The sequence below is a fragment of the Schistocerca americana genome, chromosome 5 (genome assembly GCF_021461395.2).
Source record: "Schistocerca americana isolate TAMUIC-IGC-003095 chromosome 5, iqSchAmer2.1, whole genome shotgun sequence".
Classification (NCBI taxonomy): domain Eukaryota; kingdom Metazoa; phylum Arthropoda; class Insecta; order Orthoptera; family Acrididae; genus Schistocerca; species Schistocerca americana.
In genome coordinates, this window is record NC_060123.1 from 182,966,920 (window position 1) to 183,088,815 (window position 121,896).

The following is a 121,896-nucleotide window of genomic DNA, read 5'->3' on the forward strand; positions in this document are numbered from 1 at the left end:
TTACAACTGTTAAACCAATGGTTCCTGTATCTACATTCTTCCTGTGTTCAGCTTGCACCCTTTGTGACTGAAGCCCTTCTTGTGTTTTCCCGAGACCCTCTAAACTAAAAAACCGCCCAGCCCCTGCTACCCGTGTAGCCGCCTCCTGCGTATAGTGGACTCCTGACCTCTTCAACGGAACCCGAAACCCAACCACCCATTGGCGCAAGTCGAGGAATCTGCAGCCTACACAGCCTGTGCCTCTGATTAGACTCCCCACTCGGCTCTGTACCAGAGGTCCGCAATCGGTCCTGTCGACTGTGCTGCAAATGGTCAGCTCTGTATCCCTGAATTTCCATGTACACTTTTGTACTTCCTTTTTTTATCGATCAGTTGAAGTAGTTCTGTTGTTGACTATGGTTCCTTCGCAAATATCTTCTTTGCACTCATGTTTTTCTTTCCAACTTCTGTGATTACCGTTTTAGAGATGTCCATTCCTCTCCAACTGAACTGCTTAGTGACCTATTCCTTATTGCAGTATCTATAGCCTCAGAGAACTGCAAGCATGTCTCTTCATTCCTTAGTATTTCTGTGTCCCATTTCTTTGTGCATTGATTCTTGCTGACTAATCTTTTAAGCTTCAGCCTAGTCTTTCATCACTACTAAACTGTGATCTGAGTCTGTATCTGCTCCTGGGTACGCCTTACAATCCAATATGTGATTTCTAAGTTTCTGCTTGACCATGATGTAATCTAATTGTAATCTTCCCGTATCTTCCGGCCTTTTGCAAGTATACTCATCGTGTTGTGATTCTTTAACAGAGTATTCGCTATTACTAGCTGAAATTTATTGCAGAACTCGATTAGTATTTCTTCTGCTTCGTTCTTAGTGCCAAGCCCACAGTCTCTTGTAACCCCTTCTTGTGCTCCTCCACCTACAGCCACATTCCAATCCACCCTGACTGCGAGTGTTGGAACTTTAATAGTGGCAACTATTTATTTACAGCTCGTACAAAATAGATACGTGTTGGAAAGTTTTACTGACCTTCATAGTAGTCACCAGCATTGTGTATAACCCGTTGCCAGCGATGCGGAAGCTGTAAGATACTCTTAGCAGTGTCAGTTGTGTTGACAGTTCGAGCGGTGCGATCTATTGCCCAACGAATTTGTAGCAGTTCTGAATCAAATGCCGTGAAGTGTTTCCTCCAGTTTAGAAATCGAGTTGAACTCACGAGGGCTTAAGTCAGGGGAGCGCAGTAGGTGGTATTGCACTTAGCAGCCCCATCAGTCAAACAAATCAGTAACAGCTTGCACTGTACGTGCTTGAGCATTGTCCTGCATGCTGGTCATGGGTTGTGTTCCAAAAATGAACAGCATAGAGACAAAAGTGATGACACTTTCTGCTGGACCTGATCATTTTGCAGGACAATGCTCAAGCCCATACAGCTCAAACTGTTACTGATTTGTTTGACTGAATGGGCTGCGAAGTGCTATACTACCTACTGCACTCCCCTGACTTAAGCCGTCGTGAGTTCCACTCGATTTCTAAAATAAAGGAAACACTTCACGACATTCGCTTCAGAACTACTACAAATTCGTCGGGCAATAACCGCGCAGCTGGAACTGTCAACACAACTGACACTGCTATGAGTTTCCGACGACTTCCGCATCGCTGGCAACGGGTTATACGCAATGCTGGTGACTACTTTGAAGGTCAGTAAGACTTTGAAACACGTATCTATTTTATACGAGCTGTAAATAAATAGTTGCCACTATTAAAGTTCCAACCCTCGTATTAGCTTTTCATGTCCCTTTACGTACTGAATTACCCGTCCAATATCCTCATTTATTTTCTCTATCCCTTCATCTCCTTGCGACGGCATGTGTACCTGAACTATCATTGACGGAGTTGATTTGCGGTTGATTCTGAAGACAACAACTGTATCGGTAAACTGTACACAGTAAAACGCTCTCTGCCCTACCTTCCTATTCATAACGAATCCTATTCCCATTATACCTTTTTCTGCTGTTGTTGGTATTACCCTGAACTCGTCTGACCAGAAATCGTTCACTTCACTGACCCTCCTTATATCTACACTCCTGGAAATGGAAAAAAGAACACATTGACACCGGTGTGTCAGACCCACCATACTTGCTCCGGACACTGCGAGAGGGCTGTACAGGCAATGATCACACGCACGGCACAGCGGACACACCAGGAACCGCGGTGTTGGCCGTCGAATGGCGCAAGCTGCGCAGCATTTGTGCACCGCCGCCGTCAGTTGTCAGCCAGTTTGCCGTGGCATACGGAGCTCCATCGCAGTCTTTAACACTGGTAGCATGCCGCGACAGCGTGGACGTGAACCGTATGTGCAGTTGACGGACTTTGAGCGAGGGCGTATAGTGGGCATGCGGGAGGCCGGGTGGACGTACCGCCGAATTGCTCAACACGTGGGGCGTGAGGTCTCCACAGTACATCGATGTTGTCGCCAGTGGTCGGCGGAAGGTGCACGTGCCCGTCGACCTGGGACCGGACCGCAGCGACGCACGGATGCACGCCAAGACCGTAGGATCCTACGCAGTGCCGTAGGGGACCGCACCGCCACTTCCCAGCAAATTAGGGACACTGTTGCTCCTGGGGTATCGGCGAGGACCATTCGCAACCGTCTCCATGAAGCTGGGCTACGGTCCCGCACACCGTTAGGCCGTCTTCCGCTCACGCCCCAACATCGTGCAGCCCGCCTCCAGTGGTGTCGCGACAGGCGTGAATGGAGGGACGAATGGAGACGTGTCGTCTTCAGCGATGAGAGTCGCTTCTGCCTTGGTGCCAATGATGGTCGTATGCGTGTTTGGCGCCGTGCAGGTGAGCGCCACAATCAGGACTGCATACGACCGAGGCACACAGGGCCAACACCCGGCATCATGGTGTGGGGAGCGATCTCCTACACTGGCCGTCCACCACTGGTGATCGTCGAGGGGACACTGAATAGTGCACGGTACATCCAAACCGTCATCGAACCCATCGTTCTACCATTCCTAGACCGGCAAGGGAATTTGCTGTTCCAACAGGACAATGCACGTCCGCATGTATCCCGTGCCACCCAACGTGCTCTAGAAGGTGTAAGTCAACTACCCTGGCCAGCAAGATCTCCGGATCTGTCCCCCATTGAGCATGTTTGGGACTGGATGAAGCGTCGTCTCACGCGGTCTGCACGTCCAGCACGAACGCTGGTCCAACTGAGGCGCCAGGTGGAAATGGCATGGCAAGCCGTTCCACAGGACTACATCCAGCATCTCTACGATCGTCTCCATGGGAGAATAGCAGCCTGCATTGCTGCGAAAGGTGGATATACACTGTACTAGTGCCGACATTGTGCATGCTCTGTTGCCTGTGTCTATGTGCCTGTGGTTCTGTCAGTGTGATCATGTGATGTATCTGACCCCAGGAATGTGTCAATAAAGTTTCCCCTTCCTGGGACAATGAATTCACGGTGTTCTTATTTCAATTTCCAGGAGTGTAGATTGGACCTTAGCATTTCCTCTTTACGATTTTCTAGCTTCCCCGACACGTTCAGACTTCTGACATTCCACGCCCTGACTGTCTTTAATGCAGTGACTTCCATTGCTTCAGCATCCTCATGCCACTGATCGTTGCTGATTCTTCCGCCTTTAGCGGCAGTTACCCACCCCAACGGCAAGAGAGTGCTGGCCGCGCCTGCGCCCTCTCTGACAAGGCCCTTCGCTGAATAAGGATAACGTCTTATCCTGGAACTGTTCGATCACCACTGCAGATGATTTGTATTCAAAATTTAAGCAGTGGCACGGTTCGAATCTGGGGCGAGAACGTTTTAATCACTAATCAAAGATACTACTCCTAAACCTCGGGTTCCACAAAATGATAGGTTTTATCGAGGTTGCAGTCAACAAATTAAACACAGCAGGAGTATATGAATTGCACTGCGAGAGCGGAGCTTCCCACAGAGGGGAGACAGAGTGGCGAGTTAGCATACGAGTAGCAGAACATAACCGCTAAGAATAAATCGGCGACAGCGGAACTCTACGGTGACTGTGGGCAACCCATCTTATTCTAGGAAGGCCGTCTGGTCGAGCCAACGCAAAGTTCGAGAGGCGATTGAAATTATTAAGCAGCCGGACAACATGAATAGAGAGGTAGGCTACAAACTTCGGCGTCCTGGCTGCCGGCTACTCTGTTGGACGGGGTCCGAGCGGTCGCGGGGCAGATGCCTCACCGGGCACCGAGGCGACAGCCTGATCAAACAGCTGCAGGGGAACTGTCAGTGCATTTCCGCGCACACCAGGCAGCAGACGTGCCCACCGCAACCCGTGTACTGATCTGCAGATGGTCGCCAATCACTATCAAGTCGGCTAGCCCACAAATAGCTTCTTTCCCACCCTCTCCCTTTCCTTATGACTAGTCTTTTATATTTTTTGACCAGGAAAGTTTCACAAATATGATCGTCGGCAATAAACAGAGCCACCCGCCCTCCACCAAAATAAGTCTTTCCGTAAGAAAGGGCATTGTAATACGCTCGAAACTTTGGTCTTACAGCTTATAGTTAAAGTATTTTATACAATGAAGAGGTACTACACACAGGAGAATTTTAATCATCATGACACCAGCCGCAGAAGAGTACGTAGTTAGGTTTTAATACTCTTTCCGATATAGAGCCAATGTATTTAATCTAATTTTGCCAGTAATTTCACTTTCGACTTCGTCATGTGCCAAGAGGCGTCTTTTGAACGTCTTGCGTTCATAAATGCTCTAAAGAGACAAAGGAACTGGTACACATGCCTAACATCGTGTAGGACCCCGGCGAGCACGCAGAAGTGCCACCAGACGACGTGACATGGACTTGACTAAAGTCTGAAGTAGTGTTGGAGAGAATTGACACCATGAACCGTGCAGGGCTGTCCATAAATCCGTTATAGTACGAGGGGGTCGAGATCTCTTCTGAACAGCACGTCACAAGGCATCCCAGATATGCTCAATAATGTTTTTGTTTGGGGAATTTGGTGGGCAGCGGAAGTGTTTAAACTCAGAAGAGTGTTTCTGGAGCCTCTCTGTAGCAATTCTGCAAGTGTGGGGTGTCGAATTGTCCTACTGGAATTGCCCAAGTCCATCGGAACGCACAATGGACATGAATGGATGCAGGTGACCAGACAGGATGCTTACGTACGTGTCACTTGCCAGAGTCGTATCTAGACGTATCAGGGGTCCCATATCACTCCAACTGCACACGCCCCACACCATTACAGAGCCTACACTAGCTACAATAGTCCCCTGCTTATATGTAGGATCCATGGTTGGTTGGTTGGTTTGGGGAAGGAGACCAGACAGCGTGGTCATCGGTCTCATCGGATTAGGGAAGGATGGGGAAGCAAGTCGGCCGTGCCATTTTAGAGGAACCAACCCGGAATTTGCCTGGAGTGATTTAGGGAAATCACGGAAAACCTAAATCAGGGCGGCCGGACGCGGGATTGAACCGTCGTCCTCCCGAATGCGAGTCCAGTGCCTAACCACTGCGCCACCTCGCTCGGTGTGTAGGATCCATGGATTCTTGAAGTTGTCTCCATACCCGTACGCGTCCATCCGCTCGATACAATTTGAAACGAGACTAGTCCGACCACGCAACATGTTTCCAGTCATCAGCAGTTCAATGTCGGTGTTGATGGGCCCAGGCGAGGTGTAAAGCTTTGTGTGGTGCAGTCATCAAGGGTACACGAGTGGGTCTTCGGCTCCGAAAGCCCATATCAATGATGTATCGTTGAATGGTTCGCACGCTGACACTCTTTGATGGCTCAACACTGAAATCTGCAGCAATCTCCTGTCACGTTGAACGATTCTCTTCAGTCGTTGTTGGTCCCGTTCTTGCAAGATATATTTCCGGCCGCAGCGATGTCGGAGATTTGATGTTTTACCCGATTCCTGATATTCACGGTACACTCGTGAAATGGTCGCACGGGAAAATCCCCACTTCATCGCTACCTCGGACATACTGTATCCCACCACTTGTGCGCCGACTATAGCCCCGCGTTCAAACTTACTTAAATTCTGATAGCCTGCCATTGTAGCAGCAGTAACCGATCTAACAATTGCGCCAGACACTAGTTGTCTTATATAGGCATTACCGACCGCAGTGCCATATTCCGCCTGTTTACATACCTCTGTATTTGAATATGCATGCCTATACAAGTTTCTTTGGCGCTTCAGTGCACGTCTGATTAGTGTTTATTCTCTCTTAAATATGTCGCAAAAGTGTGATAATATTCTTTCCAATACATCGCTTGTTTAATTAACTGTACCTGGTCAATGTTTTCGTTACCTACCTGGACACGTAATGGCAGGTGATTATAGTGGGACACGTGTACCTGTATGTGCTAGCTTTGGGCTGTCACATGAGGTGAGAACAGGTCACTAGCTACTCTTGCGTGTGTAATACCTTCAGTTCTCTCCATCATGTTTGCCATCCGTATAGGACATAATAAGTCATTTCTCCGCGAACGTGTGAGGTAATTAAGTAATGCGTCTGTCCCTCATTATATTCTTTCTCGTGTCCACACATGGGATGTTTGGTCACTTCCTGATAATAATATTGTGTTCTCTGCTGTTTAATTAATCATTTTAAGACTAATAATTACGATGGAAATTTGATGGCGCCGCACAAGAGGCGCAACAATAATGAGTTCGCTCGGGAGCGTGTATCTCAGCTAATCAACGTACAGCGACGCGCGCTCCAGACAGTCAGGCTTATGGTTTTTCGTTTGCACGAATAATCTGTAACATATAATACTGGATTATTAGATGATAGTTCTTCGAGCCTTGAAGTTGTTTACCTCCTCTTCTTCTTTGAAGACAATTTTACGGCGTCCTGCTTGTTCTGCTAAAATTTATTGCTTCTCCGAAGTATTACAGATACCGGTGATACAGACAGATAGATCAGGTGAAATAAGGAACTAGTAAATGAAGTTGAGTTCGTACTATAAGAATTAATGTATTTCATGTTATTAGTGAACTAAACAGGAATCCACGACCTCTCTCTATCTTCGACAGGAAAAGACAGACGGTACAAGATCGATGAAATAACAGATAGGAGTTTTTGCAAAACGTAAGATAATTAATGTTCTTCTTCTTTTCTCGCTAGCTCCGCAGGCTTGATGCTGCAGGTATACCGCGTTTTAATCTTTGTCGTATACTACTTAGGCGAATAAATGGATGAAAATAGATAGAAAAAATAAAACATATACTCATAAAGGTGAACCAGCATAAGTTCCAACAAAGTTCCTTTCCAATATGTCGCTAACTGATGAATCAATTTCCTGTATGTCTCTATGTCGCGTTTGAATTACAGTTCATGTAAATCGAATTATAGTGCCGAAGTGTGCATCATCAGTTAAAATAAATGTTACTATGAATTCATCCCTGTTTTATTGCGAATTCTAACAACAACATTCCCCTTCTTCATCGTCTTTGAGTCCGGCCCCGGTAGCTGAGTGGTCAGCGTGACGGAATGTCAATCCCCAGGTCCCGGGTTCGATTCCCGGCTGGGTCGGAGATTTTCTCTGCTCAGGGACTGGCTGTTGTGTTGTCCTAATCATCATCATTTCATCCCCATCGACGGGCAGGTCGCCGAAATGGCGTCAAATCGAAAGACCTGCACCAGGCGAACGGTCTACCCGACGGGAGGCCTTAGCCACACGACGTTTCATTTCATCGACTTTGGGAATAAGACTACTGTGGTTTGCTTCCTACTGGCGCAAGTCAGGGCTTCTAATTAAAACAAACAGCAAGCGGGCTGCTTGCAAATTATAACAAGAGTTCATGCTACTGCGCATTATTAATGAGTTGTCACGAAGCTCGAAAATAGAGCAGTTCTCGATCATTGTTGCCATCAGCCAAACCTCCCCATAAGATTACGATTTTTGACGAGGCCAGCCAGCATCATGAGACTGTAAGATTTATACTTGAAGTGATCAGTGACTTAAATTGTAAACCACAATGACTGTTGAAAACAATAATTTACCTATACAATACTGTTTTTTATCAGTGCAGACTGTATGAAATATTATTGACCTACATCATTATTACTTGGGATATAATCCTGATTCCATGATTTCTAGTTGACATGGCTGAGTATCATAAATAGTAACAAAATTTAATTGAATTTTTCAAATCTTGTTCCGTTGAAAAATTCATGAATAAGTGAGGCCCAGATTTTAATGCCCTAAATACAACGAAATATGTAAGCATTTATGACGTAATACGCACATAAAATGTGATTTTACATATTTTTAAAAAACATTCTTGTTAATTTTTTATGTATATGTAGTGCAAAATTCACTTCTGAACAAATTCTGAGTGTAGTTCTTACTTTTGGCAGTTTTTAAAACTAACTAACTACCACTTATTTTTTTAATGATTTTTCAAACGTCTGCATGTGTCTCAAATTAACACGAATTACAATGAAAACAATAACACCTATAAAAACAATAAAACCATATTTTTACTACTGCTCTCCACTTGTTTAAGGTATTCCAGATCAGTTAACATGTCCTGGCAGTCTTTAGTTTCTTCAGAGTTGCATTGAGTCACAAGGTATATTTTCAGGGTTTCCGTCTTCAAATTCTACGATTGTCTCTGAGGATAGTTTTGTGCCTGGAAAAGCTCCTTTCCAAGTCACAGGAACATATTTGAAGGTGGCGAGGCCTCTGCATGCCAGCACTGGTTGTCTTCAAGTGTTGTGGCATTCCCAGAATGACTGTCACTAACTTTGCACATTGTAGAATATCCAGGATTCCGCTGGAGAACACTTTGCACTTTGTTGTTCACTTTCTCGGATATATGACAACGAGCTCGAGATAACTCACTCTACGCATATTGCACAGTATTCAGGGCATCACACAGTTGAGTTCCAGCAGCTTCTAGTTCTGTGGTGGCTTTTAATACCAGTGAAAAGCTGGCGTTGATGTACACCAAGTTTCCAGAGAAGGTGTCTGTAATGACTTCTTTCAAGGGGTTAGCACACTGGACTCGCATTCGGGAGGACGACGGTTCAATCCCGCGTCCGGCCATCCTGATTTAGGTTTTCCGTGATTTCCCTAAATCGCTCCAGGCAAATGCCGGGATGGCTCCTTTGAAAGGGCACGGCCGACTTCCTTCCCCGTCCTTCCCTAAGCCAGTGAGACCGGTGACCTCGCTGTTTGGTCTCTTCCCCCACACAACCCAACCCCCGATTTCTTTCATAGTTTTGATAGCATTTGATTCATCGCTTTCAAGTTCACAAAAGATTGCCTTGATTTTGGTTTAGTTGATGCAGTAATACTCAGTAGCATTAAGCTAAGAAACCCATCATGTAAGAAATGTAAGAACAGGCTGAGGAGAGGAGAGAGAGACAGAGAACATGCTTGTTTGCTGAACTACTGTACACGTAGCGGAGGTTTCACGTAGATGCTCTTGCCACAGGAAATTAATTTTTCCACGTCAGTGTAGTCTGATTGTACCTCTTCTGCAACTCAATGTAACGCATGTGCAAGCGAGTGACGTACACCATAGTGGGGTAGAGAGTCTAATTTAGCCATGTGTGAGCACCATTTGTTACTTCCAGAAAAACGTTATCTCCATTCACAGCATCTCGCCACAGTAGCTTCATAGAGTTGTGAAACAAAATGACAGTTGTCGAGTTGTTTACTCTCTCGAAAACTTCACACGTAAGGAGGAACGTTTCTCCAGTTCCGTCTACTTTTAGAACACCAACAACATTTGCAATATGATGCCCATCCACATCGTCGGTTTCATCTATGGACACCCAGACATTATGGTCAGCAACACCAATTCGTATTTTGTTGAGCACCTCCTCGTAGGATGAATATTTCTTTCTCAATGTAGATTCTTCATGCAACTGGTTGTGTCGTGTTGTGTCCTCCAAGAACAGTCTTAAGTGTGGATTCTTCTGCTTCTCCAACGTGGTGCTGCGAGACACCACCGTCTCACACAACTCCTCGAAGGATGATTGCATAGTTGAAGAGGGACGTATCTGCTCAAATAACAGCCTTTGTCGGCTGTAATTTTCAGCACTTCTCTTCACACAGTTGCTGTGTTTCGGTATTACAGTGTTATTGCATATTAAAGCGCTTTCTTGCACTAACTTCAAAAAACACATAGTTCACAAAATAATATTTACCCGTCTGCGAACTGCTCTGCAAAATCATGATTAATGATGATGCTGTTGGAGCACTTTGCTTTCGGAATATTGAACCAGTTTGTATTAAAACTGAACAGTATGACGACTTATGCGATGTTTATTGCGTTGGAAGCTGCCTTTATTGGCTTTGAGAGCGTTTCCTCGACACCGCACAACATTGTCTTACGTCATGGAAACGACTATTGTGTTATTCTGCTTGTCTACTGTAGGTCTGATAAATAAAGCTTTGCAGTAATTGTTGTGTTTATTTGGGACAATCTCATTAGAGACAGTGTCGTGTGAGCAACATTCTCGCGTTTTTATTCTTGTGTCCTTAAAGATGAGGCAAATACGTGCATTTCTGTCAAAAGTTGCCTGAAATATGACTTATTCGTAAAAATATATAAATATGACTTTATATGCACAAAAAAATACTTTTTCTACATTACAATACCTAGATTTGTGCATAAATTGTCGTAATATTCCCCCTGACGCTCAAGAGAGAAATATGAGTTGTTAAAACCTGGGCGCTAGTAATAAGTTAACTAACAGCCAGATTGCTAGTAACAAGACTTTATCCGAATATTATTTTATTTGAAAGTAATTACTCGTATTTTATTTTATTTGAATTGTGCCACTAGATAAGTTAAATATTAAAAGAAGGTTGCATTTGCTCCTGTATCATTATGTGTTGATTGCTTTGTGTACAGTATTTCAGCAATGTTTCAACTGTTGCTATTTCATAGCTATTTTCAGTGCTTTGAGAGTTTTATTTTTCTTTTCTGCTTAATTCATCCAAAATAAATTTGTCACATTACGTGCCAGTATAGTGTAGTGTATATGTGTTGTAGTGTTCAAGGGCATTTCGATGTTCCAGTTCTCAGTATGTTTTGTGTTTCGGAATGTTCTGTCAAAATAATTGAACAGAGTGATTCAGGCATACTAAATTCGTTAATCTCAGAAAATATTTGCATCAGCAATTTTGATATGAAGTCATGCAATCGAATTATAGCAAAATCTTAGATTACACACGCCACTGCAGTAATGAACAGAATTTGCAATGAAGTTTGCTCATGTGGACTGGCAATCATATTATTTCAAAATTATCCAAGTTCATCTCAAACAATGAAATTATTCAGCCACCGCAAATATTTATTTCCATGAAATATCAGTACCAACGTTAACTGTTTTATTCATTAATAATTCCTCAACAAAAGCTTTGTAGGTGGGTGAGCTGTTAATGCCATTCTCATCAGTGAGTTGCATATATTTCACCATTTCGATCTGACGTTGTTCAGAAGCAACAGTGGTTCTAAAACTGTTTGTACGCGATCACATGGCAAGTGGTTTAACCGATCAGAATGTGGGGATATTACAGTTCTTTTCCAAGACTAACAATTATGCAAAGAGGAATTGCAGTTGAATTTAACAGTATGAGCACTGCAATAATACGTTTCTTCCAAATCACGTTTTCATCAGCACGTACACCAAAAAACTGTGAGCATTCTACCCTGTTTTCTGACTCTCGTTTAGGTGCTACGTCAATATTGTTGATGTGACTATATTCCTCGTACTGAACTGAAGCTAGTTTGTTTTTCTTAAAATTTAGGGTGAGTCAATTTTCAGGGAAGCACTTAATAATTCTTCGATAAATATCATTAACTATATTCTTCCTTTGATTCATCGCTAAAAGGGTTTATTATAACGCTGGTTTCATCTGCAAAAAGTACCGATTCTGCTGGATGAGTGGAAATTCATTCGCATAAATTTGTGGCTTAATGCAACAACAACGAATGTCAGTTTTCATGAATTTGAGGTACATTATGTAATCGTCTAAGAAAGTTATCAAGTTTTAGGTCTAATTGTAGGAATAACCAAAATATAACATGGCTTCCAGAAAACCAATGTCACATCATAATCGCGGAAGTACTCATGCAATAATAACGAATGTATACGTTGGTGAAGGTTTCTTCTATGTTTTTCACTGTCAACTTTTCTTAATGTAACTCTACAATGCCCTCAGTGATGAGGTTTTGACTTGCCATTGCTTATACTTTGACTTCAGCTTGTCATTGTTTAGTCCCTGACTGACAGTACAATAATGGTACAGTTTTATTTAGAGGAAGACATATTGCAGAGGTTATCAGACATTCTTTAAGTAAACAACGTGGTAAGGGCATAATTTTCAATCTTGTATGAGGTAAATTATCGGTGTTATGAGTTAGATTGTAATAACCTCATTAACTATGAGTCTCTTCAGTTCTGTTTTACTATATGTTGGACATCTGGTTTGAAAATGACTTATTACTTTAAAGGTTTTGATATTCCTGGTGATTTTTTCTATAAGCACTCCTTACAGCAAATTACCACTGTTGATACGAATTACCCTCTATGTCTGAAAATGATGCAACTAATCTAACAAAAGAAAAAGAATTAAAGCCCAAGTCAAATGCAAAACAATTGCACAACACAACTTCATCAGAAGCTGCTAGTTCTGCTTGTTCACTGTCAACAGACATTGTGTCTGAATATAGTCCAACAGCAAGTTCTGATCCTCCTGATTTTGCGATTTTAGCATGCAGCAGTAAATAACGTAAGAGAAATTGATGTATACCGAAACTAATGGCAATGCTGAGGGTACGTTACCAGCTGATGGAACAGCAGGGTAAAATCTTCAAGTTTACAGGGAAGAGAGCGTCTAAATCAGCAAAATGGGCCTCTACTATTCAAGAAACGCCCAGAGTATAAGGAAAGAAATACATTTCGACAGCAGGAGTACAACAGCCAGATAAGGGATAGAAGCTACTGTGTAAATGTTGAAGACAATGCTTTGAGAAATTTTATGAACAAGAACAGGAAAACATTTTTATGGAATTGTATAAAGCACCAAGCGGGGAGCCAATTCAACAAATAACATGATCCACAGAAGAATACTCTAAGAGAACTGTTTGGTTAAGAGAAAGGAATACAGCATGTACCAGTAGAACCCACTTTCCAAGTAAATACTTGTTGCAAAAATATAGCATGGAAACAATATATTAAAACACATAAGCATTGACCTTTACATAAGTTCATTGTTGAATACAAGTGCAGTAGTAATTGTGATATTCCTCATGAAGACACTAGAGGCAGACATGGAAAACAAATATGTATGTCAAGGAAGGAAAACAAAGAATTGTGAATCACATAGCCATGTTTCCTGTTTGCTGTAATTATTATTCAGAATCACATGTAGAAAAGAAATACTTAAATTGTGACTTATCTTAATCTAAGAACTTGTTATCAGTCAATTCAGGTTGCAACGGTACTTTCGCGTTCTCGTCAATACGGTACCAGAACGTTTAAGTTCTACCATTGTAAAGACGGAAGATCCGCGATTCGGAATGTCAGAACTATGCAGTAAGTAGTGGCAGGAACACCACCACAAAATCACGCAGAGCTAACACTCCAAACCATCGACTCTCGGAGAGAGATTTTAACCGTGTTCAACCTAATGGTAAAGTATCGAACAATTTTTCTCCGAATCATACAGTTTGGGGAAAAGCAATGAGAATAACTGCTTTTGGAAACCTTTTATCGTTTTTAATAAAACGGCCGCCAGAGCAAATCGGGCACAGTGTCTACACGAAAAGATGAAGTCAATTATCGACACTGAATAAATAACTACTTTCACTTACTATGGTCACTTGGGAGTAAGTAATATTAATCCCACTTTCTGTTACTTATGGAATTTATCACTACACTTCAGTAACTATTTAAAGAAGACACACATATGTTTCAACAAGAATACAAAAAAATATTAAACTTATAGCTATGATTCATATGACCAAAACTATTATTTAACTAGACTAAATTTCATTTATTCAGGACTGTTATTTGTTAACGTTTTACTAACACCAATATTTCTCTGGGTTTCTTTGAAATGGAGAAGCAACATGAACAGTTACTGTTAAGATTGTTTTAGTTAAACAATTATGTTACTTTACTTTCAGAAATACTATTGAAAACTTATCCTCATGGCCACGCAAAGGGCAGTGGGCGAACAAGCGTACTGTAACCTACTTCCTTTGTTTTCGGATTGCATTTCGTTAGGATTCTTCCAATGAATCTCAGTCTGGCATCTGCTTTACCAACGATCAACTTTATATGATCATTCCATTTTAAATCACCCCTAATGCGTACTCCCAGATAATTTATGGAATTAACTGCTTCCAGTTGCTGACCTGCTATTTTGTAGCTAAATGATAAGGGATCTATCTTTCTATGTATTCGCAGCACATTACACTTGTCTACATTGAGATTCAGTTGCCATTCCCTGCACCATGCGTCAACTCGTTGTAGATCCTCCTGCATTTCAGTACAATTTTCCATTGTTACAACCTCTCGATATACCACAACATCATCCGCAAAAAGCCTCAGTGAACTTCCGACGTCATCCACCAGGTCATTTATGTATATTGTGAATAGCAACGGTCCTACGACACTCCCCTGCGGGACACCTGAAATCACTCTTACTTCGGAAGACTTCTCTCCATTGAGAATGACGAGCTGCGTTCTGTTATCTAGGAACTCTTCAATCCAATCACACAATTGGTCTGATAGTACATATGCTCTTACTTTGTTCATTAAACGACTGTAAGGAACTGTATCGAACGCCTTGCGGAAGTCAAGAAACGCGGCATCTACCTGTGAACCCGTGTCTATGGCCCTCTGAGTGTCGTGGACGAATAGCGAGCACGAGCTGGGTTTCACACGACCGTCTTTTTCGAAACCCATGCTGATTCCTACAGAGTAGATTTCTAGTCTCCAGAAAAGTTATTATACTCGAACATAATACGTGTTCCAAAATTCTGCAACTGATCGACGTTAGAGATATACGTCTATAGTTCTGCACATCTGTTCGACGTCCCTTCTTGAAAACGGGGATGACCTGTGCCCTTTTCCAATCCTTTGGAACGCTACGCTCTTCTAGAGACCTACGGTACACCGCTGCAAGAAGGGGGGCAAGTTCCTTCGCGTACTCGGTGTAAAATCGAACTGGTATCCCATTAGGTCCAGCAGCCTTTCCTCTTTTGAGCGATTTTAATTGTTTCTCTATCCCTCTGTCGTCTATTTCGATATCTACCGTTTTGTCATCTGTGCGACAATCTAGAGAAGGAACTATAGTGTAGTCTTCATCTGTGAAACAGCTTTGGGAAAAGACATTTAGTATTCCGGCCTTTAGTCTGTCATCCTCTGTTTCAGTACCATTTTGGTCACAGAGTGTCTGGACATTTTGTTTTGATCCACCTACCGCTTTGACATAAGACCAACATTTCTTAGGATTTTCTGCCAAGTCAGGGTGCGCCGGAAAGACTTGGAAGCAGCGCCGGCTCGCCGCACTGCTGTCAGTTGGTTGTCGGCTGCCAACTCAAGTGGTGACGTCGTGTTTCTGCGTGCATGGCCAAACCTGTAGGATACCACCACACGCGATATACGCCTTCCTTTCAAAGCAAATACATGACAGGGAATCGATCCTCAAATACTGCTGATGTTAATAAATAATTAATTTCCAGTCATGTTATTGTGATGTAGGGAATATAAGGTGGATGAGGTAGCTATTTCACACACTTACAAATTGACGATGTCACAAAACTAATTGTAGGTTGAATCGAAATATACTTTAAAGAGGATCACTGCATGCAAAGAAAGAGAGAGAGAGTGGGTGCGGGAGCTATAGTTTGCTTTGTAGATGACACAGGAACTAGCATGGGATATTTCATTAGGTCATGAACTCTAAACTGCCCTAGACTTCCTGATACACTTTCTTGAGGTACACTTCACGAACTACATCAGGAGTTATTAAATCTGGTGTGGAATATCGCATCTTGAAGATGTCACAAATGTTGCTTCAGGAGATGTGCCACAGGAAATATTAATAAAATCGTTAATATAGGCGTTTAAACAATTTGCTTGACACAGTTTAAAACTACTCGAAATAAAAAAGATTGACACAGCATTAACAACAGTGTTATGTTTTTGACGAGAAATTTCACTCAATAATCCAAACATAATATTATTCGACGTCACGAGTGGAAGCAGAGATGTGTGTAATGATATTTGGAATTCCAAATTTCGACATGAATTTATACCGTCATGGTTATGGAAATTCCGACCACTGTAAGTCAGCTAAGAGTATTTTCTTTTTTTTAAGCGCCATAGAATTTATAATTGGTTCTCTCCGCTGTATCAGGAAGAAGAAGGAGGGAAGGAAGGGTCCATCGCATGACAGGATAGTAACAATACAACGACAAATACCTCTGCAAGTCAGAGCCCACTGTAATGTATTGAAGAGCACTAAACACGACGCACTTAAATCGTGGTCCAGTCCGTAGTACACTACTGGCCATTAAAATTGCCACAACACGAAGATGACGTGCTACAGACGCGAAATTTAACCGACAGGAAGAAGATGCTGTGACATGCAAATGATTAGCTTTTCAGAGCATTCACACTAGGCTGGCGCCGGTGGCGACACCTAAAACGTGCTGACATGAGGAAAGTTTCCAACCGATTTCTCATACACAAACAGCAGTTGACCGGCGTTGCCTGGTGAAACGTTGTTGTTTTGCCTCGTGTAAGGAGGAGAAATGTGTACCATCACGTTTCCGACTTTGATAAATTTTTTTGGGTTGTTTGGGGAAGGAGACCAGACAGCGAGGTCATCGGTCTCATCGAATTAGGGAAGGATGGGGAAGGAAGTCGGCCGTGCCCTTTCAAAGGAACCATCCCAGCATTTGCCTGGAGCGATTTAGGGAAATCACGGAAAACCTAAATCAGGATGGCCGGACGCGGGATTGAACCGTCGTCCTCCCGAATGCGAGTCCAGTGTCTAACCACTGCACCACCCCGCTCGGTGATTTTGATAAAGGTCGGATTGTAGCCTATCGCGATTGCGGTTTATCGTATCGCGACATTGCTGCTCGCGTTGGTCGAGATCCAATGACTGTCAGTAGAATATGGAATCGGTGGGTTCAGGAGGGTAATACGAAAAGCCATGCTGGATCCCAACGGCCTCGTATCACTAGCAGTCGAGATGACAGGCATCTTATCCGCATGGCTGTTACGGATCGTGCAGCCACGTCTCGACCCCTGAGTTTGCAAGACAACAACCATCTGCACGAACAGTTCGACGACGTTTGCAGCAGCATGGACTATCAGCTCGGAGACCATGGCTGCGGTTACCCTTGACGCTGCATCACAGACAAGAGCGCCTGCGATGGTGTACTCAACAACGAACCTGGGTGCACGAATGGCAAAACATCACTTTTTCGGATGAATCCAGGTTCTGTTTACAGCATCATGATGGTCGCATCTGTGTTTGGCGACATCGCAGTGAACGCACATTGGAAGCGTGTATTCGTCATCGCCATACTGGTTTATCACCTGGCGTAATGGTATGGGGTGCCATTGGTTACACGTCTCCGTCACCTCTTGTTCGCATTGACGGCACTTTGAACAGTGGACGTTACATTTTAGATGTGTTACGACCCGTGACTCTACACTTCATTCGATCCCTGCGAAACCCTACATTTCAGCAGGATAATGCACGACTGCATGATGCAGGTCCTGTACGGGCCTTTCTGGATACAGAAAATGTTCGACTGCTGCCCTGTCCAGCACATTCTCCAGATCTCTCACCAATTGAAAACGTCTGGTCAATGGCGGCCGAGCAACTGGCTCGTCACAATGCGCCAGTCACTACTCTTGATGAACTGTGGTATCGTGTTGAAGCTGCATGGGCGGCTGTACCTGTACACGCCATCCAAGCTCTGTTTGACTCAATGCCCAGGCGTATCAAGGCCGTTATTACGGCCAGAGGTGGTTGTTGTGGGTACTGATATCTCAGGATCTATGCACCCAAATTGCGTGAAAATGTAATCACATGTCAGTTCTAGTACACTATATTTATCGAACGAATACCCGTTTATCATCTGTATTTCTTCTTGGTGTAGCAATTTTAATGGCCAGTAGTGTAATAAGTTGTCATGGCTACATGTCAGAGGTCTCTATCAATGGAGAATTTGACGTTGCGATTGAGTTTTTAAAGCACTATAGGCTTCCTAAATTGCTTCTCTCCACTACATTCGGAAGGAGGAAGGCATGTTGCATGATGGGATAGAGATAACAGCATATACCACTGCAAGACAGAGTCCTCTGTGATGTATTGAGAAGCACTAATCGCCACACACTTTAACCACGATCCAGCCCACAGCAGTAGTTGCCAACGTCGGAGAAACAATCGCACATCCCACTCACTTATGTCCCGAGGTCAACTTGCAGTGCACCAACCACCTCATACGCCGCCAGGGCCAACGCTCAGAGATGGGTGAAAACTACTGCCATGACCACAGCCGCACGGTTGGACGCACATGTATGCCAGAGTGCCCACCTGCAGCCATGGAGGGGATCCAGAGAAGATTGGGGTGGTAGGAATTCGGATGTTATCAATATGTCCAGCGCAACCACTCAACATTTTGAATTTTCTCTCAGATGACACATACGTCACTTCTGTCGCACTCGCCCAGGACATTGGTCACTCCGATAGCCCCTGCTGCCATGGGCAAGATCAGACAGGTGAGTACATTCTTTGTACCTAACCGTCTGCCACAGACAGAGCTAATACAGCAACTGTTGGTTAGCTGACACCGCAAGGATGCGGTTGGCAGAGAATACAGAGAAGTACATTGTAAATACCGTTTGTTACGGTTTAAAACACCTAAACTGTCCTGCACAGTTTCAAACAAGCGATCCATTCTGTAGTTGTATACTGCAGTCACCCCAGCTAGTAATACAATGCTCTTTAGCTAAGGACACTTTATAAAAATTTGTAAGGCGATTACCGATAGCTTCGGGGGTTACTCTTGGGCCTGTGATCCGACATATACAGGGTGTATCATAATTAATGACGTGAACGCATACAGTTCAAAGTACCCGATACTAGAAGCAAAAAAGTCTCAGTAAACATAGGGTCGAAAATGCAGAGCTACGAGCGATTTTTGATATTCGATACTGTGAAACAGATCTCTTCTACTGCAAGCTCTTCGCTTTCCATATTTTGTGAAGTGGCAGTATGGACCAAAACAAGAAAAAAATGTTCAGTTAACATGTACTCTAAAATCATACCTTAAAAGTTATGAGCATTTGTTCATTAGAAGAGTTATGTTTCAAAGTAGCGAAGATAAAAAAGTGCTCATAGCTCGTAACCTATGCATTTAGAGCACATGTTTACTGGACATTTTTTCTTTTTTTGGTCCATACTGCCACTTCCCAAAATATGGAAAGCAAAGAGCTTTCAGTAGAAGAGATTTGTTTCACAATGTTGAAGATGAAAAATTGCTTGTAGCTCTTAAGGTACGCATTCTCGAGCCTTTGTTTACTGAGATTTTTTTGCTTCTAATGTTTTTGTACTTTCAACTGCATGCGTTTACGCCATTAATTATGATACATACTGTATAAATTTATTACTCTACATTTGGTGGTCATCCACGTTAAACATTGCTGTTGACAAAAAAAAATTGTTTCCCTGGTTCCCAGTGCTTCCATGTCAACTTTTTCTTATATTCCTCTTGCTGTCATATACTCGTTCCCATTTACAAGAACTGTCCTGCACCAGGCAGAAGACCTATAATGACTCCCTCAATTTCCCCGCATTTCTGCGTATTTTCCCTCAACTTAAACGTATTTTCTGTCATTTTTCGTAATTTTGTTGATTTTATGTTACTTTTGCCCATGCGATCATGACACCGCTTATTCTAAAATTGCTTGTACTAAATCTAGTACAGTTGCCAACACCTAGCGAAAATCCACTATTTTCCTGGTTGGACGGCAGAGTATAGAATTCTACTCGAATGCATCCAGTCACCTCCAACCACATGTTCTACAGTTGCAGTGCAACTGTGGATGTGAACTTAGTGTTCAGGTATGAATCTGCCATGCATTATATCTGGAAAGATGTTGGGATGCGGATCCACAAAATACCACAAGCAGGATAGGGTTCGAAAGGGGATCAACAATGCATTACGTCCAGAGATGTGTTCTGTGATCGAGCTGGATCCGCCAGTGGGAAGACTGGGTTATGGGAGCAGTCCGAAACAACATTTTACTGTATGTCTACTGAGGTAATAGTGATACATGCAATTAGACTGCTGCCTTTGATGCTTTCCTGGAAAAGAGAGCCATCTGCCTCTAAACTTAAGATGATCAGCGTTAAAGGACGATAGAAAGTAACTCGAGTGATCGGTTGAGATGGAGAGAGGGGGAGATGATGCTGCAGGTCATTTATCATACATTTAAGCATTTTTTTAACATTGTTCTCTCGGGTTATATCAGTTTCGCAGTATAACCTGCGATCAAGTAGTACACAACTGGTTGTTCTGTGTGTGACTTAGAGCAATGCCATATACACACCTTAAGAGTAGGCGAAATAGCAATACTATCCCGCACATGAGCAGTACAGCCTAATATCAGACCATGACTTCTGTGTGCAAGAGAAAGGTTGCCAGAGTAAGCTATGGTAAAATCCTTACATCTCCTTTGGCCACTGATCGTGGTGTTTATTTCCTTGTAAGATATTGCTGTTTCTTTGTATGCACTTTCATCTGTCGACGATCATTTTATGGGGCTGTTGTGAACATATCATAATTTACGAACCGTAATCGGGCTTGAACTTCGTAAACAGCAGGCGTCATGCACCTCTGGAAGCCTATGTAGTGCTTGTGTTACAAAGAATCGACGTTTCCTTTCGTGTGCAAGGTAGAATTTTTATCACTTTACAGTTTGTGACCACAGTTTATCATAGAGAAACTTGCATGGAGAATGTATGTCATGCGCTGGGAATATGTTTCTTAGAATGGAATATTAGAACCATGTAGCCTTAGGAATGCATGTGTTCATGTTCCACGATCATTTCTCTCTTACTATTACCTTCTTGGTTCTGACCCGAGGCACTAGACCAACACTTCTGAATTGAAAACGCAGTTGATTTTCGTAAAATGCTTCAAACTGCGTCTGTCTGGATTTCCATCATGCATAAACCACACTTTCTTCTTCATAACCGCCTGTTACATGATCACAACACTCTCATGTCTACTATACACCGATGAGGGGTGTTACCTCCTTAAGATGCGCACAACCGGAGAGAACTTGTGTACCTAGATGGGCGCCGTGAGTAAGACTGGTGCAGAACCGTTGTAGCTGAACACCAGTTATGGACTCGGCTCGCTCTGTTCCTTCATGAGATATCGAATGTAGCACGTATAGTAGCCTCCTACTTGTGATCAGTTGCAAATTAAATCGATAACGGTGTTGTGGGAAGAGTTGGTAAAAGACAAGGCGATCTTTCAGTCTCCAACTTCATCCTAAGAATGCGAGAATGCTCTGTGACTCCCATCCGCATAGGGAAAGATGGGCAATCCTAATCGTAAATTACGCACTAAGATCGAAGTCCTAGAAATATGTAGATCAGTATGCTGCCTGATATACTTTGGTGTACATATATGTTCGATAAATAACCATGAATTGTTGTACTGCACAGTCATCTACATTCGCAATTTAGTACACGGTACTCGCAAAGTAGTGGAGGGAGTACGTATGTGTTTGGATAGGGTCCGCCTTTGGCAAAACACAATTTTGTTTTTTAACCCAAACATGTTTCACTGCAGTTGCAGCATCTTCAGTGGGTTTTTATTTTATGGCTGTTAAAGAAAAACAATGTTCTTTACTGTTTGTATACATCTAACTATTAGTTTTTAAATCGTAATTACAGATATTTGAAAAAAAACACATAAAATTATGAATTCATACCTTTTTCCCACAGGGTGTGGTTTTTCTGATGTGTTGTGTTTCTACAGTGACTGTTTTGTTCCACAGTTTGGGTTAAAAAACAAAATTGTATTTTGCTAAAGGCGGACCCTATCCAAAAACATACGTATTGTTAAAACAAACACGGAAAAAAAGAGCTTCAACCCCAAGATGATTAGTGGAGGGACGTTTAGCGGTGATACAGAAATTGGCAATCATGCTGCCGCATCATTTGTTGGTGTTGAATTTACGGAAAAACTAGTAAAATTTCTAAAATTGACCACATTGTCAATTTTGGTGCTTATTACGGTACATCAGTGGTGTCTTTTCCATCTCATCCGTCCATTGGTACACTGTTGATTACCACATAATGATCGGACTGACATCACTTGTTTGAGATGGAGAGATAGTCTTAGTGGGAGCAAAACCCTCCTGGGATGGCCTGCATCGAAACAGCGATTTGTGCATGACTGCAGTTGACGGATCAATCGAAATGAGATACCTAGACAGAATACCTAGACACCGGCTACCACGTCACTGTGAAAGATGGCTTTAAATGTAGAGGTCATCAATCATACTCGGACAGCTTTTTGGAAATGCCCTACAACGCCGCAAACCTCTTCCAGTTTCCATATGTCGCGAAATCTTCCAAATCTTTTATCAATGAGAAATACCGCCTCTGTCTTTTATTTTAATCGTCCTGCGTGTTGTGGAAGCAGTAGTAGCATTATTTACACCATGCAATGTCTAGTTTTCTGTGAGAGCCCATGGGTCGAGATGTGTTAATGTCGATTTAGCAGCTTGACACAGACCTCGAAGTCGTGGTGGAAAAAACAAAATGATGGCAGTGTATGCAGCTGCAGTCATACACCGCTTGAATGTCTTACAACAGAAAAAACGATGTATCCAGCAACAACACAGGGACTCTCTCTTGCGATTGATAGGCTATGGGATATGGTCCTCCTACAGTAAAGGTGATGAAATTTTACACTGGTCTGTGGAAACGACTTTGATCATGAGCCACCTGCTCCAATGAAGCACTTACCTGTATATTTAGTAGGATCACCACATATAGTCAATGCCGACACGCAGCCGGTATTTGTTTTCGACATTTCGGAAGACAGGGACATGGTAATATCTTATGAAATTCTCTACCAGATAATTTTTGTGGAGTTTTTATAGTTCGCAGTTTTTATCTTTTGGATGACACACTTACTTTACTTTTGCGTGTCCGCATGGTTTCCAGTGGTGGAAGATTTGGCCGTTGTCCGATTGGGCAACGTTTCCGGCAATCGCCGGCATTTTACTTTCTTCTATGTAGCATGTAAGTAAAATACACACGTGGAGGCACAAAATAACGAGGGAGGAGATAATGTCTGGGTGACAGACATGAATGCACCATGAGAGACGCACATCTCCTCCGGCCGGAGTGGCCGAGCGGTTCTAGGCACTACAGTCTGGGACCGCGCGACCGCTACGGTCGCAGGTTCGAATCCTGCCTCGGGCATGGATGCGTGTGGTGTCCTTAGGTTAGTAATGTTTAAGTAGTTCTAAGTTCTAGGGGACTGATGACCTCAGAAGTTAAGTCCCATAGTACTCAGAGCCAGTACCTGGATATAGTTCGGAAATGGACCGCAATGCACTAGCAAAATCCTCGTCCTTCTTCGAGATCCTGTATGATATGCAGTCCTCCTGATTTTCCCAATAAGAAACACCACCATAACTGCTCATAATATCTTTTCTATTACTTCGTGTTGCAGGAGAAAGCCTCATTTGGCGTGGGATTACACTTTGTACACAGTTGGCAGAGCTACAACATGTTCCCATTTCCACCAAGTGGTCAAAACAAGGTCATGTCGCATTGATTCAGCTCACCCTGTTTCTCCACAGAATGTAGAAGGTCTTAGATACAGCGCTCTCTGCCTTCCGTTCAGTTCCGACTTAAACTGAGATGATCACATGGTCGAAGCTGCAGGGAGGGTAGGCTAGAGACTGAGGAGCAGTTATAAGATACAGGGGGACTGTCTAAACAGCTGCGCTGCAGTTTTTGCTGTGTGGGATCCACGTTCGAGAAAGGAGACTCGTTTCGAGATATGAGAGCGGTGCAAAAGTAATTCACCAGTGGCTCTAATCATTAAAAGACACCTCCATAGGATCCAATGCAAATATGTGGTTCAATGGATAGATTTGATTCCAAATCGCAGACAGCATTTCTACCAAAAAGCGTAACGCTATCAGTGACTCTTGTGTGTGCCTGTAGAACCAAGACCGCCTTTTGTGCATGGTAACGTTAACATAATCGTTGTGATTGTGTTTTTAATAGCCACTGTCCTTACGCAAAATGCATGTTGCCAGCGGTAGAAACCTTCTGTGGTCAGCTTCAAATGTCGGTTCTCAATAGCGTTCCTTGAAAAGAACATTGTCTACCCCCAGGGATTCCGATTTGAGCTATCTGCTGAGTGTAACCCGACTGCTGGAAAAAATTACTCGCCACGCAAAGGGTCTCTCGTGATCAATTTAATTAATTAGTAGTCTATTAATTTGATATCAATAATGTGCTGCCTGGCGGGTGGAAGTGATGGCTAGGGTACAACAGAAATGATTCTTGACTGGGATTCGTAATCAGGCGCTGTTTTTTTTTTTTTTTTTTTTTCGTTGCAGCGATATCTTTTGACGAAATTTCAATCTCTCGCCTACGCAGGGGAGACGACGATCGTAATAAAATCAGATGTATTACCGAATTCATAAAGTGATATGTAGTATAAACCTGATATTTGCAACTGCTCTGTACTGTTACCTTAAGGGACTTCGTATATGACGAGACATTTGATTACCTTAAGGGAGTTCGAAAGCACTCCGTCATGAGCCAAAAATGAGTTTAACATTCTAGTCCTGTGATGCAGGACATAATAGATATTAAGCTGATTAGAACATAATTTTTTACATGATGAGAAAATACTTAGAGGAAATGTAGCCTGTATCATATTGTTACAGGATTTTCACAAAAAATGAGTTCAAATGTGCGTGAAATCCTATGGGACTTAACTGTTAAGGTTATCAGTCCCTAAGCTTACTCACTACTTAACCCTAAATTATCCTAAAGACAAACACACACACCCATGCCCGAGGGAGGACTCGAACCTCCGCCGGGACCAGCCGCACAGTCCATGACTGCAGCGCCTTAGACCGCTCGGCTGTTGTACGGAAAGAATAGTCTAAGGGACAATCGAAGAATGTCCTTTGTTTTCGGATTGCATTTCCTTAGGACTCTTCCAATGAATCTCAGTCTGGCATCTGCTTTACCGACGATCAACTTTATATGATCATTCCATTTTAAATCACTCCTAATGCGTACTGCCAGACAATTTATGGAATTAACTGCTTCCAGCTGCTGACCTGCTACTTTGTAGCTAAATGATAAGGGATCTATCTTTCTATGTATTCGCAGCACATTACACTTGTCTACATTGCGATTCAATTGCCATTCCCTGCACCATGCGTCAATTCGATGCAGATCCTCCTGCATTTCAGTACAATTTTCCATTGTTACAACCTCTCGATACACCACAGCATCATCTGCAAAAAGCCTCAGTGAACTTCCGATGTCATCCACCAGGTCATTTATGTATATTGTGAATAGCAACGGTCCTACGACACTCCCCTGCGGGACACCTGAAATCACTCTTACTTCGGAAGACTTCTCTCCATTGAGAATGACATGCTGCGTTCTGTTATCTATGAACTCCTCAATCCAATCACACAATTGGTCTGATAGTCCATATGCTCTTACTTTGTTCATTAAACGACTGTAAGGAACTGTATCGAACGCCTTGCGGAAGTCAAGAAACACGGCATCTACCTGTGAACCCGTGTCTATGGCCCTCTGAGTCTCGTGGACGAATAGCGCGAGCTGGGTTTCACACGAGCGTCTTTTTCGTAACCCATGCTGATTCCTACAGAGTAGATTTCTAGTCTCCAGAAAAGTCATTATACTCGAACATAATACATGTTCCAAAATTCTACAACTGATCGACGTTAGAGATATACGTCTATAGTTCTGCATATCTGTTCGACGTCCCTTATTGAAACGGGGATGATCTGTGCACTTTTCCAATCCTTTGGAACGCTACGCTCTTCTAGAGACCTACGGTACACCGCTGCAAGAAGGGGGGCAAGTTCCTTCGCGTACTCGGTGTAAAATCGAACTGGTATCCCATCAGGTCCAGCAGCCTTTCCTCTTTTGAGCGATTTTTATTGTTTCTCTATCCCTCTGTCGTCTATTTCGATATCTACCATTTTGTCGTCTGTGCGACAATCTAGAGAAGGAACTACAGTGCAGTCTTCCTCTGTGAAACAGCTTTAGAAAAAGACATTCAGTATTTCGGCCTTTAGTTTGTCATCCTCTGTTTCAGTACCATTTTGGTCACAGAGTGTCTGGACATTTTGTTTTGATCCACCTACCGCTTTGACATAAGACCAAAATTTCTTAGGATTTTCTGCCAAGTCAGTACATAGAACTTTACTTTCGAATTCATTGAACGCCTCTCGCATGGCCCTCCTCACACTACATTTCGCTTCGCGTAGTTTTTGTTTATCTGCAAGTCTTTGGCTATGTTTATGTTTGCTGTGAAGTTCCCTTTGCTTCCGCAGCAGTTTTCTAACTCAGTTGTTGTACCATGGTGGCTCTTTTCCATATCTTACGATCTTGCTTGGCACATACTCATCTAACGCATATTGTACGATGGTTTTGAACTTTGTCCACTGATCCTCAAAACTATCTGTACTTGAGACAAAACTTTTGTGTTGAGCCGTCAGGTACTCTGTAATCTACTTTTTGTCACTTTTGCTAAACAGAAAAATCTTCCTACCTTTTTTAATATTTCTATTTACTGCTGAAATCATCGATGCAGTAACCGCTTCATGATCGCTGATTCCCTGTTCTGCGTTAACTGTTTCAAACAGTTCAGGTCTGTTTGTCACCAGAAGGTCTAATATGTTATCGCCACGAGTCGGTTCTCTGTTTAACTGCTCAAGGTAGTTTTCAGATAAAGCACTTAAATAAATTTCACTGGATTCTTTGTCCCTGCCACCCATTATGAACGTTTGAGTCTCCCAGTCTATATCCGGCAAATTAAAATCTCCAACCAGAACTATAACATGGTGGGGAAATCTACTCGAAATATTTTCCGAATTATGCTTCAGTTGCTCAGCCACAACTGCTGCTGAGCCAGGGGGCCTATAGAGACATCTAATTACCATGTCTGAGCCTTCTTTAACCGTGACCTTCACCCAAATCATTTCACATTTCGGATCTCCGTCAATTTCCTTCGATACTATTGCACTTCTTATCGCTATAAACACACCTCCCCCTTCACTGTCCAGCCTGTCTCTGCGGTATACATTCCAATCTGAGTTTAGGATTTCATTACGTTTACGTCTGGTTTTAGCCAACTTTCTGTCCCTAGTACTGTATGGGCGTTGTGACCGTTTATTAATGAGAGCAGTTCTGGGACCTTTCTATAGACGCTCCTGCAGTTTACTATTAGCACATTAATATTGTTATTCCCTGTTGCATTTTGCTTACTCCTACCTTGCCGCGTCTCAGGAGGCGTCTTGTCGGGCCTAGGGAGGGAATTCTCTAACCTAAAAAACCCCCATGTGCACTCCACACGTACTCCGCTACCCTTGTAGCCGCTTCCGGCGTGTAGTGCGCGCCTGACCTATTCAGGGGGACCCTACATTTCTCCACCCGATAGCGGAGGTCGAGAAATTTGCACCCCAGATCTCTGCAGAATCGTCTGAGCCTCTGGTTTAAGCCTTCCACTCGGCTCCAAACCAGAGGACCGCGATCGGTTCTGGGAACGATACTACAAATAGTTAGCTCTGATTCCACCCCGCGAGCGAGGCTTTTCGCCTTCACCAATTCCGCCAACCGCCTGTACGAACTGAGGATGACCTCTGAACCCAGACGGCAGGAGTCATTGGTGCCGACATGAGCAACAATTTGCAGTCGGGTGCACCCAGTGCTCTCCATCGCCGTCTGTAGGGCCTCCTCCACATCTCGGATGAGACCCCCCCGGCAAGCAGACAGAGTGAACACTGGCCTTCTTCCCCGACCTTTCCGCTATTTCCCTAAGGGGCTCCATCTCCCGCCTAACGTTGGAGCTCCCAATAACTAATAAACCCCTCCCCCCGTGTGCCTGCTCGGACTTTGCTGAAGGAGCAGCCACATGTCCACTCACAGGCAGAGCGGGCGATGCCACACGGCCAGCCTCCACATTTACCCTCCGCCTCGTGCGCCGCGAACGCCGCTGAACCCGCCACTTCCCTTGGGGAGAGGGTGGCCCAACCGCGGCCGGTACCCGCGAAGATGTCTCGACAGCAGGGACAGTGGGTGAAGCATGTAACACCTGGGATGTACCTTACGACGCACCAGACCCCCCACTGCCGCTACACTCCGAGGCAGCAGCCTTAAGACGGCTGACCGCGGCCATCAACACGTTCAGCTGTTCGCGAACAGTGGCCAGCTCCTCCTGCGTCCGTACACAGCAGTCACACATCCTATCCATCCTAAGGAATCAATTTACTGAACAGAGTTAATCAACTTTTAACTAGACTGCTAATTCACTAAAGGCGGCTGATTATTGACTAAAGTGCGATTGCTAGCCACTTCTTGTAGAAAACAATGAAAATAGCACTACCTGTCTCTGGACTGTATTGAAAACAAACACTAGCACTACTGGCACTATGGTTGACTAAAGGGACTCTCTCTGACTGTATTCAAAACAAACACGAAATCTATGGAACACTATTAATAGCACTCGACAATTAAAGCTTCCTAAAAGCAAAAACACACGGAAGAAGAAGTGACAAGTAAGAAAAATACAGTTAATACTTAAATTAAGGTAGCTCGCTGCACAGCAGACGTGAAGCAGACGGCGGTTAGGACGACACTGACACTTGAAATACCTACATCTCGTAATTATAAAACTCACCATCATTATTATGAATAATGCACATCTTCTTGTATCTAATTACATGTTGGATGCTAAATTCCTGTTTCCATTTCAAATACAAATTCTTAATTATCCATGTTGTATGAAAGCTGTTTAATCTAAGGAAACATAACAATTTAATTTTTGAGGCAAAAATGAAAAAACAAATCCTCTTTGTCTGGACTATTTCCATCGTCTTATACCAAAGAGGTAGATAAATATCGTAGAAACATGGAAAACAATCATTTTCACTGCATCGAGCACATCATGCAAATGCTACATTTTTACATTTGCTACTGTACCATTATAATATGAACCCAACAGAACTGCTCTGGAGCCAAGCTACTGGATTTGGCCCGAGAAGTAAACAGACTTACACTGCCAGGCGTACTGGATATAACGCACGCAACTTTTTCACACGTCACTGCCGAAAGCTGGCGGCATATAGAATGGCTCGTCATAAAAGAAGAGAAAATGCTGCGCCTGGTTGGCTTCATGGATTCTCTTGTTGATAGGCTCGTTATCAACGTAGCAGGTGACACTTCCAGAGCTGCAATGTATTTCTCGGATTCGGATAAGGAAGGAGCTAAGAGATTACCAGACGACTGACTGAAAATAATACCTTCAGTGGGTTCAATAGTTAACTATTCGGTGAAATCCTTGAATACTCTCTTACGTAACACACGGCTTATGCAGAAAAATTACACTGAGGTTAAGTCAGGAATTTTCATCGTTCTTGTTTTTAGTCACCATAGTACGTTAGCTAAAACCGATAACGTGTTGCGGTTTTCGTCTAGTCGTCTAAGGAGCGTATTGTGGGAGATTTGCCGTGTATTATTTCATGCTGCTTAAAAATTAAATGATATTCGAAGCTGTATTGCTCCTCTGTTCGTCTCGTTTTTCGTGTGAACTGCAGCTGGCCACGCCATTGAGGGTAGCTATATCAGCTAACCGGCCAGTGCTAAGTTAAATGCGCCGGAAATGCTGTATCCCTTATTATCGCTAAGTCGATGTGCTCGTAACGCACTGCACAAAACGTACCATTATTATCGTACTTGACTATACATGCGACAGATTTGCTGCAGTCCCACTTGAATATGAAATCCAATGAGGATCCAGCAAACGCTGAAGAATACACAGTGCAATGTTTACATCAGGTTTATTCTTATGATGAACGGATTATAGTCAGAAGACGGATGCAAACTAATAATGATATTACCCAGGCCTTTACCTCATCGTCTGAAGCACGGCCACGAACATCGTAGTGCCATGCTCTTCAGGGCGATTTGCAAGTATGCAGATGTCGATGTAAACGGTGTCTATAAAATATGTCATTACTTTCTACCTTCTTCGGAGGGATGTAGTTAATGCAGATTGCTTTCGTGTAGGGCTAATATTGTTCCAGATTCTTCCTTAAGCACATGTTGGTATTGCTTTCACAAGGGGGGCATTCTTCCCTCAACAGTAATACTGTAAAATACAGAAAAATTTGTACTTCTAATAATTAGAAACACTCATATGCACCAAAGGCGTCCCCTCTTTACTGGCCTCAGGAAGTGATAATTGTATTGTCTGTGATTCTGTACCAAGACCTTCCCCAAGAAACCTGCAGTCAGGGAGCAAATTCAGTTCTAGATGCAGGAAAGTTTAGATATCTTAAAATAAAGACTATCTAGCAAGAACGAAACTCAGTTAAAGTGATCCTCTTCAGTTTTTTAAATTCTTTGCGTTGTTCACACTGTTAAAAAAACGTTAATAGTAAAGCTCTACAACCAAGCTTAAAACTAAAACCACACACTCAATGTTGATATCTGTTGCAAAGATTCTGGTAGTACGTGTCCTCCATGGAGTTGTAATAGTATTTTCTTGGTTACTTTAACGCTAATTATCGCTGACGAAGCCTACTTTATTGTAAGTAACCGGTGGTGTACAAAGACACTTTATTCTCGACTGCTGGCACAGAACCGTAGGCTTGACTCATGAGAGACCTTCTGCTGGCTCTAGTTTGACAAACTATATCATGAGTGACAATGTCCTGCTGTCGCATACGTGAAGGCTCCTTTAAAAGTTACTACACACGTAACTGCAGACTTGACAAGCACGAATGATCTAACGTTTTACGCCAAGTCTGCTTGAGCATGTAGACGATAAATTTGCGCAAATTCAGACCTTGTAGATGTTTGGTGGTAGGTTTGACTCGTAGTAGATATTAAATAATCACGTAAAGCAAGGGTCGTTTTTATTACTTTGTCAATGTGCCCTAGTTCCAAATGTAGAGCGATCTGAAAAATCCTAAAGATAATTGTAAATATCCCAAAAACCTTCTCAATAATAAGCCTCAAATGAAAAGCATCATCTCCTATGCCTACACAGTTTTCGTGACCTTTGGACGACTTCTGTCTCTCTGAAATGTTCAATGACACAAATGTCACCTAAAAAATTCTGTATTCTAAAAAGCACGTCCAACCGGTATCCTGTCATTTATACCGAAATCGAAAACAATAAATCTATCATGTACGTCTACAATTACTAGTAGAACCGTACTGCAACACGTGTGTAATTAAAATAAAATGAGCCACTAGCAGCTGGAGGAACTCATCATCATCATCATTAATCGATTTATCAGGGCCGAATGACGTCATCTCATTTCTTCATTTATTTCTTAACTAACTGAACCTTCGAACAGACGTCTCCATCCACAGGGATCTTCAGTTCATCTACTTGCTGCTCTTCCTTGTGGCCTTCTGTTTTCAACTTCATCTTACAAGTTGATGTTTTCTAAACTATCCCCTTCTCTTCTCAAAATGTGCCCAAGTTACTGGAAGTAGCTTTGACTGACACGGGAAGATAAATTGTTGTGGTGCTACGTTATTCTACAACTGAAACATTGGTTCTTCTTGCTGACCACGGTAAACGTAACATCTTCCTCCAAGACCACATCTCAATGACATCAATTCTGCTCTTGTCAATGGCTTTCATCGTCCAGGTCTCGCTGCCATATAAGCACACCGGGAACACCAATGACTTCACCAAGCGCGTCATCTGTCATTTTGGCTATTGCCCACTTCTGCCAAATCTTACTGAGCTTAACCATTGCAACTCGGCCAAGGACGATTCGTCGTTTGTTTTATATTATTTATCGCAATGCCCTTTTTCAATGATCAGAGAGCCTAGATAGGGCTATACACAATCATTCACTACCTTCAGATCCTTTAAGCAATTTGTAAGTTGGATTTCAACTAAACCTTGTCAATCAATAGCCATTAGTTTGGTCGTTCTTTTTCATGCTTATACCTAGACCGACATTGAAACTAATAATTGTTCACTCCAGAGAACGCATTACTAAGTTCGCTCTCAATTCTTGCAATGGGAGAGGTATCATCAGCAAAGCGTAAACTGCTGATTTTCCTGCCGTCGATTGAATTTCTACCATTCCAACAGTTCAATGTGGCATTATGAGATACTACGCATAGATGTTACAGACCTGATGTGACAGTGTATTGACTCCATTTGTCACATCGGAAACTCCTAGCATTCATCATCCATCTTTACGGTTGCAATATGACTGTTTTTAAGACCGTTTAGTAATGATGCTAGGTGTTTCGGAACGCAGACACATTGACCACAAGACACAGTCAAAGGACATTTCATAATATAGGAAACAAATGAAGGCACGGACACAGATTTTACGATCTTTTTCAGACATCTACCTCAAATTCATGATTGTTTCTCGAGTATCTTTACCTACCACAAAACCTGTCTGTTCCATAGAAATCGCAGAATACAGGAATTTCTTTAGGCGTTGATTAATTATGTGCAGGAGAACTTCGCTTGCATGCGATACTAATGCTGTAGTCCGATAACTGGAGCAGTTCCTAATTGACCGTTTTTTGTGATGAAGAATTAGAAAATATGCATCTCTTACATATTAAATGTAAAGCGCGCGTACGTTCCTCTCCCATCACAGTCAGCATTTCTATGGAAATATCATCTATAGCTGGGGCTTCGTTGTTTTTCAAATTCTTGATGACATTCTCTTGAGGGACTCTCTATGTATATCTTCGCAAAATCTATAGCTATCTTAGATCAGTAATGTGAACGCATTGTGGTATGAACTGCACATATTTCAGGTACGTACTGATGCTTGTAGAAGCATACTTGAGCTATGTGGAGGCATGAAGGATTCGTGCATGCTTGTGCAAAACGCTTGCTCATGCCTGCTTGTCAAGCATGGAGTTACGTGAATAGCCACCTTAACGCATAGTAGTGCTGGAAGCAACTGTCCGGAAGAAGCTACTCTGCACGCAGTACTACAATTTCCGAGTAAAAGACGAAACCGTTTCAACTAACACAGTGACACTTCTAAGTTTGTGGCGCCTTTTTCTGTTGTGTGCGGTCAACCAGTACTAATCGAGAGCTACTAGGCAATGGGCACTGCAACTGTAATTTTTCCCATGGAGAGAAATCACTATTCAATCAGCGGACACGGAATTTTGTGTTTCTTCGTGTGAACTTAAAATCGGAAATCAATGCCCCAATATGCACTATATATCAGAAGTTTGTGGCCTGCTCGACTTCACCCGCTCTTGGAGGCAACATTTCTGACAGGGGCATCCCCTTAAACGTACTTTTCTAGCCGGTTTCCATTCGTCTGTCCTTATGAAATAAACACTGAATTAATAGTTTAAAACAGTAAAGAAAAATACAGTAAAATGTCTTCAAAGACCTAAAATGGCGCTGAAATGCTCTTTCATTGTATCTGTGTTTGTAGGAAGCAGATAAAACGGGAGAGCCGACATACATGTTTGCATAAAAAAATTCTATTTGGTAGTGTGATTATAGTGTAGTAAATGCCAAGAAGGGGACAGATGTCTCGCAAAATAAAAACAAAACTAAGAATTCGTAGCTTGAATGTTCCTTCGCTGCATATTTTTATAAAAAACTAATGTAAAAAATCACAAAAAGTTAGAAAGCTGTGTTCCTGATTTTAGATTCTTCTTAGATGGATATTCTTTGCTTTTTCAACAAAGCATCAAATAAACCTTATTTAACCGCGTTTTATAGCTACAGAAAGTAGTTCCGATACCATTTAGGTAAATAAACGTCAGTTGCGGCTTTGTAATGGTAAAATGACAGTCGACGCTTTCAGAACAGGATAAAGTACGTTCTGGCGGTATAATTTCCGCAAGAAAAGTTTTTAACTTCATATCGGATTTTCCTGTTTACTAACTATTCCGCAGTCTATTGTTGTAACACGCACATTTCTAAATTTCGCACAGCAGTCAACGCATACTCCAACGCTAAAAGATAGGGAATGCGAGTGGTTTGCGATAGCAAGTGGTAATTTAAGACCGATTAAATATGCGCGAGATAGCACATATTCAAGCTGGACAATGTGGAAATCAAATAGGGGCGAAGGTATTCAAGTAGTTTTATTGCAAGTTATCTCACAAGCTTCGTACTTTAGTGATACAAATAATAATATTCTTTTTTCAGTTCTGGGAGGTAATTTCCGATGAACATGGCATAGATCCGACTGGAACGTACCATGGAGATTCTGATTTACAACTGGAGCGCATAAATGTGTACTACAACGAAGCAACAGGTAATTCACTGTAAATTATAGTTATTTGTGACACTTTACTTGTAGTATCTCTTATTAATTACTGAAAATTTTACATCGATGAATATATGGCTATTTACGCAGATAACATACCTCATTTGAGATTGACTATCACTTTGGAATGAGACTGTTTCATTTCTTTTGTTGTTTCTACTTGCTTATAAATTTGTTCTGTGAACTGTGGGAAACAGTTGCTCTAAATATTTAAATAAATCGTTTTATCGAATTTTGAGCGTAACACATAACATGACTTTGGTGAGATTCAGGATCTGGGGTAAATTTATTTAGGTTTTATTCGACTGATTTTTGTGGAGGGAGATACATAATCCTTTGCGACAAAATTCATAGTTCGAAAAGCCATCAGAATATCTTGATTTAGAGTTTTAAAATTGTGGCAAGCTAAATTCATGATATTTCCTTCCAAAGGCATTTCTTTCCACAGTACTGTAGAGAACATTGCATTTAATGGTCATTCCGGCTGTCTTCTGACATAAAATAAACATACATGTGATTAAGATCTCATACTTCAAATATAATTATACTTGACCGTTTCGGTTTTAGTTACTGACAGCTATGTTTCCAATTCTGAATACCAACAGACAATTTCTTTCTCATAGGAGGGAAATATGTGCCACGAGCCATTCTCGTGGACCTGGAGCCTGGTACTATGGACTCAGTCAGGTCTGGGCCGTTTGGACAACTGTTTCGCCCCGATAATTTCGTTTTTGGGCAGAGTGGAGCAGGCAACAATTGGGCGAAGGGACACTACACGGAAGGAGCTGAATTGATGGATTCGGTGCTTGACGTTGTGAGGAAAGAAGCAGAAAGTTGTGACTGTCTTCAGGGATTCCAGCTAACTCACTCGCTGGGCGGTGGAACTGGTTCTGGCATGGGAACGCTGCTGATATCGAAAATAAGGGAGGAGTACCCTGACCGCATTATGAACACCTTCAGTGTTGTGCCATCACCTAAGGTAAGGGCGGAAGTTGTATTAATGTAGACATGTACTGAGTTGAATACGCTTCAAGCAATGGAGATGTGTGTCAATTAAAGTTTGTGCCAGGCTAGGGGGCGTGCTCACGTAACCTAGTGGTTAAGACGATTGCTCGTAATAAGCAGGAATTCCCGGTTCGAGTCAGTCTGGCACAACCTTTCAGTTGTCACTAGATATCCTTTAACATGTATTGTTGTACCATTCAGTGATTGACGATATTATTTCACAGGTCTCTGACACAGTTGTTGAACCATATAATGCCACTCTCTCCGTCCATCAGCTAGTTGAGAACTCCGACGAGACATACTGCATCGACAATGAAGCCCTGTATGATATCTGCTTCCGCACGTTAAAACTCACTACTCCAACTTATGGAGATCTGAATCACCTAGTGTCTGCAGCAATGTCTGGAGTAACAACATGTCTCAGGTACGTGTTCTATTGAAGGAAATGAATGCCGTTAACGCCAACAGCAGTTGCCTAAATTGCAAGGCTTGTGTTATGCTTAGGCCGTTCAAATGTAAATATGGACGTGTACATCAGTTTCGCTAGGAAAGGGGACTTAGAATTTTTGAGCTTCTTGTTGGGGTCATGTACTGTTGTCAAACATTTTACGATCATTGCATTTTCATATACAGATGGTTTTTTTTTTTTCGTTTTTAACACTGAGAATATTTATAGTGGTGTACTAAGCACTTTCAATACAATCATACTCAAACACAATTCTTACAGCAATTCTACGTCTGTGGCCTGACACTACATGTAAACATAAAAGCAAATACTGCGTGTTTTTTTATTTGGCCACTTTTAATTTCATTACTGTATTTATTCGAATACCTATCAAAATACCATTTCTTGTGAGAAGTCTAGTTTGGTGTGTTGGTTAAAGATGAGTGCCAATGTGCTACCAGTAGGTAAAATTGTATCTGAATGCGTTCATTAACATCCTTCTTTTGCTTTTGGAGCATCCACCACACTTTTTTCCGGGTTCCATAAAGGTCTCGTTCCGTACATTTTGTATATCGTTCCTGATAATAACTCTTTTATTTTTCAAAGATCTGAGTTCGCCCGATTACAAATGATCTTACACTCGCTGTAATCCTCTCGACTTTGACTGCCTTTGCATTTTAAGAATGCTTTCTTCTTGTGAACAGCCAATTCCGAAACATCTTGGCGAAACCATGCTGCTCTGTTCGTGGTAATGCCTCCTGCCAGATTTACTCTAGTATATTATGTCTAAGAGTAGCTCGCCTAGCTACTGCATCTTGTTCTTTTAGACAATGATTGAAATTAAAGTCGAACAAACTCAAATAGCTTCACAGCTTGGATTTTTCAACTAAATAGGTTTGGTGACCAGGAACATCGTCATTCGTTTAAGTGGAGTCGGTTGTCAACGTAATGACGGAATTTTTGTAGTTTCAGAACAGTTACCAATAGTATATATGCCAATAAGAGATTATTGTTGTATTCAGCCACTTTTTCGCATTTACTTTCGTTCCCGATAGTGTGCAGCATTGTGTGGGCCTAGCATAAGAAATACGCAGAAGCATACAGGTAGTAATTTTTCCCTGGTGTCTTTTTCTAGTGGAACGGGAAAGGGAGCTGTACTATGTAGAAGTTAGCAATCAAGATGCAGTGTCGTTTGGTAGGTCTGGTAAATCAGAGAATTTTGTCAAATGCTGTTGTTGACAAGCGTAATTCTTGTACCTATTGCAAATAAACCTTGCGTTAGGACTTCATGAATGTAACTGTTGATAGCTGTCTAAAGTGGTTACTTAATCTCATTCTAGGTTTGGGTTAATCAGTTTTTCAGTTTAAGGCTTAGGCTGTAAGACTGATCAAAACAGTTTAAAATGCATGGGGTTCTACAGAAATACTTTCAGATTAATGAGTTTCTATGTGGCAGTATAAGCTACAAGGATGAAAGATGCTCTCTGACTGTCAAGTTAAGATCACTACAACGGAGGTCGTTGACAAAACACATAACATTGTGACGTAGGATTGTCGAAAGTGCGCAAGATAATCGGAACAATAGACATCTCAAATGAACGAGGACACAGTATCCTGTACAAAAACTGTGTGTGACTGGTGTCAGGTTTGCCAATTGTGGACCCAGAACGCATCCAGAAATAGTCTTTCGACAGCGCTGTTTGGTCACAATCGACAGGACTTTTTGTGTCGTTTCGGAACCGTGAGCGAAACTTGCATCCGTTATTGTACATCAGTCAAGACTACACTTATGTTCAGAGAAACAGAACACCTTGAACGAATAGAGAATGGACTTTCGTATTCACAAGTTATGTACATTAATACATTCTGCAGAAATGATTGGCATTTCAGTCACATCGATTCAGCATGTGTCCTATTGCCTAGTAGGCACGAGGTCCGCCATGGGCCCTGATAGCTTGTTCCACGCATGACAGCATCGATATGCATAAAGGCGTGAACGGCTTCCTGTGGTATAGCCATCCATGCTGCATTCTCCTGGTTCCAAAGTTCAGCTGTGGTGACTGGCATTGGGTCACAGCACTGCACCCATCGTTTCACCACATCCCACACATTGTAATTTGTAGTTGTACTCAATAGCACCCCACATCACAAGGCCTTGAGGTGGCACTGCATGTCTCATGTGAATGCACTCACTGTGATGCCGCTCCTCCTGTCTGTGGCTAACCAAAATGCGCCCATCGTTTACAAACAAACACAACGTAAATTCGTCCGGAAACGCTATCTAGTGCCATTCCTGTTCCCAGTGACGACGTTCCATACACCATTGTCGTCTAGCATGTTTCTGCACATTAGGCAAATATAGGCGGTGAAGTGGACGACGTACACATAACCCATGCTGTAATAAACGGCGACGGACTGTCACCTCTGATAGTGTACGGTGTGTTCCACTGTTGTGCCAGAGCCGAGGTGGACGCTGAGCTGGCCTGCAGTACCATTCGGATGAGGTGTCGACCTTCTCGGGTGGTGGTATGGTGATGCAACCTGACCTATCTCGTCGTGTTCTAACGCCTTCTGTGAACGTTCTGCACACTCCCGTTTGCACTGCCAAAATACTTCATCCCAACGAGCAGCATTTTCCGGTATGGATGCATCACATTCTCTCATGCCAATAACATGTCCTCTTTCAAACTCACTGATTTGACAGTACGGATCGTGAGGCATCCTGCACGTCTGCTCAAGTCACATTGATCCATTATCTTCGGCTCATAGCGACGACAGCCGCGGGTAGCATTCATCCCACGCTAGGTGAGGAGAACCCTACGTCGTAATGACGTAACGCTACGTCGTCGTGATGTAATTAACCTAAATCCACTAAATGAGTACGTATATCGATCTTTGCAATTGTACCGATAACGTCAAAGCTAAATGTAAATACATGTGTACAAACGAAGTGGCAGGAGTTGTGTGATATGCTCATCCCAGCTGAATGAATTGCTAAATGTAATCCCAACAATTTGCGATGTTATTGTGTATTTCATGAACATAATTAATGTCTGAGCGAAGGAGCCATAACGAAATAAAAAAAAGCCTTGCAATTCTTTTTAAATCCGATGAATCCTGCATACATCGTGTGGACAGAAAAGTGAAGTAATTAATTATTAAGCTGCAATCCAAAGGATGTAGGATGTTATTGTGTTTCGTGAACGTAACGAATATCTGAATGAAGGAATCATAAACCTAACGAAAGTTAAAAAAGTATCTAGTCATGTTTTCAGTCCGATTAATATTGAATAAATCATGTGGATAAAAACGTGAAATAGGAAGAAATTAAAGTGTTTCGTATTTTTATAAAATCCAATGAATTGTACATAATTCATGTGGGCAGAAACGTTAAACTGAGAAACTGAAGTGGTTCTGAAGATAATTCCGAATGTTGCTAGAAACATTAAACCATCTAGTTCCATTTAATGTTGCCTTCGTGTTGTAAATCAACTAAGAAAGATACTGAAATCTTTCAGACTATCTTCATGGATCTGCTCGAAAGTCCGTTACAGGCCATGTTCAGAACGACGTACACGCTAGCAACACCGTACAATAGGACAATGAAAGCACATAAACAAATAACAATGCAGATTCCAGACGCACACAACAGTCGATATATACAGAATGCACGCAACAGTCGATAGGACAACTCCTGAATCTCATGATGACGCGTGCCTACGTCACTATGACGTAGCGCTCTCCTCACCAAGCGTGAGGTCAGAGGTGAATGCTACCCGACAGCCGCAGGCACTTAACGGCAGGTGGTGTTGTGCCACAGTATCGATGTTGACCTCGATCTCGCTCTTTAGATGGCGCCGTGTGTAGGTAGTGAACGATATACCTCTGAAAGTAAATCGAAAAATAAAGTAGAAAAGTGTACAAAATGCGTTAATTTTGCTATATATTGTGATGATAAGTGTATTTCATGCTTCTTTGTATCAAAAGTTACTGAAAACATCGGGGGTGAAACAAATAGAAAAGCGAATTCCTCGTGTGATGCAAGCACGTCTTCACATGAGTACAACTGCCATGTAGTTTCTGAAAATTTAAACGCGGAACTATGCTCCAGAAAAAGAGAACAAATAAAGGTATGGTGTGTTTTAATTGTAAGACCATTTATCTTCTCAGAAATGTGAATGCTAATCTAAGTCAGAAAATCTGTTTCTGCTCGATATGTGAAAGAAAAGAATTAGGGCCTACAGCTAAACGAATGCAGATCCAGTACCGAAATTATTTCAGTGCTACTTCAGGAAATACGCACTTAAAACAAAAACTAATACAGCATGGAGCATTTAGTGCATCGGAAGAAATTAATATCGATAAAACCCAAAGTAAATCGAATGAAAACGAAAATGTTTGTGCAAATCTTTGCAAAAAGTGTTCCAAAAAGACAAATGGTGTCATATGTGTGTGCTACAAAAGCACGTTTCATTATCGATATGGCCAACTAGATGTACAAGTGTGGAAGTGTGAATTGTGCAGACTCGATAAGAACAGCAGTCCAGATCTCTCCGAGATTTCTCATATAAAAATCGCAAATAAGTGCTCGCCAGGTATACAAGTTAAAAACAGTTCTAAGGATTATAGTATTTAAAGTGACGAAAACCTTTCATCACAATTTATAGGCGAAGACACACTTAATTGGCGTACAACACACATTCATATAAGTGGTGCTAAGGTGAATAACAGCTCTGGAGATAATCAGTCCTATCAACACGCAACTACTCCCCAACACCATCACCCACTATCTCAGAGCTCCAAGGAAAAAGAGTCAATAAGAAAACTGTTGTTTATTGCCGACAGCCATGGGCGCGGAATCACATCTCATATACTAAATGAGACATCTACAACGATTGCTGCTACGGGATTCATCAAACCAGGTCCAGGTTGAGTAAACATACAAACACGGCAGAAGTCGGTAAGTTATCTACAAATGATTACGTTGAGCTAGTTGGAGGATCTGACGATATCTTTAAAAACGAAACATCAAATGCCTGTCAGGGGCTAAAAGAATGTTTGAGTGACTTAACTCATACTAATGTTGTTCTCTACATCCCACATCTTCACGATCTACCACAATGAATCATGAAATAAATGCAACTAATGACAATATGAATCAACTGCTAAATACTTCAAAAACGTTACTATAGTGAATATAAACAATATTGGCCGCCGATTTCACACTGCTCATGGACTGCAACTAAACGGCCTGGGAAAACGACTTGTAGCGAATAAAGTGCTGAGTGTAATAGGAAATAAGCCTCACGAGATAATCACGTGGTCAGTATTGTTAGACAAACATCGGCAATCTGTTTCTAAGGCTTTTTTAGGCCAAATGTTAAGACTGGTGATAATCTGAGGTGTAATAATTTACCAAACAGTCCGAGTTTATGGGGAAATGCTAAGCTATCGAAGTGTAGCTACGAACCAAGAAATAACGGTAGCAGTAAACTCTGTGTGTTCCACTAAAACATCAATGGTCTCAGAAACAAACTGGAGCTTCTAAATCTCGACATTATTGATGCTGAATCTGTAGACTATACACAAGTTATATGTCTTACAGATCACCATATGACAAATGGAACTGAAATACCTCATATTGATGGATGCTCATTGGCAGCCAGCTATTGTAGAACTATAAAGGAGAAAGGAGGGACTGCAAACTATGTTAAAACTAATGTAAAATATAAATCCCTAGACACAAGTACTTACAGTGCAGATTCTCACTTTGAAGACTGTGGAACCGAAATTACTACAAATAATAAGTCGTTTACAATTTTGGCAGTTTTTATGGCCCCTGCAGGGAAAACATGTATCTTTTTAAACCAAATGGAACAACTTCTGAACCAATTATATTCAAATCACAAGTATTTAAGTGTCATGGGTGATTTTAATGTTAAGTTCTTAACTACAAATAGCAGCAGAAGAGAACTAGAACACCTGATGGAATCATTTAACCTAATTTCTGTAGTTAACTTTCCCACTAGAGTAAGTAGTACTTGTAAGAGCCTAATTGATAATATATTCCTGGGCAGATACAGAAGTCTAATTCTCAGTGGTCTGTCAGATCGTGATGGTAAGCTGCTTACAGTAAATGATGTCAAACTCTGTGATAAACCTAAACACACTTTTAAAACTGTCAGGCCAGTCAATAATGATAACTTAGAAATCTTTAACCTTCTCTAACAGCATATCGACTGGACCCCTGTATTTATGGAGAGGAATATTAATGAAAAATTTAAACTGTTCTCTAATGAGTTTGTGTCATTATTTGATACTGTAGTTCCAAAAATAGTCTTGAGAAACAATTCCAGGCCGCAAAATGGAAACCCTGGGTTACTAAAGGGATCAGAACTTCCTGTAGAACAAAAAGAAATTTATATGCATCCCTAAGGCTATCTAATGATCCCATCAAAAAGGATGACTATAGATTGTTGTACTGTAATATTTTAAAAAGAGTAAAAAAATCCAAAACTATGTACATAACATCTGAAATTGTTAACTCAAACAGCAAATAAAAAACCATCTGGCAAGTTATAAAAAGAGAGAGTGGTAAAAAAATAGAGTACATGACATACATAGAATTAATTCAGGATGGAAATATTGTAAAAAATACTGAGGAAGTTGCTAATATCTTCAATAAACATTTTTAACAGCTGCAGAAAAGATTGGCTGTGAAGGCTCAGTGGTTGATGCGATAGCCCTTCTGCACAAAGCTAACAACGCCAGAGTTTGCCAGATGCAGATAACCCCCATAAAAATTAGTGAGATCAATGAGACAATCAGAGAGACGCAGTCAAAAAACTCTTGTGGGGTTGATAATATTTCAACTAAGATACTCAAGCACTGCCATGGCTATATAAATGCACCCTTGTGTCACATTTTTAATGAATCCCTAAAACAAGGTATTGTTCCACTTAGATTAAAATATGCCTGTGTGAAACCACTTTTCAAGAAAGGTGAAAAAACTGATCTATAACAAACTACCACTCAATATCGCTGCTAACAAGTTTTTCAAAGGCCCTCAATAAACTAGTATACAGGAAAAATTTTAATCACCTTAACACCCATAACATTCTCAGTCAATGTCAGTTTGGTTTCCGGCAAGGCCTATCAATTGATGATGTTATTTTCTCTTTCACCAATCAAACTCTCGGATCTCTTGACAGAAAATTGGCACCAGTTGGAATCCTATGTGACCTATCCAAAGCTTTTGTCTGTGTCAACCACGAAATTATGTTAAATAAAGCAGACTACTATGAGTTAAGTGGAATAATGTTGACATGGATTAAATCTTACCTTACAGATAGGAAACAAAGGGTAATAATTACTGACAGTAATGGAATCCCAGCTTTATCCAAGTGGGGCACAGTCAACACTGGAGTGCCTCAAGGCTCGGTATTGGGACCCTTACTGTTTCTCAACTTTATAAATAACCTCCCACACTGCACCACATCAGTGAGCAAGTTCACCCTATTCGCTCACGATACTTCTCTTCTAGTTGACAAAGCACCAGGGAACAACTGGGAAACATCTGCAAACAATACATTTGATAGCATCCTGAAATGGTTTAACTGTGATGGACTCTCTCTAAATATAAAAAAAAACTCATTATGCACAGTTTCACATGGCACATAAAGAACCAGGACAACAAATTAAGCAAGTCGACTCAGCTGAGTTCCTGGTTGTGTACACAGACTGCAAGCTAAATTGGTCCAACCATATCCTAGATCTAGAAAAAAGGCTACATTCTGCAACATTTGCCTCACGCATAACTGCATCAACTGCATATAAGGAGACCATAAGAGCTGCTTATTTCGGATATTTCCATGCACTTTTGGCTTACAGAATCATCTTTTGGGGCATTCAGCCCTGGGCAAAAAACGTTTTTATTACTCAGAAGAGAGCTATACATATCACGAGTGGTGTGCAAGCAAGGCACTCATGCAGGAATCTGTTTAGGGAAGTACAGGTATTTTCAATGATATCTCAGTACGTATACTCCCTTTTATGTTTAATTAATAAAAACCACTCTCTCTTCAAAACCAATAGTGAATATCACAGTCACAACACAAAGTCAAAAGAGGAGTTTCATAGTAACCAGTCAAACTAAACCTTGTACAGAAAGGAGTATACTATACAGGCATCAAACTTTACAATGCTCTACCCAGTGTCATGAAAAGTCTTGCTCCTGAAACATCAAAGTTCAAGAGCAATCTGAAGGAATACATAATACAAAAGTCATTCTATTCAATTAATGAATTGTTTAGTACATAGGAGCAAGTTTTTATTATACAACCAAGTTACCCACGCAATGTAAGCATAAATGAAACTGTTTATTGCTGTAATGTTATATTGTTGCTGAAATACTTTGATATTGTTAATCTGAATGTGTACACATAAGTGTTAATTCTGATGTATGTATTATGTTTGTATTTCTCCTAGTGTCCCATGCTGTTACAATGAGTTTTGTCATGAATTAACATTATTGTGTGCTGCTGTATTGTTAACATCGTAAAAATATTGGCTTGTTCCATATCGTTGCAACTCCATTGTTATCAGGATCAATGGAACTCGCAATAAAATACGTAAAATATAAATAAATTCAAATGCTAATAATTTCTGCTGAACATACTAATGTACACATCTTGTGGTACAAACGTCCTGTCTCTAGCCGTTCAAGGTGTTCTGTTTCTTCTGAACATGAATGTATGAACTAGGACCAGTGTAATTTTACTGTAGAATGTGAAAACCAATTTATCAGCTAATAAGCAGATGGACAATGTTCTTTTTTTAGGTTCTCAAGGAATGGCCCTGATAGATTATGTAAAAAAAGGGCAGATCCATAATTGGGTCCTGATAGACTTCTTTGTTGGATAGTATGGCATATGGTGGTTGAAAAACAGCTATGTTTGGTACGAAAAGGGTGATCTTTCACAAGAACAGTCCATAGTTGCACACTGTAATGTTATATTGTTGCTCAAATACTTTGATCAATTTTTCCAGCAATATGAAGAAATTGCAAACTGGCTCGAGCAAATGCACAGTGTCGTCACACTTAATCAAACGATTCTCGCACTTTCAACTTCGAGATTTTCCGACTGTGTGTGACCCATTTTAAAACGTATTCAAGGTATTTGCCAAAGAAAAGAGAACACCCTGCGACAGAGTGTTAAAACTCTTTCTGATTGAATAGTATTGTATGAACACATTTTCCTACAAAATAATACCCAATTACATACTTTTCTCTTTTACAGCTCATGCTCAAAAATACCATTGCCAAATTTAATTCGTTTGCGCGTTGATAGATGCTGTATTGCTTATCGTAGGTGGGCCTATTCTTTGTTTTAAATTTTTTAATATGCCATGGACTTCGCAAATGGGGAGGGGGAGCAAGAAGAGGCACTAGTCACCCCCTCCTCTCACCCTGCCTTGGAAACTGGAGTACAACTTTTTACTAACTAGAGAACTCTCAGACACTTCTAGAAATGATTGTCTATTATTCTGATAAGCTGAAGGTTTGGGCAATTTTAGCATAATGTTGACGACCCCAATGAAGAATATTGCTTTATTAATCGTTGCATAATTTCTGTTTGTTTGGTTGTCACACTGTTGAAGGGATATTAGCCGTTTCGTTCGGCGAAGCTTTATTTTTGTACTGACCTAAACTCAGGGTTCATGCGTACCTTTGCAGACTCGCCCCCCAGCCTTTATTTCTGTCGATCCCTTGTATCCGCTATTGTTGTATTCAGACGTGGCGCATGGAAATCGCTCAGTTGGACGCAGTGGACCGCTGCACACTTGCCCCTGCTGGACACGACGGAGTTCAGGGTCTGTTTAAGGCACAAACGACACAAGCCGACGTTTGGGACACAAGCTGAGAAGAGCGCGAGATGCGGCACAACTGCCAGATTTATATACAAGACGTATGACAATTATTAGTAGCGGCCGCTTGGGACGCCAAGGTGAGAGGGGCATCCAAGTACAAGATTTGTATACAGTGCATTTCACAATTAGCAGCTAAAACTGGCACGGATGAAAGTGTAGAAGTGAAAGGGGGAACGGCGGGGTGCTCCAAATGATAAGTATTTTGTGTCTGAAAATATTCTCGAAACTGTCTTGACGGTGTTATACAGTACATGTGCTTGTTTCAATTGCAGCAAAAATCGAATGTGTCAAATGTAAGACATACTTTCTGAAATACACAATTAATACAAACATTTTCATTTGGCTAATACTCCATAGTATGCACAACATTGTCAATTTTGTCCGAAAACTTCAGTTTCTCTATGTTTTCCAAAATAGCCATCATTAAATCTTGCTGTAATTTATTAAATTTTGTATGTTTTTCCTTTTTTAACGGTATGATCAATTGTCGTTTATACGCTGTGTGACATGTAGCAATTTATATTAGCTTGTGCGAGCCAGGACCGGCTTGGCGGTGGGTCTCATCATGACTTCTGACTTGAGTATAAAACGTACGCCACGCCTTCGTTAATTCTGTTAGCATGGAGGTATGCAGAAATTTATGGAGAGGATGGAGAGGGGGTAAGACTAAAATTGCCACATTTTAAACAAATGAGATGGTCAGTTTCGAGACGTCGCAAACCACAAGAACTAAATTTTATAGGTAACAAAAACTTATTAAATTTCATAGAATTTATGATGTATAATGTATGAATCAAAACTCTATACTCCAGATTACTTGGGGAGGAATGAGGCACGGAAGATTAGGACTTTAACGTCCAGTCGACATCGAGGTCATTAGAGACGGACGAAAATGTCGGATTGTTTCAAGGATGGGAAAGGAAATCGGCCGCGCCCTCTTTAAGGAACCGTCCCAGCATTTGCCAGGAACGATATAGGGAAATGACAGTTAACCAAAGTCAGGATGATTGGATGGCAGTTTGAACTCTTGGCCTTCTGACTGTGAGTCAGTGTGACAACCACTTCGCCACCTCGCTCGGCGAGGGTGGGGGGAGGAGAGGTAAGTTCAACATCTTGCCCCTTCCCCTACCTCTGCGGACGTCTACGCCTGTAAATAAGCATGAAATAATAATTTCGACTAAAGAAGCTCAACTTTTTGGGTACATTATAATTTAAGTATAATAATATTATATGCTATCCACAAAAAGACACTCGGCAAGGTTATTGATGCGATGAAATCGAATGCCGACAGTGTGTACAACAAACAACATTGTGTTCAATGAGACTAACATGTCACACTTAAGACGATTCCAAAATCAGTTACATATAACATCGTTAATTCTGCCTATCACTCCTGCTCTCACACATCTAGATGCACTGAACAGTGTTTTGTTAGTTTACGTTCGCAGCAGTCAGAAATCAACCAATACCAGATGGTGTCATTTAGGTCCTCTCGATTCAAATAGTCACTTCATCTAGCTCCCGCAGCAACGAACTCCCTTTAAAAAAGCAAGTAGGATGTAGGACTTAGACTATATTTAAGTTGGCCATATTTTTGAAACAAGAAAAAAGGACATTTTGAAAGTGAAAAGGGATAAAACAGAAAGCGTAAAATTGTTTCATCATAAATACCATGGATTCGAAATTAATAATAAATAAATAAAAATGTGTAACTTGTACAACAGTTCTGAAGTGTAGAACTATTACAGCAGGATTCATCCTCGCTGATATTTTGCTGATGAACGTATTTTCTTCAGTAAGTTCACTTTACCACTCGACATTTTGTAAAAATTTATGCAAGTATAATTAAAGCCCACCTTGTTAATCAACATAGCTTTCAGAGTCTTCACTGAAAGAGTGTTCTTGTCAGTCGTTCATAAACCATTCATATGAGAAAACATTCGGTCGGTGATGGTGTTAGTCCCAGGTAAACAAAGAAGAAATTCCAATATTTTGAGAAAATTGGTATAAGGCACATTGTTCATGTTACAGTGTGAAATAATTTCTACCCAAGAATTGCTACGTGATGATTTTTCCATTTTCCACTTTTGTAATATTTTTGGAGATCACAGGCGCTCAACGGCGACGTTATCAGCTCAAATATTTTCAGTGATATGTATTGTTTAATATAGACATACTCGTAATACTGGTCAGTATCGTCAGTTACAGCTAAAGGAACCATTTCACGAATGAAATCTTCATTGGGGTACTCCTGCCTTAAGTGCTACCCAACTGATGTCCCACAGTCTCTCAGTGGGTCCCAGCCACTTATTTAAACATTCAGCTGCGGTCTGATAAAATACATGGGCATATTGTTCAAAATTTGCAACCTCTGATGATAATCCCTCATTTTCCAATTTACCAAGAATTGTTCTGACAGCTGATGTTATGAAACAGCCTTCATCCTTGGAAACTAAATTAGCCTTTAAATCATTAAACACAGAGATTACTTCCAAAACTATAATTGTTTCACCTCAACTCTTTGCAGTGTATTGTGAAAAGTTGATGTTTGTGAAGAAAGCTTTTTTAAGAAGAATTTTTAAAGAATTTTTTTAAAGAATGATTTTTATAGACTGATTTAATAAGAAACGGACATTTATTTTGAGATTCAAATACTATTTCAGAGGAGCAAACATTGTCAAAAGACGTCTGACCATAGTGAGTAAAGCAAGCCACTTTTTTTATGCTGCTGGTCTACAAATTCACAGTATACTTTAAGATTTTCAACTCATGCAGTATACACAAAGAAGTACAAACATATTTTAGAAATAACGCCTCCAATATGAATAGGAAGGACATCATATGGATAGTATTGTGGATCATATTAGCAGAACCCCAACCCCAAGTAAGTTATGACTAAATTTCCTCTCAGTTTTGTGAAGATGTTGATGCCTTTTCTGGAAGCACACCACCAAATCTGCATATCGTGTCACTTGCACAAAGAGCGGTTTTTTAAAGTTATTATTTTTCAAACACTCGCTCAGAAATGTGGCAATGATTTCCGAAGTTTCTCCAGGAAAGGATTTCAGATCCAGTATTTCAACTTGAATCCCCTCAGTAGGATTAATGTACCTAACAAGCAATGGAAATACTTTTACTTCGTTATGGTATGATGCATCCATCGTCACTTAAATAAAATTAGCTTTCTGCAGATTAGATTCTTGTTGAGAACTGACAAATGGGGTTAACACATTGGATATAACTGCCTCGGTTTTGTTACAGCTGCAAGTAAATTTTTGATCAAAATTACGTTGGATAAGTTTAGCATTACAGTCCATTGATCTGAAAGACTGGTTTTGTTGGACAGTATGGTAACTGAACGCTCCTTCAACAGCTACTAATTTCATCTTTATCACGAAAACTTTCAATTTTGAAAAAAAGGTCAATATGGTTCTAGAAGAAGCATTTGCATGCACCATTCTTTTATGTTTTTCACTTTTAACATATATTGTGATGTATAACATATATTGTGATGTATACGATCGCCCCCCATGGCTTATAATGAAAGCAGATGCACGCTTATTGCACCTAATATCTGAGTCAGAAATTTTTTTTTTAATGTATGGGCATTCCTTTTATAGATCACTATTAAAAACACACTTCATTTCGAAGGTGATATATTATAATCAAGTGTTTTAGCACTCGCAGTTTACAAAAGCTCACAGTATTTTATTATTTCAAAATGCAGAACACAGTTTTGTCTCCTACCACAGTCCCTACTATAATGAATTTATTTTGACTCGCTTTTCAGCGATGTACCCCAACAGTCAGGCCACGCCTCGTAGTTAACTTGACAACAACACACCAAAGAAAGCAATAATAAAGGCGGTATGGCACAGAAGAGCGACTATCTCCTCACGTCTCTCCTCCCTTTGTCTGAAGAGTACATGAGCAATTTCAAAACAACGGAAAGGGGAGACACATTCACAAAGGAACAAGACATGGCATTCTTCGAGCCAAAACGGACAGGTCTATTAACTTACTCAATTCGCTCTTCAAAAAAAGTAATAAATGCATGATGATCGGACCTTGGAGCAGTCTGAGACTCAATGCTACTACCTATCACTTCTCTAAGTTTTCTTTGTCTTCTATAAAAGTTAGTTCTTGTGGTACGGCGCATACCGAAACTGGGCAATTGTAGAGTCTTACACTGCCACCTTCCGCCTTTTCAGCAAAATTTTTTCAGACGCTAGCGATGTATGCACATGTACTTACGCAACAGGCAAATAATTCCTCCCACATTTTACCGGTAAGCTTTTGTATTTTCCCAGTCCAAAAAAATAATAACATAGTGACGTAGTTGGTAATGGAACAACACCACTGCAAACGATAGTTTTCATTGGGGGAACTTATGGTGCAATATTCGTTCGCACAATCACAATCTCCAAGTTCCCTGGCAACAGACTTTCTAAAAACTATTTTTAATATCTGTGGTCTGCAAGAATTACGCCCATGATTTGGCTATCAATGATACAGCATCAATCGTTTTATGTGAAACGGTGCTGACCCGCAGTAGAACAGGGCCAGCTTCTGTATCATGTGCTGCCCTTTTAATTTTGGTACCCCTGTCGTTGTGTCGAAAAGCAGTCCTGGGGGTTGAAACCCAGAATAATAACCGCTAGATGTCACGAGAAGTGGACCTACCATTATAAAAAGACGCAGGGAGTATTGCGTTGTCAGTAGAGAAGTCAGGAGAGCTCAGTGGCTTCGAACGTGGACTAGTGATTGGGTGTCGCCTGAGTAACAAACCCATTAGGAATGTAGGAAGGATCGCACACAGTACAGTAGGAACTACTTCCAATCATACACGACGTGGTTAACGTAATGTGTACTTTATTCTCAAGAGCAACTCTACACAGTTCTTCTCAGTCTATGCAAAGATCGTCCACTCTATGCCAGCCAGAGATGTTCGAACCTTGCGTAGAGGTCGATATCCCATGGAGGTAATAATAAGGGGAGATGGCGCTACGTATCCCAGCCGTACTACGTTTTGAAGCCATGGGGGCGTGACTCGCTGCCATGACACTCTGACCAAAACGTTGCTAGTGTGCTATAGCGCTGCGTGTATTACGGTCGCTAATTGCACCATATACGCATGTAACGTCATCAGATTGGTTGTTTCAAAGTTTTTGTTTAAAATAAAATCTCGTAAAGGCGAAATTCCGTGTTTCTTCTGATTAAAAATAGTATAATAGTAATATTACGAATAGCTAACCTTCAATGTAAACGATACAATTTTGTTAATTCAGTAATAAACGTGTATCACAAACTAAATAATAGAAACTGAAAACTAAGTTAGCTATACCCTACCTCCAAAGCTCCATAAATACACCTTGTTTGTAATTCGTACTGGGACATTTCAGTTACGTTACACTACTGGGAAACACTGTTCATTACCATAAATATTTACTGAAATACCGTACATAGAATGGCAAATCTACACAGTGTCCTGTTTAGGCCTATACTTTACGCCAGTTAATGTAGTGTTAGCTTTTAATTTGGCACATGATGAAGACGAAGTGAGTTACTCAACACTTCGATTATCGACGATACGTACGTATTATACTGAAACGTGAACTTGAAAACTAAGAATTTAATTCTTTGAATTAACATACCTTTTGCAAATGTTTTGGGTGTGTAGGGAAAACTGATGGTACAGCATTTTCTCGGAGCCTTATTGTTCGGTCTATGTCCTCTTCTCGGAAATACTGAGAACATATAGTGCTCCATTTAGACGCACGCCAATTCTTCCTCCTCACGGCATTCTCCCACAGAGCTTTCCGACTTTCATTTTTAGGAAATCTAAAATCATACAGGAGAAAAACACGCTGTAGTACAAGTACCGATGTAGCACACGTTCGTTCACAATGAAGTTGTATAATCACACTTAACGAGACAACTTACACACGAAATGTTATTCCCTTCGATTTCGCATCACAATCAGAACGATTCATACATCCGAACACCACACAAGTCACCATAATAACGCAAAATCCTTCCAAAAGCGAGCGACAAGCCCATGCACACAAGCTTACAGCAGCAATGTTTTGGTCGGACTGAGATGGCTACCCTCGGCTTCACATAGCTTCACAGCTGTGACGTCACGGCGTCTCCCTCTATTCTTACCTCCATGCGATATCCCCACAGAGACCACCGCTGGGACTACAGAGTACTGCGGAAAGCAGCAGTTGGCGGACGCTGGTGTGCGCAGAAGCACGCAGGGGAAGCCCAAATAGCATGCGCTGATCGTTGAACATTTTGTCGTTCTGTGTAGGTCGACATCACAAGAGCACATAGGGACATGCAGCTCCATTCAGCTCATAACAGAGTTGTGTAGTTTGCTTTAGTTTGTGATGTTTTGCGATGCTTGATACAAGTTTTGCCTTAAAATGCTTGGCTGTGATGTAATGGCGTGCCTATCGTACAGTTGGAAGACAAAAGACTTGGGTATAATTTATCATTCGATCCCAAAAGACTGTCATTGCAGGAAGTCTGGATAACAAAGTGCCACCAAAAACATTGCTTCAGTGTTATGACATCAACAGTGTGTTTGTTGCATTTCACACTTGGTGATTACATCCATGACTTACAAGCAAAAGTTTTTAATCTACCACCTTTGAAAGTACTTAAACCAAATTACTGTAAGTATATCAGCAAGTGTTCCCAGTATAGTGGTAATTCAAGTGCAGTGATGCAGTTTTTCTAAATAGGACAGAAAGATAGCAGGCAAGGAAGACAATGCAAAGTGCAGTTGAGCACCTCGCTAATGTGTTTATAAAAATTAAAATGCTGGACAACAGCTACAGATGAATGTCAGATTGACAGTAAGCAAATCAATGAACTTAGTAAACCCAACACGAATAAGAATATAGGAACCACAGTCTGAGAGCTATATGTGCAAAACCGAGGTATAATGAGAACTGCATGAAAATAAAAGTGAAAGCTTGTGTTGAGAAAATAAAAAATCGGCACAAGTATCAAAAGATGTGAGTGCAGAAGACAGTGATAATTATCGGGCAAACTGTTTTCAAGAATGCAGATAAACTACTTGCTGAATAGAAATGAACAAGTGAAATGGCAAAGAGAAGATACTTACAAAGGAGTTATTCTTAGTGCTGTACCAGGGAAGCATTATTTATTTTTGAGAAATCAGGTTGGTTTTCCATTTCCAGGACGATCAACACATTGTTTCCTGGTGTGCCTTCAGACGTTTTGCAGCTAATTAAAGTTCATTATTGTCAAAAGCTGAACGTATATGTGTGCTCTCATTCGACGAAGTGACTGCAGACGGCAGTGTTTCATACGATTCTGTTGAAGATTGTGTTGTAGGACTGCACTGTTACTTGTTCTGAGATGTGTTTTTTTTTTCAGTGTGGAGGCAGCCAGCCTACTATGATTTTGTCTCACAGATAAAAGCTGATCGGTTAAATACTACCATGTGCGCCATACAGGATGTTGGCTACAATATTGTTGCGGCGGTGTGCGACCTCGGGGCAAGAAATCGAATTGTGTGTAAGGGTTTTAATGTAACAGATACAAATTCCTGCTTTCCAAATCCGCAGTATGAAAATAAAACATCTGGGTGTTCTTAGATATTCTACATTTATTTAAATTAAAGAGGAACCACATTCTAGATGATGGAATAAGGCTTCCAGGTGGGAAAATTGTTAATAAATCTGTTGTAGGAAGACTGCTCGGAATAGATACTAATGAAACAAAGTTGAGTACTAAACTGTCACAGATTCACCTCACTGTGAAGGGCAGAGAACTTCAAAGTGTTTATTTAGTAATGTAACTATTTTAGAGTATCACGGCTGAACCCACTAAGTACCTGTGCCCAAAGAAGAGAAGTTTTCTTAACTTGTAAATGAGACATTTGACACCCTCAATGCTCGCAGATTCAATGACAAGAGCACGTTATCCTGTGGTTACGGGATGCACAAAAATGTTCAGGAAAAAATATTAAGGGAACGCTGCACGTGTGGCGAAAAAATGCTCGTAAACAGTACAAATCGTTTGCTCCCATTTCAGAAAGACATAATGACAACTGTTCGCTCGTTATTTGGACTGTCTTCAGACCTTCAGCCACTGCAGATATAATGTATTCAAACTGCATGATAGAACCAAGATGGACTGGAAAATATCTTCTCACACTTAAGACGACTTGTCATTGCCACTTGAATCGTCCTCCAACAGAAAAATTGGTTCAAATGGCTCTGAGCACTATGGGACTTAACTTCTGAGGTTATCAGTCCTCTAGAACTTAGAACTACTTAAACCTAACTAACCTAAGGACATCACACACACCCATGCCCGAGGCAGGATTCGAACCTGCGACCGTAGCAGTCGCGCGGTTCCAGACTGTAGCGCCTAGAAACGCTCGGCCACCCTGGTCGGCAATCCCTCCAACAGAAGTTAAATATTGATTATGGCTGCTACTATTCGGGCACAATGCTCACGATATTCCTTTATCAAATGAAACTTCGGTAGAAGCAGCTGACTGCGACTTTCGATGACACATCTGTCCAGAGGAATTTTGTCCGACGTGAGTGAAGCACTGGAAACGGTAGATGGTGAAAGAGAACTGCAAGATATTAACTTTCGTCTTCAACTTACAGCAGAAGAGTCAGCTGTCAGGGAGGGACCTGACTGCTTCTCAGGAGGAATCAGATACCTGGCTGGGTACAACGTGTTTTGTGCAAAGAAATATGACGACGCACTGGGAACACCATCTAGTCATACCTCAAGATTTTCTGCTAGTTGAGGGGCATATCAGCTGGATTGATGTCCTATCTCGCGGTGGGCTTGGCTACATAATGTGCCGCATTTTGAATTAATTTTTTATGAATTTACCAATTTGGAAAGTGTTACGAAAGAAAGAAATATAGTGAAAACAATATGCGCTCCTGTCCAAACCACTTGTGCCGATTTTTCACTAGGAATCATCAAATAATATTTTAAAACAAGGTTTTTCATTTGCATTGGCTTCCTCGATATGAAACTGAAAATGCAGAAGCAACAACACAAAGACGAAAATTCCGGCAGTGGTGCTCTCCATGAATTGCCAACAGCTAAACAGATAAATTGACTGCTTTAAACAATTTCCTGATAACTTATTGCAGTTATAAGCAGTTATTTGTGCTTGAGAGCCGCTCGCTGCGCCAGCCACTGCCTCACTTTGCTCCTATAGTGACGTCACTGCGCTAGCCAATCTTCCTTTTTAATAACACTGGATGTGCGTGACTGATCGTATCACGTCGGAGGCCATTTCTCGTGGTGCTGTAAGACATGCTGCTGCTTTTCATGTGCTACTGTACCAGATGCTATGGAATGGGTCTGACACAGCTCACATGTTGCGATGGATGGAGAAGGTGGCAGTGGAAACTCGTCAAAGTCCTGCCCATCTCGCATCGAATCTGAGGACGGTGGTGACGTGAGCAATCTATGTTAATCGTCTTTCTCGTTGACCGGGATGTCGACTTGTCAGTAGGTTGAGGTGGAGGTATCCTGGAGCACCCAAGCAGGTTTAAATCGAGCGAGTGAGACAGTCATATGTTTGCTGCGCTCTAAAATGTCGAATATCTGTGGGCCATGTTTGAGCACCCTGTATGGGCCTGATTATGGGCTGTAGAGCTGCTCGTACAGCATCGTCTCGCAACATCACAATGTTGCAGGAGGCAAGGTTCTTTTTGTATAAATACTTTTGGGGTCAAATGAGCTGGCGGTGGCAGGACATGCATGTTTCGGATATGTTGCTTAACATGACAAACTAGAGTAGGCAAGTCCATCTCATCTTTATCGGGCGTAGGCTAGGAAAGTCTGCAGGCAAGACCATCGGCTCTGTGTAGACCACCTCTGCCTGAGACATCCTTGTACGCTGAGCAAATGCCAAGCGGGACCCTTGGGAGTGCCTCAGCCCAGAAAATGCTGTGGCACATAAGGGCCACCTTAACGGCCTATGCCACCTCTCGACAAGGCCATTACTTTGCAGTTGATATGTGGCAGTCCATGTGTGGGTGATCTCGCAGAGGTGGCACAGGGTGCTGAAGAGGGCCAATTCAAATAGGTGGTCGTAATGAGTTGTAAATAGTTCAGGTATGCTGAAGTAGATAATCCATAGCTCAATGAATGCACATACAGCTAATTCGGCTGTAATGTGACACACAGATATGATTTGCACATGTTGTGACGTCCTGTAGATCATGGATAGGAGCTATCGACATCCTTCTGACTCTGGCAGAGGTCCTTGTACGGCCCAAATAAGGTGGCGATCGCCGTTTTCAGCTGCAACAGTATTTGTAAATACGATCTCTTACAATCGATAACAAAGACTACTATTGCACAAGCGAGCAAGTGTGTAAGTCTTGAATGTTAGCTATAGGTAAACTATCATGGACAGTTCTGGAGTTGAGTATCCTGTAGCCTGCACAAAGTCAGACTAAACCATCTTTCTTAACTACGAACTTAATGCGTGAAGCCCATGCGCTGTCTGAGAGTCAGACAATGTCCACTTGCAGAAGTTCCTGTATTTCGTTTTTAGCAGTCTGTGGGTCTGATTGGCACAAGCTGCTAGGTTTGAGACGATTTGCAGGACCACCAGTGGTCAATATTCAGTGTGCTGTTTCATCTTTCACTGCACACACGTGGGTCCAAGTGCAGGAGGTAGGTAAGTCAGGTTCACTGTTCACAAACACTGTGTGCTGCAGTGTACTTACCTTGTTGTGAGTGTTGTTGGGCATTATCGGTGTGTGCTGCAGTGAGGTGACTGTTGTGTGTGGAACGTGGCTGGGCATAGGGGGTGTGGTGGTAGGCAGTTCCCCATGTGCTGCAGCCAGCTGTTGAGACCATAGGACACGTAAGTGTTCGTGCAGCAATGTAAGTGCTGCCTATGTCTCCATAATGCAGTGCTGGAGGTTTGTATTGTCGATGCATAGTGCCTGTGCTTGTGTGTTGTAGTCGATGTGCCATTGGTGGGTAGCAAAAATATCATCTATCAATCAAGGAGTGTTCCGGAAGAAGAGACTTTGGTGGTGAGACGTGAGAGCGAATGTCACCCAGTAGGCATGCTTATAGCAAAAAGTCCCTCGATGCACTGCTTAGTAGTATGGCGTGTCAGTGCTACGTGTATTACACTGGGCGAGAACTGGTAGAACTGAAGAAAGTCCATGCCAATGATTAGTTCACTGATGTGTGTCACATAAAATGCACAGGTGCATTGAAGGTTTGTCACAAGGGGTATGGTGCAAGTAGTAGTGCTGTGGACTGGTCTCTCCAAGATATTTCCCAAGTGAAGTAGGAGTGCTGATGTCAGTTCAAAGCTTGATGTGCTGCTGTGTGGTAAGGAGCTGATTTTGAAGCCCGTGTCCACTAAAAAGTATTGTGGAGTAGCGAGGTCTGGCACAAAGAGGCATCCTTGCATCGCTGTTGTGGTGACGACACGAGCTTTCCACCATACATGAGTGGGGTAGACGATTTTCCTCATAAGGTGGCATGAAGCGTCTACTTTGGCCCGCCGCCATCGTTTGGGAACTTGCAGGGAACAACACATTTGTGAGCAGTGTGTCCGAATTGACAGTGGGACCGGTGGATCAATGTCCATGGGCCAGATGTAATGGCAGGTGCTTCGTTGCTCTGTAATGCAGGCGAGTTGGTCATGTTATGGCGAGCTATCAGTTGCCGATGAGGTGTGACATCATTCTCAAGTTGTGTCAAGCTGGCTTGAATGGGACCTGGTGGTGTGCAAGACGTTGTCAGTGCAGTGCTATGTGAGGGGCCACCTGTCGCTGGTGACATATAACCAAGAACATGTGATCTGCTACTGCAAGTCATTTTTCTAGAAGTGTGGACTTGAGTATGATCATCGCCAGCTGCAACTCGTTCGGTAACTTGACGATCCGTAGGGTCCACAAGGTCGTATCCAGCATAAGCAGTAGGTGTATACAGGCGATACCAAAGTTTTGTGTACATATTGTCGTGGAAATACTGGTCATAGATAGTGTCTTTCAGCTGTTGTTTGGTGTTTGAGGAACTCTCTGCGCTGTATTTGTTTGCATCTGGCAGTGACAGGATAAGGTCGCTGATTAGTTCAGCCTGTCCTGTCAGAAGGGAGAGCAGGTTAACGTATTTTGAACTATCGTCTAAAATTCAAGTTTCTGCGAAAATTGTTCACTGCAACAAACTACAAACCAGGATGACTTGGTCAAACTATTGTAGTTTGTGGTGCAGGCTGAACCTCTGAGCCGTGGCTGAAGACATGATTGTAGCATTGCTCAGTGTAGTAGGCAACGTGGCTGCTGATTGTTCATGGCACACTATTGGTTGTGATGACACGGTAAGCAGTTGCTTATATCCAATTTATGGTTCAGAAGCTGCAGAAGACACGAAAGCGGCGCTAAGTTTATGTTGTTGGTTGAAAGCACTGTCTGTGGCAGCATTGCTCTCTAAAGTCCAAAAGCAGCGTCAGTGTTGACCACCATTCTTGAGATATAGTTAGGCCAGTGAATGTCCATACGTAAGAGGCGCGAATTGTCAATGCTCTCGGTTTTCACGACTGTATTTGCACAACGACACTGCACATTAACCCAGGTCAGGTGTGATGGGCACTGCATTGCGCAATGGGCACACTGTCGTGATGTAATACACCATTCCATGCTATATTCTTACATTGCTCATTAATTGCTGGTTCTTGAAAGTTTGTCTATCTTCAGTTAATGGGGTAGCCATTTTATTGTGTATTTTATGACAGACACGAGGTTACCAGTGTAGGAAGGATTGGTCATGGTACAGTAGGAACTACTTCCAGTCACACAAAGCACAGTTAATGTAACGTACACTTCATTCTCAAGAGCAACTTTACATACATCTGCACCAAACACTACTGCAGAATGGACTGTCTTTCCTCTCACTCTGTCCAAATATCGTTCACTCCACGCCATCAAGATATATTTGAGCGTCATATAGAGATCAAAATCCCCCCAGGGATATATCAGCCCTTCTAAAGCTGCCCAAACCGACTTTTGAAGTGGACACATGAAGGAACAAGCATTGCTAAATGGAGACCAGGCACTCCTCATATACCAATGGACGCAGACCATTGAGCCTTGTGAATGATGACTGTAAAAAAACCTCATGAAATCAAGGAAGGAATAACTGCTACCAGCAGTCCAGAAAGCATAATGTACATGGGGAGTTTAAAGGATGGGGTACAATAGTCAAGCACCTCCTCATAATTGACATATCGCTGTAGTCCACTTTTCATAGATCCCAACAAATTTCTAAGTGCAAAGTGTCTTGCTAAAGATGGTCTACATCTGAATGGGTTGGGTTCAAAAATATTCAGTAAGATGTTTGTAGATACTTGCCAGATCATAAAAAATAAGGGAAACTTATAAGTAGTGATGAGGGTGAAAAAAATTGTGTAGCATGAAGAAAGACAGAACCAAATCATTATCTGGCATGAAATGTGCTAACCCTTTCAGACCCAAATTAATCTCAGCCATGAAAAAAAATATCTATTCATTGTAATAGGTAAAAATGGGTATAAAAAACATAATAAATCCAACAAAATCACTGAAAACATTTTTATTTACATTTTACAGAATGTCCATTGTAATGGACAAAGAGTATCAATGGTTGTTACATCCTGCATTGTGGAACATTCTGAAACAATTCCTTCCTTTGACAAAACATAGATGAACATTACATTTCTCACAAAATACATGAGTTTTATTCTTACAACTAGGCATTTTACACCTTGAAGCTTCTGTATTATCATGGTACTCAGGAAAATGTCCAGTAAGATCATTCCGAATCTCAGTTCTTGCTCTTTTTGCTTTTATGTCCTGTAAATCACTACTGGGTCTGCCACGTTTCACTTTGGTACTAGTGCCCATTTTTACAAGAGCCTCTCCTATTCTCATCTTAAAATGAAGCAAATCCATTGTCTCTTTCTCTCCGAGTGATTCAGTATTTCTTTTGTATTCCAACCAACTGTTCACACACGCTAAATCTACAGCGTGGAACAACATTCTCAATGTCCATTTTCTAGATTTAATAAAAATCCTATACAGGCTAATTAACATATCTATTTTTTCAACACCACCCATAGCATGGTTGTAACGACGTACAACTTCAGGCCGTGAGACAGAAACATATGTCTTTCTTGATTTTTCCCAGCGCTGTACTTCATCTTGACTACCACATCCTACAAAATTTGATGCCAGAACTACTGGTCTGTTGTCAAACCATTTACACATTATCACTGCTTCATTCATGCTCACCGCTTCTTCAGAAAAACCACGCCCTTTCTTTTTCAAATCCTTATCACTGGTGAAAGGTACATTTGGCATGCGACATAGTCTTGCTGTTCCTGCTGCATATATATTTTTTATTTTTAATATTTCTAGTAAGTTGAATGGTGTGAAGAAATTATCAAAATATAAATAAGCATGTTCCCTGTTAACTCTCTCAACAAGTTTTAGAACAATAGATGCTCCTAAACCAAACTTTTCTACAAAAGTGTTTGAGATTTCTGGAGTATCTCCTTGGTACAACAGAAAGTCATAGCACGGACCACTTCTTCCACATAATAAAAACAGTTTTAGACCCCAAGGTTTAGGCTTTCCCTTACAATACTGCTTTACTCCTAAATGACCTTTGAAAGGAATCATTTGCTCGTCAACACATAATTCTTCCTCAATCTGTAGTTCCAAACATCTACGTCTAATACAATCATAAATGGGTCTCACTTTGTAAAATTTGTCTTTGCAATTTTCTGGTCTTGCCAAATTGTCAACTACATGGAAATTTGATCTCAGTTGGAAAAATCTCTCTCTTGACATACTTTCCACAAAGAGATCTAAATGCAATGCTGAATCCCAATACATTCTAACTCTGGGGTATTTCAAGCATCCCATTATTATATGAAGTCCTAGGAAAGCCTTTATTTCCGTTACATTTGTCGGTGTAAATGTTTTCCCATGTTGCAATGCATACATGTTGGTTTTTTCAACCATATTTTCTAAGCAAGCATGAGAAATGTACTCTGAAAAATATTCAATGGGTGTCATATCACACTCTGATGGCTGCACTGAATACTGGTCTTCACCTATAGGTGTGCTTTGGAGTGGAGGCGATTTTCTTCTCCATCTAATATCACTATTTTCAGTAAACACCCACTCGTATGGAATAATAGAGTCTTCAACATTTGAGTCCTGTGCATAAGTATGATTTTGGTCATCTTCTTCTGTGCTGCAACTATCGTCCTCCAGTTGTTCCTCTTCGTAGTTTGTGACTACATCAGCACCTAAAAATGACAATGCAGTACAGCAACAACCAGGTCAAAATATATATAAAAGTCAGGTGAGATTGATAGTTTTATTATTACATACCAGGTCTAGTGCATTGTGGAATAGATTCTGCATCATCAGGGCCACTTTCATCATTTTCTGAGAGCTCTAAGTCAGAAACCTCACGTGACACCAGCAAATTCAGTATTTGGGAAGCATCCCTCTCATATGATAAAATTCTGAAAATCAATACGTCAGATGTAAGCAATTTCATGAACAGTGTTGAAACAAGACGCAAATACCAAGTCTGAAGCAATAACATCAAATACAACTACTGCAATATTGTACATAAATGCTTGGAATTTTATCTACTGAACCTTTGGTAACATAAAATAAATTAGTTTCGTCCCCTACGTTACAAAAAAGGGGCAGTTGCATCACAGAAGTTATTTTCATATAGCAGAGATACATTACAAGCACACATGTAAAAACAACCATTGGGGCTAAATGTCCATTTCAATGGACATAAGTTTTGTAACGTCGATAATACAGTGATTTTCCGAAGCATGTATCTAATTTTGCTATAGAAAGTATCCAAAACCTTACTAAAACAAATAAAACTTAAAAACAAGGGGAACTCTAACCTTTAAACACGTAAAATTGGTCGAAATATGTACCCACCTTTTACATGCTTCCTCTGTGCGGCCATCTTGTCTCAAACAACGTCCAAATACTTCGTGACTTCACCACTAGATGGCAGGATCGCCCATCAGATTGAACCACAAGACTTCCATTGCGACGTACAAGCAATCCTAAAAACATCTGTGCTCTCAGATATGAGATATTACTCTCGATAAGTAGTGTCCATTGAAATGGACAAGGGGTCTGAAAGGGCTAAACCCCGTAAGTGATAGTCAAAGTAGGTATGTTATCCACTGGAATATAAATGGCTTAAACACTGATGCTTCTAACAATAAAAGCTCCAAAATAGATGAATTGGGAATCATTCTGTCAGAATGTGCAAATATTAAAGTTGTTTGTTTAAATGAGCTCTGGTTTACTGAAGACACAATTAAAATTCTGAACAAAAAAACTTCAGATTAGCAAGTAGCTTTTGGAGAACAAAGTCATGTGGAGACTCATGTATACGTCTACATAGTGATATAAATTATGAGACCAGAAACTGTTTTAATAATTTTGTAGGGGTAATTTCACTACATAAAGGAAAACACTTCTGTGGAATTTATACTGTGAATGACCACCTTTATTGTACCGCACAAACACACTTGATACATACGTTAACGCGGGAAAACGAACACTCATCGTGTCCTCCAAAGAACCCCGCTCGTAGAGAGAATCTCTCAGTGTCTTGTCGACTATCGACTTGTCACTCCCACACAGCCCCCCCCCCCCCCTGAAGTGCGGAGCACCCGGTATGGTGGGGTACTTAAACTTCACCTCTCGGCCTGCCCGATAGTGCGGCTGTGGGTGCTGCTTGCTGATTCTGTTGCTGCATTAGGCCCCCTGGTGTGGGACACAGCTGTCTGGTTCTGCGGAAGGTGTGGGTTCGTTGCAAGTTGTGTTTGAAGTCGTCTGTGAGACTGTCGTCGGTGCTGTCATTGTCCAAGCGGGTTTTACTCGCTCAATGGAAACTTTGGTCGACTTTTCCTGGAGGAGGATATCCATTGTGTGTGTGTCCCATCCTAGCACTTGGTATGGTCTAGTGTACGGTGGCTGTAATGAATGACGTACCAGGTCTGTGCGGAGCATGATGTGGGAACAAGTATCGAGGGACTTGTGTATGAACACTGGATGCGTGCCGTGCTGAGACGTCGGGGCTGCACGTAGTGTCTCTGCCTGCTTCCTCATTTGTTGCAAGAGGTGGGGTAGTTGTGTGTCATCTGGGAGAGGAACTGGTGCAAGGAATTCTGCTGGAACTTGGAGTGGTTCTCCGTATACCAACTCTGCCGAGGAACAATTGATGTCTGTTTTTAATGCGGTCCATAACCCCAACAAAACCAATGGCAACGCTTGAGTCCATGAGTCCTCGTGGCACATCAGGGCAGCCTTTAAGGTCCGGTGCCACCTTTCCACCAAACCATTGCTGGCCGGGTGGTAGCTAGTAGTACGGTTTCGTTGGAAGCCGCAGAGTTTTGACAGTTGTTGGAACAGCGTTGACTCGAACTGGCGTCCTTGGTCGGTGGTAACGAAAAATGGGCACCCAAAACGAGCCATCCAAGTTTCCAAGAATGCGCGTGCAGTAGTCTCTGCAGAAATGTCCCTGATTGGTGTAGCCTCTGCCCACCGCGTGCAACGATCCACTGCCGTAAACAAGTACCTGTAACCTTCTGAAGGGGGGAGGGGTCCAAACAAGTCAATGTGTACATGCCCAAAACGTGCCGTTGGGTTTGGGAATTGTCCTACTGGAGCGTGAACATGGCGTCCCACTTTGCTACATTGACACTGATAGCAGCTGCGGGCCCACTCCCGTGTATCTTTCTTGATTGAAGGCCACACAAAACAGTCAGTCACTAATTTCACTGAGGCATTGGTTCCCGGGTGTGCCAGGTTGTGAATGCTGTCGAATACCTTTCGTCGGAACTGGGGGGTGATGTATGGGCGTGGTCTAACCGTGGAGGTGTCGCACCATACCTTACATGGGCTGCAGGGGACGTCCACAAGTTGTAAACGTAGGCCAGTGGACGGGTCCACCAACAAGGATTGCAGCTGCGTATCTGAAGCCTGAGCCCTTGCCAATTTGGAATAATCTAACATTGGACTTATCCCATTATTACGTGAGAAATAGTCTGCCACAATGTTTTCGGCACCATGGATGTGATGCACGTCTGTCGAAAACTGGCATATAAACTCTATATGACGGGCCTGGCGGGGGGAACATGAATCGCTGACTTTATAGAAAGCTGCCACAAGAGGTTTGTGGTCGGTGTATATGGTGAATTGCCTGCCCTCAACTAAGGGGCGGAAGTGCCTGACGCTTTCATACATTGCGAGGAGTTCCCTTTCATATGCACTCCAACGAGTTTGACTCATCTGTAGTTTTTGTGAGAAGAAACTTAGTGGCTGCCAATGACCCTTCACTCTCTGGTGCAGTGCTGCCCCGATTGCGACTTGGCTTGCGTCCACTACTATGGCTAGCTGAGCTCCTGGTGCAGGGTGTGCAAGCCCCACTGCGTTGTGAAGGCTGTTTTGCAGTGCCTTGAAAGCCGAGTCCATCTCGGGTGTCCATGGGAATGGGCGCTTGCCAATTTTGTTGTGTCCGGCCAAGGCATTGTTCAGTGGCATCTGGATTGCTGCTGTTCCGGGGAGGTGGCGACGATAGAAATTTATCATCCCTAGGAACCGTCGGAGATCGTGGTAGGTTTGAGGCCGTGGTAGGGTACGAAACAACTCCAGCTTCTCTGGCAGTGGGAAAATGCCCTGAGCTGACACTTTATAACACAGGAAGGTTACAACGGGTTCCCCAAACACGCACTTGTACTTGTTAAGTGTAATTCCATGAGCACTAAGCCTGCTTTGCCCCTCGCTTACGTGTTTCTGATGGTCAGAAACATTCTCCGAAAACACCAGAATATCGTCTAAATAGGCGAAACAATATGGTAGTCCTCTTAGTACGCTGTCTAGGAACCGTTGCCATGTCTGGGCCGCATTTTTCAGCCCAAATGGCATCACCAAAAATTCAAACAGCCGGAATGGGGTTGTCACTGCAGTCTTTGGTATGTCCTGCTCTGCCATTGGGATCTGATTATAAGCCTTACGGCAATCCGAAACACTGAATATGGATGCCCCGGCCAGTGAATGGGTGAAATCCTGTATATGTGGCACAGGGTATCTGTCTGGAACAGTTCGGGCGTTCAAAGCTCGATAATCACCGCACGGGCGCCATGACCCATTCTTTTTATGGGCGAGATGCAGAGGAGAGGACCACGGACTGTTGGATGGCTGTACAGTTCCTTCCTGTAGCATCTCGTTGAAAATGGCCTTGGTTTCCCGCAAGCGATCAGGTGCAAGCCTGCGAACACATGAGGAGACTGGTGAGCCTGGAGTTGTACAGATGTGGTGCACCGTCTCATGCTTCGCCCTGCTCTTTCTTGTTCCCTGTTGTGGTTTGGGTGTCGCCTTTGTGGTTGAAACAGCAGGAGCCTGTTGTTGTGTCGTTAACTGTTTTGATGTCGTTTGAGCCATGTGCCGGTCAGCTTCCTTCGTTGCTATGGTGTCCTCCCAGGTGGTTGCACTGAGGTTATCTACCCTTTGGCATGCATGAGAAGTCGGACGTCCTTGTATTCCCGGAATAACAAATCCATTGACAGAATGGACGAGTTGTGACTTGTGTAAATCCACGGACAATGCATGTTTTGCCAGGAAATCAGCACCTAGTGTAGGGTGGTTGATATCGGCCATAACGAAGGTCCAGTTGCATTCTTCTGGTAGCCCAATGTCCACTGGCAGTGTTTTCTGTCCATATGTGTGGATGACTGAGTCGTTGACTGCTATCAAATTGGTCTCTTCAGTGCGTTTGTCTGAAGGGAAGAAATTTACAGGCAGAGTGCTGACATCTGAGCCGGTGTCGACCAAGAACATCCATCCTGTAGAGTGATCAGGAACGAAAAGTCTTTGTGAAGCAACATACCTTACAGCTGTGGGAGAAGTCGATCCACATAACGTAGGCTCGTGCTGAAATGGGGGTGTTCCCCTTCCATGGGTCTGTGAGTTTAGGCGCAGTTGCTTGTTGTCACGGTCGGCTGCGCCTAAAGCAGGCCGTGGGATGCGTTTGGGTGCGAGCACGGCGTCTTACACTTCGTAGCTTGCGCGACGAAGCGCTGGTGGACCCAGCAATAACCGGTGTTGTTGTTTGCGTGATGCGGCGGTCGCGTCAGCTGGCGATGACGCGTGTGTGTGTCAGCCGCCGCAACGTCGCATGGCTCTAGCCGCTGCAGCTGGGCGGTCAGCTGATCGATGGCTGCCCGGAGAGATCGGAAATCTTCGGTCACGTCCGGCGCTCGTCATGCGGTCTGCCAGCACAAGCTGGAGGCACCGCGTCGACTGGCTCCGGCCGTGCTCGGCTGGTGTCATTGGCCGAGGTGGTTGCGGCGGCAGCCACTGTGGCGCGCGAGTCGAACAGGGAGTGCGCTCTATCGGCTACTTGCAGCAACTCGCTTAATGGCCAGCCCTCGTAAGCAATTAAGGTTAAGCCCACCTTCGGAGGTAACTGCTGTTGCCATATGTGCAAAAGTAATGTGTCTGAGAACACGGAAGAGTCCACCATAGCACGTAAATGCCGGTAAAAGTCTGAAGGCGACCTGTCACCGCGTTTCTCGTGGTACAGGAGCTGTGATATCCGCTGATCCACAGGTTTTGTACAACGCGAAATTAAAGCCGTCTTGAGAGTGGCGTAGGCTTGTTGTGGTGGGGGTTGCATAATTATATCCGATACCACTGACGATGCACGTTGGTCCAGGTTGCATATCACTAACGTGAACTGTTCAAAATCGTTGACTATTTGTTGCCGCACGAAAATGTTCTCCATAATAGCGAACCAAATTTCGGGACGCTCGGGAACGAAAGGTGGTTGTCGAATTTGTAACCGCAACGCGGGTGGCCCACGATCACTGGCGAATGGAAAGTGCGAAACTCGTGGGAGCGGTACCGACGCGGGTGATGAAAACGGGAGCACTTTGGGTCTGATATCGGCGTGTCCAGCACGCTGGTTGTGCGAGGCAATGTCCTGTGGCGGCGGCGCGGGACCCGCCGGCACACGCGGCGCGGTTGGAAACGTAACGTCGTGGGCGAAGTCGGTTTGAGATGTAGGTGTCCGTGGCACTGTGAACTGAGGGTTTTGCTGCATCGTGTCGAGCTCCTTTTTGATGTTTTTGATGACGCCGTCGATGTCACGGAAGAGGTTCTGTGCAGACGACATGTCGATACGAGACGTCGCGGAAAATATCTCAAGAAACTTGCCTACTGTCACACTGCTTAGTTACGGGGTCACCACTTATGTAGGGGTAATTTCACTACATAAAGGAAAACACTTGTGTGGAATTTATACTGTGAACGACCACCTCTATTGTACCGCACAAACACACTTGATACATACGTTAACGCGGGAAAATGAACACTCATCGTGTCCTCCAAAGAACCCCGCTCGTAGAGAGAATCTCTCAGTGTCTTGTTGACTATCGACTTGTCACTCCCACAATTTAAATGAAGAATGTGTGTTTGAGGGCTGTTGTGTAGAAATAGTGGACTCACTAGCAAATGTTATAATAATCTCAATATACAGAATTCCAGGGACGTCAACAACAGAACTATTCTTATCTAAGCTTCAAATTATGCTAGAAGACCTTTCCAGAGAAAAAAGAAAAAAGTTGGAATAGCTGCTGATTTTAATATTGATATCACATGTAATAGTAGTCACGCTTCAAGTTTCACTGGCTTAGTAAAGAAACATGGTTTCAAATTGAATTTATTTGAATCTACCAGAGACAATAGGTAATCAGCAACATGCATTGAAAATGTTCTAACTATTTATTTATTTATTATCATCCCAATGATCACATTTGTGATATAGGATTTGTCAGGGTACATTTTAACAACTATATAATATCTTTACAAAATTTGTATCTGTGCTGAATTCATATTAATCTATCTTATGTTTAATACAATATACAACTAATAAGTGTTTTTATAACATAATTTATTATCCACTGATGTAATTTCATTTGTCACATTAACTTAAACATATATTTTATACAGTTGTGCAGAGATATTCACTTATGCTGTAATAGCATTTGTCAAGCATGTGGTTTTATAGCAGTTTTAAATTTATCCTCATTTTCCAGCTCTTTGATATGTTTTGGTAGTGCATTAAAAAGTTTGATGCCTTGATTACATACATGTTTCTGGCTTCGGGTCCTTGTTACAGCTTGTATGTGGAGATCTTTACATTGCCGTGTATTGTAATTATGGAAGTCTGTATTGGTTTTCATTTTGTCCTGATTTCTTTTGATCATCAACAGACATTTCAGAATGTATACTGATGGAATTGTTAAAATTTTCAATGCTTTAAAAAGGGGCCTACAATGTGTTTGAGGTGGGCTGTGGGTCATTATCCGAATAGCACGTTTTTGTAATTTGAAAATCTCATTTAGACGACAATTTGTTTTTCCCCAGAATACTATGCCATAGGATCCAATGGACTGAAAATAGCCAAAATATACTAATCTGGTACAGTTATTGCTACAAACTCTTGAAATTATTCCAAGCACAAAACATGCTGAATTTAGTTTTAGTGCTAGGCTCACCACATGGTCCTTCCAATTAATCTTCTCATCAATGTGCATACCCAGGAATTTTGCACACTGTACTCTTTCAAGTTGTTTGCCCTCCATGGCGGGATTTAGGTCGTCCTGTTCACTTATTTTTCCATATTGCACATAATTAGTATTATGTATATGAAGATGTGTATAAATTTTGTCTAGATCTAGGTATTTCAGATCATTGTGCATTGTTCATTGAGCTGAGCTGCCACAGACAGACAGGAACATTTCATGTATGAGAATCCATATGAGCAGGAACTGTAGCAAAGAAAACTTGCTAACATTTAGTGAGAAGCTAAGAGATAAAACATTACCTTTTGATTATTGTAACTCAAGTGACGAAAACTTTGAGAAATTCCTAAATAGTTTTCTTGGAGACTTTAATGAAACATTTCCACCTAGACTCTGCAGCAGTAAAATAACAAATACAGTAAAGTGGATTACCCAGGGCATAAAAATTTCCAGTGTAAGGAAATGGCAACTGCACAGAGAACTAAAATATAATATAGATATTGATTTCATTAAATATGTTAGACTCTATAACACCATATTTAAAAGAGTTGTCAAGGCAGCAAAACAACTGGCAAATAACAGGTTACTTTTAAATCATAAAAATAAGAGAAAAGCTGTGTGGTCAGTCATTAAATCTGAGTTAGGTGTTAAAGCCTGTAACCAAGAAATTCCAAAAGTTGACATTGAAGGAAATACTATTGTAAATCCAACTCAAAGACCAGAGTACTTTAATGAATTCTTTATAAATGTAGCAAAGTCTGATGTACTTGTAACAGATTATCACAGCAAAGTAAATCCCTTTGGCCTAGGTAAACACTCTGAAAACTTCATAAATTTCTCAAAAGTTTCTGTGGAGGATGTACAAAATGCTATTCTAACATTAAGAAACAAAAAATCTGCAGGTTAGGATGGAATACCCATCAAAGTTATTAAAGTGGTACACAATAGAATTGAAAACCCACTAGATCAGATAATAAATCAATGTTTTGAAGAGGGCTGTTTCCCAGAGGTACTGAAATGTGCTGAAGTCAAACCACTTTTCAAGAAGGGATGAAGAGAGATCGTGGGAAATTATCATCCTATCACGATTCTCCCAGCCTATCTAAAATATTTGAATAACTTGCTGTTGCACAAATCCAAAACTTCATTGCAAAATATTCTGTTATTCTAAACAATCAATTTGGTTTTCAGCAGGGTAAAAACACCATCGATGGAGTAAACAGTTACATTGAGAAAATAAGTACATCATTAGACAAGAGAAATAAGGTGGCAGCAATTTTCTGCAACCTCACAAAAGGGATTTGATTCCGCAAACCATGCATTGGTTGTTTACAAACTTGAAAAGTATGGCATCAGCGGCAGTGCCCTACAATGGCTTAAATCCTACTTATCGAACAGAAAGCAAAGAGTTAGCATTTCTTCAAACGGCACATATTATTTTTCTGACTGGAAAAAATATCACAGGGTGTTCCACAAGGCTCTATATTAGGCCCAGTCCTATTTCTCTTTTATATTAATGACTTACTATTAAATATCAGCTTCCCATCAGTTCTGTTTGCAGATGATACTTCTGTCTTAGTTGAGGATCAGGACTCGAAAAAAATTCCCAAATCTGTGATCAGTACCCTCACTACCTTAGAAACTTGGTTTCAGTTAAATGGGTTGAATCTTAACATATTTAAGACTCATGTGATGCAGTTCAGAACCAAACAGTCAAAATGTGAGCAGATTAAGATTGTACACAACAACCAAGGTGTAGAAGAAGTTGACTCAGTCAAATTCTTAAGTTTAAATGTAGATAAAAATTTGAGTTGGTAGGCACACATCGAAAACCTAGCAAACAAACTGAACAGCTTTCCATTTGCAATGCAAATATTGTCAACTGTAACTGACATGGACACATGAAAAGTAGCATATACAAGCTACTTCTAATCCATTATTAGGTATGGTATTGTTTTTTGGGGTAACTCAACAAACATAGTGCGGATATTAAAAATACAGAAAAAAATCATATGAAATATGTGTACCGCAAATCACAAAGGAACATGTTGACCATTATTTAGAAAACTTAAAATATTAACTCTGCCATCCTTATGCATATATGAGAGTATTATATTTTTGTGCACCAGACATAAATTATTTGAGGGATACCATTTTGTCCACTCACATGATACCAGAAACAAAGAAAATTTTATGCTCCCCACCCACCTCCTCAGACTGTATGCCCACGGACCTCTCAGTACATGGGAATGAAAATTTGTAATAAATTAAAAGGGAACAAGTTGGTGCAGATGAATTTAGGTTTACTTAAAAGAAAGCTATATGAGGTACTGGCACTGAAGTGTTATTACTCAGTGGATGAATTCATGTGGGACAAACTGGATATTTGAGCTGGGTACAATGTGCTATCCTTATAGTGTCATTATTTATTATAGTGCTATTATTTATTAATGTAAAAATCATTGTAATTGTTTTATAAATTTTTGACATGTCTCCTGTATGCAAACCAAATGGATCGCAAATGAACGTCATGAGATGAATAAAACACAATTCACAATAAGCGATGGTGGTTTAAAGGGTGACACCACTGGATGGTGGATGACTCGGGGATTCATCTTCACTGCTACTGATTTTATTTGTGTATACCATTCATACTGCTTCTCACTGTTACACTCAATGCCTCTGTTAGCTTTACACTGATAGGACAAAAGTCGTGGGATAGCAATATGCACATATGCAGATGCAGGTAGTATTACATACACAACATATAAAAGCAAAGTGCACTGGTGAAGCTGTCATTTGTAATTAGCTGATTCATTTAGAAAGGTTTGTGACGTGATTATAGTCATATGATGAGAATTAACAGACTCTGAATGCAAACTGGTAGCGGGAGCTAGCTTAAAATATTTTACTTGAAAAGAAGCGTAGTGGTTGAATCTTATCCCTTACAACATGTTGCAGTACAGCCATGGTACCGGTGTCACTGGTGTCTGTGGTGATAGGGAGCTGCGTATTCAGAATGGGACGAGCCAACATAATTCCTCATCTTAGACAGTCCTTAGCAAGTTCTAATGCATTGTTCATTTTACTGGTCAAACTACTCGTCTTTTCCCCCTGCTTGTTCAACTGAGCAAGGGCGTCATTTACTGGTGCCTGGGTTGCTACTGCTTGCAGTAGGTGATGCTGATAGAAGTTCTCTAAGAAGTGTCAAAGCTTGTGGTAGTTTAGAGGGAGGGGGAGTTGTTTGCTGAGCTTCATTAATGACCATGCCTAGGTCCTGTAAGGCACTGAACACTTTTTTGAGGAGCTGGTTGTGTTGCTGGGCTGTGGCTGAAAAAAATGAAGATAGGTCAAAGTAGACACAACAGAAATCAAATTTAAAAAGTATGTCTATGAAATACAGTCACATTTGGATGGATTCATCAGATCATAAGGCATGAGGACACATTCAAACAAGCCAAATGGTGTGATATTGCTGTTTTTGCAATACCATCAGTGTACATGAGAATTTGGAGGTGTGCCTTTTTACAGTCAACTCTGAAGATGGTAGCACCTTCAACTGAGCAATTTAACACAAAATGTGCTGTTTAGCCCCAGCAACCTGCATGCTATAAAGGCAGCAGTCACCAATAAAACTCATGCGGAAGAAAGATTGTATGGGGACTACAGAGTTCTCAGCTCCTGTACATTTATGATAGCTACCTGATACCGAATATCCAGAACTTTACAATCTCAGCAGACAAGACTTGACACAAGCTAATGCTGGATGCAGGTCTGTCAACAACATATGTAGTGAAACTTACATCACACATCTTGAGGCAGAGCCTGCTGAAAAAAAAATATTCTGGCTGATAGGATGTTTACCATGATGCAACACCATCAATGAATAAATGTCACAGCTAATTCCATTCCATACACCACATGGCCACAGACGAATGCCAAAATCACTGACACACTACTTGCAACACAGGTTAGTACAGCGCATTTCATGTCAGCATGCAGCATAATGAATGTAGGCACCTCTGCCACAGCAAATTTCACACATTCCAAGGCGCAACTATACACGACCTACAATGGCATGGTGCAACCCATTTTAACACTTGCAGGGTCAGTATTTGTGAAAATGGGTTGCACTGTGCCATTGCAGATCATGTATAATTGCCCTTTGGACTGTGTGAAATTTGCTGTGGCAGAGGAGCTTACGTTTTTTGTACTGCATGGCGACATGGAATGCACTGTACTAGCTTGTGTTGCAAGAAGCATGTCAGTGATTTTGGTGTTCGAGTGTGACCATGTGCTGTGTGGAGTGGAATTAGCTGTGAAATTTATTCGCTGATGGTGTTGCATCATGGTAAACGTCCTATCAGCCAGAATATTATTTTTTCAGCAGGCTCTGCCTCAAGAGTGATAATTGCCACTTGTATCTGTGATGTATGTTACACCACCCACAGTGTCCACAGAGCTGCATCCAGCATTAGATCGCATCAGGTGTTGTCTGCTGACACCTAAGCTGGGATGGCATCCTGTCAGTGAGATCTCCTCATATATTGCTTGTTGTAACTGCTGTTCCATTGTCTGCTACAGGCCCTACAGAAGGTCTGATTTTGCCCATTGTATTTGTTTTGAGTGGATGGTGTGAGTAAGTCATCACTGATGAGATCAACATGCTCTGCCAGATGGCAAATTAGTGTCACAAATTTGGTATCATCACCCAGGATGCCTACAATACCAAAAATACACTCTTGAGTTACGAAGCAGAGAGAGGGCTGTTCTCAGCAAAATGGCAGTAGTTTGGGTTGAGGGCCAGTCTGTGCATGTCATGTGGTAGTGGTATAACAGTGGCTGTGTGAAATGGCCTCAGATGTGAGGTCATCTGAAGTACTCATGTCACAGTTGTGAACTGGCTAACAATAGTGTAGTGGGTGGCCAACTGTAGTGCCACGTTTGAAGTAATTGTATTTCCAGCCACTATTCGTGGCACAGTTGATGTGGGTGTCTTGTGAAATGCACCACAGTTCGAAAGTTGTACTGTTAATTGCACTGGTTCACACACTGACGCACTTGGAGGCAGTTCATGTCCAAAGTCTAACAGAAGTACATCTGACCCTTACCTTTGTTGAAGAGGGTTTGGGCTGGACCTGTTACGTAATACAGAATCCAGAGTCACTGTGCAAGTGTTCATGGTCTAACAGAAGAATATCCAGCTGTTGTCATTGTTGAGGAGGGTATGGGCTGGGCCTGTTATAGGAAACAGTACCCAGAGCCATTGTACTCTCAGTTCTTTAATCGTATTTTCTATGTTTTGACCACATTCACTCTAATGAATGTGGTTAAAACATAGAAAATGTGATTAAAGAACTGAAAGGTAAACTGAGACACTCACTCTCTCCCAGTCTCACTCATGATCACCCACTCAGTCACTCTAGTTCACAACATGAAAAATGACACCACAAATGAAGAGATGTTTGAAAACTATCAATTAAAACACAATGAAGACTGGAATAACTAAAACAGATTCACAGCAATATGTGGCTGACTGATCATTTACCAAAAACAGGGATGAACCAGTCAGCCTAAAATTTCAGAGAAAAAGTTAGAAAACTTACAAAATTTTAAAAGTCGTACCACATTTGTTTGATTGTCAGCTAAAATAGTCGGCAAATGAGCCACCGCACTGTGGTTCAAAAATAAAATGCAGCGTAATAAAATGTATGTCACAAGCACTACACGTGGGAGGGTTGTATTGCCACAGAAAGAAACCATGCATCATAGAGCTGTGGCCTATGTGAAGACCTGTGAGGGGGACTCCATGCTGCCCACGTGGCTGGAAGGAGGTACGCCATGGCCACGTTGCTGACTTAACTGTCACTTCCAGCCATTCTTCTTCCCATCAACAAATGTCTCTGTACCTCAACAGTGAGGTGGGAGCATGTAGAGAGGTGGCGGACTGAACTAATTGAGGATCGTGGCACACCTCCTTGGTTGGTACATCTTTCCTTTCATTCCCTACAATACCCATGTGCCCCAGCACCCAGCACAAAGATATTTCCTTTCCCAGCCTTTGTAGTCAGAAGAGGGCATCCTTGATATTCTGGACTACTTTAGCTGCTGAGTCCATGTGAAGTAGAGAGTGAAGGGCATTCAAGGAACCGGAACAGACAAGGAATTTAGCACTGAAAACACATCTTATCTGTTCCAGTGCCTGCAAGATCGCATATAATTCCACATTGAGGACAGTAAAGTCTTGAGACAGTTGGATCTTGAGAATATAATCAGGGAAAACAACAGAGCAATCAAAGGGGTCTGCTGTTGAAACCTATCCTGAAATACAGCTGCAGAGTTGTAGTGCTCAGTTACGTCATAAAACAATGTACTGAAAACATATGCAGGAGTGAAATCTCTCCTTTACTGCACAAAACCTAAAATCACTCTGGGCCTCTGCAATAACCAGGGTGGCAGCCAGTTAAAACCCTGCAGTTGAGGTTGTACTTGCTCCACACCAAGTGACTCCAGCACATACTGTACACAGCTCCCAAATGGCATTGTTGCTTGCGGACAACTGGAGAAAAGATGTTCCAGACACTGACGAACAACAGTATGGTGTGCAGGTGAATTTGAAGCAGCAAGGAGCTTAACATGACTGACACACCATGAGGAGCTTTTGCTGGATGGTGAGTGGCAATTCCCCGGCCTCAGCACAGAGACTGGGTATGAGGCTTGTCACATAATCACCTGTGGCCAGCCTAATCTGCTCATAGTGATTAGTGTCAATAATCTTTGGGTAGGAAGGCTTTGCTGACCTGTACACCATGCACCCACAGTCCCACAATAAATGCACAAAAGCCCTATAAAACTGGAACAGCTGTGCCTCACCTGATCCCTAAGACTTGTGGCTAAAAGCACTTTAAGATATACGGTTTCTTCTGGGTTCTGGTTTTTAGGTCTCTCAGATGAGGTAATCATGACAATTTGGAGTAAAAAATGAGGCCCAGAAACCTCACTGAAATTTTAAAATGTAGAATGGTGTCCCTCATATGTAAGTCAGGTGAATTAAATATACAATGAGAATGATTAAAATGAACACATTCACACTTATCTGCAGAAAACTGAAAACTCATTTTTGTAGCACATTCCTCTAACCTCTGCACTGTAAGCTGTAACTGATGAGTCATTGTGGCAACATTTGAAGAAGAACAGAAAACAGAAAAATCATCCACAAACAAGGAGCATTGTACAGGATTCTGTACAGGAAACATGATACTGTTTATGACAATGGCAAAGAGGGTAACACTTAAAACACTGCCCTGAGGGACACCATTCTCCTGCTCAAATCGATCTGATAGCATATCACCAACTCAGGACATAAAGCAAAAATATGAAGATGGGGAGGTGGCCGCAAAAGCCCCATTGGAGAGTTGCTCTAAAATACTGTGTCTCCAAGCAATGTCATTTGCCTAACTGATGCCATACAATATACCAAGACAGTTTTGTTTACATAGGAAAGCCTGCTGAATAGCCACCTATAGGAGCTTCATGCTGTCGAAGGTGAATTGAAATCTCTGGGATCCACGCTGAGAGTAGCTAAGGAGTTGCCTATTCTCTGACACCAGACCAGATGATGACCAGACCAGATGATGGTTAACCATTTGCTACAGGGTCTTTCCTACACAGCTCATTAAGGTGATGCTCCGGTAACTACTATGGCATGTCCAGTCCTTTCCTGGTTTGATGATAGGTATCAAAACTGCCTCTCTCCATGAACTGGGAAACTAGCCTGTCTGCCATATCAAATTAAAATAGTTGAGGAGGACTTCCTGCGACACTGTTGGCAAATGTTGAAGCATGCAGTACCGGGTTTGTTCATGATGGGGTTATACTATCACGAGTCTCAGACAGTGCCCTGAATCCAGTTTCCACATGGAGAAAGGGTAGCTGTAAGATTCGGAATTGTTGCATCTGAATTCCACAGTAACAGCGGAACATTAGATCTGGGCTGGCATTGGCCATAGTCATTGCAAAATGCTCTGCCATCATATGAGCAATGCTTCCAGGCCATTTCAGCACTGCTGCTATTGGAGAACGACTGTGTTTACTGGAAATCCTCCTGGTGGCTTACCAGACTTTCATAGAACAAGTGGAATGGTTGGTGGAATCCAGGAACATTTGCCATGGCCTTTTCTCACCCTCCTTAAAACGTGTTTATCCTTGGCTCTCTTGACTTAAGTCTGTGAGCTTGTCTTCTGTTGGGTTGTATTTAAACTGTTGAAGAGCTGCACATCTGTCCCAGTTTTCTGGGCAGCACTCATCAGGTACAGGTTACCTCCTCAGTGACATGAGGATGGATAAGTCAGCAGCATGATGGATCACTTGTGTGATGTGGTACACCTATTCCTGGATGCTGCCACGGTATTCAAACATGGCCAGCTCACTTAAAAATGTCCAGTCAGCTCTTATGACCATCCTTTTCGGTGGTTTCTGTTCATGTAATGCTCCACTAGGTACATCCAGAGTGGGAAGTGTTCATTGGAATGAAGTTGATTTGCTTCCCACTGAGCAGAGTCTACAAAGGATGGAGAGCAGAAAGAGAGGTCTTTGGCTGAGGATAATCCAGCAGGAGCCAAGAAATGAATGGGACTGCCTGTGTTGAGGATGCACAGCTTCTGAGGAATCACAAAGTCTTCCAAGACTCGACCCCTAGGGCAAGTATAGTTCGAGCCCCATAATACATTCTGGGCACTGAAATCAACCAGCAGGAGAAATAGGCAGGGGAGTTGTTATAAAGGTCTGTGAGAGTCTCAGCTTTGAGCACAGGGGGCGTTGCAGTGTTAAGATTTTCAGTTCCTCCATGTGTGTCCTGAACCCATTAACATTATACTGTAGTATGGGAGACATTTATCACAGGGATGTACTTTCACTCTGTCTTTCTGCTGGCAACGGGACCTCATAGTGGGCAGAGATTCAGTCTTGGTGTGAGACGAGTGCTCTAAGCCAATATCAGGATGATTTAGCTCTGAAGACAATTTCATGATAGATGTCTGAGAGAGGGACATCCACATCATCAGACTGTTTGCTTCCTGTTTCCAACAGTGGCTACTAATGCTGAAACTAGCAGCCTGTGTTTGTGTAGTAGCAGCAGTCTTCTGAACTGGTTGTTTAAGAATAGAAGGAAAAGAGGTAGCAAATGTGGAGGGCTGCATAGCTATATAGATCTTTTTGGTCTCATCATGCCGGATGCACTTTTTTGTTTAAATTTCCAGTATCTCCCTTTCCTCAAGGCAGTCCCTACTCCAGACTGAATGATCCCTAGAGCAATTTACGGTGTACAGAACTGCTGCTAACAAACCTGATGGTTAAGGACCTAAGAAGAATAAGGTTGTTACTATAGAACGTGAACAGCAAGGTCCCAATTCCCTTTTCTGTGGCTTAACTCCTACATCTGTTGATGGTTCTCCATCCATGAGTATTTGCTGCATCCTCCCAACCTAGAAAACCTCAGTCCACTGACAAACTTCACTTCATACCTCATATGACCACACCTTCCATAATAAGTGTTGATGTGATCCTTTTTGGAACTCTAGAAATGCTACAGCCACATGAATGCCTTGATCCATTGCTTTCAGAATGTCATATGAGAAAAGTGTGATTGGGGTTTCACATAACTGATGTTTTTTGCAACCATATTGGAATAGAGGAGATCATTCTGTTCTAGGTATCTTATTATTTTCAAGATTCTACTACACATATATGTCAATGATATTGGATGATAGCTTTGTAATTTATTTCTACTGCCTTTCTTGTAGATGGATATGATTTGTGCCTTCTTCCAATTACTGAGCACAATAGGGGGGGGGGGGGGGAGATCTACAGCACTGAGTACAGAATCTGATAGGGATTCTGTCCAGACCTTATGACCTTGATTGATTTTAGTGGCTTCAGCTGCTTCATCATCAGTCTGACAGCCAGTGCAATCGGCGAGTTTAATATAATTTACCAAATGAAGTTGATTTGTTTCATGCTAATAGGCTCCTAATAATTTAAAATGTTTCTTCTTTGTTTTTGGAATTTGATTTTTTTTTGTTTTTTTTTGTTTTGTTTTGTGTGTGTGTGTGTGTGTGTGTGTGTGTGTGTGTGTGTGTGTGTGTGTATACGTTGGAGTACATTTAGTCCTACCATCATTTAAATTGCCAACCCCAGAGAAGAACTTCAAAAACCCTGGTCATTTAGGTCAAATGGGATTATTCTCCCAGACACATACAGTCTATTGGTGATAAGCTGGTGGGCAGGACAGCGTGTTTCATGTGATCATTGGTTGTTGGTGGCTTCTCATTGTTCACAGTAAATAATTATGGAAATATATGTGTAGGAGAGCATCTAAGAGTGCTTTCCACTGGTTTTCTAACATAACAAAAATAACCATGCATCAGTTCTCATTTAATGAATTTTAACTAGGATTTACTAAAATCTATTTATCTTCAATGAGTCGAATATCTCCAGGCACAGGAAAAGATCCAGGTTTCCCTCAGGACACACACACACATCCTTGGACAAATCAGTGGAAATCCACATGCATGGCCGCCCTAGGTGTGAGCCATCATGATCAGAAAAGACAGAAATGTAATAATTTTGCAGAGATTATTCAGCTGAATTTTCCAGTGGGTAGCTGATATGAATTAAAACCGGGTTTCCACAGACATGAATTACTTACTCGTTCATTCTCCCACCAACACTCATGTAAGTTAACTTATATGTGGAAACATTCTATGTGCACATTGTCATGACAGCTTACCCATAAGTTACAAAAGCTGAAAGTTGTTTAACTACCTTGTATGATGTTGCATCACCTACCATCACCTATGAGCTTCACCAGCAGCCAGTAGGTGCATCTGCTCTCATTCTGCTCTCATTTGTTTGACAGCACATGTGATGAAGTAAGCTCGGATAATTTTAATTCCCCTCTTGTTTTGCCATCTGCCTCCTTAAATTCTTTTTTCTTGTTTAAATAATTACCATTAACATACGTTAATATAATCTGCATTTTCATAAAAGAGAAAGATTGGCGACTCAGTTTTAAAGGATAGAACATCAGATCTAATTTTGTGCTTAGTTTTATGTATGTAGTGGATTTTCTAATTTATTTCAACTATTCCTAATTAGTAGCTTTCATTATAGGGCAAAATCTGTAATTGTTTTGTAACTTAAACTCTGTTGTTGACATATAAACAAATGTAAATTCTGCACAAAGTATAAACATTTGGAGGAACAACTAATAGTCATTTTAAAGGATCTACTTGGATCTATTTGAAAACATATTAGCAAAGTCAGCCCTTAATTAATTCCAAAGTAATTAACAGTTTTGTCAAAAGTATTGTTTGCATGACTATATTTGTTAATTTCACAATTCAAACAAATACTTTGGCCTAACTCTTGTAGTAGAAGAAACTGTTAAAAAGATGGAATTTTTAAAGTATTCAGTTAATTTAATGAGTTAAGTTTTAATTGTAATTTCTGTAAATTTAACTTTGAACAATGTGTAATTTCAGTACCTATTATTTTGGTGATACATAAGGGACCAATTTTTGGTCATGAGACAGTCAGTCCATGGCCGAGTTTCAGACGAGGAACCTGTGTTGGTTAGAATGACAACAATGCTTCAACTTAACTGTGGAATAGGTGTTAAACAATCAGACCATGTGTAAAAACAATGGCAGTGACTGTTCTCATACATATGTGATTATTCTTCAAGAACTGTGAACTTTGCAGTTAGGTTTTACTGCTCGTAGATGTTCAACAGTAAACTGTTGTAGCAGTATGTGGAGGTTTGCCCGCAAACTATTAATGAGGCTTATGGAAAGTTTAAACAATAGTGCACTGGCCATATACATACATGTGTATATAGGGGGGGGGGGGGTGAAAAAGTGAAATTAAAGTACTGTGAAACGCAATTGTGTATCTGTCGGCTACATTATTTACAGTAGTCAGTGTCCAAATTACAAACCCCATTTTTCAGCCAGTGTATCAGCGCAGTATGTCGACACCGAGAGCAACAAATGAAGAAATAATAAAGCAGGTGGAACTGCTACACACAGACCTAAAATTGTTTGTTTATTTATGTGAAAAGTTAGTGTCATGCCAGAGTAATGGGCTAAGTCTTGACCAAAGGAAATAAATACTTTCTAAAGTGGCAACATATTCTTAAACGGTGTGATATGAATATCACGCTAGCAGTTAGCAACTCCTTACAATCACTTATTTGTAATATAGAAACATAACATTGTTTGAAGTGAAGTGATGCCTTGGTTTAAAAAGTATTGTAACTGAGAATGTAAACTGATATTTGTTTGTTAATGTCACTATAAACTCTTCGGTTAAACCTGCAAAACTCCAGTACAAATAATTTAACTTGTCACAATCTGAAAGTCATGTAAGTAGCATTTCCAGCTTTGGCATGTGTAAATGCTAACTTGTGTAAAAGCTAACTTGCATGTAAGTGTAGCGATGGAGGGGATGCATATGTAAGAAATTGATGCCTGTGGAAATCTGGCTTAGGTCAGCGTTCACCTCCTGGAGCCTGGGCTGCTCCATAGCACCAAATCCTCACTGGTGCCCCATCATACTCATAGCACTTACATTGACAGAACTGCCAAGACTTAAGAGAATAGTTAGTGGAATTTTGGTAGTCTGAAGTGAGTTTGAGTTTGTGGACACCATATTTCTTCTATACTTTAGTCCATCTAAATCAAAATAAGTTTTGCCTCTCAAGCCTGATGTGGCTGCTTGAGGTCTTGAAGGTGGGGAAAACAATTTTCACAAAACTTTATTCATACATGGGATACTGTAGGAAATGTACAACTTCTTGAGCTCTTGAAGCTGGGGAAAGCAATCTTCAGAAAACTTATTCATACCTGGGATATTGTAGGAAGTGTACAATATGTCTTAAGATCCATAACATTAGGGAAATAAGCTTACTGACTTGTGACAGCATAGCAAGGTTACAGGGCTACTGTGAGCACTCTAGCAAAAATTTCAAACACCAATTAACAAATGTATTCAAAAAATATAAATTTACTTTTACAAAAAAATAGTTTTTACTTTTTCAAATCCTTGTACCAATTGGAAAGAATTCAGTCAACATCAGTATTACACCATTGTGATGGCTGTAGTGCAATAGACAAAACTTCCATCATGGCTTGATGTGTCAGTGTAAGCACTTAACAACAAAGTAACAGAAAAGTAAAGCTATCTTTCTAATGAGACTTTTCTTTGTAAATTCTCTGTATTCTGTTATTAATGGCTGTCATAAAATACAAACTAAACTTCATATAAAGAAAAATGAAAATCCTTTTCATTTTTTAATTTCATTATATCACTAAATCATAATTGTACACTACTGGCCATTAAAATTGCTACACCAAGAAGAAATGCAGATGACAAACGGGTATTCATTGGACAAATATATTATACTGGAACTGACATGTTATTACATTTTTATGCAATTTGGATGCATAGATCCTGAGAAATCAGTACCCAGAACAACCACCTCTGGCTGTAATAGCGGCCTTGAGGCGCCTGGGCATTGAGTCAAACAGAGCTTGGATGGCGTGTACAGGTACAGCTGCCCATGCAGCTTCAACACGATACCACAATTCATCAAGAGTAGTGACTGGCGTATTGTGACGAGCCAGTTGCTTGGCCACCATTGACCAGACATTTTCAATTGGTGGGAGATCTGGAGAATGTGCTGGCCAGGGCAGCAGTCGAACATTTTCTGTATCCAGAAAGGCCCATACAGGACCTGCAACATGCGGTTGTGCATTATCCTGCTGAAATGTAGGGTTTTGCAGGGATCGAATGAAGGGTAGAGCCACGGCTTGTAACACATCTGAAATGTAACGCCCACTGTTCAAAGTGCCATCAATGCAAACAAGAGGTGACCGAGACGTGTAAGCAATGGCACCCCATACCATCACACTTCCAATGAGCATTCACCGCAATGTCGTCAAACACGGATGCGACCATCATGATGTTGTAAACAGAACCTGGATTAATCCGAAAAAATGACGTTTTGCCATTCGTGCACCCAGGTTTGTCGTTGAGTACACCATCACAGGTGCTCCTGTTTGTGATGCAGCGTCAAGGGTAACCACAGCCATGGTCTCCGAGCTGATAGTCCATGCTTCTGCAAATGTCGTCGAACTGTCCTTGCAGATTGTTGTTGTCTTGCAAACGTCCCTATCTCTTGACTCAGGGATCGAGACGTGGCTACATGATCCATTACAGCCATGCGGATAAGATGCCTGTCATCTCGACTGCTAGTGATCCAAGGCCGTTGGGATCCAACACAGCGTTCCGTATTACCCTCCTGAACCCATATTCTGCTAAATCATTGGATCTCAACCAATGCGAGCAGCAATGTCGTGATACGATAAACTGCAGTTGCGATAGGCTAGAATCTGACCTGTATCAAAGTCGGAAATGTGATGGTATGCATTTCTCCTCCTTACATGAGGCATCACAACAGCGTTTCATCTGGCAACACTGGTCAACTGCTGTTTGTGTACGAGAAATCGGTTGGAAACTTTCCTCATGTCAGCACGCTGTAGGTGTTGCCACCGGCGCCAACCTTGTGTGAATGCTCTGAAAAGCTAATCATTTGCATATCACAGCATCTTCTTCCTGTTGGTTAAATTTCGCGTCTGTAGCATGTCATCTTCGTGGTGTAGCAATTTTAATGGCCAGTAATGTATATTCAGTTTTTATACAATAAAACATTAAACCTTAAATGCAGAGTGGTAGCCTTTTACATAAACTCTGCTTTAAATTGCTGTTTTTGTGGGTTAGTTATCAAGTCATTCTGTGTGGAATCAGTCAATTAGAAAAATAGATCTGAGCCTTGATGGTTTAGAATTTTATAATTTTTTGTCATTTTATTCTTCCTATCAGAACAAGATATAATTTAAACATTAAGATTTGTTTTGGATATTTAGTTTTTGAGTTAGGCCTATGAATTTTTAAAGTTTCAAAAATTGTGTGATTTTTGCATGTTTTGAGATCTTAGAATGGTCATATCTCAAAACCATTTGACTTACAGACCTCCACGTCATTCATTTTCTTACAAACTTTAAAAATATGTATCACTTTATTCATAAAAGACAACATTTTCTTAAACTAAACTTTTCTTAATTTCTTAAAATTTCAAAATAATGTATGTTAGTCATACAGTATTTGTTAAATATATGTGGCAAACTTCATAATGGTATTCCAATGGGAACATATTTAAAAAAAGCCAATTTACTGTGCAGCATCCATTCTGTATGACTTTGAACTTAGTAATAAGCTGCAATGGTTACCTGGACTATCAAACACTAAATAAATTCCATTTTACTACAATCTGTATTGTTGACTGTACAGTTTGCAACCTGATTTGTAAAACTAAAGTTAAAATGAAACTCCTGTGAATTATCAGGGTTATTTTGTTTTCAAGGTCTGATTGGCTGTAAAATGAAACCACAGTGAAAATCAAAAAAATTTATTTGTAAATTTAGCTGCACCTACCACCTTGCATTGATGCTGCTTGGACTTCAAGAAATGTCACAGTGTGGTACCAACTTTCCAATACCCTTTTCATAGAAGGGCATGCTTCCAGCCAGTTCTCTAAGACTGGCCTGCGGCTCACTGTCTATGCTAATATGCTGTCCTCATAGCCAGTGGTTCATATGAGCAAAGACATGAAGAGTAGAGGGAGCCAAGTCTGAGATGTATGGCAGAGGATCAAACACTTCCCATCACAAGTGCTGCAGGAGTGTCACTGTAAAAGTTGCAAGAAGAAGGACAGTGCCTGGTGACAACATTCCTCTCTGCTTGTTCTGAATTTTTCTTTGCAGAAGTTGAAGAGGCATGCTGTATGAAGCTGCAATGATAGTTGTGCCAAATTTTATGAATTGTACCAACAAAACAGAACACAGTAACCATACACTTCCTGATGAAGAAGGTTTTTTAGTTTACTTGGGAAAGAGAATGCATCCATTATTTCGATTGCTCTTTTGTTTCTTCAATTTCAAAATGGTCTCATGCCCCATCTCCTTGACAATTTTGTTTAAATAAAAATCTTCTTCATCATGGCAATGCTGGCGAAACCAAGGTGGCAGGCCCATTCACTGTGTTTTGCAGTGGTCAGACACCATCTTGGGGGCCTATCTCACACAGAATTTGCAGTAAGTACTGAAGTCTCTCAACATGGTATAGAGACCTGACTTTGAAAACTCAGGAAATGAATCACTCAACGCATAAACTATAAACTGACAATTTTCTCAAATAACCTGGTCCACTTTCTGAACAGGATTGTCAGTTTACACTTGCTTCCATCACTGATGGCCTGTGTATCATGAATATATGTACATCTTTCCTGAAAATTCCTGCACCATTGTTGCACTTTGCTGTCATTCCTGAAAGTTTTACCATCCACATTACTCATTTGTTGATGATCTTCACCCTTGGTGGGAGACACTCTATTCTAGAGTTGTTTATATGCTGACAGCATGCTCAGAACGACTGTGACATGATGTGATCAATAGGCATACTAGAAACATCTGTTCTAAGCTGTGGTTTTAATTTTGCAACTGATCGCAATTTTTTTTTTTTTTTTTTTTTTTTTTTTTTTTTTTTTTTTTTTTTTTTTAAGAAAACGAACAAACAAACTCATAATTAAGTTCACTTTGATTTATCATTTTACAAATGTGGTAAAGCATTCCAAACCATCCCATATAACAATTTTGTTAAAAAAACTCATATTCCTTTCTAATTACTTTAATTTTCACTCACAAAATAATATGAAATACAATAGACAGCCATAATTATGTTCAAAACAGCATATTTATTTTCAAAAATAAATTGGACAGATTACATTTGCAGTCTTGAGTGTGTTTTTTAAAGTTAAGTTCACATGGGGAGCAGCTTACATAGCGTCTTCAAGGTGGGTGGCCGGTGGCCATTGATCTTGAGCAGTACTGGTTTTTCAAAATATTCATTTATGGAATCAAATACTGCATCCAGTAAATGGCTAACTTTTTGCAATTTCCATATTTTTTTGGCACATGTTTACTCCAAAATTCTTCAGCAGATGGCAGTTTTAACATTTGCAAGGAAATGTCTTCCTGCAAGTCTATTATCTCCATTTGGAGTAAGGGTTCTGAAAGGCAGAACAACTTCACAGCCACATCAGTCCATTCTGCCCCTGGGGAAATACGAAAAAGGCAGTTTTGAAGAATTGCAACATCCCCATCTGTACAAAGTCTCAGAATCATACTGTCAATTCCTTCCTGAGATCTGACAAAAAATTTGAAAATCCTGCAATGTCTGTTTCATAATTATTTTTGTATTCAAGAATTTTTGGAAAAGTAATAAATTTTTGACTTGCAGTGGCTTCTTCAAAGATATCCAGCTTGCAATGGAAAGAAGAGACTTTTGTATCAGAACACATATTAATTTCCTATTTCCTTGTAGCTTTGTATTGAGTGCATTTAAATGTTTCAGAATGTCATTCACGAGATCCACAGCCAGCACATTGCATTCCTTTGTTAGGAACTGCAAATGCTTTCTTGCTTCTTACATATCCAAGCTGTCTGAGGAGTAGGTTACTACTTCTTTTACATGCCAAAAGATTCAATCATTTGACCTTTAATTTCACAACAAATATTGTGCTGCAGTAAGTCAGAATGTGCCAAGTCACATTCAGATAGAAACTCTTTCAACTCTCTGTACTGAAGGGTAGAATGAGACCTCATAATATTAATCAACTTGATCAAATGGTGCATTGTTTCTTTAAGAGTGGCACTAAGTTTTCCATAAAGAATTACCAGGTGTACCGGTATGAAATGAGCGTTAAGATACAAACATGTCGATAGGAAACATTTGTTGTGAACAAGCCTTAATTTTTGTTTGTTTGGTTGGTATGATATCTGTCAAAGATATTTAGTATACATCAAGTCATGGAACAAACAACATCATATGTTTTCATCGTGTTAACAATGTCAAATTTTGTACCAGAAAGTGATGATTTGCGGAAAGCATTAATTTTTTGTTTTGATTTGAAAAAAAGTGCTGCCAGAGTGGCATCGAATGCTTGTCGAGGCATATGGTGATCATGCTCTATCAGAAGCAACATGCAAAAGATGGTTTCAACAGTTCAGAAATAATGATTTTGATGTAAGAAATGAAGAATGTGGAAGGCCACCAAAAAAGTTCGAAGATTCCGAATTGCTAGCAATATTGGATGAAGATGATACTTTGAGTCAGAAGCAAATGGCAGCAATGCTAAATGTTGCACAAAAAACGATGTCTGACTGTTTTAAAGCTATGGGAAAGATCCAAAAATGTGGAAAATGGGTGCAACATGAATTGAATGAAAGACTGATGGAAAACCGTAAAACCATTTGTCAAATTTTGCTTCAAAGACATGAAATAAAATCAATTTGGCATTGAATTGTTACTGGAAATGAAAAATGGATTTATTTTAAAAATCCTAAACGGGAAAAATCATGGGTTAATCCGGGACAACCATCAACTTCGACTGCAAAACCAGATCGATTCGGCAAGAAGACAATGCTCTGTGTTTGGTGGGACCAGAAAGGTGTGGTGTATCATGAGCTTCTAAAACCTGGTGAAACTGTGAATACTAATCGCTACAACAAATGATCAATATGAACTATGCATTGATTGAAAAAAGAACAGAATGGGCCAGAAGACATGGCAAAGTAATTTCTTTTACACGACAATGCACCTGCACACAAAGCAAAACTGGTTCAGGATACAATCAAAGCACTTGGCTGGGAGATGCTATCCTACCCGCCGTATTCACCGGACTTGGCCCCTTCCAACTACCATTTGTTTTCATCAACGGGACACGCATTGGCTGAGGAACACTTCGATTCCTACGAAGAAGTCGAAAATTGGGTGTCTGATTGGTTTGCTTCAAAAGACGAACATTTCTATTGGCGTGGTGTCCACAAATTGCCAGAAAGGTGGTCAAAATGCATAGAAAGCAATGGTCAGTACTTTGAATAAAATGTTTTTACTTTTCAGTTCAAAATTAGTGTTTCATTTTTCACAAAAAAAACGCTCATTTCATACCGGTACACCTGGTATGCACTGACAACATAGCAGCCCAGCATTCTTATCCTTGATTCTCTTTACTAGTTCCTTTTATTTGCCAATCATCACTGAGGCGCTGTTATTGAAAGAGACACCATTTTATGTTAACTAATGTTTGATTTTACCATGAAGTCAACGAAAGTCTTGAATAAATCTTCCCCATGAGTTTCGCTTTTAAATGGCAATATTTCTGGCAGTTCTTCCCTAAGTGCTTTACTTTCAGTATTCAAAAATTACACAGAAGTAGACATTTGTTCATCATCAACAATGTCACATGATTCATCAAGTGCTGTGGCTTAGCCAAGTGTCTTCTGGAGAAGTTTGAGCAAACTACTTTTATTGTCAGCAATCAAAATTTTGGTTCTTCTGGCATTGCTACTTACTGACAATGGAATACCTTGAAATGCAGCAACATCATCCTTTTTCTCTTCAGTTGGTGCCTTGGCTGTTCCAACATACAATTTTTATTGTCAAAGGGTCTGAAAATGGCTATTGCTGTTTATTAAACATCCAACACATATGCAGTACTGCTTCAGCAGATTTTTCTAGCCCGCTCATAGAGTGACTTAATAAGGCAATGAATTTTTTTTGTAAGAACCTATATATGCCTGTATTTTCTCTTCATGAGCTTCAGTACCCCAAGGAAATTTTTATGGAACTGCTGATGAGTTGTTTCATTGTATCACTTTAAATTAGCACTTTTAACAAGAGCATCAGTTTTGTTGTACATGAGGGAAACTGGAACAGCTCTAGGCCTGTCAGACAGCATAAAACAATATTTTTCAGTCCACTCAGTTAAAAACTTCCTTCTTTCACTATCAACTTCACACTTTTTAGGATCCATATTGAAACAATAAATAGTTATAAGACTTGACAATGAGAAAATAGACTAATAAGTGCTTCATATGGTACTGCAACCATTACTGATGAAGTAACAATGAAATATGTCTGTTTTATTTAAATTTTCTCTTTATAAAAATACTACCTCCTGGCCCAAAGTGTGTGCCAATGCACCACAGCTGGACTGCTTCTATGTCAAAGTGTATGTCGACATACCACAAATGAACTGCTTCAATTTCACAGGTTGCCATCATTGTGAAATGTACCTAAAAGATAAAATTGTAAATTCACATTAAAGTTTCTTGAAGTGGTGTTAAGCTTATTGTAAATTCACATTAAAGTTTCTTGAAGTGGTGTTAAGCTTTCATCTATGAGCACAAAAACTGTGTTAAAAATAATATGCATGCTCCAATTAAAATAGGCTTGATTGGTTGCCATAGTCAGAGACTGGTTTAAAAAATTTCCTATTGCATTAAATAAATAATTAAATAAATAAAATATTGTATTGCCTTCACACGTACAGAGCTTTTATGTGAATCGACACAACACGCTGTGCTGGCCATCCAGCTTGCTCCCTTCCATCCATGCTCACCAACACTTTGTCCAGTGCTACACAGTATAGCAGCTACGTATTTAATTTTTGTACTAAACATTAAGAACTCAGATCAGTCACACAATTAAAGCTCATAAAATACTATAATAATGAAAAGGGTGGTGCTCAAACATATTGTTACCTATAGAAAAATTGTTTTAATAATTTACTTGAGTAATTTATACTTTCAAAAAATTTTGGAAGTCCGTTTTTGACCTACCAATGTCCAGAGCAGCACCATAGTCCATCAGTTGCCACCTGTGGATATAGAATGAAAGCAGTTGTGGCTTAATAAGTGTACCAAAAATTGCAGTTAAGGTGCTGTTCTTAACATTCATATTAATCAGCTGTGGCAGCAGTATGATCAAGTATTTTCCTAACAATTGTGTGAGTAATTTAAACAAATATACAATCAGTCACTTTTTTCTATGTGACAAATGGTGAACTTGCAGCAGAATAAAGGAGCTTGCCAAAAATATTTTATTAAGCTGTGTCACAGGGACTTAGAAGTATCATGTATTTAGTCCTCTGAGCAAAGCCAAAGTCAAGACAAAAGTTTTTTCTCATTTTAAGGATTTTGATCCTCACACAAATCAAGTGGCTCCAGGTGTAGATGCCATGCTTAGAATTTGTTGCTTATTATTACAACAAATGATGGAGGCCTTGTGTGAGATCAAGAGATGCAAAAGAAGGAGTAAAGCTTTTATTTATGAATCATTTTTGGACCAGCTCCCTCTACTTCATACCCAAGAATACCAGGTAAATTGACAGCTCCAAGAAAATTAAATCCCACAACTGTAACTGGAAGAGCACACAGAATATCAGAGGAAAAGATGTGAAAAGGTTCATAGATTACATTGGAAAAGAACACATTGTTGTATCAATAATCTATCACTATTTCTTGAGAGGACAAAGTTATATCCTTTAAAAGATGAGTGCAGTAAATAACGTTAGATTCTAATAAGATTACATTTTTCTTGCATACCTTGAGGGACTAGCACTCCTGGAGAAAGAATATGGCTTGGAGAGCTGAGTTGGTAGAACACTTGGACATGAAAGGCGATGATCCCAGGTTTGGTACCTGTCTAGCAAAAAGTTTTAATCTAGCAAGTTTGTCATTCCAAGGCACTCAAATAACGCATTTTTAAGTACACCAGTATGCATAACTGAAGGACAGTTGTGCATGTTGTGTCACTGCCAAGTAACAACTGGATGAAAGTTGGATCATAGGTACCGAGAATTGATACAGTATGTACAGCAGGTAACTGAAAGAAACATACAATGAGACAAACAGAAAATGACTCTTTTATTAAAAAATAAGGATTACATTGAAGTCAGCACAATTCATGATGTTCCCCTGGACATTACAAAAGGTGTGCACTGTTCTTATTGGTGTGTGATTGCCATGAATGGTAATCTATGCTCTGCAACATGTTATCATGCTTCCCATGAAATTGGTAAGGAGTTCTTATGGCAGGACATTTTTTTCCTCCACCTGCACAGTTGACAGCTGTTGGATGGCGTGGTGGACATGGACATGGCTGAAATATGTCTCACCATTGAGATGTGTGCTCGATGGGATTTTAGTCAGGGAACAGGCAGGCCACTCAATTCACCTAGTATCTTCTTATTCCAAGAACTGCTCCACCTGCACTGTTTGGTGCACATGATGAAGAAGTATTTATCTGGTTTTTGACATTTCAGGTTCCATTACAACTTATTACTAAGTCAAAGACATAAGAGACTATGCACTGGAGGTTACACTTACTACTAAATTTGTTCCAGTATGTTCCCAATGGAGTACCATCAACAAATTTGGCACACACATTAATAAATAATGTGCAACTAATATACATTTCTTTCAAAGAAGTAATAAATTCTGATTTTGAAATTAAAAAAAAAATGTTCAGGAAAATTTCTCACTTTTATTTGAATATGACCAAGTAGCACAGATTTTTAAAGCTTACAGGAAACTGAATGAAATAGTACAAATTTAAGGTCTTTAAGTCAAATAGTTTTTGTGATATGATCATTTTAAACTTTCAAAATGTGACAAAAAATTGAAAGACCCAAAAATTTTTAATTTTGATATTAATGATAAATGAGGGGAAAGGCAGTCATTTACCTGCAGAGGGCTGCTTTGTGGTGCATAGAAACACATAATAGAAAACAATTAACATTAGCTTTTGAGCTCTTGCTCTTTTTCTAGTGAGAGTACACACAAGTGGTTGCCTTTCACTTATTTTATGTACTCTTTCACCCAGGAATTTCCAGAATTTTTGTTTTGTCGTTATTCATGTAAACAACTGCTACTGTCAGCATACAAAAAAACTATCAAAATCTGAGGTGGCAAGAACCAGACTGTTGGTTGAATTCACATCATAAAATTTCCCTGGTTGGGGAGATTCAACAGAGGTAGCTAGATAGATAAATTAAATACAGCCCTGCTAAGAAATTGTGATCAGTTCTGATTTACACTTATTGACAGTCATAAAAATTATTTGTAGAGTACTTTATGTATATAGCTGTAGTATAATGGGAGGAGAACAAGTACTGTGGGAAAAGCCATTGCTCTTTCAGACAAAGCATTTACATAACTTTCCACAGAACACTATAATCTGTACATGTAGTGGAAAAGTCAAGATCCATTTAATACAAAGACTGGAGTTAAACACAGTAATGGAAAATTCTGAGTGGAATATAAATATTGTAAAGAGTAAAAGTAATATATAAGCACTGCAGCTTGGATGGGGTGAGGGGTCATGTCGAAGGAGTTGGTGAGAGGAGAAAAGAGGTGGGCAAGGGAAGGGAGGGGTAGGCTGATGGCTGGAAGTGAGAGGGAGCAAAGAGAAGCATTGGCTAGGGCTTTGCCTTCCTGTCATCTTTGCAACTGCTATCTGTGTAGGATTTTCATCTGTGGCAGCCTCCATATATGGTCAGCTCATTAAGTTTTCCAGATTTCGCTGCTGGGCAAATGGCTGGAATCTGTGTATAGTGATCAGAAATGACTGTGATGCACTGAAGAGCAAGCTCAGTTATGGTGCAGCAATGGTTATCAACACAAAGGTCAGAGATGACTCTATTCCTCAATGTTGGCAAACATTCTAGAGATTGGTGCCTACGATTGATGAATCTCTTTGAGAATTACCTATGATACCACTTCCTGGCTGGGTATGGCATTGAATGCTGCTACTTCCAGCCATCTGGGTATTACGTTAACAGGCACCATAACCCACATATTTCTCTATTACTATTTGCCATATGGCAATGTGACACTGTGATGGTCTTCCATGATGGTCAACAGTATGAAATTTGGAAGTCTTTCAGGCATAACTTGGCTTACTCCCATATCATACAGTGCCTAGATGTACTGACACCACTTAATGAAATCCTTTGTTGAAGTTCTTGAAAGGAGTCCTCTAACAAACCCTTCACTGGGTGTGAAAATTGTTGACCTTCATCACATTCAGATTCAAAGTGTGACATTGTGCTTAAATAGTCTGTGTTGACAACTGTGTCATTTGTCTTTGGTGTTGGGCTCCTTACTTCAGTTGTTCTTCAGCTGTGTGAACTTTCTGCTGCTTGTTGCTGAATGTTTTCTTAATTTTCACTTCTTTATTGTAATTAAACCACCGTTGGGTTGTACCATCCAAGTACATGTACACATCAGTGAGATGCATCATGTCATGCCACTACTTGTGCTTCGTGACACAACTGAATGCCTTCAAACATTTTGTTGGATACTGGTCAGCATCTCCCACATATATTGTTAGATGTCTGGTGGACATATCACTTGGCAATTCTTTTGTTTTCATTAGTGCCTTGACAATGCAGACCATAGGGGGAATGTACTATTTGTATTTGGGTTCCTGCCCATCAAGATGACTGGTTTTATATAACCTTATTGCAGCCACTATGGTTTTAATGTTTGAGATAACTGGATATCTCCACCAATCTGCATCACACACAACCCAGAATCAAATCCATTATGAGAACTGGGTCATCAACAAGAACTTACACTTCATGCTGAAAGCACCTTTATTGTGTGAGCAGAGAGTGGTCTTATTGATACATACATAGAACATTCTAGCAAATTCTCATATTCCATATAGAAGTCCTGTGACATTCCATAAACCACAATGATAAATAATTGTTTGAGTTGTGAATCACACTAGTAGCACACACGTAATCAGTCTGTGAGTTTAAACACATACACTACAGGAGACAACCCACAGCACGTGGTAATACTCTACATCAGTGGTCTTTGAGACAATTAGTTGTATCCAAGCTGCAGCATTCTGTGTTGTTACTAGCTGTTTCAGCTGTATATTCATCTGCAGCTCAACTGTTGAGAAGAAATTGGTTTAGAAATGGCCAAGGAGAGACAATGGAATGAAGGAAGATTAAGCTTTAATGTGCTCTTGATGATGTCATTAGTGGTGGAGCACACTCTCTGAGAGTGAAAAGGGTAGAAAAGGAAATCAGCGAAAATCTTTTTCTAAGGATCCATCCTCGAATTCACCTTAATTGCTTCAGGGAAATGGCAGGAAACCTAAGTCAAGATACCTGCACAGGAACTTACAGCCCCATCCTCCTGAATGCAAGTCCATTATATTGGTGATTGTCATTCCTCAAATGGTGAAAAAGTATTGGATATCCTTGTGCATGGGCAGATGCTGAATTGGCCAGACACTGCTTTTGGCAGTTACCTGTGCAAGCAGTGTATTAACAGAAATATTCCAATTTAAATAAAGTGAAATCTGATGCAACTGAATTAATGGAAATTCATCAGTCATGCAACACATGAACACTTCCCTCTGTTGAACACATTTATGATCTATACATTATCATCTTCACAGCAGGATGGGTTGTGAGTCATGCTCCATTGCTCAGTTGGCAAGAAAATTTCCCATGAAAAACAAGGTTCCAGGTTTGAGTCTCCGTCCAGAACACAGTCTTAATCCAACAGGAAGTTTCAAAACAACACATACTCTGCTGCAGACTAAAGGATTCATTCTAAAATCAATCTCACAGGCTGTGGCTGAGAGCTTTTTCAACTGTACCCATTCTCCTTCAAGTGCTAGTCTAGACGTGCATGCAGGATAGTTTCTGTCAAGTTTGGAAAGTATTAGAGAAGTATTTCCTGGCAGCAGTAAAGCTATGGGACTGTAATGTGACAATATTATGAAAAGGAAAGTTGCTATTCACCATATAGTGTAGATGCCAAGTCACAGATAAGCACAACACAAAGACTGTCACAAATAAAGCTTTCGGCCATTAAGACTTCGTCAACAATACACACACACACACACACACACACACACACGGATACCATGCATGCAAATGCAACTGACACTCATGACTGCAGTCTCAGGCAACTGAAACCACACTGAGAGCAGCAGCACCAGTGCATCATGATGGGATTGATGGCTGGGGGGGGGGGGGGGTAAGGAGGAGGCTGGGGTAGGGAGGGGGAGGGATAGTATGGTGGGGATGGTGTACAGTGAAAGTGAAGTGCTGCAGGTTAGCTGGAGGGCATGGAGAGGTGGGGAGCAGGGGGGGGGGGGGGGGGATTAGTGGCAACAGACTGAATATCATGGTGGGCTGTGTAGTGTTGGTATGCGAACAGGGAAGGGGCTGGATAGGTGAGGACAGTGACTACCGAAGGTTGAGGCCAGGAGGGTTACAGGAACATAAGTGTATTGCAGGAAGAGTTCCCACCTGCGCAATTCAGAAAAGCTGGTGTTGGCGGTAAGGATCCATATGGCACAGGATGTGAAGCAGTCATTGAAATGAAGGATGTCATGGTTGGCAGTGTGTTCAGCTACAGGGTGGTCCACTTGTTTCTTGGCCACAGTTCGTCGGTGGCCATTCATGTGGACAGACAGCTTTTTGGTTGTCATGCCCACATAGAATGCAGCACAGTGGTTGCAGTTTAGCTTGTAGATCACATGACTGGTTTCACAGGTAGCCTTGCCTTTGATGGGATAGGTGATGTTCATGACTGGACTGGAATAGGTAATGGTGGGAGGATGTATGGGACAGGTCTTGCATCTAGGTCTATTACTGGGATATGAGCCATGAGATGAGGTGTTGGAAGCAGGGGTTGTGTACAGATGGACAAGTATATTGTGTAACTTTGATGGACGGTGGAATACCACTGTGGGAGGGGTGGGAAGGATAGTGGGCAAGACATTTCTCATTTCAGGGCACAACAAAGGTAGTCAAAACCCTGGCGGAGAATGTAATTCAGTTGCTCTAGTCCTAGATGGTACTCAGTTATGAAGGGAATGCTCCTCTGTGGCCAGACGGTGAGAAACCGGAAAGATAAGGCTCGGGAGATTTGTTTTTGTACAAGGTTGGGAGGATAATTATGTTCTGTGAAGCCTTCAGTAAGACCTTCAGTATATTTCAAGAGGGGGCGCTCGTCACTGCAGATGCAGCGACCACAGGTGGCTAGGCTGTATGGAAGGGACTTCTTGGTATGGAACGAGTGGCAGGTGTCGAAGTGGAGGTATTGCTGGTGGTTAGTAGGTTTGACATGGACAGAGGTACTTCTGTAGGTGAGGTGGAAGTCAACATCTAGGAAGGTGGCTTGTTCGGTTGAGTAGGACCAGGTGAAGCAAATGGGGGAGAAGTTGTTGAGGTTGTGGAGGAGTGTGGATAGGGTATCCTCACCCTCAGTCCAGATTGCAGAGATGTCATCAATGAATCTGTACCAGGTGAGGGGTTTAGGATTCTGGCTTTTTAAGAAGGATTCCTCTAAATGGCCCATGAATAGGTTGGCATAGGATGGTGCCATGTGGGTGCCCATAGCCGTACCCAGATCTGTTTGTAGGTAATGCCTTCAAAGGAGAAGTAATTGTGGGTGAGGACACACTTGGTCATGGCAACTAGGAAAGAGGTTGTTGGTTTGGAATCCGTCGGGCATTGGGAAAGGTAGTGTTCAATAGCGGTAAGGCCATGGACATTAGGAACATTAGTGTAAAGGGAGGTGGCACCAATAGTAATGAACAGGGCACTGTGTGGTAAAGGGATAGGAACTGTGGAGAGTCAGTGGAGGAAATGGTTGGTATCTTTTATATAGGATGGAAGGTTCCAGGTAATATGTTGAAGGTGTTGGTCTATGAGAGCAGAGATTCTCTCAGTGGGGGCGCAGTAACCAGCCACAATGGGGCATCATGGGTGGTTAGGTTTATGGACTTTAGGAAGCGTATAGAAGGTAGGAATGTGGGGAATGGCAGGGGTGAGTAGAGAAATGGGCTCTGGGGAGAGGTTCTGGGATGGCCTAAGGATTTGAGTAGTGACTGGAGATCCTGCTAGATTTCCGGAATGGGGTCACTGTGGCAAGGTTTGTAGGTGGAAGTATCTGAGAGTTGGTGGAGTCCTTTCACCAGGTAATCCTTGTAGTTCAAAACAACAGTGATGAAGCCTTTGTCTGCAAGTAAGATTATAAGGTCTGGATCAGTTTATAGATGGTGGACTGCAGTTTTTTCTGCAGATGTAAGGTTAGTTTGCATGTTGAGGGCAGTACTTCTCTATCCACCATCCCCATCATAATATCCCTCCCCTCCCAGCCCCAGCCTAACTCCTTAGCCCCACCCAGTCGCCACTCCCATCATGCACTGGTGCTGCTGCTCGCAGTGTGGTTTCAGTTTCCTGAGACTGCAGTCGTGTGTGTGTGTGTGTGTGTGTGTGTGTGTGTGTGTATTGTTGACGAAGGCATTATCTGCGACTCAGCGTCTCCTCTATAAGGTGAGTAGCAACTTTCCTTTTCATAATATTGTTACATTCAATCCTGGATTTTCCATTGTATTTTCTTTAGCTTTTTAAACATATAACATTTTTTTATTTCTGCTAGAAAAAGAAGAAGTTATTTAGATTACAAATACAAAATACTATATGTTTACTTTTAAATTTCAGGTTCCCTGGACAGTTAAATGCTGATCTTCGCAAGCTTGCTGTAAATATGGTCCCATTTCCCCGTTTACATTTTTTCATGCCTGGATTTGCTCCCTTGACATCACGTGGGTCCCAGCAGTACAGAGCTTTAACTGTACCGGAACTCACACAGCAGATGTTTGATGCAAAAAATATGATGACAGCTTGTGACCCCAGACATGGTCGATATCTCACTGTGGCAGCCATCTTCAGAGGGCGCATGTCTATGAAAGAGGTGATGTTTATTTAATTAATTAACTTGCTTTTACATATAACAAGCAGACTACTTTGTGTGTGTGTCTCCATTACAGTAAGTCAACAGAATGGTATCTGTCACTTATATCACATTAAGAGTACAATTTCCCTTTTTAAACTGTAGCCAGAACTTATATCACAGGTGACTGCCAAAAATTGATAGGACTGAGATAGGTCTGTAACTAGAAGTTGATTTCATAGTCCCAGACCAGATCTATAATGTAACACCTTCAGCCCACGGATCTGGGTTAGAGACTGCCTGCAAAGACGTCTCATGTAAAATTAGATTGAATCAACATGGGATTCTCACTTGATGAGGGATGCACTGTCATACCTTGAGTTACTGTTTTTTATTATTTAGTGGTTTGTATAATTACAACGTTGGTTTATTGGTAGCATAATATTTTCATTGGTATAGTTACCTTCATCTGTAACAACAGATACATGTTTATAATGCATTGATACTTGTCACGCACCTTTAAAATGAACACACATACTTCTATTGTAGCTATCAGAACTTCCAATCATGTAATCTAAATAAAATGGAAATTTGTAAAAAGAGTGGCTAATGAGAGGAGTTTTTGATTTTGTTTTTAAGTGATAGGATTTCCGAGTTTCTTGCTTTGTGTTTAATGGGAGCGTAAGAAGACCTTTGCACCAGAGAACATAAATCCAATTTGAACTCTAGATAAGGTAGCAAAGTCTACATGAAAATTATTTTTGTCTCTTCTATTGTTATTTTGTTGATCACAGTTCATTTGAAACTGACTTTTTTGATCAGCAACAAAAATCAGAAGGAGTAAATGTATTGAGAAGTTAGTGTTAGAACTTCAAGATCATTATAAATTCTCTGGCTGGTTCTCAAATTGACTAACTTGTATTTAAAGAGCTTTTATCTGCAACATACAACCTATTACCTTCTTACAAGTCAAACATCCTCAGGAAGCATAAGGAATAAAAATAAACAAAATGTGTGTCCTGGATTCAATCAATGTTCTCACTACTCACTCCTTTTGTTGAATAAACACTTTTTTGCACTACCGCAGAGGATAATTCTGTAAGACAACCAGTAATGAAAATATACAAAATAAGACAATACATTTGTCTTTAGCTGAACCCAGTGAGTTTATCTATATGTTGACTCCCTTTTCAAGAGTTATCCAACTAGACCCCAAGGAAATTTGTTCACAGTATTTCATGCAGAGTACAATTAGTAAGGTGCACTTTGGGTGCTAAAGAAAGGTCATTTTTGGTTGTTTGAAATAGTGTATGCATCTTTGTGAAATTAAGATTTAAAGTGATTTTTTTTGGGAATCAGTTATCATTACTAGAAAAAGAGCAGCTAATCATGAAGCTTCAGGCCTGATTTGGCAGTAGCACAAGAAGAATTACCACAATTGTGACCTAGAGTTTGCAGTGTAATGTTAAGAATGGTTCAGAAGACTGGATTACACTCAAGCTTTCCAAGTTAGTGAAATAATATAGGTGGTGCTACAATGCTAATAACTTCAGTGCTTTGGAGACTGTAGACAAACCATTCGAACTACCTAATAAGTTCAGAAGTACACATATAGGCACAGGTACACTTGCAGAGAGAGATAGAGATAAATGGACTGTGGTGTTATTAACCACATGCCCCATGCTAGAAGTGTCACTTCATAATTCATAGGTTGGCACCAAACATTCCGCACGCTGCTGCCAGAGGCACCTACATAGCGACCATGGCCACTGGCTGACACCTGCCCTCCTCACCTGAGGCGATGCCGCAAGTTATCATCAGTCCACTAAATATTGTGTTATACGCCTCTCTCTGTCAGTGATTTCAGCGTATTATGGACTTGGCTAAGGACTTGAATCTATCTGGATTGTACTTAGGAACTGCCTGCAACTGTGGACTGATGCAACAGATATTAAGGTGCAAACTAAAGACTACTTCTACATCTATATCTACATGGATACTCTGCAAATTACACTCAAGTGTCCAGGAGAGAGTTCATCAAACCACCCTCATAATAATTCTCTATTATTCCACTGTCAAACAACATGCGGAAAAACAAACATTTATATCTTTCTGTGCAAGCTCTGATTTCCCATACTTTATTATGATGATCATTTCTCCCTATGTAGGTTGACATCAACAAAATATTTTTGCATTCAGAGGAGAAAGTTGGAGATTGAAATTTCATGAGAAGATCCTGCTGCACTGAGAAATGTCTTTGCTTTAATGATGTCCACCCCAAATCTTGTATCATGTCCTTGGCACCTTCTCTCCTGTTTCTCAATAATGCAAAATGTGCCTTCCTCCTTTGAACCTCCTCAATGTAGTCTGTTCATTCTTTCTGGTAAGGATCCCCCAATGTGCAGCAGTACTCCAAAAGTGGACAGAGAACACAGTGTAAGAAGTCTCTTTTGTAGATCTGTTACATTTTCTAAGTTTTCTGCCAATAAAATGCAGTCATTGGTTTGCCTTCCACACATAATTTTCTATGTATTCTCTCCAATTTAAGTTGTTTGTAATCGTAATTCCTAGGTATTTAACTCAATTTATCATCTTTAGATTTGATTGATTTATTGTGTAACAGAAGTTTTACATATTTCTTTTAGCACTCATCACAGATGATCTCTCAACTTTCGTTATTTAGGATCAACTGCCAATTAGACAAATAATTCAGCCTAACTCTTCTAGTAGAAGAAACTGTTAAAAAGATGGAATTTTTCGATGTATTCAGTTAATTTAATGAGTTAAGTTCTAACTGTAATCTCTGTAAATTAAACATCAAACAATGTGGAGTTTCAGTGCCTATTATTGTGATGAAATATAAGGGCCTAAATTTTGGTCTTGAGACAGTCAGTCCACAGCCAAGTTTCAGATGAGGAACCTGTATTGGTTAGACCAACAACAATGCATCAACTTAACAGTGAAATAAGTGTAACACAATTAGGCCATGTGTTAAAACAATGACAGTGTCTGTTCAATACATACTGTATTATGCGGCAAGAACTGTGTGGTTAGGCTTTTTCTGCTCATAGATGTTCAACAGTAAACTATTGTAGCATTATGTGGATGTTTGCGTGCAACCTATTAATTAGGCCTATCGAAAGTTAAACAATAGTGCACTGGCCGTATAACTGTGCATTATTGGGGGAGGGGGGGGGGGGGGAGTTGTGAACAGTGAAAGTAAAGAACTATAGTCAGCGTTGAACTTCCACTCCCCATTGTTCAGCCAGTATCACAACGCAGTACATCAATACTGAGGACTATCAAAGAAGAAATAAAGTAGGCAAACGCCACAGGCTGTCTTTATGAGAACTGGCAGACAAGTCAAGCACCAGTTTCCCCAAGTACCAAGGACACACGGTTTTTAAAAAATGGAGGGGGCTAATGTGGTTCCATCATGGATTGACCTCACTGGTACTATCACAACAAGTGAGCACACTTGTCATTGACAATAAAGAACAGCCTTTGCTTCAGTCTGCATGTTTATCTCTCTCTGCAAAAGTACATAGTGCAAGTGTGAATAGATGTTATTCATTGTTAACTACACATTTATCTATGAGAAAATTACCTATCCTATGGAATTTACCAAAGTGTTACTCTCTGAGCTTTGTGATAAATCCTGGGTGAAGTATTCTCTGAAACGTGTTACAACAAAGCTCAGAATATTTGAAGGATACAAAAACATTCTCACATGAGTGTGACTGATGCATGACCCCTCACTCTTTTACATCTGAATGCTTTTGGTAAGAGGCTGCTTGCACAGATAATTGCCAAAAGCATTCAATCTGACCAAAGTAGTAGTCATCTTAGCTCAGTGATATCCATCATGTTTCCTATGACATTTTTTTAGTAAATTTGTCCAAATGACAAGGGATTCAGTGTAGAAATTGTTGTGATTGAAACAGATACTAGCAAAACTAAGTACTGCACATTGGACAAAGCCATGAGTATTAAAGAAAGCATATTTAGTGCCTTTTAACCAAGTATAAGAAGTCTCATTAATAAAAAGGATTGATTTGCAATATCTATACAGGAAAACAAAAGAGCAGATGTAATATTAGAGATGTATTATGCTTATCAGCAGATTACGTAGAAGTCACTAAATTGAGCAGATATATACTGATGGATGCAAGATGATGTTATGCTTCTGTATAACCAGTAAGAAGAAAGTGAGAATGGCTATGAGTTTAAAAAAATTAAATTTAAAAAAAGGTCCTTCATCTAGATGACTATGCTGTGCTGCAATGATGGATTAAGAAACACTGACAGTTTACAAGCCGCCAGCAAACACCTCTGCGTAACAATTGCAACCTGCATCCATTTTAACCTACATCTACATGAGTATCCTACAATTCACAATTAAGTGCCTGGCCAGAGGGGACATCGAACCACTTTCAAGCAATTTCTCTACCGTTCCACTCTCAAACACATACTTGATAAACAAAAAACTAAATCTTTTTGTGTGAGCTTTGATTTCTCTTATTTTATTATGATTATTATTTTCCCTTTGTAGGTGGGTGCCAACAAACACTGAGGAGAAAGTTGGTGACTCAAACTTCATGAGATCATGTCACAACAAAATATGCCTTTGTTTTAATTATCATCACCCCAATTTGTGTATCATATCCGTGACACTCTCTCCCCTGTTTCATGATAGTACAAAACAAGCTGTCTTTCTTTGAATTTTTTCAATGTCCTCCATTAATCCTATCCCACACAGCACAGCAGTACAGCAGAAGAGGGTGGCCAACCATAGTGTAAACAGTCTCTTCAGTGAACCTGTTGCATTTTTGAAGTGTTCTGCCAATAAATCACAGTCTTTGGTTCACCCTCACCACAACATAATCTATGTGATCATTCCAATTTAAGTTATTCGTAATTGTAATAACTAAATATTTAGTTGTAATAGAGGGAAACATTTCACGTAGGAAAAATATATCTAAAAACAAAGATGATATATAAAAACAAAGATGAGGTGACTTACCGAACAAAAGCGCTGGCAGGTCGATAGACACACAAACAAACACAAACATACACACACAATTCAAGCTTTCGCAACAAACTGTTGCCTCATCAGGAAAGAGGGAAGGAGAGGGGAAGACGAAAGGAAGTGGGTTTAAAAGGAGAGGGTAAGGAGTCATTCCAATCCCGGGAGCGGATTAAAGACAAAGAGTTTGGGCAAACTCTTTGTCTTTAAATATGTCTGCTTGTGTCTGTAAATGTGTGGATGGATACGTGTGTGTGTGCGAGTGTATACCCGTCCTTTTTTTCCTCCTAAGGTAAGTCTTTCCACTCCCGGGATTGGAATGGCTCCTTACCCTCTCCCTTAAAACTCACATCCTTTCGTCTTTCCCTCTCCTTCCTTCTTTCCTGATGAGGCAACAGTTTGTTGCGAAAGCTTGAATTTTGTGTGTATGTTTGTGTTTGTTTGTGTGTCTGTCGACCTGCCAGCACTTTCATTTGGTAAGTCACATCATCTTTGTTTTTAGATATATAAATATTTAGTTGAATTTACAGTCTTTACAGTTGTTTGATTTGCTGTGTAATTGAAATTTAATGGATTCCTTTTTGTGTTATGACTTCACTTTTCTCATTATTTAGAGTCAATTCCCAGTTTTCATGGCATACAGATACCTTATCTAAATCATTCTGCAACTGACCTCTGATGACTTTACTAGACAGTAAATGACAGCATCATCTGCACAGAATACAGCTGGCCTTACTTCTTGACAAAGAAATGAGACGGTTTTGAATAATGTGGTACTGTGGAAGATTCATCTGACCTATCAACTCACTCACAGAATGCATACTTCAAATATTGCAATGCTTATTTAATTTTATTAATTAATTTGTTTCATATTCGAGTGATCTGTTTGTGAATACATCATAGAATATGGAACACATCACTGGGAGTTCTGGTGGAAGAGTAATTTTCATTCCTATCATAAACCATCTGCACTTCATACAGGGATTAACAAGTTCCTGTCCTGTTGCATTCTTACAAGGACAAGGAAAAACAGACTGGCTCTATGCTTCAGTACATGCCCTAATTTCACTTATATTATTCTCAAAATGTTTTTATAAACACATTAATGCAACTTGCAACAAGTGGTTGGAGTTAAAGGCCCAAATAGCATCTTAACTTAATTTCAGTGTCAACAGAGCACAGGTTCTCTGAGAAATTTGTGTCCACTTTTGACTTTGCACAATTAGGAAAATAAATAGTTAATGCTATCCCTCCTTCAAAGCTGCCAAAATATGTTGGCAGTACTGTATTGTTTCACTTCAGTATTGTGTGTTTTTCAGTTACGAAGCCATGACTGATGTGAGTGGACACACACTGTTGAGGAGTGATTTGTTACATCTGTGGGGTGCACAAATGTCAACAGACATGCAAAAGTAAGAGAGATAATGAGTAAGTTTAGAGATCGCTTTGGCAAAACTCTGCCTCACAAGGCACTCCTACTTGATTGGCAGAAATGTGGTTTCATTTCAGGCAGCATCAAAAGCAAGCCACATAGTGGATATAAAATAACGTGAGAGGAAATGTGTGCCACTGTGGCTCAATGAACTAAGTGGTCTTTAATAAAATCCATTTGCAAAAGAGCAACTGAACTTAGTTTTGCATGACCACATGAAAAAAGATTTAAGAATGAAAGCATTTAGACCAGTGTTTGTGAATGGATTTAGACCAATGTTTGTGACTGAATTACCTGATGACAGCATGGAGCAATGATGAATGTATAATATGTCATAGTTCACACAGGAGGGAAATTGATTTTTTGTCACATGAAAAATGTCATTATGAGTGTGAGTTGGAAGGGAATGTTATGATATAGACCAGGATGTAATCATGAAACTTCTTTATACCCTATTTTTTTTAAAGGTTACATGAATAGTAAACCACATTTTGACATGTTTCAAATCTGGTTAATACCTCAGCTTAACAGAAAGGGAATCATAGATTTTACATGGTTGCAGCAGGACTGAGCTCTAGTACACACTGACTTTTGGTTATGCAAGTTCTTTGATGAGCAGTTTTGAGACTTCTGGATAGTATGTGGTTCAGAACCATCTCCACCCTCACTGAAATTGCCACCATGATCTTACCATACCATACAACTCATTATGGGGAGTAATTAAATCCTCTGTGCCTCATTGTTGGTACACAGCTGATGACGAATTACTTGGAAGTGTTATGAAGCATAGCTTTGAAGATGTTCTGCAATATGTCAAGGAGGGCATGGAGACACACAGACCCCTGTGTAAAGCACAATAGCACACACACTGATCTATTGGATGTATAGCTCTTATACGTCAGAACTCCAATTCAAGATACTGTTTTGATAAAGAGACATGGGAACATGGGACACACAGTAATTCATGCATCAGTCTAATCCACTTGTGCCCATCTCTCTACCATTGTCTAGTGTTATTGATTACAGAATAAAAGCTTCTCCACTGTTCAATGATGTGTTGTTCATACTGTTCTAAGCAAAAGCTTCTGGGCAACAACATGGCTTGTTAATCCTCTGACTGCCGTTGATGATTTATCTCATCATGCTCTACTGTTCCCCAGGTGCTGTTGATAAGTTTAAGCATGGCCTCTGGATTTTTGGTGAGCACTGTTGATGAGACAACTTGAACCTCCTTGCCATCCCCTGATACTAATGACAGTATGGCCACACCACCACTCAGGTACCTGCACTGTTGATGAGTTCAAGTGTACAGTGAATTTGCTGTCCATTATCTGATTAGTTTTTCATAGTTCTGGTGCCTAAGGTGTATTTGTACACTTTATCTGTTATGATCTCATTGTACTACATTCTATTTCACTTTAGATCTTACTATTCATCAGGCTGGACATCAGAAGGTTTTTATCATCAGCTATTCTATTGAGGAAAAAATCAGGGGAAGAGCAACAGTGAGGATAAATTATTCAGTGTTAATTATACAGCTCCTCTATAGGTTCCAAAACAGCCCTGAGCCATCTACATCAGCAAGTGTAACACTACAGTCTCATGCCTCAACAAGAATGAAATCGACAGTTTATCCAAATCTAAAAGTGATAGCAAAACACAGTTTAGTGACAAATGTGAATGCATCAAAATTATTTTTGTCCACTTAATCACATACTTGATGATTCACCTTTAGGACACAACTGTTAACTAGGGAAAGATCCAATAATTCTGTCATTTTTGAAAGAACATATTGTGCAGACAAATTCACAGACCGGAGGTTTGAAGTGTCATGATCTATTTTGTAAGTGAAATCTACAAAAATAAAAATACAGCATAACCTGTGTCAGATAGACAAATATAGTAAATGATCATCTATGTATGATTTTGAACTATTTTTATATTAATAAAAATGCCCATACACCTTGATTTCCATTGCCTTAAAGACATTATTGCACAAAAAATGTACTGTTTTCATGCATTTCCATAAACTGTTCAGGCTGGTACCCATCTTTCCCTTTGTGGCTGACTTTGGGTGAATTACTGTGCCATAAAACACACATGAAAAGATGAACATTTCAGATTATATATGCCCAGTCTGAAAAGTTACATTCAGGTTATGAAATATTACTGACTGTGAGACAGAAAACCATGTTGCCTGTTTTCAGTGGACAAGTAGTTATCAGAAATATAAGTGACACATTACCAAATTTCCTGTAAGAAGAGAGTTGTTTCATAGATGTATTGCTTGCAGGGTGTACTTATTATAGATAGGCTATCTGTCCACCTCCAATGATTAAGCACTCAATCAGTCTGGTGAAAAATAATTCATGAAGCTACTAAATAAGTCTCATGATATAATAACAATGAAATTAAAAAATCTCATGAAACAATAACAATGGAGTTAAAAAGCTTTCAATGTGGCTCAAAATAAATGCCAATACATGAATGATATTACAGACAATCAGTATATTTCATTCACTGGGCAGTGTATCATGATGCTTTTTAATTACAAAAATACTATAAAGGAAAACAGTATCACTAATGGCTTTCATCCCTCACATGCAATGGAACAGTATTATAATCTGGACAGACAATGTGCAATCCAAAAATATCTACTTATTTAAGATCAAACTTGTTTATTCCTTTATTTAGTAAAATGAAGAATACATGCAGTACATGACATATTATGAATTTATAGCTATGAAGCGATACTGAACTACTGCTATGTACTGAAAGTGACACATACAATCAGAATCGGTTACCAAAATTGCATCATAAACTATTGGAGAATAAGCCGCTTTAAATCTCCGCAGATCTGTATCAAGTATTAATTCACATACAATCCTCAAATTCAGAAACTAGTTTTACATTTGCAGTGTTCCTCATGCCTGTGACAAATCTTAAGCGATAGAAGGAGACGCAATAGAAAGCACTCAAGAAATGCTCAGCACAAGGTGAAGCAGGAAACTGTGGTAGCTCCGGCTCAGGTAGATGCTTAGATACAGGCTGTTAAGCACATTAGGTGACAATGATACACAACTCAGTTAGGGATGTAGTACACATGTCTGAAGCACCCAAAGAGTTAAACTTAAAACAGATATGCCAGCAGATATTTTTTCCAGTCTGTTGTAGCTGAAGTCACATGCTTTAGTTGATTGGTAGTAGAAATGGCCATGGTTCTTTTGAAAGAACTGTTCTGCCATTTGAATGGAGTGCTTTTGGGGAAATATTGGAAAACCTAAATCTAGTTAGTAGGATGAGAATTTCAGATTCTGGATACAAGTTCAGTGTATTAAACACTATACCACCTTACACAGTAAAATTTTGACCTTCATTGTGACTGGTTTTAGTACTTTCATGACACTTTAATTTCATAGTTACATAATTAGTAGCATATCTGATCATGTGTGACTGCTTTGCTGAAATCTCTCTGTTGGAATAACCAAACTAGTTGTCCTTTTGCAATGTGTTGCAAGATACAGAATTGCTACAATGTGAATTCTCCTTCTGGTGTGTGTGTGTGTGTGTGTGTGTGTGTGTATGTGTGTGTGTGTGTGTGTGTGTGTGTGTTTTCAAGGCAAACATCATCATGTATTTTCCTGACTGCAGCAGCTGTGCTTTCATCGTTTGGATTCATACGTAATTATATTTGTTCTTCTTTTATTTTCTTGATTTAGTCAAATAATCAGTTTCTCACATAAATATGAGGGCTGTTCAGAAAGTATCTACTTTTATTTCTAAAGTTAATCTTTGCTCAGATACAATTGTTTGGCACTATTCATCTTCAAAGTAGTCCCCTTTAGCTTCTACACACCTCTCATAATGCTGCTAACATTGCTGGAAAGCCTCCTTTGATATGGTGCACAGCTGCTCCATCAAATTCTGAATAATGTCTTCCCTGTTCTGAAATCTGGCCCCTTTCAGAGTCTTTTTGATTTTAGTGAAAAGCCAGGAGTCACTCAGTGCAAAGTCAGGAGAATAGGGAGGCTGACAAACCATAGTCGTGCTGCATTTGGTCAAAAAATTAACTTAGAATGGTGAGTGGGTGCATTATTGTGATGAAGGTGCCAACTGCCTGGTCCCCACAAATCCAGCCTTTGCACCTCACTACTTACTGCTTCATGAAGGCAACACAGAACCTTTTGACAGTACTCTTTGTTGACAAGAGTACCTTCTGCGGTGTACTCGAAATGGGCCACACCATCTGAGTCAAAAAAGATGGTCAGGATGACTTTCACATTGCTGTGGACCTGTCTTGTTTTTTTAGGTCTCAGGGATGATACATGTTTCCATTATAATGACTGAAACTTTGTTTCTGGGCTGTACCCATTAACACAGGACTCATCTCAGTTATCACTGTGTTAAGACAGTTGGGATGGCTGTTCACAGTATCCAGCATGTCCTGTGTGATCTTTGAATAAAGGTACTTCTGCTTGCGTGTTAGCAGCTTTGGCACAAATTTTGGTATGATCCTTCTGAGGTTCAAATGTCCTGTTAAAATGGAATGAATGGAGCCAATACTAATTTTAACCTCATCTGCGAGTTCTCTGATCTTGCTCTGTAAATCCTGCATCACTAGGATCCTTACATGATTAATAACAACCTCACTTTCAAATGTTGAAGGCCTACCTGAATGTGCTTCACTTGCCATTGATGAGTGGCCATCTTTGAAGTGTATAAGTGTTTGTACTACTCCTTTATCTGTCTAGTACACATTGCTTTGTCCCTAGCACTTGTCAAATCTTGCAGACTGTTTCAATGTGAGAAAAGCCACGCTTAAAACAAAGTTTGGTGCAGTAATGTTGTTCCACTTTTTCTGTCATTTTGACCACACCACAAAATTCGAAAAATACCACTTACATGTTTTCATTTGTCAATGGCTACTCAGCAAACAGTTGTTTCCACTGTAAAAAATCAGGCATGCTCACTACATATGTCTACAAACATAGATAGTGCATGCACCCCGATACCATTGTTGGTTTCAACAAAAATAATGAGGTCAGACACTTTTTGAAAAGCTGTCATACGTTTGTTTATTTGGACAAACATGTAATGGTTTATAATTTCCTGTCAAAAGCTTTCCATTTCACACTCAATATGTACAAGTATGTAATTGTTGTCTTCAATATCCATGAACATACAATGGAATGATATAGGAGAGTAATCCCAAAAGTAAGGTCTCCTATTTCTTTAGAAGTACATAGACCTGTTTATTTCTACAATGGTTTACATCAGTTTACAGCTTGAACATTTAGCTATTTTTCAACATAATCACTATTAATGTTGATGCATTTTTGTAGATGTTGTGGCAGTTTTTGTATGCCCATGTCATAGCAGCTCGCCGCCATGCTGTTCAGAAAGTTATGAACCTCTTCTTTCACCTCGTAGTCGAAGCTGAATCGCTTTCCGGCCAAATGTTCTTTTAACCTAGGGAACAGGTGATAGTCACTGGGCGCCAAGTCAGGACTATAGGGTGGGTGGGTGATTACACTCCACTGTAACTGTTGCAGGAGAGCAACGGTTTGCCGAGCGATGTGTGGGCGAGTGTTGTCATGGAGAATGTGTATGCCCTTGCTCAACATTCCTCTTCTCTGGTTCTGAATTGCCCGTCTGAGTTTTTTTAGAGTCTCACAGTACCTGTCAGCATTAATTGTGGTCCCAGCGATTCAGCTCCGACAAGAAGGTGAAAGAAGAAGTTCATAACTTTCTGAACAGCATGGTGGCGAGCTGGTATGACATGGGCATACAAAAACTGCCACAGCATCTACAAAAATGCATCAAGAGAAATGGTGATTATGTCGAAAAATAACTAAATGTTCAAGCTGTAAACTGATGTAAACCATTGTAGAAATAAACAGGTTTATGTCTTATAAAAAAAGGAGACCTTACTTTTGGGATTATCCTCGTAGTTACCAGGTCTCCCTTAGCACTGTGCAGTATATTGGTAACCCTGTGCAGCACCTGTTGTGGTGTCAGGATTTCTGATGAGTTACTCCTCCTGCCATACATCACACAAGGAGTATCTCAAACAAAATACTAAAATACGAAATGAGTATCAGAATACATTTAAAAAAGAATATTACCCAGGTATAAGTAACGTAGCTCTCTGGGTTACTAGCACATTTTTATTCCTTTCAATTATTACAAAATGGTCAATACAATTACTTAACACAAGATTTCTGATTTATTGATAACTAGGTACAAAAATTTTTGCACCACCTTCAACGGATATGCAAAATTTCCCCAAAGTTAATTTTGCCAAATTCCATACCATGTCACTCTGCAATTATATTCCATTCAGATTCATTCTATTCCTTCTTTTGACACAACCTGACAGAAGTTAGGTCCATAATGTTTATACATTGGGCCTGTATATACATTTTACTATATATATAGCTCGAGATCACACATGGTGTATTCAGCAGGTGGTTTGGAGGCTTTTGGTTAAATAGCAGTACTTATTTCAGAACTTGTTATATCCCACAGTACTCATCATGAATACACAACAGTTTTATTTATTTATTTATTCATCATACCCATAGACAAAACACATTGTATCTATCAGGTGCAGTTAGGTCTATATTACACACACACTGATGAGTATAAACTTTTACTAAGCATTTAGCAAATTATGGTTTTTCACAATAATATTCTAGGTCTATTTCATGGTAAATTATAATTGCCTTTTATATCATTTATGTTAAGTGACATTTCTTTTGATACAGTAATTGCATTGCAATTTGTCCTACAATTTAACAGTAGTGCATATAAAATCTTTAATGATTTCTATTAAATAAGTTCTGAGAGATGTTTTAAAAATATTCTTATTGTTTATCACTCTCAAGTTTGAAAGTAGTTTTTCTGGGGCCTTTGGACCTGCATATGATGGCATTGTTTTGCATTTCATGGAATTTTGAATGGGCTCATGGAAGAGGTCCCATTTCTTTGTGTTGTGGTTGTGTGGGTCTTGTTATTTTGAGTACCAGGAGAATATTTTAATTGTGTCCAACGCAGGAGCTCGTGTAGGTCAGTGATGGCCATGGTGTGCCAAACTTCACACAGCTGAGTGTGCAAGTGAAGGCTGTGCATGAAATGCCTTTGCTCAATCCTTCCCGGAAGTACTTGGTACAACATCCCATTTAATTTAGTTGTATGAATACATGGGGTCCGGTCTTTTGGATATGTCCAAAAGGCCAGACATCACACATTCATATAATGAATTTGCCTCAATAGGCAATGAATCCACAACCTTCAGTGCAGATGCAGATTTATGTTTGACCTCCACCAGGAATCTAAAATTAGTGAGCAAGGAGGACATGGATGGAGACTGTGGATAGGTAGTGCTATGTGGGAGTGAGTCAGCAGGGGAGCATGCTGGGATAGTCCATGTACTTGTGATAAACTCTGTGTCTAGGCAGCACAACAGTTAATGGAATTGCTTTGTAAGCAGAAGATCCTGGGCTTGAGTCCTGGTCCAACGTATATTTTCACTCATCAGTGCTGGTTCTGCATAAAGCCCTAATGCAACTGATATCATTAGTTCCTTCCATTTTATTCCTCCACCTCCACCTTCAGTTTACATAATTTCATTCAATATTGTGGGGTAGCATTTTCGGTTGGTGCAGCACTCTTCAGTTCAGCAGAATCGTGGTGTCAGCACTGTTTACCCTTCACTATTTGTTTATGGTATGAAGGACAGTCACAGGTCCAGGGAGTGTTTGCACAAAAAGAAGCAGCCTACCATCACAAGTGTTTAAACTTGAATGGGCATGACAGAAGAGAGGGATGAGAATTCTCAGTATGTATTATGCAGTCACACAAGTAAGGGGTATCCCAAATTTGCTAGGAAGCTATATTACAATACCATGCAGAAAGAATTTAGGGGTTTAATTGACAATGAAAGAGCAAAGAATTAAAATGATTGAAAGATGGGATTCATTGTTCAGTACATTAAGGAGTACTTTGTGCTAAATTTGCAGCCCTGCAGCATGTGAAGATATTGGTAGTATAAATAGCAAAATATCTGAAGTGCACCTACTGCTCCACTGTCAGTTTCAACTACTTTCAATGAAACTGAATGAAGAGTATGAATATTTTATATATTACTGCAAAGTACGTTGGTTAAATCAAGGGGTAAGCCTGGAATGATATTTCAATTTAAAACTCACTTTTGTTGCATTTATGAAGGAAAAGGTGCATTTTAAGTGGACTTGATTGCACACATCCAATAGTAAGACACTGAAAGATGAGGAACAACTTCCGGATTTGGTGGAGATACAGCTGAAAAGAAAATAATATTATACAAGAGGAACATTTTGACAAACACGATTCAGTTCCATAAGCTCACTGTCATTATAAAAGCACATGATGTTTGAAGAATTCATTGTGGCCTTGAAAGAATTACAAAGATAGTTTCCCAAATATTTTGAGGACACTGTCAGTCTTACATCTGTTTTTGAACTGTTTTTGAGACCATTTGTTGTTTCAGATAAAAGCACCCCTGTGCATGTGCAGATGTAAATGATTGATCTGCAAGGTAATTCCCAATTTAATGACAAATCCTTTTACAGTACAACTGTCCAGGATATCTACATTACATCCCTCAGATAGAGTTTCTACATCTCTGTAATGAGATGATCAACTAAACAAGTCACAATTACGTGACAATGTAAGTGTGAAACTCTTTGAAATTGTCTGTGACTGTCTGTGTACCAATGGTCTGTATCACATAAAAAATACATTACTTCTTCAGCATGTCAAAAATAAATAATACTGAAAATTTGTTCTGTTTGTGGTCTACATTGTTGGGAAACCTGAAATATAAAACCAAGTTATATGTAGTGCAATTTAAGTATGGCACATTCACAGTTTCCCCCTCTGCCCCTGCTCCTGCTCACGGTGTGTGGCATTGCAGTGGGGGAAATGTGCTGTGAAGGCAAGTGCTGTGGCACTCTTGCCAGTGCCCGGCCTGCAAGCAGAAATCTTGGCTGCTTCTGATAAAGGTATATGCTAAACAATGTTAGTATCTTACGAAATTTAACAGCTGGCCTATATTATCCTCTACATTTAAGATTGGCTATCATCCTTATTCCCCGTTTTTGTGGTTTGAATATTCTATTGATGTTTGTTTTTGAGGTGTCTCTCAAAAAACTAAATCATAACTTAATGTTGAATGGATTAGTGTGTAGCACATCATTTTCACAATATTTGTGTCTTTGAGTTAGCTAATTTTACCACTTATATGTTCAATGTGTTTATCCTAGCCGGCCGAAGTGGCCGTGCGGTTAAAGGCGCTGCAGTCTGGAACCGCGAGACCGCTGCGGTCGCAGGTTCAAATCCTGCATCGGGCATGGATGTTTGTGATGTCCTTAGGTTAGTTAGGTTTAACTAGTTCTAAGTTCTAGGGGACTAATGACCTCAGCAGTTGAGTCCCATAGTGCTCAGAGCCATTTGAACCATTTTTTTGTTTATCCTAATTTACATTTTCATTATTTATTTTCCAACTAATTTAGCATAGTTGTAGTTTTCTGCTATACACTCATATATGCAAATATTGATTAACTCACGGTGAAGGTTTTTTTGTTTTAAATGGCATGTTTTCCATAGGTTGACTTCTCATTGTCTTTCATCGATATTCATTAGTAATAGGCATCAACTTGAATATTTGAGAAAGCTATCAGTACATAATACAAGATCTCTGTTCATAGTACACAACACAACTGACCTCAATAAAACAGTGTTTATTAAAATAGTACCTGATGTAAGACGAAGCAGATAATATGCATGACGGTGTTTGCAGGTGGATGAACAAATGCTGAATGTCCAGAACAAGAACAGCAGTTATTTTGCAGAGTGGATTCCAAACAATGTTAAGACTGCAGTGTGTGACATACCGCCTCGTGGACTTAAAATGTCAGCAACATTCATTGGGAATTCCACAGCTATACAAGAACTCTTCAAACGTTTAGGGGAACAGTTTTCAACAATGTTCAAACGCAAAGCTTTCCTTCATTGGTACACAGGTGAAGGTATGGATGAGATGGAATTTACTGAGGCTGAATCAAACATGAATGATTTGATTAGTGAATATCAGCAGTATCAGGAAGCAACAGCTGAAGAAGAGGGAGAATTTGATGAAGAGGAGGAAGGAGAAGGAGAAGAAGCATAAATCTAAATTTTCATGGCAGTAAATGCTGCATTTAATTAATTCTGAGTTTTTAGTGTTGCTCAAAGAAATTAAAACCTGTTAACTTGTTACTGAAGATCTGGAGAAATAAACACTGAACTTTTTACCATAGAATTTCATTTGTATCTTTGTGTGTTTTAGACACAATAATGCAGTTTCACCATTCAAAGTGTGTGTCTGGAGAGTTAATGGTGTATTTATGATTTAGGTGTTGCATTGCAGCATATAAAGCTTTTTGTGCTCAACAATTAGAATCTTCTGCATAAAACAGACAACACACAGAGCAACCACAACAAGGCAGTTCATTTTTCTATTTATGTTTACATGTTTTTTGGCAGTAACTATTTTTGTTTTCAGCAGTCCCCACCCAGACATCCTTGTTCCTGCAGTCCATCCATCTCTGTGAAAGGGAATACTACTGACTGCTCCATTTTCACTTTGTACCAGAGCTGCTCCATCCCCATCTCAGCACAATATAGTACAGTAGTGACCTTGTCATCAGGCAGACACTACACTAAGCCAGGTAATAGGCAGAAATACAAGCAAATAGAGATACATAAATTAAGACATATGTTGTTATGTAACTTTCCTCTCATAAAAAAACAACATTGCAAATACTGTTGTTACTCATATAGTAGTATTTTTAATTCCACAATAACAGTGCAGATCAATGAGTTCCTGATCACTTTACAAGAAAAACTGTTGGAACCAACTACAAGTTACTATCATCAATAATGATGAAAACATAAGATGGAAGTCAGCATACTAGGGAGCAGCTACTAGTTAACTGGAAAAAACCAATCACTCATAAGATTCATATGTATTCAAAAGTTTTGAGTTATGGAAATACAGACAACTACTCACCAAATTGAAGAGGGCCAGAATGACAATCAAGCTTATAAAAAGTATGATAAACTACTTAGATTCTTCAGAGGGAAGGAATCGATGTGAGTATAAGGGGAAGGCAAACGAAAATGGGACACATGGGAAAAAATTAAACTGTTTATTATTTCTAAAGTAATCGTCAGAATTATTAATACATGGATCCCAATCTGAGACAAGATGGTCAATGCCTTCATGGAAAAAGACTTGCAGTTGCCAACAGAACTGTGATTGTACCAAGGCACATATCTCTTTGTCTGAAGAAAATTGATGGTCACAGAGTCTTTCTTTAGGGTTCCAAAGATATGGAAACGGCATGGGGAGAGATAGGGACTGTGTGGAAGATGTGTAAGGACTTTCAAGTGAAACTTCTGCAGCAAACCCAAAACAACTTTGGCAACATATGGGCAGGCATTTTGCTGGCAAGTCTGACTAAACTGAAGACGTTTTGCTGGGAATCCCTTACACATCCTTCATACAGTTTTGGAAAACCGTGTTTAATGACAGTGCTGCTAAAGCAGTCATTAAACATGGTTTTCCTGAATTTCAATCAAGAAAAACTGCCAAGATGATAAACATAGAAGTAGATATCCTCGATGTCGCAAAGCAGCTTAAATCACTTAATAAAGGCAAGGTTTCGGGTCCAGATTGTATACCAGTCAGGTTCCTCTCAGAGTATCCTGATACTATAGCTCCATATTTATCTGCTTGCTCACAAAAAGATCCACACCTAAACACTGGAAAATTACTTAAGTCACACCAATACCTAAAAAGGGAAGTAAGAGTATTCCACTGAATTACAAGCCCATATCACTAATGTCCTTCCCCATGAACCATGGACCTTGCCATTGGTGGGGAGGCTTGCGTGCCTCAATGATACAGATAGCCGTACCATAGGTGCAACCACAATGGAGGGGTATCTGTTGAGAGGCCAGACAAACATGTGGTTCCTGAAGAGGGACAGCAGCCTTTTCAGTAGTTGCAGGGACAACAGTCTGGATCATTGACTGACCTGGCCCTGCCAACACTAACCAAAATGGCCTTGCTGTGCTGGTACTGCGAACGGCTGAAAGCAAGGGGAAACTACAGCCGTAATTTTTCCCGAGGGCATGCAGCTTTACTGTATGATTAAATGATGATGGCGTCCTCTTGGGTAAAATATTCCGGAGGTAAAATAGTCCCCCATTCGGATCTCCGGGCGGGGACTACTCAAGAGGATGTCGTTATCAGGGGAAAGAAAACTGGCTTTCTACAGGTCGGAGCGTGGAATGTCAGATCCCTTAATTGGGCAGGTAATTTGAAAATTTAAAAAGAGAAATGGATAGGTTAAAGTTAGATATAATGGGAATTAGTGAAGTTTGGTGGCAGAAGGAACAAGACTTTTAGTCAGGTGAATACAGGGTTATAAATACAAAATCAAATAGGGGTAACGCAGGAGTAGGTTTAATAATGAATAAAAAAAATAGGAGTGCAGGTAAGCTACTACAAACAACATAGTGAACGCATTATTATGGCCAAGACAGACACGAAGCCCAAACCTACTACAGTAGTACAAGTTTATATGCCAAATATCTCTGCAGATGATGAAGAAATTGATGAAATGTATGATGAGATAAAAGAAACTATTCAGGTAGTGAAGGGAGACGAAAATTTCATAGTCATGGGTGACTGGAATTCGACAGTAGGAAAAGGAAGAGAATGAAACATAGTAGGTGAATATGGATTGGGGCTAAGAAATGAAAGAGGAAGCCGCCTGGTAGAATTTGGCACAGAGCATAACTTAACCATAGCTAACACTTGATTCAAGAATCATGAAAGAAGGTTGTATACATGGAAGAACCCTGGAGATACTAAAAGGTTTCAGATAGATTATATAATGGTAAGACAGAGATTTAGGAACCAGATTTTAAATTGTAAGACATTTCCAGCGGCAGATGTGGACTCTGACCACAATCTATTGGTTATGAACTGTAGATTAAAACTGAAGAAACTGCAAAAAGGTGGGAATTTAAGGTGATGGGACCTGGATTAACTGCAAGAACCAGAGGTTGTACAGAGTTTCAGGAAGAGCATAAAGCAAGAAGTGACAGGAATGGGGGAAAGAAATACAGTAGAGGAAGAATGGGTAGCTTTGAGAGACAAAATAGTGAAGGTAGCAAAGGATCAAGTAGGTAAAAAGACAAGGACTAATAGAAATCCTTGGGTAAAAGAAGAGATATTGAATTTAATTGATGAAAGGAGAAAATACAAAAATGCAGTAAGTAAAGCAGGCAAAAAGGAATACAAACGTCTCAAAAATGAGATCGACAGGAAGTGCAAAATGGCTAAGCAGGGATGGCTAGAGGACAAATGTAAGGATGTAGAGACTTATCTCACGTGGGGTAAGATAGATACTGCCTACAGGAAAATGAAAGAGACCTTTGGAGAAAAGAGAATCACTTGCATGAATATCAAGAGCTTTGTTGGAAACACAGTTCTAAGCAAAGAAGGAAAAGCAGAAAGGTGGAAGGAGTAGATCGAGGGTCTATACAGGGGCGATGTTCTTAAGGACAATATTATGGAAATGGAAGACGAGGTAGATGAGATGAAATGGGAGATATGATACTGTGTGAAGAGTTTGACAGAGCACTGAAAGACCTGAGTCGAAACAAGGCGCCGGGAGTAGACAACATTCCATTAGAACTCCTGACAGCATTGGGAGAGCCTGTCCTTACAAAACTCCACCATCTGGTGAGCAAGATGTATGAGACAGGCGAAATTCCCTCAGACTTCAAGAAGAATATAATAATTCCAATCCCAAAGAAAGCAGGTGTTGACAGATGTGAAAATTACCGAACTATCAGTTTAATAAGTTACAGCTGCAAAATACTAACGCAAATTCTTTACAGACGAATGGAAAAACTGGTAGAAGCCGACCTCGGGGAAGATCAGTTTGGATTCCGTAGAAATGTTGGAACACGTGAGGCAACACCGACCCTACGACTTATCTTAGAAGAAAGGTTAAGGAAAGGAAAACCTACATTTCTAGCATTTGGAGACTTAGAGAAAGCTTTTGACAATGTTGACTGGAATACTCTCTTTCAAATTCTGAAGGTGGCGGGGGTAAAATACTGGAAACGAAAGGCTATTTACAATTTGTATAGAAATCAGATGGCAGTTATAAGAGTCGAGGGACATGAAAGGGAAGCAGTGGTTGGAAAGGGAGTGAGACAGTGTTGTAGCCTCTCCCCGATGCTATTCAATCTGTATATTGAGCAAGCAGTAAAGGAAACAAAAGAAAAATTCAGAGTAGGAATTAAAATCCAAGGAGAAGAAATAAAAACGTTGAGGTTCGCCAATGACATTGTAATTCTGTCAGAGACAGCAAATGACTTGGAAGAGCAGTTGAATGGAATGGACAGTGTCTTGAAAGGAGGGTATAAGATGAACATAAACAAAAGCAAAATGAGGATAATGGAATGCAGTGGAATTAAGTCGGGTGATGCTGAGGGAATTAGATTAGGAAATGAGACACTTAAAGTAGTAAAGGAGTTTTGTTATTTGGGGAGCAAAATAACTGATGATGGTCGAACCAGAGAGGATATAAAATGTAGTCTGGCAATGGCAAGGAAAGCGTTTCTGAAGAAGAGAAATTTGTTAACATCGAGTATTGATTTAAGTGTCAGGAAGTCGTTTCTGAAAGTATTTGTATGGAGTGTAGCCATGTATGGAAGTGATGGTTCAAATGGCTCTGAGCACTATGGGACTTAACTGCTGTGGTCATCAGTCCCCTAGAACTTAGAACTACTTAAACCTAACTAACCTAAGGACATCACACACATCCATGCCCGAGGCAGGATTCGAACCTGCGACCGTAGCGGTCACGTGGTTCCAGACTGAAGCGCCTTTAACCGCATGGCCACACCGGCCGGCTATGGAAGTGAAACATGGACTATAAATAGTTTAGACAAGAAGAGAATAGAAGCTTTCGAAATGTGGTGCTACAGAAGAATGCTGAAGGTTAGATGGGTAGATCACATAACTAATGATGAGGTATTGAATAGAGTTGGGGAGAAGAGGAGTTTGTGGCACAGCTTGACTAGAAGAAGGGATCGGTTGGTAGGACTTGTTCTGAGGCATCAAGGGATCACCAATTTGGTACTGGAGGGCAGCGTGGAGGGTAAAAATCATAGATGGAGACCAAGAGATGGATACACTAAGCAGATTCAGAAGGATGTAGGCTGCAGCAGGTACTGGGAGATGAAGCTTGCACAGGATAGAGTAGCATGGAGATCTGCATCAAACCAGTCCCAGGACTGAAGACCACAACAACAACATCCCTAATGTCAATTTGCAGTAGGGTTTTGAAACGTATATTGTATTCAAACATTAAGAAAACAATTTATTGACACATAGTCAGCACGGATTCAGTAAATATCATTCTTGCAAAACACAACTACTTCTTTATACTCGTGAATTAATGAGTGTTATCGACAGCAGATGTCAAATTGATTCCATATTTTTAGATTTCCAGAAGGCTTTCAACACCGTTCCTCACAAGCGTCTTCTAACCAAATTGCGTGCCTATGGAATATCACGTCAGTTGTGGGACTGGATTTGTGATTTCCTGTCAGAAAGGTCACAGTTCATAGTAATAGATGGAAAGTAATTGAATATAACAGAAGTAATATCCGGCATTTGCCAAGGAAGTGTTATAGGCCCTCTACTGTTCCTGATCTATATTAATGATATAGGAGACAATCTTAGTAGCCGTCTTCAATTGTTTGCAGATGATGCTGTCATTTACCGTCCTGTAACGTCATCAGATGACCAAAACGAATTGCAAAATGATTTAGATATCTGTATGGTGCAAAATGTAGCAAATGAACCTGAATAAAGAAAAATGTGAAGTTATTCACATGAGTGCTAAAAGAAATGCACTAAATTTCGATTATGTGAAAAGTCATACAAATCTAAAGGCTGTAAATTCAACAAAATACTTGGGGATTACAATTACAAATAACCTAAATTGGAATGAACACGTAGATAATGTTGTGGGTAGAGCAAACCAAAGACTGTGATTCATTGGCAGAACACTTAGAAGGTACAACAGGTCTACTAAAGAGATTGCTTACACCATGCTTGTCCACCCTATTCTGGAGTATTGCTGTGTGGTGTGGGATCCACTTCAGGTGGGACTGATGGATGACATCGAAAAAGTACAAATAAGTGCGGCTCATTTTGTATTATCGCAAAATAGGGGAGATAGTGCCACAGACTCAATATGTGAGTCGAAATGGCAATAATTAAAACAAATGTGTTTCTTGTTGCAATGGGATCTTCTCATGAAATTTCAGTCACCAGTTTTCTCCTGATTGTGAAAACATTCTGTTGACACGCACCTACATAGGGAGGGATGATCATCACAATAAAATAAGAGAAATCAGGGCTCGCACAGAAAAATTTAAGTGCTCATTTTTCCCATGCACCGTTCGAGAGTGGAACGGTAGAGAGACAGCTTGAAGGTGGTTCACAGAACCCTCTGCAAGGCAGTTTATTGTGAATAGCACAGTAATCATGCAGATGTAGATGTAGATGTACAGTCCTGATCTCTACCCATGTAATTTTGACATTTTTGGACCTCCAAACAAAGACATTCGTGGCTGTCAGTTTGATACAGACAAAGAGGGGCACACCTGGGACAGTCAAGGTTTTTCAGGTACAGTAGGATAAATGTATTAACAGTTGCATCGATTACTTTAGATATAATAAACAGTTTACTTACTTTTCTTCCAATTGTCTCATTTTCATTTGACTGCCTCTTATAAATTTGTTGATCAATATTACCTAAACTTTGATAGTGCACACTCAGAATCATTGTGAAATATTGTAGAGACAATATGGAATTCCTGAACATCTCAAACAATGGAAACTCCAGGTTGCAGTATCAACAATAGAAGGAAAAGGAGAGATTGCTACTCACCATAAAGATGACACGTTGAGTTGCAGACAGGCACAATGAAAAGACTGTTACACGTTTAGCTTTTCAGCAAAGGCTTCTTCAGAAAAGGAAACACATGCACTTTCATTCACAAAGGCAAGCACACCTTACGCACACATGATCATCTCCAGCAGCTCAGACCGGAAAGCACCTGTCATTTGACCAAAACTAGCAATCTGGAGGGGACAGGGAATGGTCAGGATAGTGGGATTGGTTCAAGGTAGAGAAGAGTGCCGTCTGTCCAAGTGTGCAGGGACTATGGGGAGACATAACAAGACTACCATAAGGTGCAGTATCAAGAGGCTGTGAGGCAGGGAGGTGGGGAGGGGGAAACGGAGAGTGAAAAAGGAAAGGAGCAGGAAATGGGAAAGAGGGTGGCACACAGTGAGGGTGGGGCATGAGAATAGGAAGAAGATGATAGGAAAGACAGGGTGGAAACTGTAGGGTGGGGCTGTGGGGACAATAGGTTACTGTAGGTTGAGGCAATGATAATTTTGGGAGCGGAGAATGTTTTGTAAGGATAATTCCCATCTGCAAATTTCAGAAGAGGTGGTGGTGGTGGAGGAGAGGATTCAGATGGTACTGGTTGTAAAGTAGCCATTGAAATCAAGCATGTGATATTGAGCTGCACGTTGTGCCATAGGGTGGTCAATTTGCTCTTGCCCGCAGTTAGGCAGTGGCTGTCCATCCTGGTGGACAGCTGGCTGGTAGCCATACCGATATAACAATCTGTGCAATCATTGCAGTGACATGGCCACTTTCACAAGTGGCCTGGCCTCTGATTGAGTAGGATAAACCTATGACAGGACTGGAATAAGAAGTGATGGGTGGATGTATTGGACAGGTTCTGAACCTGCGTCTTCCACAGGACATGATCCCTGTGGCAAGGGTTGGGATTGGGAGTGGCATAGGGATGGAATAGGATGGTTGTGG

General features: G+C 40.7%; 1 protein-coding gene across 1 annotated transcript; it reads left to right on the forward strand.

Annotated features, from left to right (window-relative positions):
- The first annotated feature begins 34,512 nt into the window (after window positions 1-34,512).
- Window positions 34,513-114,158, forward strand: LOC124616154 (tubulin beta chain-like). The gene is made up of 5 exons (XM_047144433.1): window positions 34,513-34,618; window positions 35,254-35,609; window positions 35,860-36,059; window positions 97,184-97,436; window positions 113,715-114,158. The coding sequence occupies exons 2-5, from the start codon at window positions 35,304-35,306 to the stop codon at window positions 114,081-114,083; spliced, it is 1,128 nt and encodes a 375-aa protein (XP_047000389.1). The 5' UTR covers window positions 34,513-34,618; window positions 35,254-35,303; the 3' UTR covers window positions 114,084-114,158.
- Window positions 114,159-121,896: the final 7,738 nt, after the last annotated feature.

Coding starts and splice junctions, on each gene's coding strand:
- LOC124616154 (XM_047144433.1), top strand. CDS start 35,304: ATGGACTCAGTCAGGTCTGGGCCGTTTGGACAACTGTTTCGCCCCGAT. Junction 36,060..97,183: donor GGAGTAACAACATGTCTCAG/GTACGTGTTCTA, acceptor TTTAAATTTCAG/GTTCCCTGGACAGTTAAATG. Junction 97,437..113,714: donor GGCGCATGTCTATGAAAGAG/GTGATGTTTATT, acceptor CGGTGTTTGCAG/GTGGATGAACAAATGCTGAA.